General features: G+C 47.3%; 2 protein-coding genes and 1 long non-coding RNA gene across 8 annotated transcripts; 2 read left to right on the forward strand and 1 right to left on the reverse strand.

Annotated features, from left to right (window-relative positions):
- Positions 1-4,484: 4,484 nt before the first annotated feature.
- Glt1d1 (glycosyltransferase 1 domain containing 1) lies at positions 4,485-78,134 on the reverse strand. 2 transcript variants are annotated; one of them, XM_222147.11, is made up of 12 exons: positions 77,745-78,134; positions 66,213-66,361; positions 60,652-60,757; positions 57,538-57,589; positions 49,425-49,461; positions 47,375-47,431; positions 35,955-36,050; positions 34,846-34,895; positions 24,139-24,182; positions 23,158-23,278; positions 19,801-19,899; positions 4,485-6,348 (listed from the first exon to the last, which is right to left on the reverse strand). In XM_222147.11, the coding sequence occupies exons 1-12, from the start codon at positions 77,810-77,812 to the stop codon at positions 6,187-6,189; spliced, it is 1,041 nt and encodes a 346-aa protein (XP_222147.4). In that variant the 5' UTR covers positions 77,813-78,134; the 3' UTR covers positions 4,485-6,186. The 2 variants fall into 2 exon arrangements, with proteins under 2 accessions (XP_222147.4, XP_038946031.1); XM_039090103.2 differs by lacking the exon at positions 66,213-66,361 and having other exon boundaries at positions 77,745-78,122.
- LOC134481183 (uncharacterized) lies at positions 8,090-14,466 on the forward strand. The gene is made up of 3 exons (XR_010056513.1): positions 8,090-8,161; positions 9,002-9,411; positions 10,940-14,466. It is a non-coding gene; the product is annotated as an uncharacterized LOC134481183 (long non-coding RNA).
- Slc15a4 (solute carrier family 15 member 4) lies at positions 77,126-110,972 on the forward strand. Of its 5 annotated transcripts, none has more exons than XM_039089072.2 (8): positions 77,126-77,256; positions 99,411-99,700; positions 102,648-102,816; positions 103,181-103,258; positions 103,519-103,687; positions 105,401-105,556; positions 106,742-106,900; positions 109,835-110,972. In XM_039089072.2, exons 2-8 carry the CDS (start codon positions 99,642-99,644, stop codon positions 109,981-109,983), a joined length of 939 nt encoding a protein of 312 aa, XP_038945000.1. In that variant the 5' UTR covers positions 77,126-77,256; positions 99,411-99,641; the 3' UTR covers positions 109,984-110,972.
- Positions 110,973-143,462: the final 32,490 nt, after the last annotated feature.

Below are 143,462 nucleotides of genomic sequence, written 5' to 3' on the forward strand. Positions count from 1 at the left end.
CTATGGTCCTTATACCATGCAACCTCCCCACCTCTGTGTGTGTGTGTGTGTGTGTGTGTGTGTTTGTGTGCTCTCTCTCTCTCTCTCTCTCTCTCTCTCTCTCTCTCTCTCTCTCTGTGTGTGTGTGTGTGTTTGTGTGTGTGTGTCCCTCCTCTTTCTCTCTCTCTCTCTCTCTCTCTCTCTCTCTCTCTCTCTGTGTGTGTGTGTGTGTGTGTGTGTGTGTGTGTATCCCAGAGGCCAGAAGAGGATATCAGATCCCCTGAAGGTGAAGTTAAAAGTGGTTATAAACTGTCAGAAGTAGGTGTTGGGAACTGAACTCAGCCCCTTTGTAAGAGCAGTGCATGATCTTAAATACCAAGCCATCTCCCCAGCCCCATACACTCGTTTAAACAACTTGTTTAGATTTATTTTACATTATGTGTCTGGGTGTTTTGCTTGCATGTATGCCTGTGCCCTAGTAGGTCAAAAGATGTCAGATCTTCTGGAACTAGAGTTACAGACAGCTGTGAATCCCCCATGTGGGTGCTGAGAGTCAAACCTTGGTCATCTGTAAGAGCAGCCAGTGATTTTAATGGCTGAACTATCTCCCCAGCCCCGTGAAACCCATTTTTTTTTCTTTTCTTTTTTTCGGAGCTGGGGACCGAACCCAGGGCCTTGCGCTTGCTAGGCAATTGCTCTACCACTGAGCTAAATCCCCAACCTCGTGAAACCCATTTTTAATGTATAAGAGTCACGTTAGTGAACAACGGTTAGTAGATCTTTTTGGAAAAGATCTCAATGTCCCAGAACCCTCCAACAACAAAATACTGGCCTACTCCAGATTGCCATAAGGACATTCAAAGGGAGTGTGCATCCTTTTATAATCAATATGTCTTAGTTTACTGTTTCCCAGGGCTGTGCTTCACTTGAGGCTGAGGGACATTTCAGGCCACAAAAAAGTCACATTCTTTCTTACACTGAGTTCTTAATTTAGGAACGGCAAAGTTTGAAGTGCTGATCAATACAACGTGCTGGAGGACTTGAACTACAAATGAGCATCGGATGGAGAAAAGGTGAGCTGTGACCTTAAAGGCTAAATTAAAGTTGGGAGAAATGCTGTTCTTGACATTAAAAGTTATTAGGTGATTATACAAAGCAGAAGGCCTGTAACCACAACCAGGATCTTGGTTCAATGTATCTCACAGCCAGGCCACCTTAGGCATGCAACACCCTTTTCTTCCCCAGTTTCAGATTCAAATTTTCCGCTGGACCCAGGAGTTTGTATTTCTCAGCTTCCCTTGCAGCTATATGTGGCTATGGGATACAACTCAAAGTAAGAGTGGTCTTAAAAAAATGAGAATAGATGTTCTCACCTTGAATTCAGGCATAGTGGCAGAGCCTTTCTGACTCTACTACCTCAACTTCCCTCCCATGCCCTAAATAAACCCTATTCTATTCAGAGGCACCCCCTTCTCCCACACCATACTGCACTTCCACCAAACATATCCCTGGCCTTTCTTCTCTTTCCTTTTATAAAACACAACAGACAACCCAGCTGATGGCACTTTCTGGAAAGGCTGTGAAACCTTAGTGTTGGAGTCATGGCCAATGCAGCGGATCCCTGGCAGCATGCCTCTGAGGATAATGGTCTGGCTTACCTTTCCCACGCCAGCTCTCTGATCAGCCAAAGTATGAACAAGGGAGGCCAAAGCCCCTACTGCCACAGATAGAACCACCCAGTTTCCATGGTGGACTGAATGCCTTGGCAACATGAGCCGAAGGAAACTTTGACCTCCCTTTGGTTCCTTCTGTGAGGGATTCCATCATGGTGACTAGAGAGAGAATGGGTATGAGGGCCTGTGAGGGCCTAATAAGGCTAGCAAGAGGCGGGCTATTAAGGGAACTGGGTATGCCCAAGCAGAAGCACTCTGGAGCGCATCCTGTGGTCAGGTCGCATGGTTATTTCTTGTTTACCTGTTTGTACAAAGTATTTTTTTGATTCTGTTTTCATGGTTTTAACTACAGACACATAAACCGAGTTTGTTCCATATAAGAGACTTAACCTCTCATCAATTGGAGACTCCCCCTTCAGTGCCAATCACAGCCCAGCTTTTCTCAGAATGGCCTCACTTTCTATAAGACACTGGTCTCTGGGCCAGCAACAACACTCAACAGGTTAAAGTGCTTCTTCTCATGCAAGCCTGCCGACATGAGTTCAATCCCCAGAACCAACTCCCAAAAGTCATCCTCTGACCTCCATACACACAGAGTGGCATGTCAGCCTACACTCAACACATCCACACATCACACACGACGACAATAAATAAAGTTAAGTTTTTAAAAGATCCTGGCCCTTTGCTGGACACAGTAGTATATGCAAGTGGATCTCTGAGTTCAAGGCCTGCCTGGTCTACCTAGCAAGTTCCAGCCTAGCCAGGACCATATAGTAAGACCCCTCATCTAAAAACAGATCCTGTGTCCTGTTTAGACAGTGTGGGCTGGCAGTGGTCATCTTGGCTGTTCTGTGGATCTTTAAAGATCTTTAAGCTCTGGGCTTCTGCAGTACCCACCATGAGAAGCCAGTTAAGAACATAAACTGTATGAAGTCAGGCAGGGTTGGGGGCTATTGTTTTGAGTGGCTGTCATTGGGTAGAGCGCTTTCCCAGTATTTTAGTCCCTCTTGGGACCACTGATGCTCTAAAGCAGTAGTTCTCAACCAGTAGGTCTTGACCTCCTTTGGGGGTTGAATGATCCTTTCATAGGGTTAGCATACCGGATAGCCTGCATATCAGATGTTTACATTACGATTTTTAACAGTAGCAAAATTGCAGGTACGAAGTAGCAATGAAAAGAATTTTATGGTCGGAGGTCACCAGGACAAGAACTGTATGTATTAAAGGGTCACAGCAGTAGGAAGGTTGAGGACCACTGCTCTAAAGGGGTGCAAGGGGGACTGGCGATTTACTGACAGAGTGGAAGAGTGGAGGTGTTGCCAAGGTGTTCACTGGAAACGTGCCCCCGCAGTTTGAATATTTTGCGGAATGGGATGGGGTGCTTTTTGAGAAAGACTCATATATCCCATGCTGGCACTGAACCTTCCTCTGTAGCCAATTTTGACCTTGAATCCCTGACCCCAACCCCCTTCCCACCTACCCTCCCACTTCCTCCAAGTCCTGGAAATACAGTTGTGATCCACTCGTTGGAATCCCAGTTCTCAGTGGCGATGGGAGGTGGGGCCAATGGAGAAGCACTTGGGGCCACCCCTTAAGAAGATGCCAGACCTAGGAAAAGGGGGTCCTCTCAGAAGTGGGTTTCTTACAAAAGCTTTAGTTTAACTCCCCTCATATATTGTTTTCTGTATCTCCAGCTCAGTTCTACTTTTCCATCACGAGCCCATTCATTTCTGTGCCTTATGCATTAACTGACCTGCTGTGCTCGGATAGGGAGCTGTGGATAAATGAGAGGGAGGCAGATTCAGTCACAAGGAGCCTTTCCAGGGAGGTCATGCAGCAACCCCAAGCATTTCTGTTAAAGGTAAGATACTTCCCTATGTAACATTTGCAAACCTCCCTCCTGGGCCCACGTGGAGAAAGTGTCCCCCACACAGAGAGGCCTGCAGCAGTCTACCCTATAGGCTCACTTGAAAGGACAGCTGCAGTGTGCTGCTCTGAGGAGGTGGAATCTTTAAGAGATTGGTCTTTGGGTCATTATCTGCACTTGAGGTGGCTTCCGGGATGACTGCCTCCTCTTTCACTTTTAGTTCCCAGACGTGAAGGGAGCGGTTTTACTCTGCCAAACAGTCCTGTAGAAATGCTTCTTTGCATGGGCTCAGAGCAATGGAGCCTGATAGCTTATTTCTCCGCCGCCAGTGAAATGAGCCAATTCAAGCCAGATTAGATTATATTAAAGGCAGGTTTATTGGGAAGCTGCTCTCCCTGGTGGGCTAGTTCACTGGCCCCAAGAATCAAGGCCAGGGAAGATGCAATGGGAAAAGGAGTGGGGGGTGGGGCAGGGAAGGAGAGAGAAAGAGAGAAGGGGGTGGGCGTGAGGAGAGACTAAGTTGCTTGGTATAAGGAGGAGTCTCTGAGGGGAAGGGCAGCACCCCATTCCCTCACCGCGGGCTGGAAAGTTCAGGGTTGGGGGCAGGGTGTGCCAGGTAGGGAGTGAGGGATGCTGGGAGAACCTGGAGGCCAGATCTGCTTTGATATTTAAAATATGCACCTCAGTCCCTTGCCCTGGGGTAGGATACCAAACAGAGCCAACCAGTACAGACTAGCACTTCGAAACTGTCTGCTGAAACTGCTGCTCTTTATCTGTTCCTCAAGTGTCTAGCATGGGAAAGGAAAGGTGTCACACTTCAATATAAATTCCTGTTGAACCCCACTGATCAGACATTCAAGTACTGTATTTGTTTTCTTAAGGGACCATGTTGGGGGAGGGGCTGCTCCTCACAAGAGGTGATTCTGGGATAAATAAACAGCTTTAAAAAAAAATATATATATATATATGGCAGATGGTAACGTGCTTTATTAGTTAAGAACCCCTGCTTCCCCAAAGTGCATTTGCAGATGTAGCTTAGTGATGCTGGCAGAGTAGTTAGGCAGTGATGTCATCCCCAGGCAAAGGAGGGGCAAGCATTTCAGAGCATCCCGCTCTTGTAAACAAACGTGACACCTGACCTTTGAATCCTCTACACACCTCTCCGGAGGTGGGTTTGAACTCTGGGCTCAGAAGAGCTGCTCTGGAGATTCAGGCCTCCTTACTCAACCTCCCCTCCCACCTACTTCCCCTTCTTGTGCCCAGAGAGGTAAGACCCCAGCTCAGTTCGGGCTAAGGAAATGGACACATTTCTCATTGCGCAATGCATCCGGATTGCTGCTGCCTCCGCTGGAGCCTTCATGAAAGTGACGGTGCTGGATGTGAGGTACAGACTAGAAAGCCGAGAATTGCATCCTATAGAATCGAGCTCTGATTTCATCCCTGAAGTTCTGGTTTACAAAGTTTGCCTCCTTCCAGCCTGCTTCTCTTAAAAGGAGATGCTTGCTACTGCTAAGAAAAGCAAAAGGCCCAGATGTGCCTCTGAGTTGGAGCAAATATGATCTGGATTCGGACTCCTCCTCCGTTTCCTCCAGAGCCTGATACTTTCTATGCACGTGTAGCTCTTGGCTGCATTCTTCTTCCCTCCTCCTCCAAGCTGCTTGCTTTAGCACAGGTGGCTATTCCGCATCCTGCTCACAGTAGCACAGCCTTGTTGAAATTCAAGGAAGGGGCCACTGGAGGTACGGAGCGCTGTTGTAGGGAGATCTCATCAAAAGATATCCCCTAAAGCTGACCTCCCATACCCCAGTGACCTCTTGTCACAGCCTTGGATACCACCGTTGCCTGGAGTCTTCAAGTCAAAACTCATCCTCAATTCCCTAGCAGTCATAGGGAAGAACGCCTACACTGAATTCAAGGTTCCAGCCTCCATTGTGGGGGCCATCCAATCATCGTCCAGGCTCCTTGTGATGTCATACTGGTGGGCAGGGCCTATTTTGGAAAGCTTGCTAGGTTCTCCTGTGCACCAGTGAAAAGCAAGGCAACCTGATACAACCTAGCTACAGCCTGTCCAGAGCTTGTTAGCGTGCCAGCCACAGCTTGCCTCCCCTCCCCTCACCCCTGCCGCCGCTCTCATGCCCATCAGGATCCCGCGGTGGCCTGCAGATCAAGATCATATCAAAACTGCTGCCGGTTCCACTCCATTGACAATCCTGGCCTTTTTGTTTCTTCTTTGTGAAGGCAGGGGAAGGGTCTGCTCTGTGGTTGCTTATAAATAAGCCTCCACAAGGTGTAAAAGCAGTTCTTGGAACACTCCTCCTAAGGCCCCTGAGATACACCTCCATCTCCTGCACTGAGCTGCAAACACTTCTGGGACTGAGCCATAAGAACTTTCAGCAGTGAGCCTACAAGTCCACTGAGGACTGATCTGTAAGCACCTCTGGGACTGAGCTACAAGCACTCTCAGAAGTGAGCTATAAGTCCGTCCAGAACTGAGCTGTAAGCACAGCAGAACTGTCTGCCACACAGGAGGAGAGTTGGGGGTGGATGTGTTCCTGCAGACTCTAGGGTCCCAGTAGTCCAGGACTGGGTCCCATTTCGTGGCATCTACCCAGAGCTGAGCACTTGACAGTTACTGGGACAGATGTGGCGAGCACAGACTTCCATCACTTAATCCTCCGAGCACGCCTCCAGCTTCCCAATGAGGCGCTGGTAGGTGTCTCTTTCCACCTGCCAGGAGTGATGTGTCCTCACGTATTCCCTTCCGTTGGTCACGATTTCCTTCTCCAGTGCGGGATCGCTAACCAGTCTCTTTGCCAACTGAATAAACTCCTGAAAAACAGGAAGTGGATGAGAAACACATGAGTGATGGGTGGAAGGGGGAACCCTGGAGAAACACACTTTTGGGGGGCGGGGATCAGAGTAATGCAAGCATTGGGATGAAGAAACACTGTATATGTCAGTCAGGTGGCAAGATGGCTCAGTGGGTAAAGGTGCTTGCCACCGTGCTTAACAACCTGAGTTGGATCCCCAGGACCCACATGGCGGAAAGTTGGGTCCTACAAGTTGTCATTTGACCTCCGTGTGTGGTACGTTCACATACACACACACACACCAGGGCATGACATGTCCACAACCATGTATTCACACTATTTTTGTCACAGCTTTGCAGTGACCTGTACTTACAACGTGCACAAACACACATCCCCTCAGATCTGTGCCCATAGCCACCTGCTGAGAACGTCCACCGGGAAACCGTGGAGCTGTCGATCATGCCCCTCCCCAGTCTTCCCTAGTCCAATGAGAGTCATCTCTTGGCCTCTCTCTGCAGTGGGCGGTGGTTACGCAGAGACTGGCACATTGGTCACAGTGAAAATATAAGTGATTCAGCCTTCTGTGGGATGTGTTCACCACACCCTCCGGGCTCAGGGAACACCATGTGGGCTGTTAAGATGGGAATAGCTGGAGGAAGGGGTACAGGGCTGTGGAAGGGTGCAGCTGTGGTCCACCTGCAGAAGACTGGGCCCAGTGATATCCTGTCATGGATTAAGGAGCCAATCACTGCCCCCTAGACCGGCAGTCCGGTCCCCGACAGATCACCCCTTCCTGACAATCTGTAATTGGCTCATGGTTGATAGGGGGTAGAGTGTCCCGATTAGATCTGTATTGATCAACGTCACATCTTTTTGGGTGAGACCCTCAGTTGAGAAAATGCTTCCATAGCCCGAGGGCAAGTTTATCAAGCATTTTATAATAGTAATGATAATATTAAGAACAAAAACTTGATGTGAGAAGGCCCAGCCCACTGTTGGGTGGTCCACCCCTGGGCAGGTAGTCCTGAGTGTTATAAGAAAGCAGGCTGAGCAAGTCATGGAGATCAAACCTGGAAGCAGCTTTTATCCGTGGTCTCCGGTCTCTGCTTCAGTTCTCACCCCCAAGTTCCCGCCCTGTTTGAGTTCCTGGCTTCCCTGACAATAAACTGTTGTTTGGTTGGGAGTCCCTGGCTTGCCCTGCTCCCAGACTGGTCCAGCAAGCTTCATCCCTCCCTCTAGATCCAACCCTGCCCACTTGAGAGCCTGGGAGTGGAAAGGGCCACAAAAAGCTGCATTCCTGACAGCTGTCCCAACCCCCCCTCACACAAAGTCACCAGCCAGCAACATCCCCCATCCCCGACACAGGCATGAGCTCAGCATGTGGCAGACATCATTTTCCCTCCCCAGCGACACCCCTCCAATCCCAATCCCACCAACATCCCCCTCCTCCACGCTCACCCCCTGGGACTGGTGAACTCACGAGGAGCCCATTCCCAAATACCCACCCCCCTTTTTGCTTTTAATTTGGCTGAATTAGCTTCTTCAGGGGAGCAAAAAAGCCTATCAACTGTGATCAGGATTTAGAAGCCAAATGAATCCTCTCTTCCCCAAGTTGGTTTTGGTTCTGATGTTACTATTATTTTTTTTAATCACAGCAATGAAAGTTGAAGTAAGAAAGATACTTTCTTTCAGTAATGTAGCCACCAGTAACCAAGACACAGGGAGAAGCGGCAGAGGGAGGAGCGGGTGGGGGAGGGGTAGGTGGGGAGGGGCGGGAGAGCGAGAGAAAACGGACTCAAAGGGAAGAGAATGAACAGGAGAGACAAGAGAGGGTAAGAGGGGAAGCAGGATGTCCAAATACATTAAATATGTATAAGTCATAACAAAACACGTATTATAAATAATATACTGTAGGAGGAGGTTCTGTCACTAACCTCATTTCCCCAATTGGCTCTTGATTTGTCAATAAAGAAGGCCAGGGGCCGGGGTTGGGGATTTAGCTCAGTGGTAGAGCGCTTGCCTAAGCAAGCGGAAGGCCCTGGGTTCGGTCCCCAGCTCCGAAAAAAAGAAAAAAGAAAAAAAAAAAAAAAAAAAAAAAGAAGGCCAGGGGCCAATTGCTAGGTGGAGGGAATTTATAGGCGGGACTTCCAGGTCCTAGCGGAGAAGCGACCAGGGGGCGGGGACCGGGGTAGGGGCAGCAAGGCCTTAGACCTCCGCTATGGGCAGGTGGCCAAAGATGTTAGGCAGGGACTGAGTGGAACAGGCCACTAAGAATAGGTCAGGAAGAGAAACAGAGATAATAAATTGGTAAGGGCACACCTTTTAGGACAGGAGTTATCTGAGCCCAGCAATTGTGCCAGGGAAGGCAAGCTACAAAGTTACAAGTTGTGTGTGTGTGTGTGTGTGTGTGTGTGTGTGTGTGTGTGTGTGTCTTTTATCGGCGGATTCAAGGGTCTTGGGTTAGGGCTGGAAGTGGCTGATTCTAGAGCTAAGCTTTGAAAAACTACATGCAACAATATATGAATTATTATATTTAATATTATACATTTGATGTAGAATATTTAATATTATATGTAACATAAATATAACATTAATATTATACTTGATATTAATAATCACTTTCTTTGCAGTGACCCGGGAGTTACGATTTCTTCTGTTTTTTATTGCCACAGGTAGAGACCCTCGGCTCATACGCTGGGTCCAGATAAGCTCTTTACACCACAGGCAATGAATGCCTGGTGCAGAAGGAAGCTTTGGGACTTGGGGTCAATTCTGTGTTCCAGTTCTGCACCACTTCTCTCTGCTGCGTGGTTACCATAATGCTAGTTACCACCTCTGAGTTCACACTGACCACCTGTTGTAAGGGTCCATGATTCACTGAAGAATGATACCCCTGACTCGAATAGTATGTAAACACAAAGAGTGTTTTATTCTGCAGAAGTCCAGCATGCTGGGGTCTCCCATTACTAAGATAGAAACAACTTTGCAGTACCGATTTAAAACACATTAGGGGGATTCTGGGGTCCAGAACTGTTACCAGGATGTAGGGCCTGGAAACTGTTGCCAAGAAATCCCGGAACAGGTGAGCTTTATGTTACTCTATCTCTAGGCATTCCAGAACCATTAGGTGGGGTGGGGGGGAGGGGAGAGAACTGCTGCTGAGGAAGTCTGGAAACTGTTACTGACCCCATTGTCCTTGCCTCGGGCCAGGTGGTGGGGCAGCTTCTGAGGCCTGGACTTGCCTGAAATTACCTGGTTCTTGGAAACAGAGATTTAGGCCTAGTCTCCTTAACTGCCAATTTGAAGCCTGTCATGGAGTCAGCCTAGCCCTCTCACTGTGAATGAGCAAAGGCCGCTGCCCCCTCAGGTCATATGCACCCGGCAGGAGAAGGTCCTGGGTTTTGTTTTCTTGCCTCTGCTTTTGTAGCTTCCCTTCAGACCACATGCGCGTTATTAATTGGTGCGTCGGGAGCCTCCTGCTGACCAGTACTTAATTTCAAAGCCTCTCATAATTAGAAAAATTAAGATGTATTCTGACATCAAAGCTTGTTTAGGGAGAGAGCAGAGCATTCATTTTTCATTAAGCTTGCAAGGAATGCTGAGCCAGGAGGCTTGGGTTTAAGTTCAGACACTCTCCCCTTCCTCAGGGAGACAGTGAGGCTTGCAGATGGGACTCAACTGTCAGCCAGAACAGTGGTGGCAGTTACTACAGGGTCTCATGCTGACAGGGCTGGGGCAATGGCTTGCCTTGCAAACCTGAGGACCCTAGCACCCACTGGAAAGGGCTTCCATGTGGCTACACACATGTGTAGTCTCTTGGCACCAGGGAGGCAGAGACAGGGGGATTCCTGGGACTAAATGGCTAGCCAGCCTAGCTTCCTTGTGAATCCAAGCCCATGAGAGACCCTGTCATAACAAAACAAACAAGCAAGAGGAAGAGCGGCTAATGTCCTCTGGCCTCCACAGGGCACCCCACCACCCACATGTGTACCTGTGCCCACAACATCTGAAAACATATATACGCGCACACGCACCCACTCACATGCTTACGCATGCACACAGGTAAGACTCTGACTCTCATGCACGAACTCATACACAATTACCATTATAACCTTACTCTGTCAGGTTGAGTAAATGCCAACCAGGAAACAGCACCTGAGATTAACACAACACACAGCACTTTCCCATCAAGAGAGAACAGCCACATATCCTCAAAATTATTGTTAATTAAATGCTGAATGCCTTTTATAGCTGGCAGTATAAATAGCAACATTTATGTGGGTGGGATTTTATTTTTATGTATTATGTACACATTTTCTAGTAAACCGCTGTTCTTTTCACCGTAAAAACGTAACATATTTATTTCCACCACGTGGCAGAACAGCATTCATATTAAAATTGTTCGACGAGCTAAGCACTCGAGAATATTACTTTACGATGCTGTCCGTATCTGTGATTTATCTGATGTGGAAGACTGGGCTAAAGCCAGGGTCCTTGCTTACTATCACCGCAGGACTCAGGATAATTTTAGAACAAAATCCTGAGTGATGGTGGATAGGCTCTGATAAAGCACCCAACTTATTTATTTATTCATTTATTTATTTTCTTAGCAGTGAAGTCTTGAAGAAGAGGATTTGAAGCAAGAAAGATCCGAGTTAGATATCAGATGTACCTTATGGCTGGCTTAATGAATGACCACTGGGAAAGAGGGGAAAGGAAAGAAGAGAAATAGCCTGACACCCCCCACATACACATGAAAGGAAGGAAGGAAGGAAGGAAGGAGGGAGGGAAGGAAGGAAGAAGGGGGAAGAGAAAGGGGGAAGAGGGAAGAGGGAAAGGGAAGGAAGAAATTCCGTGGTTCTGCAGTGACTATCTACTGAGTCTGGATACTGTCCCCGTGAGTGGCTAAGCCACTTGCCACCCACTTGTTCCTGGTCAAGGACTGTCTATAAAGTCAACAGCCACCCGTTCCTCGTCCTCTTATACAAGGGTCTTTGCTATGTAGCTCCTGTTAGAGTCGAGGCTCACTCCCCAGACCCCAAAACTGCAGGAGACACATGGTCTTGCTTTCCTCAGTGTGGTATGTCAGGTGGGGTGTTGTTTTGATTTGTAGGCAAAGCTTTGAAGAAGGAAACTTCAGTAAATTTTAGAAGTAAAGTCTAGGTTTTTTTTGGGCTTTTCTCTCTACAAGTCACCTTGAAAAATGACACGAAAACTTACTTGGGGCAGTCTCACTGAGGATGAGACTCCAAGAACAGAACTGTAAGGCCACTGCAAGAGGAAAGCCATCCTGGACGACCTAGCCCCAGCTTGGCTATAACACAACCATTGTTGGGCTGGCCCCAGCTAGACCAGCAGAAGTGCCCACATGGGAATCCGCCATGAATACTCAGGACTGAAGGCCAGAACTTACTTCTTCCTCTTTGATGAAAGAACCAGCTTTTAATGTAATGTGGTCTGAGGAAAAGATTTCAGTGAATGACCCTGTTTGTCTATATTGACTGTTGGTATTCTGTCTAAGCTCCACCCCCACAGTTGCCTGGCAACAGCTATGGGTGCCTGACTATAAAGGGAGCTGCTTCCTCCCTCCTCTACCTCTTACTCCTCTCTAACCCCTTACTCTTCACTGCTCTTGTGCCCTCTTTGTCCCTGTTCCTTCTCTCCCCATCTCCCCTCCCCCTTCTATTCCCCCCATGTGCCCATGTCTGGCCTTTCCTCTCTCCTACTCTTCTTCTCTCATTAAACCTTTCCACATGGAACCATGTTGGCTTGGTGTACATTGTCCAGGTGCGGGCAGAGATTTTCTACCCCAACACTGACTATGGTGCTGTGGGGCGAGCCCAACATAGTCCCTTGACTGAAGAACAGAGAAAACCCAAGACTTACTCCCAACCAACAACTGGCAGAGGTCTGGAGCCATGACAAAGATTAGGGGTTATGGCAGGGGACAGAAGCTATGATGTCTGCGATTGGCCCATACTCCATGGCTTCACATGAGTCCAGACTATGTGTGTAACATCAGAATGCATGTCTGTAACCTACCAAAGGCCACTATACCAGACAGACCTAGAGAGTAAAGGTTTCAGGGAGATGTCTGTGGAATGCACACACTAAATGGGGGTTGATTTACTGTCAGTCAGCCTGGAACGATCACAGGTCCCACAGAGCTGTCACTACAGAGCATGCCAGAGTGCTGGCTTATGCAGGTCAAGTGGCCTTGAGGGAGGGGCTTTCTTTAGGACGAATGATTCCCCCCTTGAAAGCCACTGACGGAGATCAGTAAAAGGCAGAGAAGGTACCCACACCAAGGCAATGAGAATAAAAACCATGCACAGGGGGGCTGGGGATTTAGCTCAGTGGTAGAGCGCTTGCCTAGGAAGCGCAAGGCCCTGGGTTCAGTCCCCAGCTCCGAAAAAAAGAACCAAAAAAAAAAAAAATGCACGGAAACACGGGTCTTCAGAGAGCTCAGAAGTCAACAAGCATGGATACCTATAACTCAGCCTTACGAAAGCCACATGCCTCCCATCCCACAGTGAGTAGCCAGTGGGGAAGGGGCGTTCTCAGTAAGTCCCTCAGAAACACAAAGGACACAGCCAACTAACAAAATGAAGGTCCAGACCAAAGCTACCTCCTGGGCTGCAGGTGTGCAGAGCCTTGCTCAGACAACTGCAAAAAGTTGTTTGTCTTTTTTAAAAGTGATACAAACGACCATTGTTTTCAGACAAGTAAGGAACTGTTCCCAGAGTTTACTCTCTTTCTTTGTCACCCTCTATTTTGTTGGAGACTATATCCTTTCTTTCTTAAAAGAAGAAAAAAGTAACATTTAAAATGTATTCTTTGAAAGTCTTCTATATGTATCTAAAGCATCACAATCCTATATACTCCCCCCTTCCAGCCCTCAACACATCTTCCCAGCTTCATCTCCTTCTGAAAGAAAGAAAGGAAAAAGGAAGGAAGGAAGGAAGGAAGGGAGGGAGGGAGGAAGGAAGGAAAGAAGGAAGAAAAGAAAGAAAGAAAGAAAGAAACAAACAAACAAACCACTGAAATTATTAGCAAATGAGTTAGGGTCATCCCCTGGGTTATGACCAACCCTACCAATAGCCACACCCTCCCTTGGAGCCCCTGCCCCTCTTGATCTTGTGCGGGTCTTTAGGTCACCAAGTGTGGTGGCTTGAACGAGAAATGTCCCAGGCATTGTCTTAGGCATTGGAGCACACGGTCCCCAGTTGGTGGTGCTGTTTCAGGAAGGTTTAGGTGGGGGGAAAGCAGACTACTGGGAGGCGGCTTTGAGATTACAGCCACTTTTAATTTGCCTTCTGCTTTGTGACTGCAGCCAAGGATGTAAGCTCTCAGCTTTCTGCTTCTGCCCTCTGTGCCGGCGCTATCTATACCATTATGGACACTAAGCCTTTAGAACTGTGAGCACATCGATAAGTAAGTAAATAATTGGTCGAGGTGTTTTAGCACAGCAACGGGAATGCAACTAAGATGTATATATATATCTGTTGCAAGCTCCTGGGCAAAGACCATGTCCTGCCCAGCAGACAGCGGTCCACAGCGCCGCTCCTCCTCATCTTCCGGCCCTGGATCCAGGAGCTTGGGACTGAGGAGAGGCCGCTTGGCTCGTTCCCAGATGATTAAAAGAAGACATGAAGACCACAGTTCAGCTGCTATAGCGGGAACCCAGCTGTTAACCAGGGCCAAGGAGAGAGCTCTCCTGCAGAGGAGCTAGCCTGGGAATGGCGCTCTGTGCAGAGACCAGCCCCTGTGGGCCACAACCAGTGAGTCTGGAAAAAGGAGGACGTGGTGGGTGCTATGCAGGGACCCCAGCACAGCCTAGCACATATATCACTCCCTATCCAAGATGGGAAGCACGGAGGGTTCTCAGTCGTGTGACTAATCTCCATTATTTCAAACGGGTTCCTTTGCTCGGGACCAAGAAAGGCATGGAGTAACTGCTGAGATAAACAGCCCTAGGAGGACCAGGGGCTGCCTTGCAGAGACGGACACGGTAGGTACTGAGCTCAGCTCTGTCATCAAGACAGAACCTATAGTAAGTGGGGGCAGCCGGAAACACAAAGAGAGGCACCAGGCAGGTAACCGAGCCTGCTTACAGCTCCCACCTTCTCCCCCAGCATTACCCTTCCAGGGACAGCCCAAGGGCGTCCTCTAAGGGACACCTGAGACACCCGATGACTTCTAGGGTGCTGACCAGCCAGCACCTTCTTTACAGTGAACTCCACGGAGCAGCACTGTTCTCCTCTGATTCAGCCCAGGGCAAGGATTCCATTAGATCTGCTACACACCTGGGTACCAAAGCTGTCCATACACCTTTGTGCTTGCAGAGGGATCCTGCAGTGGGATTGGTTGAGCCCTCATAGGGTACACGTAGATGTAAATGCAAGGTCCTGAAAGGATTAGGGAAGGAAGGAAAAAGAACCCTTCCCTTTCTGTCCCTCTGGGCCACAGTTGGCCCCTTCCCTGAGTCGCAAGTCCATCCCTAACCCATCTTTGTTTCTGCAACAATGAAGAGGCAAGTTTTCAAGTCAGCAGGCGACTGTGCAGAAGACACCATGGAGGTCACTAAAGACACCATGCACCTTCTCCCCCTTGGGTTTTGGGAGAATTCTTGGCAAGCAGGATTCTCCTGATGTGGCCCTCAATGCCTTGGTATTCGGGCCTGCACCAAGCCCAGGAGATGCTGAGGTCCAGGCTGGAGCTCACCCCAGGTGCAGCGTCCATGTTTCCTGAGGCATGAGCCCCATCTGGTGGCCCTTTCTATCCAGCCACATTCATCAAGCCCAGGTTCCATGGGTCACTAGGGGCTTTGCCTCTGCCAGGCTGTGCCATCTGTCTCCAGCAAAGGGAGGCTGTGGGCCTCAGACAGGAAAGGTCCCTTCTCCTGATGAACCAGGATGAATAAAGGCTGAGAGAATTCACTTTCGGGGAGGGGAGGTGTTAGGTGAGAAAGTACAGAAATCCTCCTGAAAGGAGAGCAGAAGAGAGGGAGGAAAAAGGAGGCAGAGTGGGAGGGAGGGAGGGGGAAGGGAGGAGGGACAGAGTCACAGAGACAGGAGGTAAGTGCAGCTATCAACATTTGTGTGTGTGTACATATTTGCATAAGTGTATGCCTGCATGCATGATAGCTTGTATGCATGTATGCATGCATGTGTGGGTGCATGTATGTACATGTACATGTATGTGTGCATGTATACATGTGTGTGCCTATGCATGTGCATAGCCATTTCTGCAACTCTCACTTGGGCTGGACCTTGCAGGGCCTCAGACCAAGGAGCACAGACCCACTCTCTCAATCTTCTCATGGTAATGTGACAACCAGGACTCATAGGGCTAACTCTGCATGGTGCCTGTACACTGCACAGACAGGCTGGGCCGGATTCTTCTGAGGAACCCAGCTGAGGTCCAGGAGCCCTCTGTCCAGCACTGCAGTCCTGGCCTACTCTTCTGGGGCCTGTGAACATCCAAATGTACAAGGACAGGGAACTGGATGCTTGGTGATTGTTAAACTAACTTGTGGGATTATTTTGACACTTTTTTTTTTTTTTAAAACATGAAGTCAGAGAAGTTGCAGAAGTTGGTTCTCTCCTCCCACCATTTAGGTCCCAGGAGATAATATTCAAATCTTCAGGCTCAGGGCTAAGTGCCTTTACCATTGAGCGATCTTCTTGCTGGCTCTAAATTTAAATGTGAAATCTCTCTAGATTCTCTAGATTTAAAATCTTCTTCAAAGCAATTGGCATGGCATCTGCTATTTCCAAAAGGAAGAGCCTTACCTCCATCTTCTGGATGAAAGAGCAGCGGACAACAGAGAGTGCCTACAAGCCACTGTGGATTTCAAATGGGAGCAAGACCCCTGAGGACCGCCACCTTCCAGGTGGGACGTAAGTTTGAGCATGGCATTTCCCAGAGTATCTTGCTTTCTCCAGACACAATCAAAGCCATCCCTGACCAAAGAAAAAGATGTCTTTAAGGAAGACCTAAGCCTTGAGAAGGGGATGCAGCTCAGTAAATAGATGGCCTGGTTGGACTAAGTCTGATCCTCAGTACCGCGCTCACTCAGTGTGTCCGTGGCCATCAGTAATCACAGCATTGGGAAGATGGGGGTGGGGTGGGCAGGAGGATCAGGCATTCAAGGTCATGCTTGGCTGTATAGAGAGTTTGAAGACAGCCTGGACTACATAGACATTGTGCAGACAGATAGACAGACAGGTCTTTTTAAAAACATAAGCTGAGGATCTCACACACTTTTGGGGGGCGGTGGGGGGGGGACACGCAGAGGCAGGAGGATCTCTGAGCTTAAGGCCAGCCTGGTCTACAAAGTGAGTTCCAAGATAGCCAGGGCTACACAAGAAAACCCTATCTCAGAGAGAGAGAGAGAGGGAGGGAGAGAGGAGGAGGAAGAAGGAGGAGGAGGAGGAGGAGGAGGAGGAGGAGGAGGAGGAGGAGGAGGAGGAGGAGGAGGAGGAGAAGGAGAAGGAGGAGAAGGAGAAGGAGAAGAAGAAAACATAAGATATGTCATGTTGGGGGTTGGGGATTTAGCTCAGTGGTAGAGCGCTTGCCTAAGAAGCACAAGGCCCTGGGTTCAGTCCCCAGCTCCAGAAAAAAGAACAACAACAAAAAAAAAATGTCATGTTGGTCGCTAAGGATAGGAGCTCGAATACAACATGACATTTATAAACATTAGCCACCCCTACCATTAGCATCCCCCTGTTTATTTCTCTACAGTTGTTTAAAGAACAAAAAGAAAACCTTCTGGCAGAGCAGCTTGAGCCGCCCTTGAAGAACCCAACCCGGGCAGCATATGAATTCTCGGTTTCTATTAAATGTCATATAGATCTTAATTTCGAAGCTATAAAACTAAGCTATAAAAACACCTAGGAAAGTCACTGGACTCCTTCCCCTTTCTTAAATGGAGAAATAACCAGATTGTTGAGGTAATGAGAAATCAATGCCGAGCTGGTTCGGGAAGCTTTGTTTAAATAGAAATTTCCCAGAAGCGAAGTGTACAAAACCCGAGATTATTCTGTCCCTACAGTGAAATATGTTTAGTCATCAACTCTCTACATAAAAAAAAAAATAGACATAGGCATAGATATGGGATATAAAATATAGAGATAATATTAGATAGATATACCTCTCCACTAGATATAGAGAGATATTACATATCAGATAGATGGAGACATGTATATAGATATATAGATATAGACTTAGAGAGAAAGGGAGAGGTAACTGAAGATGATTCAGCCAACTCTCCTTTTAAGACCCCCAAACACACGCCTCATGCCGCTTAGTTTTTGTCACCTGGGAAGAGGCAACTCTCAATAAAGGAACTGTCGCCATCTGATTGTCCTGCGGACATCTCTGTAAACATTTTTCTTGGTTGTTGATTGATGTGGAGGTTGCAGCCCACTCTGGGTGGTGCTACTCCTAGGCAAAGGAGTTCTGGGTTGTATAAGAAAGCAGGCTGAGCAAGCCAGCAAGCCAGCAAGCATTGATCCTGCTAAGTTACTGCCCTTAATTCCCTCGGTGATGAACTATGACCCGGATGCATAAGCCTCATAAAACCTTTTCCTCCCCAAGTTGCTTTTGGTCATGGCGTTTACCACAGTAATAGAAAACGAACACAACCCTTTCCTTCCAGATTGTTTTCTACGTTCCTGTCATGGGGGTGAGTGTACAAGTTCTGGCTTTCACCATTCATTGTCCAAGAATAAATGCTAGAGAACCTCAGAATGCAGAGGCCCAAGTCCTGAAAGTGGGTGGGCACCAAATCTCCATTTCTCAGTAGCAGACTTCACTTTAAAGGGTTGAGCCCTCGAAAGGGGACCTGAGGAGAAGGTTAGAGACAGACAAGTGGCAACCAATAAGCAAATAAAGGTTGAGCAATCCGTACCACTCGGCTGTCACCGAGGAAGAACTTGAACTCCTCATCCTCCCGAGTGCCAGATTTATCGTCACACAGTGCCATCTCCAGTTTCAGGCAACGCCGGTGCCTGAATCCAGAGCTTCATGCATGCCAGGCTGGCACTCTGCCAACCTAGCCTCCTCCCAGCATCTAAAGTGGTCCTCTTTCTGATGGCCAACACGGCCACGTTCTTCAGTCTCCACACCCAGGCATGTTGCATGATCCACAGGTTTCCCTCATCGTCGTCCTCCTCCTCCCTTACATGGTCCCGGGACAAATTCAATTTTTGTAGTCTGCAAACCAAGACCCCCCTTTCTTTGCTGACCGTCCACCGAGCTCCCAGACTCGGCCCAAGGTTCCTGGCCATGCACCCCCAGCCCCTTGCACAGGTCCTACCCTCCCAATCTCTCTGAACACTTCGGTCTTTTATCTCCAGCCCTACACGGGAAAACCAGGTTTTTTTATGTTCTCAATTAAGGAATAACAGCGAACGCAGAATGAGTAACTATATTTAGCCCGACTTCAAAGAGCATTTATGCTTACACATTATTTATGTGCTATGCATCGCATATGCATATTTTAACCCCCAAAGCCGGTGGTCTGACAGGACAGTTCTTCTTAATAAACGAAGTGCTGGTTCTCATACATATTTGAATGCGTATTTGAAATCGCTCTTGCTTTCCCTGCATCCAAATCTAAGTGCCGTGGTTGATTAAAACAATGCCAGCCTGGAGTTCCTTAAAGCTTGCATTATTTGTTTTTAGAGCAACGCCTCCCAGCATACGCTGGGTACGTGCGACATCCGTGTCTCGCGCGCTGTTTCGGAGTGCGAAGAATCGCAACTCTGCCCGCACAGAACCAGGAAGGGCTGCTGTTCTAAACATCCTTCGGTAAAGCCAATGTGAAAATGGTGGGTCGACACGCATCTGCGAGTAAGTTCTAAGTTCTGTCGTGTCGGGGGTGGAGAGCTGGGGCTGTCTCTGTGACTCAGGGGCTGGGAGTCACCTGAGAGGACCTGAACATGAGAGAGACAGGGAGCTATGCCTCCAATCCCCAGAATACACCATGTCACAAGGCATCAGGTGGCTAAAGGACCCTTCTCTTCTGCTCCAACCTGCCCCCAGACAACTACTTAGCAGAATACTAATCGACAAAGTCCTTGTGTGTTTTTTGTTTGTTTGTTTCCGTGGGGTTAGTTATGCTTTGTTTTAGACCTTGTTCTAGACAAGGTCTCAGGTAGCTCAGGCTAGTCTCAAACTAGCTATATAGCAGAAGTTGACCTTAAACTTTGATCCTCCTGAATGCTGTGTGACAGGTGTACACCACCATGCACGCCAAGTGAATTTTTATCCAGCTGAGCTAAAATCCTCAGGTCAGAAGTTTCTTGAAAATTCTAGATGCTGCATGTCCCTTCAGGGTGAGAACAGAATCCACAGAGCATGCTGGACAGCTCTACCTCCATCAGGAACCCCAAATTCATGAACGTTCTTCACACAGACAGAACTCACACCAATGAGGCAAACACGGGGAAAGGACTCTCTTTACCTGAGGGTTTGAAAACAGCAGTCCTGTGACTCCATGCTCTACCACAGCCGAGTTCCCAGGGATGTTCCTGGCTAGCACGGGAACTTCTAAATCCATTGCCTGTGAAGACGGGAGGAGTGAGGATGAGAGTAAAACCAGGCGAGGGGGCCGGAAGACGGCTTAGGTGGTAAAGTGCTTGCTCTGCAAACATCAGGAAGGACCTGAATACAGTCTCCTGGGACTCAAATTAAAAGCAAAAACTTAACCAGACATGGTGATATGTACCTGTCATCTCAATACTGGGGATGTGGTGGGGGACACCAAGCCACGGGGATCCCTGGGACTTACTGGCTAGCCAGTCTAGCCTTCTTGTCAGGCTCCAGGTTATGAAAGACCCTATCTCAAAAACTAAGGTGGACAGGGCCCAAGAGATGGCTCAGGGGTCTTGTAGGGAATTAGGGTTTGGTTCCCAGCAACCAAGCGGAATGACAGTTTGCAATCACCCATGACTTTAGATCCGGGGTGCCAGCGCCCTCTCCAGGTCACCATAGACACTCCCACACACATGCACATACCCTGACACATGTGCACATTCCCCCACATAGATAGACACACACACACAAGCGTTCATACTTTAAAATAAAAATAAATCCCTTTTTAAAAAATGGCAAATCCGGAGCACAGACAAGCTCTGAGAACATGAACACATTGAGAAGTTGGTCCTGATAACGCTGTAGCTGGCAAAGCCGCGCGCTAGACAGTGTTTGGAAATAGACGCGCTTGCGTTCAGAGCAAATTCACAGAGCAAGCGGGGAAAGACGGAGGAGGGGCTGAGCCTGGCACTGGGGGACAGACACATGAAATGTCAGGACACGAGACACATAGCTTCCCTTTACCAAAACAGACTCACCTGGCCTCCCTAGTCTAAATCAACCTCCTCTTATGGGGCGGACAGAACCTCTCTCTCATGCTCCTTAATATCCCCATGGCCTGCCCCCCACCCTTATTAGAGCTGCCTGGGGTTTATAGAAACAGTCTGGTGGGGGGGGTGGAGGTTGGGAGGAGGCAGTGAAATAAAGTTTCTCTGTGCTTTAGCTGTCCTGGAACTCTCTCTGTAGACCAGGGTGGCCTCGAACTCAGAGCTCCACCTGCCCCTGCCTCCACACTGCTGGGGTTAAAGCTGTGTGCCACATTTCACCTGCCTGAACAGTCTTTATCTTCCGTGGCACAAAGAACACAGCTGCTGGAACCCGCACCCCATAAAAAAAAAGAATAGCCAGGCTTCACAGATGCATAGGTTACCTGCAGGTGTGGCTTGTGAAGCTTGGGTCAGACTGCCCTATCTCTATTCTCAGAGGAGGATTGGCTGCGACTTTGTGGCATAGGTGACCCCCGAGTGATCACTGCTAGTATGGGAGAACGACTTGACCTGAAGGTGTTCATACATACTCACAGAACCGAGCAGAGAGGTTTGGGTGAGTTCGGTCAGTTCTATGCAAAGACCACCCAGCCCCTTGCAAAATTCCTCACGTCCATCCGGCAGCTTGCACATCCCAAATAAATGCCCTTAGCAAGTCTTTCCAGTTCTGACACTTGAAAAACAGCTTTGGCTTTGCCAAAGAATAAGCAATGGTCCTGCCCCATGCCCCCACATAAAATCAGTCTATCCCCCCCCACACACACACACGCATACACACACTTTGGCACCCAAACGGCACAAGTGTTTTAAAACTCTCTTACAGGGTCCTTCAGGGTTCTTCGATCACTGGAGCTAACATGACTGGCTATGGTCATGCAATTCTCCTTCTTGCTTTTAGCTTTATTTACATCATAGCTCTTCTTCTACCCAGGTCCCAAAACCTGGGGACCTGGTTTTGTCTTCGTGTTGACTACACTGGGAAAGTGAAGGCAGCCCTTTAGACCCTTTGTGTGTGGAGAGGTATGTGCGGATGTGTAGAAGACAGGGGATAACTTGGAGTGGCCATTCTCAAACTGTCCACCTTGTTTTTTGAGACTAGGTCTCTCACTGGCCTCGGGCTCCCAGACCCGGGGGGTCAGCCGTCTCCCCTCTCGGCCTTCCCCATCCCTGAGATTACACTCATAAAGCAATCATGCCTGGATGTTCCTGAGGGTCCTGGGCATTGGACTCAGCACAGCAAACACTGAACTGACTGAGCCATCTCTCCATCACCCTCCTTTATGGCAATTCTATTGGGGGTGGGGGTGGATGGCATGGTTCAAGTCCACAGTATGCTTGAATGGGAGAGGCCTGTCGGATCTTTAGCAATAAGCACCCGGTTGCTGTGCGTCCAGCTGACATTTGCTCTTGACACGTTTTTGGTGAGAAGTGTGTATCTTAGCCAATGGGCTTTTGTACTTGCCCGCTCAAGAAAATCGGATTCAGAAAGGCCAAAAGTTCACTTCCTGGGCCAGTGATGGGCATGTGTTCTGTGATTAACACGCTGGCCATCTGAAGGGATTCTGAAAAGGGATGCTTACCACTCCTCCTAAAATCAACTTCATTCAGAGCCGTCTCCCAAAGGTTATTTTGCCTTCTCAAAGGCAGGCCACATGGACACTTCAAGAATTGCTAACAGCTGCCTTTCCTCTGAGGCAAGCCGAGTGCCACAGCAGTTACTCCACAGAGAAAGCTGGGTGTGCTGCTCAGAAAAACACTCAGCAGACTTCAGGCCCTTGACCTTTTCTTAAGAAATAGGAGTGAGGGGGTTGGGGATTTAGCTCAGTGGTAGAGCGCTTGCCTAGCAAGCGCAAGGCCCTGGGTTCGGTCCTCAGCTCTGAAAAACAAACACACACACACACACACACACACACACACACACACACACACACACACAAAAGAAAGAAAGAAAAAAAGAAAAAAAAAGAAATAGGAGTGAGGAGGGAAATGTGTATTTACACATAGAAGAACAATTGGGCACCTTCTCTACACTGGTTTGAAAGTCGCTGGGGAGCAATGAACTTCCCCAGTAGCTGGGACTGAGCACCCAACCGAGGCTGACAGTTATCACAGAGTAGAGCTGGCTTCTTTGATGGACACGAAGATGACACAAGGCCATGTCACGCATTTTCAGAGCGATTGATGAAAATTCACACTCGCACCAGGGTATCTAGATGTCCTCTTCTGGTATCCATTGGCAACTCTACTCACTTATATGTACTCCCACACAGACACATGTGCATACGCGTAACTTAAAATTTTTGAAATATAGGAAGCGCAAGGCCCTGGGTTCGGTCCCCAGCTCCGAAAAAAAGAACCAAAAAAAAAAAATTTTTTTTTTGAAATAATTCTTTTTAAGAAAAATGGAGAAGAGCAAGAGAAATCTGGTACCACATCCTGGGCATTCGAGCTGCAGTTACCTCCAAGATGGCGGCTGACATTCCCTCGGAGACTGAGCTGTTGACCAGCGCAAAGCAGCTCTTCACCACTGCATGCAGATCTTCCTGGCACATCTCTCGGATCAGTCGCACCCCTGACGCCCTGAAAAGAGCAGAGGTAGCACGGCTGTTTCAGACCCTCCTCATAGTCTCCCACGATTTTATGTGACCAATTAAGACCTAACTTGTATATCGACTGAAACTGGGTCCCTTGTTCCTGGTAGGAAAAAAAAGATGCAATTTAGACGGATACGCCAATCCGTCATTTCCAAAGAGACTATAGCAGTCTGCACCTTCATCAGCCAGACACGAGTAAGTCCCTTCGTTCTTCCAAATCCTTGTTAGGATTTATTTAGGTGTATCTGTGTTTGGCTAAACGTGCGTATGTGTACCGTATGACTGCATTGCATGGGGCATGCAGATCCCCTGGAACTGGAATTGCAGGTGACTGTGAGCCATCTTGTGGGTGCTGGGAACTGAACCCGGGCCCTCCAAGAGCAGTCAATGCTCTTAACCAACTGAGCCATCTCTCCAGTCCCCAAACCTTCGTTATTTTAAACAATTACATTTTTCCCCAGTGTCATCAGCTAAAAAAATAATCGTCTTCAAGTGATCATCACTAAGTCAGTTATGGAGGCAAGCCCCTAGGGACTGTCACATAAGAGGCTTCCAGTTCCACTTCAGCCTGGGATATGCGGCAAGACCCTTACCTAGAAACAAAGTGCTTTGCTCTGGCCTTTCCCCCAGATGACTAGGGAGATACATTTCGAGTGCGGCCATTTATTGACCTCCATCTTGGAACCCAAAACATGACCTTGCAAGGTCACAGAGAACATTCTAGGAGGCTGCACTTGCAACCTGCTTAGAGCAGCGTCTGGGATTGGTAAGCTGGGACTCCTGAACTGCTCGCTGTGCCATGCAGGATTCCTAGTGTGCAAGATACCGCCTGCCCGGTACTCTTACCTCCTTACCCGGTCTTTCACTTCCCTTGTAAATACTGGATCTACCTGGAAAAAAGAGGGACAAAAAACACATAAAATGTCTGACCCTTGGGCTGGCACATGGCTCAGCTTGCTACAAAAGTGTGAGAGGACCTAGACTCGACCCCAGAAACTCACATGGTTGAAGAAGCAAACTGACTCCCAAATGGATTGTCCTCTGCCTTCATATATGCACCATGGCTTACACACACACACACACACACACACACACACACACACACACACACACACACAATTATTTTTAAAAATCTGACTCTCCAGCTGGGATGGGTTGGGAGTGGGATGGGGTGGGGTAGAGCAACTGTTATGCACAAAGCCTTAGGTTCAGTCCCCCAACACTGCATAAACCAGATGTGATAATGCAAGCCTCAACACTTGGACAGAGACAAAAGAATCATGAGTTCAAGGCCATCTTCTGCTGTGTGGCAAGCTCCAGGCCAGCCTGGGACATTTGAAAGACTTTGTCTGGGGCTGGGGTAAACCTGACCTAAATCTAAGACCTCAAAATGGGAATCCTACGAGGATCAGATCCCACTCAATAGTTCGGAAAGGAAGAATAGATGAGAAACAGAGGAACACCCTAAGTCCAGCCCTTATACAAGGAAGATAAGAGAAGGGGGTGGGGTCTGTGTATGCCACGCCCTGTGGGCATTGAGCCCAGGCAAACCCCAGGGCTTCAAAGGACAGTGGAGAGTGCCTACAGACAGGACAAGTTAACTGTCCAATCCTTCCTTCAGGGAAAGACTTGCTTTCTTTAACGATGCCAATGGAATCTGTCATAAAAAGCAATCAAAGAAGTGAGTGGGAAGCCTTTTCGTCACAGCAGCCCATGGAACTGAAGCTGGCTCTTAGGAGCCTTCTCAGAAGCACAGTTTTAAAACGAAGGGCATGCCCTTCAGCTGATGAATAATGAAACGTGTTTATCCATGTGAGTATTATTCAGACACAAAGAGAAAGGACTACATTATGGAGTAACATAGGCGGATCCAGAAAACATTCTGCTAGGCTAGGCTTGGCGGCGCACACCTGTGATACAGCATTGGGGGTGGAGGTAAGTGGATCGGAAGTTCAAGGTCGTGCTTGGCTACATACAGAGTTCAAGGTCAGTTCCCTTCCTTGAGGCGGAAGAGTCCTTCATCAAACTCCTTTGAACTCACCACAAACTCTTCTCCCAGATGAGGGAAGAAGCTATCCAACAGGCTATCTCTGACTGACTAAAACTCTGTCAGATTGGTTCCTGGGTGTCTCTCCTGCCTGACTACTATTATCAACCGTGAATACGATTTTCAAACAATTGGAAAATGCTTTCTTCAACACAAAATTCTAGTGTCAGCAAGCTAAAGATGGCTCAGTGGGTAAAGAGGATTGCTGTCAAGCTTGACCCAAGTTGCATCTCCAGGACTCACATGCACCGTGGCACACTTGCCTCCTCCAAAATAAGTAAATAAATGTAATTAAAATCAGGGGCCAGGAATGATGGGTGGCATTCACCTTTAATCCCAATACCCTCGGGGAGGGGGCGGGGCCCCCCGGGGGGGGGGTGGTGGTGGTAGGCAAGTGGATCTCTTGTAAGATTGGCCAGCCTGGTCTACGTATCGAGTCATCTGGAGATGCACAATGAGATTGTGATTCAAGAAAAAAAGAAAGAAAAGAAAACTTGTTTTAGGAGGAACGGAGAGAGGGCTCAATGCCATCTGCATGCACACACACACAAATAAAAATATAAATACATTTTTAAAACGTAATTTTTTTTTAAAAGCCTAGACCTTGCTTCAAAGACACAGCAAGCATGTGAACTGAGCTCAGGAATTCCGGAGGCTAGCAGTCCCTCCTGACTGTGGCTCCAGTCAGGCTGCAAAGAAAGTAGAATCAATTCCTGTTCTCATTTACGCCTTGCCAATAGCCATCATGAATTACAAGCTCGCTGGCTAGCTGAAAGCAAGTGCGGAACGGCTAGCTTTGTAATGCCAGGTGATATAAGCCTTTGTCTAGAAACTCTGTTTCGCTTTCTTCTGACAGGAAGCGCTCTGTGCTGGGCCTTGAATCCTTCAGACTGCTAGGATGCCTGCTCAAGGACTGATGGTGTTGGGCTTACTGGCATCCCCGGGACCACTATGTGGCTGGAAATTTGTGGGGCTACGTTATATCAAACATGAATGCATAAGAATTTGTATATGTGCTGCCGAAGCGAGCACAATGCATAAGAATTTGTAATTCTCCCTAGAAAGATCTATGCAAAGAGGAGCTCACAGCTGTGAACAAAGAAATGCTACTGTTGTAACTGTTTATAATTAATACTCGGTAGCCACGTAAGCCAGAAGAACCTGTGCTAAGCCTTTCAAAGCCTTTAACTTAGTACTAGCAACAATGTCCTTACCAAACACTTCTATACAGGAAGACTCAAAGAGGTTGTACAACTTCACCAGAGTCCCAGTGTTCTAGTCTGGGCAGGCTGGAAGGCAAGCTCTCTTGGTTCTTAGTTTCATCAGATAACTCCTAGAAAGTTCAAGGGACAGAGGTTGAAGAGATGGCCCAGTTGGTAAAGTGTTTGCCTTGTAAGCATAAAGACCGGAGTTCAATCCCCAGAGCCCACATTTTAAAAATCTAGGTGTCAGGGCTGCAGAGATGGCTCAGGGATTTAATAGAACTTGCAGAGGGTCAGGTTCCCAACATCCATGCTGGGCAACTCAAAACCATCATTTGTAACTGCGGTTGCATGGGATCTGACACCATCTTCTGGCCTCCAGGAGCACCTACACTCAAGTGGTGTGTGTGTGTGTGTGTGTGTGTGTGTGTGTGTGTGTGTGTGTGTGTGTAAGTATAAACATGAATATATATATTCAGGCACACACCCATACATGTAAAATAAATAATTTAAACAAGGTATTACAGTGCATGCTCATATTTCCAGCTTGAAGGAAAGGAGTTGAACCTTCCTGGAGTCAGCAGCCCTGGAACAATGACAAACCCCATCTCAAAACAACGAGGACAAAAGCAGTAGATGGTCCTCCACAGGAAACCTCACCCATATGCAGTGAGCACATGTACACAAAACGCATATACAGACACGAATGTCCACATGCATGCAGACTATAAAATCCCTTCCTGCCACCCTTCCTCGCTCTTCTCCCTCTGACCATCCTGTGTCTCAGTCTCTAGGAGTGATCATCCTCCAGGATGCAGCTGGTGTCCTACCTTTCACTCTCCCTGACTGTCCTGGCCAGAAGCAGCACCCTCACCCAACACTCCTGCCTGCTACCTGCCACACCATCTATGAGAGATAACTCCGCTTCTCTTTCCACTGTGCCGTGGTCTCCTTCCCTGCCTCTCATGCAGTGACTAGAACAGTCCTGTGCATGACAACGCTCTTTTTACTTCCCACCCTGAGGCCTCGTGCTCAAAATATTAAGCAACCAGGTCCCAGCACAACCCTAGCATATTACAATGTAAAAGTCAACCCTCCAATGGAAGCTCCATTCTGGGCTGGCAAGATGGCTCAATGGGCAAAGGTGCTTGCCACCAAGCACAATGACTTAAGTTTGTTCCTGGGGATACACCTCCCACCCCAACCTGGGATACTGTAGGAAAGAACCTTCCTGCAAGTTGTCCTTTGATCTCTAGACACATGCATCATGTTTTGTGCGAGCACACACACACACACACACACACAGATTTTCAAAATGGAAAATCTTTCACTCTACATGTTAATTTTCACCTTAAAATTTTCCATGGGTTTGTTTCTGCCAGCCCATCCTCTTTTTGTCTTTATTAGCATGCACTGGCTCTCAAGATGAACTATCTGGGGAAAGATAATTTGTCAAGGATCCAAGTCGAGTTCCGAGATGGCTGGAATACAAAGCCGGAATGTAGTAGCTAAGGAATGAAGAGCGAGTCTTAAGATGAAGCTACAGTTGACGCTGGCTTTCTCTGGCTTTCCTTTCCACATCAGTTCATTTCAAATCTCTTAGTGAAGCCGAGTGGAACAAAACACAAGATAAAGAGGAAAGGAGGAGTGGATGTTTTTATTTAATGAAATTTTTAAGGGGGGGGGGAAGCTTTGAAAACAACAAGAGAAAAATTCTCATTTCCTCCTTCCAAGCTTGTTTATTTCCTAACAAAAGATATTGTTTCAACTCTAGGGCTTAGGGGAAATAATCTTTACTATAAGAAGGTACTGGGGAAGTCATTAGGCTGTCATGCCCAAAGCAAACGTTCCCCTTCCCCCGCCTCCAGCACACCTCATCAAAGTGCTGGGAAAGGTACTGTACGAGATGCCCCGTGAGCGGGAACAAGTGCTTCTCTCAAACAGAGGAACTGAGAGATCAAAGGAGCAGTAATAATAACAACAATAATAAAAAAAAAAAAAAAACCAAGCTGAATTCAGAGCATCCTGTAGCTAGATAGAACAGGATCTGGGCAGTCAAGAGCAGAAGGGAACATTGGCTTTAATGGCCCCTATGCTTTCAGTATTCCCAGGACACTCCCCCAAGGACAGGAAGTACTCACTTTCACTAATAGCAAACCAGGAAGCTGGTACTCCTGTCTTAATCATTCCTACTTTGTGGATGGGGAAGCTGAGGCATGTGGTTACAAGCAGTCAGGTAACTATCACCAAAGTCAATGAAGGGTATACTACCCTTCAGACAAGTCACACGATCCAGCTTTTCTCACAACACAGAGGCAGGTCTGGCCCAGAGAGGGGGCAGAGTTAACCAACAGGCCATCAGGTGATGGTAGTGAGACCTCAGTAAGCACCAGGCACTCATGTGCTGCACATCCATAACTCAGGTCAAAGACTCATATATATAAAATAAACCTTAAAAACAAAATGTCTGTATACATAGCCAGTTAGGGATTTTGTTCTATTTTGTGACTTGCTGTTCAGCCCCGCATCTCATCCTGCTCCTGGTCGTTCTCCCTTCTCCCCACTGAACAGGGTCTGGTGAGTGGCCTCACAGGACAGTCCTTTCCCTATTAGAGGACATCCTAACATCATCTTCCTGAACCTGGAACAACAGCAGGTCTTAAAGGCAAAGTGGCAGGGACTTTTTTTTTTTAATCTCAGGCACCCAGTCTTGAGTGACAGTTGTCCCAATGAGCTGTCTCGTGCTCATTTCCAGGCATTTCAATGTTCCCAGTAATTCCTCGTTGAGCTCTTAAGATGTCCTCTCACACAGGCTTTGGGCTAGGAACCTTTTTGTTTGTTTGTTCTGATGTTCTCTCACTGGCATATCAGTGACTCTACACAGTGTCTTCACCAGAGACTAACACTACTAACACTCCTTCCAGTAGTCCTACAGGTACCTGAGGAGAGGTTGAGAGTCTCTCAGAAACTCTAGCAGAAGGACCAGTCCTTTCTGTGAGGTTTTAAAATGGCAGGTCTCTGGTGCCTGGGATTTCTGGGACAGAAAAGTCAGCAGCGATTCATTCTGGCAACGCTGACACCTTCTAGAAGGTGGGGTCGGCACTCGGAAACTTCCTACCGGAAGGAGTCAGAGGTAGTCGCTGCTGAACACCGCAGTGACTCCGCAGTAACCGGCAGGCTGGATTCTGCTTCACCGGGTCTTGATCTAGCCAAGTTGATACAATTTTGCAACAAGCCATAGGACATGACCCGGAAAAGCTAAGAAAGCTTGTGGAGCATCCCACTTGAGTGCTATTTGAGCCTCGAGCTCTGCAGAAAGTAAGAAATGGACTAGAAGAAAAGTACAGTCATATCAGGATCTAGACAGGAAGATTCAGGAGGGTGGGGGTGGGCATTGATGCGCTGTATGCTTTGGCCATTAAAATAAGAATTTTAATGTGTCCTGACACATGGGCCTGGGAGCCCTTGATACCACGGAAAACACTCAAAGTCAAGTACAAAGTGGCTTAAGGCTCCTCCTTGTTAACAAAGTTTAACAGGATAAACTGAGCACAGGGGGCACGAGCGTTACAGATGTGTAGAGGTTTGGGAATGGCAAAGAATGAGTTTGGGGGCTGGAGCAATAACTCAGTGGTTAAGAGCACTGACTACTCTTCCAGAGGTCCTGAGTTCAAATCCCAGCAACCGCATAGTGGCTCACAACTATCTGTATGTAATGAGATCTGATGCCCTCTTCTGGTGTGTCTGAAGACAGCTACGGTGTGCTTATATAGAATAAATGAATAAATCTTTAAAAAAATATGTTTTTTATTGAGAGGTCAGAAAAGCGTATCTGAGGACCTGGACCTAAGCCAGTAACATCATCACTGCAGAATCTCATCTCAAGTGACGCAACCAACCAGGCAGGCCTTGGGAGGAAGAGCCACTGACCTGCCTCCATCAGACTGGCATCTGGACAAGTCTGTGAGGCATTTTCCTGATTGTTGATTCACGTGGGGGAGGCCTTGCCCACTGTGGGCGGTGTCATCCCTAGGTGGGCAGTCCTGGGTTGTATAAGAAAACAAACTGAGCAAGCCGGGAAGTGGGAAACCTCGGTCCTCCATGGCTGCTGGTCCTACTTCAGTTTCTGCACCGTTATGCCCTGGCTCCCCTTCGTGATGGACTGTGTGAACTGTAAGTCAAATGATCCCTTTCCCCTCTAGGTTGATTTTGGTTATGGTGTTCATCTCAGCAACAGAAAACAAACAAGGGCTGGAATCAGAGAGCTGCATCTTGCTGGCCTTTTTCCCCCCCCCTTTGGTGGGAGGATTGTAGAAGGATTTGGGAGCTTTGGGTTGAAGGAGCCATTGAGTATTGAGTATTTGCTGGGCTGCCGTTGTGGGAGGTTGGAGATAAGGCTGAGAAAAGCATAGATGATGGAGACCCGGCTTCCAGGTACCTGAGGAGAGGTTGAGAGTCTCTCAGAAACTCTACCAGAAGGACCAGTCCTTCCTGTGAGGTTTTAAAATGGCAGGTCTCTGGTGTCTGGGATTTCTGGGACAGAAAGTCAACAGCGATTCATTCTGGCAATGCTGACACCTTCTAGAAGGTGGGGTCGGCACTCGGAAACTGTGATCCCGGAGGCCGAGGCTGCAGCTCGAGCTAGCAGTCAAACTGAGTAAGGTGTGGAGAGCTTCCCCTATGGTCCTGGTTTGAGGGTGTAGGGGACTTATGAGGACAACCTGTGGCAGGGCTGAGTCCCTTCGGAGAGTCAGGAGGCCATTGGTGGAGGTATAGCCTCAGCTATTGAGGCTTTAGGCTTGAAGGGTCATGGAGAGAATCTGAGGTTTGATACCATAAGGCAGGGTCAGAATCCCCAAAACAGCGTTCCTCATCCTGTGGGTTGAGACCACTTGGGGGTGGGAGGCGTCAAATGACTCTTTCATAGGGGTCCCTTATAACCATTGGAAAATACAGATGTTTACATTATGGTTCGTAACAGTAGCAAAATTAGTTATGAAGTAGCAATGAAGAGAATGTTATGGCTGGGGATCACCACGGCAGGAGGAACTGTATTAACCCGTCACAGCATTAGGAAGGATGAGAACCACAGTCCTAAAACAGAAACCAGGGTTGGGGTTTTAGTTCAGTGGTAGAGCGCTTGCCTAGCAAGCACAAGGCCCTGGGTTCGGTCCTCAGCTCCGGGGGGAAAAAAAAACCACAGAGACTAGGAAGAAAGGATTGGTGAAGGTGCAGTGGTGACCTCAGGACTGAGGGATCTATGGAGAGAGAGAGGGTTGGAAGGAAGAGGAGGGGAATGGAGTGGGGGGTACTTGGCAATGAGAGAGACCACCAGTAAGGGTGAATGAAGCCTTAAATGCAGGAGAGACCCCAGAATATGGAAGATGCCAGACAACAGACTGACCACGTAGGGACAGTGGCAGGTGGGGAGGGGGGTGTGTGGCTCACCCGAGTATGCAGGTCAGGCTGTATGGCTGCCCTGACAGAACCTAGAGCTGGGACTGCTTGAATGCCTTAGAGCCTGTTTCCATGAGGGTCCCAGGTGCTGGACAATGAATGAACTGGAGTTGGAGTTTGATTTCACTCTGCTCTGATGCTAACTGTGCCCTGGTTCCTCCCGCCTAAAATGACAAGTGTGTAACTTGTTTGGAATTTGGCAGGAAGCCACAGCTAAGAGGCTTAGATATTTTAAAGAGACTTTGAACTTTTAAAGTGTTGGAATTTATTTTTTAAGACTGCGTTTAAGACATTTTTCTAATGTCTGTCATATTATGCATTATATCATGGGATTAACATAAGATCTCGTGACACTGTGGCCTCTGACATGATCGCACAGTTTTTGTATGTGTGTATAATGTATATTTTAAATCTGTTTTATATGTCTGGCTGCTCACGTATTGTGGGGCAACGTTTGGGAATTGGTTTTTTTCTTCCATTATGTGGATCCCTGGGATTGAACTTGGGCCATGAGGCTTAACAGCAAGCACCTTTACCCACTGAGCCCTTTTACCAGCCCCTCCCCTCTTGGTTGTCTTTATTAGCAGCAGCTTGCCCTCATCAAGGAGGTAAACACGATTATTTCCAAAGTCTGGGAGAATGCAGAGAACAGCTGTGCATGCTGGGAAGGCCCATAGGGCACTAAAACAAGACAAATAGATGAGACTCTGAGAAACTAAAAAGCAGTCACTAGACTGTGGGACGTGTTTCCGAAGGAGCGAGTGAACACTACAAGGCCAGCCGCTCGATGAATGGGATGATGGGGATCTGGTTGCTTCCGATTAAAGCATTTCCTCCTGGGTGGAGGCTTGGGGGAGACACAAGAAAGCCACTAGACTCACTGGGCCTCCTGAGGTCGCAGAAGCAGGGAAGCACTTGCTAGGGAAGAGGGGACTCTTCAATGGAGCTGCCTGCAAGTTGGGCAGGAGGCCCCAGGGGTGTATCATCACCCAGGCTTGGGGCTGGGGAGGTGGATGATGTATCTGGCTACCTTTGAGACCTCCATGCTATCGTCACCAATAATCTCATTGATTCACCAAGATGGACTCATATACATTAGTTTCCTTGGTCTCCGTCAGGATGTCTGTTAGCAAACACTCCCAGCTTGCCTGTTACCATCTGGCCAAACAAACCAAAGTGGGGGTGGGGCGGTGGCTCATACTGCACAGGTGAGAATTCCACTCAGCACCACAGATGATGCATCTGTCTCTGCTCACCCGGGCGCTCCTTCGATGTGCTATCATATCACTTGGGTGACCTACAAACTTAGCAGGGAGTTGCAGAGGTAAGAGATCAGGACCAGGGCATTAGCAGGCTGGGTATCCCCTGTGGTGTGCTTCCTAGTTCATAGGTGGTGGCCTCTTGCTGTGTCCATTCACAAGGAAAAAGGGAAGGTAACTCCCTGGGGCTTTTATTTGGACCCTGATCACATTGATGAGGGCTCCCTTCATCCCCTGGATCCAGTCCCCTCCCAGAGGCCTCATCTCGTCTCATTGTAAGAAAGGGTTTTAGCAGAGGAGTTTAGAGGGTACAGACACAGAGCGGAAAGCCTGGAACAGAAGCCACATGAAGCCTGCAGCTAGGAGCACAGAGGACACTTTGTTTTCCAAACCACTTGGGGCAAACGAAATCATTATTTTTGGACCATTCATAGAGTGTGACTTATGTCCTGACTTAGATAAACTTTTGTCTTTTATATTTTAAAATAAGTTCCTCTTTACACGACCCACTGGTTTTCCCATAAGAATTATCTAGTTATCCTTTGCCATAGTAAATTAGTTTGAATTAATTGTAATCTTTACAGTAAATCAGCCATGTAAGAGATCAGCAGATATAATCTTTAACTTTGGTCTGAACTCATTCTCCCTTCCCCTCCCCCTCCGACTCCCCCTCTCTGCGAACATGCATGTGAGCACATGTCACCCACATGGTTTTGGGAAGTGACTCCAAGGCCCTGCACATACGAGTTTGGGAAATGCTCCACCACTGAGATACAACCCAGACGGTTTTCATTTGTTAAACATATTTTACATGCATACATGTTTTGCACGCATGTATGCATGTGCACCACACGTACACATTGCCTAAAGAACCTGAGGGCATTGAACGACCCCTTGGAACTGGAGTTATAAGTGGTTGCGAGCTGCCATTTGGGTGCAGGGAACCAAACCCAGGTAGCTAGTGCTTTTTAACAGCTGGGCCATCTCTCCGACCCCTTACTTTTTTTTCATACTTTTCATTTTCTAAAAAAGGCAAATTATCTGCCAAAGGAAAGAGCTTAGCAATAGCGGTGCTTACCACCATGCCTGACACCCGAGTTCAATCCCTGGGACCTACCCAACAGAAAGAGTCCTGAAGGTTGTTCTCTGACTTCCATGTGTGTATGATACATGAACACATACACACGTACACCCTGCCATGTGCACATAGCACAAAAGAGCAAACTTACTTTAGTTTCTTAAAGAGAAAGGGAATATACTCCAGGTATAGAACATGCTTTATATGTCAACAGAAGAGATGCTGGAGAGATGGCTCTGCGGTTAGAGTGCAGATTGTTCTTGCAAAGAACCTGAGCTCCATTCTAAGCACCCACATTGGGCACCTGACAACCACTTGTGAATCCAGGTGTAGGAGATCAGTGCCCTCTGCTGGTCCAAGTAGAAACTGCATATGCGCGCACGCATGCGCTCTCTCTCTCTCTCTCTCTCTCTCTCTCTCTCTCTCTCTCTCTCTCTCTCTCTCTCTCTTTCTCAAGCAAAGTCAAGATAAAACAGCCATCAGATAGGCATTCGCAGCCCATGAACTCACCTCAGGACCTACAATCACCATGTAAACATTGGGTGTTTCTTGATGCCATTCTTGGGAAGGAAAAGAAAAGAAGAAAAAAAATACTTAGAATGGAGCGAGCGTGGCTTCAAGCCACAGCTGGGAAAACAGTTCAGCTTAACTACAAATTACTCCACGGTGAGTTTTGTCCTCTTGGCTCATTTAGCATTCATTCACGCTAGCCAGGATGCGTTTCATTTATTTAGAGCGCCTCTATGTGGCATTTTACTTAAAGCATTGTTTCTTGTTGGACTGAAGCGATGGCTCAGTGGTTAAAAACTCTTCCTGCTCTTGCAGAGGATCAGAATTTAGGTCCCCCCAACCACATGGCCGCTCACATTTGCCCTCAACTTTAATTCTGGGGGATCTGATGCCCTCTTCTGGTATCCACAGGTACTGCATGCACATGTAACACTGGCAAGATTTTTTTTTTTTTCAAAATTAATTTAGACTCATAATTATTTCCAACTTGTCTGACATCCTTCACACCTGAAGCTGCTAGTCTACACAGAGATATTAAACCCATAAGTTACCAAACCGTTACTGGCTGTTTCCAAAGCGATCACCTTGGAACAGTCTGCTTATAAGCAGTGAACACTGGTAAGGACTGGGGATGCAGCACCATTGGTGCGGTGCTTACACAGCATGCACAAGCAGCATCTATCAAATACCCGCTGTAAACAAAATGATACAAGAGTCTCTGGACAGATGGCTCAGTGGTCAGAGCACTGGCTGTTCTTCCAGGGGTCCTGAGTTCAATTCCCAGCACTGACATTGTCACAACCATCTGAAATGGTATCTGAGGGCCCTCTTCTGCTATTCATCAAAACAAAGAACTCACATATATAAAATACATAAGTAAATAAATAAATCTTTAAGGAAAACTGTAAAAAAAAAAAAAAAAAAAGCAGTGAACAAAGTGGGGGAAAGTTCCCATTGGGCAAGCTGGCTCACGCTGTAACTCATGCACTTGGGGAGCTGAAGCAGGAGGATTGAGAGTTGGAGGCCAGCTGGGAGCACCCAGTAGGATCAGAAAGCCAAGGCACATCTCTACTTGCAAATCCACACACTGAGGAGGGCCTAACACATACCTGAGAAGGCATCCACCAGGTACAAAGGATCCTTCACTGGTCTGAGTCCACATATGACAAGGAATATGTGCAGGTCGTCAGCGCTTTGGTCGATCTCTGTAAGAGATAAGAGCGTGGGTCACTTCCGTAGGCATGGAGGATACAGCAAAGTTACCTGGCAACAGTGACGACACTGAGGCAAGCAGACCAGAGGTCAGCAGTTCACACTGGCCTTCCTGTGCCTAGCGTGTTCTCTAAATGCTTTGCTGTGCACATTGGCTTCTCCAAGCCTAGGTAAACCTGAGCTTTACCCGTGCTATGAAATGCAAGGTCTCTGCCATGGAGAGGGAAGGATGGGGGTGGGACTGACCCATCCACTACTGATAGGAATCAGCAGGCCTGGGAAGGACTTGGGCAGTTTCAGTTGATGCAGCTAGAAAAGAGGCTTATGCATGACTCGGGAATTCACAGATGCACAGTAGGTATGAGCATATGTCCCTGGGAATAGGAAATGCACACATACGTCTCTCCGTCCTGTTTTTTTTTTTTTTTTTCTACATTTGCCAGTTGGATTTGTCAGCTTTACCTCAAAAAACTGTAACAGTTCTAAAAGTAGACATGTATGTTTAGCGAGTGTTTCCCCCCCCCCCTTTCATTTGTTTATATTTTGTTTCTTGTGGGTAGCACACAAGATAGTGTCTCCTATAATAGCCCAGGCTGGCTTCAAACTTGCCGCGTAGCTGAGGAAAGGGCCTTGAATTTCTGATCCTCCTGATTCCACCTCCCAAGTCTAGGACTCCAGGCAGACAGCACCCTGCCCAGTTCATGCAGTGCTGGGATCGAACACAGGGCTTCCTGCAAGCTAGACAAGCACTCTGCCAACTGAGCTATCCATATAGCTTTTAGAAAGACAGAGAGGGAAAATGGCTGGGGACATGGATCAGTAGTTGAGAGCACTGGCCGTCCTGGCAGAGGACCCAGGTTTAATTCCAAGCACCCATATAGTAGCTCCCAACCAACTGTAACTCTAGTTTCAGGGATGTGATGCCCTCTTCAGGCCTCTGTGGATACATACAGACTAAACACTCATACACATGTAGTAGTAGTAGTAGTAATAGTAGTAGTAGTAGTAGTAGTAGTAGTAGTAATTAATAATAATTATAATTAGCAACAACAACAACAACAATAATAATACAGAGAAGGCTTAGAAATGCCATATCTATAAAGCAGGACAGCAGTAGGCACCAGTCTTGGTGACTCTTCTCATGACAAGTGAAGCTGGTTGTTTTACTCCTGGCTTCTAAGAGATAGTGGGAACTTTCCTGACCAACCAAATGCAAGGAAAGTGGCTATCTATGACCTTTAAGCGTTGGTTGTGAAAGGCCTTGATACTCCTTGGTCATCCGGCCACACAACCTTCTTGGGGAAAAAAAAAGTCTTGGTAAAGAGACTCATCCTGGCAAAGTGAGGTCCCAGGCCTGAGGTGGGCCTCCGGCACACGTGAACATTTCGGGAACAGCATCGGGCAGGCCTGGAACAGGCGGAGGGTGCCCAGCTGAGCCCTGACCACAACAGCTCACAACCCACAAAAATCATGAGTAGCAGCCACAGTGGTCTGAGGCCAGGAAGTCTTGAGGTGTTTTATGGCAACCGGTAGATAATTGATTTAGTGGCAATTGTTAATAGACTCAGCACAAAGGCTAGTCTAAAATACCAGCATTTACAGTCTGTGTAATTGGCCATAAAACCATGCACATGCAAGGCTGTCTTTTCCAGGATGGGCACTGTGTGTGTGTGTGTGTGTGTGTGTGTGTGTGTGTGTGTACACACAAACCATTTTCTGAGCTTACCTAAGTCTTGAAACTTTAAGTGGCATATGGCATGTGTCATACATGCACATGAGGGACATTGTGATGGTTTGCATATATTCTCAGCCCAGAATGGCACTATTAGAAGGTGTGGCCTTGTTGGAGTAGGTGTGTCACTGTGGGCATGGACTTTAAGGCCCTCCTCCTAGCTGCCTGGAAGCCAGTATTCTGCCTGTAGCCTTCAGATGAAGATGTAGAACTCTCAGCTCCTCCTGCACCATGCCTGCCTGGGTTCTGCCATGTTCCCACCTTGATGATAATGGACTGAACCTCTGAACCTGTGAGCCAGCCCCAATTAAATGCTCTCCTTTTTAAGAGTTGCCTTGGTCATGGTGTCTGTTTACAGCAGTAAAAACCTAACTAAGACAGACATGATCTGCACAGATAATAGAGTAACGAGAGTGACTCTGGACAGAATCACACTGACAGCAAAGAGTGACGGTCTTGTCCTAGGAAAGCCTTAAGCACAATCATAGGAGCCAGGGGTGTACCTCGGTGAACATCTTGGTTTGATCCCCAGCACTACCCACACACTCAACTTGCGAATATGTACACACACACACACACACACACACACACACGTACGTGTGTACATGAGGCATGTACTTTCAATCTTAATAAATAGTAGGCTAAAGCAGAAGGAGATAGTATCAAGGTTGGGGCCAGCTGGGCTACACAGTGAGTTCAAGACCAGCATGTACTATACAACAAAAGCCTATCTCGGAAGGAAGGAAGGAAGGAAGGAAGGAAGGAAGGAAGGAAGGAAAGAAGGAAAGAAGGAAAGAAGGAAAGAAGGAAAGAAGGAAAGAAGGAAAGAAGGAAAGAAGGAAAGAAGGAAAGAAGGAAAGGAGAGGAGAGGAGAGGTGAAGTAAAAAGAAAGGAAGGGAAAGTTAGGGGAATGGGGGAAGGGAAAAGAGAAAAGAAAAGGAAGAAAATTCCAGGGGGAATCTGATCAAGCTACTTATATGTTGGGGCAGGAGAGAGGGCATGGTGGTTAAGAGTGCTTACTGCTTTTGCACAGGACCTAAGTTTAGTTACACGCACCCATGATGTGGCAGCTCTCAAGGGTCTGCAACTCCAGCCCCAGATGATCCGATGCCCCCTGCTGCCCTTTTTGAGCATTGCACCCAAAAATATCCACATACATAATTTAAAATAAGATAAAATATCATATAAGTGTGTGAAACTGTTATAATGGGTAATGTCATATATATGTATTTTTTATGTATAATGAATATAAAGTTACTATGGTCTCTTGAATTAACTTTTGACAGTATCACTAAGCTGCGTTGAGGGTTCTATATGCCCTCGCCAGTCCTTTGAATCTTGTGAGCTAACCCCAGCAGACAAACCTTAGTGAGTGCGGATTTGACTAAAGTCTGAGCCAGAAGCTACAGATGTGGGCTCAAGGTCAGAGAATTGGAATTCAGGCACCAGAATCCAAGGTCAGGAGTCAAGCGATTGTCATTAATAAATGATAAAGCTCTTCTCCTTAATAAAATCTAAGGGGAGGCAGGGTCGGAAAGAGAAGGCAGCCTAAGCCTTCGTTCCCGGAGAAGAGCGGCTAATGTTTATCTGATCCTCAGACTGTAGGTCTGCTGGGGACGGACATCAAAATTACCTTCCCTGACTTGTGTATTAATTTCAAAGGAAATATAATTCTGTACACAGGGGAAAACAGGGAGGAGGCCCCTTAGCTTAAGCAGGAGGCCACACAGGACCCGTGTGTTCATATGTATGACCCACATGCCGTCCACATACATCCCACACTGCCCCATAGACGTATGTACAACAACATGTTTAGGTACAAGAGTCTGTGTACTCAAGATTTACTGTCAGCAGCAGGGACAATCTAACCAGGTCCAGAGCAAAACACAGCTCTGATCTACTCACACCTTAGATGTAGGGAGCTCAGGAGCTCTTTTTTTTTTTTTTTTTTAAAGATTTTATTTATTCATTTTATATATGATGAGCACACTGTCACTGTCTTCAGACACACCAGAAGAGGGCACCAGATCTCCTTACAGATGGTTGTGAGCCACCGTGTGGTTGCTGGGATTTGAACTCAGGACCTCTGGAAGAGCAGTCGGGTGCTCTTAACCCCTGAGCCATCTCTCCAGCCCAAGGGGTCACCTGCTTTCAACAACTACTTGAACATCTGTTTGGCCCAGTTTTAGGGTTGTGCACCTGTTGCCAGGTGGGAGGTACTCGGAAAATCTAACCTTGTACCTCCTGGGACCTGGAGGGTTCGGAAAGACAGAGACTGGTCCCTGGACCTCAGCTGCCTCTAACTCACAGAAGATGTGCCCCGTATGGCAGCCGAGAAGCCATGATGGCTGAGCGTCACACACAGTGGTTACACAATGAAAAACCTACTCCAGGGGCTGGAGAGACTCCAGTGGTTACGGGGCTGCTTCTGCAGAGGACATGGGATCAGTTCCGCCATCCACATAGCAACCCACTACCACGGGAAACTCCCAGTTCTGGGGATCTGATGTCTTCTCCTGGCCTCTCTGTGAGCACCAGGCATAGATATGTGACCATACTCACACACAGAAAAACATACACAAGTAAATAAAAAATAATAAGCTTAAATTCTCTCTGTTTCTCTCTCTCTCTCTCTCTCGCTCTCGCTCTCTCTCTGAATTTCAGGTGTCTGGTGATAGAAGACCTCACCCTTGAAACAGGATTTCTACAGGTTATAGACAACCTTGCTGGTGTCAGTCATGCTGGGAGAGCCTGTCTCGCTTTGAGGGGGGCAACTCTGGAAGGCAGGGGCTGCAGAAAGGAAATCCGAGCTACACAGTGCAATTCTTTCTGTCTTTTTTTGTCCCCTCACTCTGTGCAGCAACAGCACAAGGGCATTTATCGGGAGGTTAGAATCCTGTCTCCTCCTATCTCCTGTCTCTTTAAGCTGCCTCAGATAGCTACAAAATGGGACTCGGGAACAATTCGCAGAGGTCTTGTCTAGCTTGGAGGAAGGCCCTAGATTCACTCGCCAGTGAGGCCTAAACCAGGGACGATGATGCATGCCCGCAATGCTAGCAGCTCAGGGTGGAGGCAGGGGGATTAGATGTTCAAGGTCATCCTCCCTTACACAGCAAATGCAGCAGGGCCATCCTGGGCTACATGAGACCCTCTCTGAAAAATAAATTATTTAAATGAAAATCAATTAAAAAAAATGCATGCTTCAAACTGACCACGTGCAAGGTGCCCTGATATTTCCTATCCAACTTTTTAAAGTGCACTCTCTCCACACTGCCCCCACCAACTCTCTAAATTGATTTTGATCCTTCTAACCCAGAAGACCCTAGAGGGAAAGACGGAGTTAATCCTATCTCCGTTGTGCCGTTCAAATCTTCCTGCTGGGCTAGAGATTAAATGCAATGAGAATTCAGGAAACTAAATTAGAGAAATGACAGACAGGGGCATCCCATGCCCCCATGCCTCATCGTCTTCTAGAGGAAAAAAAAAAAAAGAAAAAGAAAATTCAGAGAAGAACGTGGTGCGTCCTGCCCGTAGATAGAAGGCTTATTTTCAGACAGCTGAACACTCAGAAACCCTAACCAGAGAACCAAGGGCAAGAGTCCAGCAGCAGAGCAGGGATTGGACCCTGACCAGTGCAGGGGTTCTCAATCAGTGGGTCGCGACCCCTTGGACAACCCTCGATTTCCAAACACATTTATAATACCATCCATAACGATAAAAGAATTAGTTATGAAGTAATGACGAAAGTAACTTTATAGTTGGTCACCACAGCATGAGGTCGGTTTTAAATAGTTGCAGGAGTGGGAAGATCGAGACCCACTAGTGTGTGCGTGACCTGGTTGGTACCCTCCAGCTCTTGGTGGCTTATGGGAAAGTGTTGTTTGTTCTTTGTTCTTCAAAGGTTAAACACGAGAGATGGGGCCCGCCAAGACTTGGGTAAAGCAGAGGCTACCTAAAGCTTCAGGGACTGTTCCTCACTGTTCAAGTCAAAACTTGGGCCTACAGCCTGCCCGTGCCCTCAAGGACCAGGTTAAGCTGAGTGCGGGTGTGAGCCCAGTCCAGTCATAGACAGACGCAGGTGTGTTGTAGAAATTATTTAAACTTGACGTGGGGTTTCTGACTTTATATCACTTAATTCCTGGATAAGAAACACACAAAACCTTTATATTTACAATAAGTTTTCATTAGCACAAGAGCTGGACAGATATCTACCCTCTATGCTTTTTACTATCGATAACCCCGTTATTACTGTGTTTCACCTGTGCTGTTCTCAACTCCAATTGGTCAGTCCTCGGGGCCATGTTTTCTTGACTCCTTAACCTGTGGTGGCTGCTTCTTCCTTCTCCTGCCTTCTTCTTGTCCTCCCTCTCCAACCCCAAGTCTGGGAAACCTAAACCCCACCTATGTCTCTTTTACCCAGCCATTGGCTGTTGACATTTTTATTTACCAATCAGAAATAACTTGGGGGCAGGGTCACTGGTTTACAGGCAGACTCCAGGTCTTGGGGGGGCCCACACTCAGCATTACAATACACAGTAAATGACAAAATCTCAGCATAGGTATGCACGCATTTCATATAGATCAGTGCAGTGTGTGTGTGTGTGTGTGTGTGTGTGTGTGTGTGTGTGTGTTGGCATCCAGTGCCAGCAAGAAACTAAATGGGGCTGTCTGATCACACGTGAGGACAGGCGGGGGAATTGCTCACTAACCGTTGCTGTGGCTTCCTGCCCTGTCCTCAGTACCAGCATTTGACATAACCCTTGCTGGTCTGCATTAGACTTGAATTTTTGATAACCCTTTCCCCTTGCTTCTGGAATACTGACGTCATAGATGTGGCCATCATACCCTTCCCTGGCACCTCTCCTATCCCTCAACTATAGGAAAAGAAGAGGCTTGAAAAACTTGAGCTGAGGGTATTATGCTGACCGGAGTCTAGATTTTAGAAAAAGTATCTAACTTGTGTCTGGATAAAACTGGGTAGCCAGCTGGGCAGTGGTGGCATGCATTTAATCCCAGCACTCGGGAGGAAGAGGCAAGTGCATCTCTGAGTGAGTTCGAGGCCAGCCTGGTCTACAGAGTAAGTTCTAGGACAGCCAGGGCTAGGACAGAGAAACCCTGTCTTGGGGATTTAAAAAAAAAAAGGAATGAAGATCCAGTAGCACCCTCACCTCATAGGAAAACCAAATGGATTTTCTTAAGAATAAACAAGGAAGGGGAGTGGGTTGGGATATTAGGGTGTCCACCACATAGAAACCCCACATAGTGGGGTTAAGAGAGTTGAGAGAAGATGGGAGGAAAATGAGGCATGATGGCACATGTCTGTAATCCCAGCACTTGGGAAGGATCAGCCTTTACTGCATAGCAAGTTAAAGGACAAACTGGCCTACCTGTGGTCTTGTTTCAAGGAAGAGGAATGGGGAGTGGGAAGAGAAAGATAGGCAGAGACAAGTGTAATGGTGTATGTAGAGAGTGTGCTCACATGTATGAGAGAGTGAAGGAAGGAGGAGTAGAGATAAGTAATTAAGCAATATAAATGAAGTAAAATGGTTAGTTTAATTGTCAACTTGGCACATTGTAGTCTACCTTGAGAAGCGTCTCAGCAAGGGATGGTAAAGGCTGGCCTGTGCAAATACCTATGGGGAACTGTGTTGATGACATTAACCCAAGTAGGAAGACCCAGCCCACTGTGGGCAGCACCATTCCCTGCGCTTAGTCCTGGATTGTAGGAAGAGAAGAAAGTAAACAGAATGTAAGTGTACATGCATTCTCCACTCTGCTTTTGACTGTGGTATGAACAGCTGCTTCAAGTTCTTGCCACCACGCCCCACCTCGTTGATGGGTATAACCTGGAACTGTGAGCTGCAATGAGCCCTTTCTCGCCTAAGCTGCTTTTTTGTTCAGGGTGTTAGATCACAGCAACAGGAAATGAAGGGAGTGGAAAAACGGAAAAAGTGAAGAGGGTAAACTTCATGGATCTAAGCCTTCCTCTTTCTGGGGTTCTGGGTTTGAGGGCCCTTGAGTTCCTTTGCTTTAGATATGTGGGTATGGTATGCAAAAATCTCAGAACACTGCCATAACAACTTTGGACATGGAGGAGACTAGGAACCTCACTGACCATGTGAGGAGTTTGGTAGACACTCATATCCTCACCAGAGGAACGAGCATGTGGAGGATTAGAGAGATGGCTCAGCGGTTAAGAGCACTGGCTGCTTTTCTAGAGATCCTGAGTTCAAATCCCAGCAACCACATGGTGGCTCACAGCCATCTGTAATGAGATCTGATGCCCTCTTCTGGCATGTCTGAAGACAGCTATAGTGTACTCACATAAATAAAGTAAACACATCCTTAATCTGTGTAACCACTGGTACTCAGTTGCTCTGTTAGCATACAGAATCTTGATGACGCAGAGCTGGTTTGCTGCTTTAAATGGATGCAACAGTCATTTGTGAACCAGGGCGGGGAGATGCATGACTGAGCAGCATCAGGAACTCTGCGACATCCTGGGTGAGGCAGGGCACTGTAGAAATACTATCGGGGGATGGAGAGATGGCCCAATGGTTAGGAACATGGCTGTTCTTCCCAAGACCCAGCTTCAACTCCCAGCACCCACAAGGTGGCTCAGAAAAATCTGTAACTCCAGTTCCAGGAGATCTGATGCTCTCTGCCCTGACTCCTACATGATCTGTATGCATAAGGTTCCCAGACATGTATGCAGGTGAAACATTCATACACGTAAAATAAAAATAAATATATCTTCTTTTAAAATAGCATCAGGGGTTTAAGGTGACTTGTTGGAGAACCCTGTTATTAAGGTCATGGTCCACCTCTCCAAACTCAGCGTAAAATGGAGGACTTCCTTGCTCAGCGTAACTTCTCTTTCTCTGCCTAACCTTATTTGGAGGGTGTCTCTGAGCAGAGATGCCTGCCCTTATCTGAAGAATGAGTTATGTGCACACACGTCCTGCTCTAGCTTCCCACCCATATGATAATTAGGTGCTGTGTTATGACCAACCTGTCTCAGTTAGGGTTTTACTGCTGTGAAGAGACACCATGACCAAGGCGACTCTTATAAGGACAGCAATTTAATTGGGGCTGGCTTACAGGTTCAGAGGTTCAGTCCATTAGCATCAAGGTGAGAACATGGCAGCATCCAGACAGGCCTGGTGCAGGAGGAGCTGAGGGTTCTAAAGGCTGCTAGCAGAATAGTGGCTTCTAGGCAGCTAGGATGAGGGTCTGAAACCCCATCCCCACAGTGACACGCCTACTTCAACAGGGCCACACCTTCTAATAGTGCCACTCCCCGGGCCAGTCCTTTCTGTCTGTACCCCTAAGAGCCCTCATATACCCTACCCCTGGAATAATAAAATGGAATGATCTCACTGAAGCTGTCTCCAGAAGTCCTTCGGTCATACAGCCAACTGAACCCTCTACCCTACTTCTCTGCTTCTTCATGGGTGGTCGGCCAGTGACCCCAAGGAGAAAGGATACCTACTGTGACTCACCAATATAGATTGTCACATGAAGTCCTGCTCTACCAATCTCAAGTGACTATAAGAACTGTAAGATTATAAGGGGACATTTGTTCACCAAGAACCTGTATCAGATCCTAATCAGTGGTCTCACCCTGTGGGCCAAGACCCCCTTGTGGGTCGCAGATATCCCACATATCAGATATTACATTATGTTTCATGAGCGTAGCAAAATTACAGTTACGAGGTAGCAATGAAATCATTTGATGGGTGAAGGTCACCACAGCACAAAGAATGGAGTTAAAGAGTCTCAGCGTTAGGAAAGCTGAGAACCACTGTTCTGTATCTTCTGTTCTCATCACCTGAGGGTCAAAGAAGCATCAAGTTACAATCTCAGGTCCCCAAAACTCCAGAAGCCCAGGTGAGCCAGAGAAGGGGTGATAGGCCATCCCCCAAGACACAAACCCAATAGGGATAATCTGTTAAACTCTCAGAAAAATCCTGGCGATTCCTCTTGCTTTACCGTCTTCCTCCTGTAATTGGCTACCCTAGCTGCAGCCAAGGTCTCCCCGCACCCATGAATACTGAACAGACTGGATTTCTAACTGTCCACTATGATACGCAACAGTAGCCAAGTCAGCCCCATAGGGAAAAATGCCTTTGGTGGAGTACTTTAAATCTCTTGGCTGTCCTGTTACTCAATCGACTACAAGCCCATCAGTTCTGAGCTGAGGGCTTTGATGAAAGGCCAGTCGGCTTTCAGGAATTATGGGTCTCAGGTATGCCTCCATCATGTCCTGTAATATATTGAAACTGAAATAACCTTAAGGCAGGCAATTTAAAGGGCCCCCACCCCGGTCCTGAAGAATTGTACCCACATGCTGACATGAAGAAGCAGTGGGGTCTCAGGGGTTCATTTGTAAAGCCGAGAACAGCCACGTTGCTGCCACTGGGGATTGATGAATGTGCTACTGAAATTTTTTTTTTTCTGCGAAAATGCTGGGATTTTTCTTTTCAACTGAAACAGAGGCTGACACACAGTGTGTGGTGGAGATTTCCGGTAAGGCTTTTAGAGTGAAAACGAATTTGGGGTGCCCTCACAGCAGCTGGGGAGGGGGAGCTGATTTCCGATTTTGAGTCTTGGAAGTTTATAGCGAAGCCCGTATAGCTTTGGGGTGTCAAAGCACCCCACAATTTGGACCCTGTAAAAAACTACTAAATACAGGGCTGGGGAGATAGTTCAGTCAGTAAGGAGTTCTATCCCAGGAACCCACTGGGAAAAAAAAAAGTCAGGCGTAGGAGTGTGCACTTTTAATCCCAGTGCTGGGGAGGGAGAGATAGGGGTTCACTAGCCAGCCATCCTGGACTACTTGATGAGCTCCAGACCAGTGAGAGACAGTGCCTTAATCAACAAGGTGGACAGCTCCTAAGTATGACACTTGGGGTTGCCTGCTGACCTCCAAGCACACCCAGGTGCCCACACCTGAATGAACTCCTAGGCAAGCAAGCCTAAAGAGCAGTGTATTCTCTGGGAAAACATGTTGTATTAAAACGAAGGAATTCTTGTCTTCCAGTAGACAGCTTGGCCTTTATGATCAAGAATGACTGGGGTGGCAATCTCATTGGGAGTTTTGATCCAAAAAAAAAAAAAAAAACCACACACCATATACTGTCGGTCTTGTGTATGGACAGCCTATATTTAAAAGACTTTTCAAGTTAAAACTTTGTCCAACCAACATCATTGAGCTCATTTTACGACGATGTGAATGAAAGCTGAAATGGTTACATTTCTCTGAATTCCACCACAGACTGGAAACAGCCCCTCCCCCATACCACCTATAGGCTGTGTGCTGACGCCAACTTGCGAGAGACAACAATCCCACAAGATGCATGGAGCTCCAATTAAGTGTACCGTCTCACACAAACCCACCCTTTGGAATGCCTCCTAAGAAAACATCTAGGCGAATGCATGAAAAGTGGAGGTCATACCACTCCATTATTGCAGATTGGAACATTGTAGAAAGAGAAGAACCAGATCCAGCAGGATGCTTTGAAACATCTGACCGAAGACGGTGACCTTGACCCACAAAGGCTCAAGAAGAGAGCCATGCCTTACCTGATTGCTGGAGGAAGGTGTTCCAGTTAAAGTCAGCATTTGGTATTGTTGCAATTCCTAGTGGACCAAGTAGGAAAAGGAAAAGAAGTTTTAGCTCTCACAAATCCATTCAACTTCTTAGGCACTGCAGTGGAGTTTCCTAGGCCCCTGGGCTCAGAGGTTGAATGTACCCATTGATTCCAGGGAAGTAACATCCCAATAACCACCATCCCAACAGACCACCTTGGTTGGTGCAGACCTTGAGCTCTTTAAAGAGACTCTGAAAGTCTTCTAAAACATTGGCATTTTTTTTTAAAGACTTATTTATTACATATAAATATAGTGTAGCTGTCTTCAGAGACACCATAAGAGGGCACCAGATCTCATTACAGATGGTTGTGAGCCACCATGTGGTTGCTGGGATTTGAACTCAGGACCTCTAGAAGAGCAATCAGTGCTCTTAACCATTGAGCCATCTCTCCAGCCCCCAAACATTGGCATTTGATTTCTACCACTCTCTGCTGTTTCCTCAGATAGATTTTTTTAAGTTAAACTTATTTTTATTAAAAAATAAAATAAAATTCATCCCCGAGTGATGGCTGCCCCAAGTTCTAAGGAAAGCCGGGTATATACAGAAAAGGGCTCTGAAGAAAGAGAGGAAGAAAGAGGAGGGTTGAACTCATAAGTTACATTATCTACCCACTTCTAACGTTGCTTCAAGGTCATCAACACTTGCCCAAAAATGCTGCTTGGGCATCTTCTGCATAGGACCTATAGCCCTATAAGACCTGTGAGGTAGGTGCTTCCTCCATTGCAGACAGTGTCCAGACAAAGAGGTCAAGCCAGTTCACCAGGAACCCAGTTTCTTTGGACCAGAGAAACAAAACAAAGGAGCACCAGGCTCTGCCTACATGGACTCCACAACACTTTACCAGCCCTTTGAGCATATCCATTTTGCAATGGAGACTCCTATGACTAGTGTTTGAAAAGTAAGGTAGGGTCTCATGTAACCCAGGCTGGTCTTGAACTCACTCACTTTTGACCTTTACCTGCCAAGTGCTGGGGTCTCAGAGGCCCAGTGGAACCCTAGTGACATGATAAAGCCAAGAAGTGTCTGTGGGGCTGACACATTTCAGTTATTTCCTACCTCAGCCACTACACCTGTGTCCACCTAACTGAAATCAGTCCCAGGTCCTTCTTTGGATCCCTCTGTCCATTCTCTGTCACTGTCTTGAGGACAGTTGTTTATAAGGGTCAGTGGAGCCAGATAAGAGAGCTGTGTGCCACTGTCACTAAGTACTGTTGGGAGGGGAAGAAAATAGTATGGGGTAGAAGAGTCCACAGCCCCCAAATCAAGGCAAAGATTTGCCTTAGTTATTCTACAAGCTTAGTCCTGTAAATCCAGCTAAGGCTGGAGATAGCATGGCCAGGAGTTCAAGGCCAACCTGGATTAGAGAGTCTATAGAAAGAAAAACCAAATAAAACACACAGGGAGGGACAGTGGAATCTATTGTCACTGGTAGAATACATGGTCATCTGCAGTTTATTGTTTTATAATTTTTTCCCAGCTCTCTTTTAGTCTAATGTTAGAAAGCAATAGAAATGTATCCTCTCTACTTATTCTAAGTACCACTCAGAAACTGTATTATCTCAGCAGCCAGCATTCTCTTAAAATGTAGAATATCCAGGGGTCCAGCAAAATGGCTCAGTAGGTGAAGGTGCTTGCCACCAAGCCTAACTTCAATCTTTGGGATTCGTATGGTGAAAAGAGAGAGCCACTCAGGTGGTGGTAACTCCCAGCTTAATCCTAACCCTCAGGACGGAGGCAGGCAAATCTCTGAGTTCAAGGCCAGCCTGGTCTATGGAGTGAGTTCCAAGAGAAAAACCAAGTCCTGAAAGGTGTCCTCTAACTTTCATGTGTGTCCAATGGTGTGTACATGAACACAAATGAGTAAAGCAAATGCAATACGTTGTATAGGTATTATATATATATACTTTAAATTATATATACTATATGTTCTATATTAAAATATACTAAATATATATTATATGTATATTTAAAGATTCTTACCTTGACTCTGGACAAAGATCTTTCCAGTTGCATGTGGCTTTTGAAAGGGGAAGAAAAGGAGAAGTTAATTTGATGGTCTGACCATTCTATACTCTCAGAAACCAAGATAATTAAATTACCCTTTTATAAACATCTCTAAGTCACCCACAAATGGCATGTTAGGAGCATAGAGTTACTTCATTCCTAAAGGGTTTTGCCATTAATAACAGTCTCTAAAAAGAACAAAGAAAGAGATCTGGCTTAATGCAGGGGAGTTCCCAAAGCCCAGAAGTGTACCTGTTGCTGAAGAAGAGGTAGATGGACAAGTGCCATTTAGGGGTACTTTGTCACCAGTGGAAAGGGTATTGCCCATCCCTTGGGACAAAGGAAGAAGGAAAGAAGAGAGGACAAAGAGAGAATGGGGAGAGAGGAGAAAAGGGGGAGAAGGTGGAGAAAAAGGAGGGAAGGGGGAGATCCAAAAGGCACAAGTGGCTGCCAGTGGGAAGGACAGATTGACCACAAGACAAAGCAGTGCCCTCAATGTTCCCGGAATCCCAGCAGAGGCAGCTGTCTCCTCTTCTGCCTCCTCCCTCCTTCTCTCCTTCCTCCTCTCTCTGTCCTCTCCTTCACTCTTATCCTTCCTCCTCTTCCTTCTCTCCTTCTCCCTTTGTACCAAGATCCCAATTTCTTATTCTTTGTGGTGTTTCCCAGTGAGAGCACACAAGTGCCCCTAGATGGCAAAAAGCCCATTTCTCCAGATAGCAGAGACAAGGGTCTGTGCTCACTAAATGTCACAGAGCTGAAGAGGGGCAGAGAAGACTCTCAAATGCTGATGGTTGTGGTAAAAAGAAAGACGTCTGGACATGAACAGTGGAGACCGTCACTGAGTATATTTTTATCTTGTGACCTAAATATTCTGATGAAGGCAGAGGCAATCATTCTGTTATGTGTATACATACTCTACATACACTTATATGTGGGGCACAGCACCACCACTAACAAAGCAAGACTCTGACATTGTAAGGGACACATACTGGTCCTCAAACTTATCTGTCAGGTTGGGGAACAAGCTGTGGTGACAAAGCCTAGGCAGGCAGACACTCCGTGGGAGGACAGGGAACCAGCCAAGGGTATGTAGAAGAGCAGCTTCCACTCAAGAACAGAGCTGTTCACTTCCATTTGGGTTTTGCCTCAGCATCACCATTTTAATTGAACCCTTTTAACCACTGGCCCACCGAAGCTTTCACTGTCCTACTCAAGGTTCCATTCAGCTAATACAGGTGTCCCCAAGGGAATCCCTTGTCCTAAAAAGCCCTTAATAAGAAGGTATTTCAAAAATCACTTCTCAGCTAGGTACAGTAGCGTGTGTCTATATTTCATCACTTTGGAGAGTAAAGCAGGAGGATTGCCTTGAGTTTGAGGCCAGTATGAGATACATCAAGAGCCTACCTCAAAACAAAACAAAATCTCCTGTTTGGATAATAGAGACTGTCTACAAAACCAAATGTAAAATGAGGAGTGGAGAGAGACAAGCTATCCCGTAGCATCCTAGACCTCACCAGCACATAAATAAGAGAAAAATAAGTTTAAATACATGCTAGGCGAACCCTCAACATGGGTTGTGGTCTTCAGGGACTCAGTACTTCAGAGCAAGAACTCTCTCGGGACCTTCCAGTACATACCCCTTGTACCTACAATGTCATGTCTCCATAGAACTTGTGCCATTGCCTTGAGTCTAGCTTTTGCCAGGGTTCCAGACCTCTCATCTTCAGGTTCGAAGCCTCTCATGCTAGATTCCATACTCAGGACCATATACCCATCTCAACCTTTCTGTTTGTTTGTTTAAAAGGGAGCTCCCGGGTTGGAGAGATGGCTCAGCGGTTAAGAACACTGACTGCTCTCCCAGAAGTCCTGAGTTCAAATCCCAGCAACCACATGGTGGCTCACAACCATTTGTAATGAGACCTGATGCCCTCTTCTGGTGTGTCTGAAGACAGCTATAGTGTAATATATAACAAATAAATAAATAAATCTTTAAAAGGGGGCCTCCGGTAGCTGGGGCTGGCCTCAAGCTAGGTAGCTGAGGATGACCTTGAGTATTGGATTCTCCACTTCTGCATACTAGCATTACAGAGGCAGAGCACCAAGGTTTTGTGGGGCTGGAGGATGGAACTGAAGGTTTCCCATGTGCTAAGGGGACCATGATCTACTGAACTATAGCCAAACCCAGTTATAAATGCCTTCCGCTCACAGCCATGTATGTTTTCAAAGTGACACCCCGCCTTATTTTACTATGTTATTTTTCTCTCCTTGCTTGGTAAGAGATTTATAGGAAAAAGAACAGGAGGGTAAAGGAGGTCCTTTAGAAGTGCCAATCTGTGTGTAATCTGCATGGATACAAAGTATTGTGTAATCTTCATTGATACAATGTGTGAGCCTCGCGTGTAGGGGTGGTGATTTCCTCTAAGCAATTTGTAACCATTATATATGTTCTTTGAAGAAAGCTACAATCGGAAGTCATTTTTGTAATTTCAAATCAAAGTCATTATTTTTTTGCTGCCCCCGCTGAGCCTTAGACTCTGCATCTATTACAAGAACTTTTAATGTACTTTCCGCTTGCAGAAAGTTTAATATCAGAAGGTTAGCCTTTTATATTAACCCGAGAGTGAGAGGTCTTTGTGTAACTGTGGTCTGATCTTTCTTTTCTTTCGTCTTTTCCCTTATCTTGTGATGCTCCCAGGTCAGAGACAACTGCTGTACTATTGAGCCACACCCTGGCCCTCCATCCAAGGGCTGTATGTCTCCAAAGCCTCCAAGCTAAGCCCTAGCCCCTCCCTGGTTGGTTTTAGGCAGGTGCTTTACAGTTGAGCCCATTCCTAACCTTATTGTGCCCCCTCCTACCCCACTTTATAAAATGGGCCTCTTACAAAGCCGTGCTTATTCCAGAACATGTACTTACAGGATGCTGGCTTTTCCCATTAAATAATTAGTCAAATTAAGTAATAAGTTCTCACAAGCATTAAAATGGAGTCTTTTTTTTTTTTTCGGGTTCATTTTTTTTTTTTTTCGGAGCTGGGGACCGAACCCAGGGCCTTGTGCTTCTAAAATGGAGTCTTAATACTCTCCCCCTTCCTCTTAAAATAACACACACACACACACACACACACACACACACACACACACACACACACCAAAAAAAAAAAACAAAAAAAAAAACACAAACAAGCTTCAGTTCTCAGTCTTTTAGGTTTTCATTAGATCCCAGAGAAATAGCCACGAGAGATGAATGAACAGAGAAATTCACAAGTCTCCAGGCATGGCCATTTCTTCCCATGACAGAGTTCAGTTGCCAGCTTAATTAATTTTACGTAGAAAAGGGAACGGAAAGGGACATCTTGACTTTTTCTACTCATAATAGAAAGTATATTTATTATGAGAATAGTAGCAAGGCCACTCTGGGATTAGCATTGTTATCACACCCAACTTAATTACCTTTCTAAATGAAGCTGGAGGGAAAAAAAATGCAAGTTTTAAGTTTTGAACTGGATTCTTTCCTTAAAAGCACATTGACACACATATCTATCTATCTAGCTAGCTAGCTATTTAGCTAGCTAGCTATATACAGTCTCTCCTTTTTATAAATGTCTCTGGGGGAAGGGGAGTGCGGGAGGGGTATGCATGCAGTACCCACAGTGACCACTAGAGGGCATAGGATATTCCTGGGACTAGATGATTATAAGTTGCCCTACGGATACTGGGAATTGAACTTGCTGTTAGTGCTCTTAACCACTGAGCTATCTCTGCCGCTTTCATATTCTCTCTTTAGAAGTCACAAAGTGCCAGGCATGGTGGTGACTTCAAAACCTTTAATCTCAAGCACGCAGGAGACAGAGATAGGCCCACCTCTTAGGGTTCAAGTTCAGCCTGGTGGACATAGTTAAGTTCCGGAGGAGGAAGTGGAGGAAAGAAAGCCCAAGAGAAGTAGAAGCACCTGCCTGTAATCTTCTTTCTAAACTAGGATTACTGATATTTGGTCACCCTTTGGAATACTTAGGGAAGATTACTACCAAACTACAGCCTGAGTCAAGCCTGCTTCCAAAACAAAGCACAGAAAATAAAAAAACCAAAGCTGGCTTTTCCTCCAACAAGATTAAGACTGCGTCGCTCAAAGCACATCATCCGCCATTCATAGTACACGAATCGAAGTCTCTCCTCAAAAAATCTACCTAAAAGAATTCCACAAATACAGCTCAGCAAGCCGCCTTTATATTATTTGTACATATTTGTGTTAGAAAAGAAATCGAATCGCATAAAGGCATTGGGCTGAACCTTATTGGGAAATCCACCCACAACCCTGTACAAAAATGCATATTAAAAACAGCTTCACTTTCAAATTTAATAACTCTCCAGCCTTTATTTTAAACTATGAAAACGAGTTAGTCTCATCTTTTATTAGGTTTAACGTCAGCATCTCCTATATGCTCATCTGGCAGGGACCAAGCCATCTTAGCTACTTCACAAGTCGTGTTTTCCTTTTTAATGTTTACTATTTTTAAAAAAATAATTATTTTTAATTATATATGTACATGTGTGGGTGGCTGTGTAAGTGCACATGAGTACAGGTACCCACAGAGGCCAGAAGTGGGCGACAGAGGTCCGATATCTGGACTTAACAGGCAGTTGCGAGCTACTTGCTGCTATTGCTAGGGCCTGAACTCAGGTCCTCTGTGAGAGAACTATCCGCTCTTAATTTCTGAGCCATCTTTGCAGCCCTCATTTTTTAAATAGTAATATTTTTTAAAAAGCCAGTTGTTTTAGATTGATTTATTTATGTGCATTTATGCTTTGCTTATACATATACGTATGTACATCCCCTGTACACTTGAGGCCTGCAGATGTCATAAGAGGGGCACTAAACCCCCCAAAACTGGAGTTAAAGATGGCTGCTGAGCTGCTGCGTGGGTGCTGGGAACAGGAACTGGGTTCTCTGGAAGTGAAACCAGTGCTTTGACGGATGAGCTGTCTCCCTGTCCCTCGGTGTTTGTTTCAAGTGCCTAGTGGCTCTTCCTGGAAGAGGACTGGCTGAGCAAGGGTAGTGTGAGAACCTGAGCTGCTACCCTGCCTATCTCACTCTAGATGATTGCCCTCCCCCCACCCTCAAACCCTCACCCCCTACCCCACGGCACTGAAGCTTTTTGCTTCAGAATTGGAGTTCATTGCTGATAGTCAATACGTTGTTTCAGGCGCTATTCAAACAACTTATTGGTTTGGGTTTTTTTTTTTTTTTTTTTTTTTTTGGTTCTTTTTTTCGGAGCTGGGGATCGAACCCAGGGCCTTGCGCTTCCTAGGTAAGCGCTCTACCACTGAGCTAAATCCCCAGGTTTTTTTTTTATCATATGCATTTATTTGGGGGATGGGTGGATACACACATACTATGATAGAGCCATGTATATTTGTTTTGGGGTGTGTTTGCGTGTGTACATACTGCGGGCCATGTGCATTTATTTGTTTGGAGTGTGTGCATATATTATGGGCCATGTGTATGTGTTTGGGGTGTTATGCCCAGGCTGTGTGGAGGTGACAGAGAATGGAGGTATTCAATTCTCTCCTTGCCCTATGTGGGACTTAGGGATTGAACTCAGGTCATTAATCTTAGACAGCCATCAACAACCCACTGAGCAATGCATCTTACCAGCCTCCACTGGGGTTAAGTAAAAGTGTTAATAAACAGCTGAACAGGCAATATGTCTGCCACTTTCCACCAGAAAAAAAAAATGGTGTTATAAAAGGGAGGGGCAGCCAGGCGGTCGTAACATATGCCTTTAATCCCAACATTTGAGAGGCAGAGGCAGGTGGAGCTCTGTGTTCAAGCTCCAGGACAGCCAGAACTGCACAGAGAAGAAAGCTGTCTGGAAAAAGCGGTGTGGGAAAGGGGGAGGAGGGTTGACTTTACTTACAAGATTTAAAAACTATGTTATTAAAAGGGGGAGGCCTTGTTTTGCACACTTGTGACCCAAGTACTTGGGACGCAGAAGCAGAACAATCAGGATTTTAGGCCTTACTCCATAACAGGAGTCTGTTTCAAAAACTATTGCTAATATGGCTTGTTGAAAGCCGAGGACAGAACTCGGAGGTAAGCATTTGTCGGTTCTGCTCAACAGCACAAAGGAGGCGCAGGTTTACATGTATTCCAAGCTGGGTAGACGGCGCATGCCTGTAATCCCCAGCATTTGGGAGGGAGAGGCACAAGGAGAGCTGCAAGGTCAAGGCCAGCCAAAGCAATGCAGAGAAAACTAGTTCCAGGCCAACCCGGGTTGGGGGTTTAGCTCAGTGTTAAAGTGCTTGCCTATTGGCTGGAGAGATGGCTCAGAGGTTAAGAGCACTGACTGCTCTTCCAGAGGTCCTGAGTTCAATTCCCAGCAACCACATGGTGGCTCACAACCATCAGTAATGGGGATCTGGTGCCCTCTTCCGGTGTGTCTGAAGACAGCAACAATGTATTCACAAAAAATAAATATAGAAAGAAACAAATTTTTTTTTTCAAAGGGCTTGCTTATCAAGCATAAGGGGTGGAAGGTCAATCCCCCCCACCCCCCGTCCAGTGTAGTGGGAAGGGAGGAGTAGGAGGGTGGGTGACAAAATTATAAGAAGATGATAAAGACATTAACTACAAAAAGAGAGAAGGAAAGGGAAAAAAAGTTTAGGGACTGGAGAGGTGGCTCAGTTGTTTAGGAGCCCTGACCTCTGCTCCAGTGGATCTTGGTTTGGTTCCCAACACCCACAGAGTGGCTTCCAACCATCTGTAACTCCAGTCCCAGAGAATGTAAAACCCTCTTCTCCCTGCCACTGGCACCAGGCACATATGTGGTGCACAGACATACACACAGGCAAAACACCTACACACATCAAATAAATTGCTTTTAAAAACGTGACCTGGTCAATATGCCATTCACATTTCATTCCAGGATACCCTAGAGATATTCCTGATATTTTATTCAAGAAGCACAGAAGTGCTTTCCACCTGTATAAATGTAACATTCTTACATATAGCATTTCAAAGTTGTATTAAGAGACTAGAGAGGTGACTTAGTGGCACTTTCTGCCCTTTCAGAGGACCCAGTTCAACTCCCAGCAACCACATGGCAGCTCAGGACCATCTGTAATTCCAGGTCCAGTGGATCTGACACCCTCAGACATACATGCAGGCAAAACACAATGCACTTCAAACGAAAATAAACCGTGGAGGAAGACCCAAAGCCCCACCCCTAGTTGAGGAGCTATTGACAAACTGATGGCTTCTGAGAAAGGGACAGTCTTCTTTTTACATGTGGCCCCTGGTATGCTGACACACTGTAGGGTAGTTCCCACATGAAAGGGTGCGTGTTCAGCCGACTGGATTCAAGGGACTTAAAAAGCAAAAGAAAATACAGTGCATAGGGAAGCAAGGTAGAGCTACAAAGAAGAGGAGTTGGGAAGGATGAACACGGTCAATTTATATTGCATGGGGCTGAGCCGGGTATGGTGATGTACACCTTTAATACCAGTGCTCGGGAGGCAGAGGTGGGCAGATCTCTGTGAGTTTGAAGCCAGCCTGGTCTACAACGTGAGTTCCAGGACAGCCAGAGCTTGTTACTCAGACCCTGTCTCAACCCTGTCTCAAAACACCAAAACCAGAAAAACATTGTATGGGGCTGGAGAGATGACTCACTGGCTAAGAACACAGACAGTTCTCGCAGAGGACCTGGGTTCGATTCCCAGCACCAAGCCGGCTCGCAGCTGTCTCTAACTCCAGCTCCAGGAGGCTCAAGCACCTGACAAGCATGTGGTATTACACAGATACACATGTAGGCAAAAATACCCGTATACATTTTCTTTTTAATTTTAAAAAGGTTTTAGGGTTTGGTCCCCAGCTCTGAAAAAAAGAACCAAAAAAAAAAAAAAAAAAAAAAAAAAGGTTTTATACATTGTATCAAATTCTCAAAGAATTTTTTTTTTTAAATCTTTTTAAACACCACTGAACTTTTTCAGGTATCCATGCTAGAGAAATGCAGTATACAACTGTGCCATACCATGGTCTAACAGACTTCTTTCCTGTCCCCAAGCCCCACTGAAAGGACTATGGAGGAATACATACCCACTGTACCTCTGCCGTGTCCTTCATTGCCTCTGTGAAAGCTACCGCAAACCTAGTCAATGGATAGAGATAACAGCCAATTAGGTTGGAATGCAATTAACACAACTGAGACACAGCTCCTCCCAACAGCCCAGGAGAGGCAGAGAGGACCCAGCTCTAAGTCCTATCCGTTGTCATGACTCCCAGTCACTGCCCATTAGGCTTCATCTTCACCCACACCAGATAAAGTTGCACGTGGGAAATAAACTCAACGATACCCTTTCTTTTCTTTTGTTCCTTTCAAATCATGCAGTGGGAGCGGAGATTAAAACTCAAAGCCAGACTGGGGAGATGGCTCAGTAGTTAAGGAATATTTACTGGGGGTTGGGGATTTAGCTCAGTGGTAGAGCGCTTGCCTAGCAAGTGCAAGGCCCTGGGTTCGGTCCCCAGCTCTGGAAAAAAAAAAAAAAAAAAAAAAAAAGGGAATATTTACTGTTCTTCCAGTGGACCAGGATTCAGTTCCCAGCAGCCATGTGAGGCGGCTCACAAGTACCTATAACTTTAACTCCGGGGGAATCTGACATCTTCTTTGACCCTTGTATGCATGTGGCATGCACGATAACATACATTTACTTGGTTTTTTGTTTGTTTGTTCTTTGGGGGTTTTGTTTATTTGTTTGTTTTTTTTATTTGTTGAGACAGGGTTTCTCTGGGTATCCCTGGCTGTCCTGGACCTCACTCTGTAGACCAAGCTGGCCTCTAACTCAGAGATCACCTGCCTCTCTCTCCCAAGTGCTGGGATTGAAGGTATGCGCCACCATCACCCTACTGCATTTATGTGTTTAAGAAATAAAAAAAGCCAGGGCTGGAGAGATGGCTCAGTGGTTAGGAGCACTGCTCTTTCAGAGGTCCCGAGTTCAACTCCCACCAACCACATGGTGGCTCACAACCATCTTTAATGAGTTCTGATGCCCTCTTCTGGTGTCTGAAGACAGCTACAGTGTACTTATATATAATAAATAAATAAATCTTAGAAAATTAAAAAAAAAAGATTTAATACTATACTGTATGGGATAAAAGTTTAAATTCCTGAAAAAAAAATTTACACAGCCCCCAATAGGGAAAAAATACACCAATTTAAAAGTGTTTGATTAAAAATGCAATGTACATTCAGAGCCAGACAAGCTCAAGAGCCTCATTTATAGAAGCATGAGCCGCATGGTGTCAGACAAGGAATGCATGACTCGCGCGTCTCTCCTGCCTACTGGCCTCAATCAATACCACCCCCAATAAAAAAAATCAATATTTGCTTTAATAACAATGCGATAAACAACCCTAATGATAATACCGTAAGATGGATTTGTTCAATAATGTTTCCAGTAAACAGAATTACTTTCCTTCCATAGGACAGTGTAGCACGAGCCACGTTAAACGGAAAGGCAGTATGTTTTCAGGATGTGCAAGCAACAGTAAGGAATTTGTACTAATAGGCCACCTTTTTAAAAAAGACGATTTGTGTGCGCATGCGTGCGTGCGTGCGTGCGTGCGTCTGCAACACGCAGTGCCTATGGAGGCCAGAAGGGGGAGCTTGTCCTCTAGAGCTGGAGTTGCACTTCGGTTATAACAGGAGCCACGAAGGGGTTTGGGATTTAGCTCAGCGGTAGAGCGCTTGCCTAGGAAGCGCAAGGCCCTGGGTTCGGTCCCCAGCTCCGGAAAAAAAAAAAAAAAAAAAAATCAAACCAAAACAAAATGGGGTTGGGTATTTAGCTCAGTGGTAGAGCGCTTGCCTAGGAAGCGCAAGGCCCTGGGTTCGGTCCCCAGCTCCGAAAAAAAAAAGAACCAAAAAAAAAAAAAATAACAGGAGCCACGTTGATGTGGAGAGAGGGAAGGGAACTCTGGTCCTCTGCAAAAGCAGTAAGTGATCTTTTCGTTGGTGGTGTTTTTGTTTTTGTTGGTGTTGTTAAAAAGACTTATTCATTTTGATTTTCTTTTTCTTTTCTTTTTTTTTCTTTTTTCCGGAGCTGGGGACCGAACCCAGGGCCTTGCACTCGCTAGGCAAGCGCTCTACCACTGAGCTAAATCCCCAGCCCCTCATTTTGATTTTCTTATGTGTGTTTTTTCTGCGTTGTATGTGTACATGCGTGTGTGTGTGTGTGTGTGTGTGTGTGTGTGCGTGTGTATGCGTGCCACACTTACAAAGTGCCCATGCAGCTCAAGAGGAGCTGGCCACAACTAGTTCTGGAACAGGGTTTCCTTCCCACACTATCTTCACAGAACAAATGCATGTATCATCATCAAGAAGCACCAGCCGCAGCCAACAGAGCCATGCTCTGGGAGGCTCTCGGGTCCTGGATGGCTTGGGAGTACTGGATACACAGAGGACTAAGCCAGGGTACAGAATCCTCAGTGGTGGCCATCTCTCCAATAATTTACGGGACTCACAAAGGAACAGAGGCAGGAACCATCTTGAATACTGAACAGCCATGCTGACGAATAGCTACAAGGATGGCCCTTGGGCTGGGAAACCTAACTTAGGCCCGCTTTGCTCTTAAATCATCTACTCAGTCCTGCACTGTGGTACATTTCTATAGTCCCGGTGCTCAGAAGCCAGAGGCAGGAGCAGAGTTCAGGGTCATCCTCAGTTATCCAGAGGTCAAGGCTAGCCTAGGCTACCAAAGACCCTGTTTCAGCGCTTGCACTCGTGTGCACGCACGCGCGCGCACACACACACACACACCCCAAAAGCACATGCTAGGGCTTTCTTCCTGCTACCCAGAGTCTTCCAGAATGTTCCTGGGATAATACAGTAAGCCAGGTGCATTGTAACCCTGCTTGATTACGATGAGAATTTGTAACAAAATAAAACTATGCTGAGGGCCAGTTTTGTTTTGTGGGGTTGTTGTTGTTGCTGCTGGTTTGAGACAGGGTCTCTCTATGTAGCCCTGGCTATCCAGGAACTTGGTATGTAGATCAGGCTGGTCTTAAGTCTCAGATAGCCACCTACCTGTCTCCCAAGTTTTGGAATTAAAAGCACGCACCACCGAGCCTGGCGAGGGCCTTATTATTGGTGAAGGTGACTTGGTTTCCCTGGTAAGAAGAAAGAAAGGCTTCCCACTGGGCGAGCCACAGCCTTACCTGGCTTCCTCCAGAACTTTCCCCATGACTTCCTTTTTTTCTTTGTGATTGGCATCTTCATTTAAATCCGTTCCACCAAAGATGACCCCAAAAGGAATGCCATGACCTGCAAAATGACGACAAAAGGAACAGACTGGGCGTCAGGAGGCACCCCCACGACTGGCCCTCATCCACAGAGCAAAAGCACACGTTCCCGTAACACAGGGCTGTGAGGCTTGTTTTGAAAGAGCTCGGTAGCCCAGGTTGTCTCCAGACTGTCAATTCTCCTGCCTCAGCATACTCAGGGCTGCTGCAATTATAGGTGTGCACCACCACTCCTAGATGTGGGGTGTGTGAGTCTGTGTGTGTGTATGTGTGTGTGTGTGAGAGTGTGAGAGTGTGAGAGAGAGAGAGACAGAGACAGAGACAGAGACAGAGAGGGAGGGAGGGAGGGAGGAAAAGAGAGGTGTATGTGTGAGAGGCATTTGTGTGTGTATGATGAGAGGGAGGGATGCATTTGCCACAGTGCTGGTGTGGAGGTCATAGGACAACTTTGTGGAGTCAGTTCTCTCTTTCCACCTTTGTGTGTTCAGAAACTTTGAGGAGCCAGGCTTCTAGAGAAATTGCCTTCACCCGTTGGGTCATTTCATTGGCCCAACCTTGTTTTTGAGGCAGGGTGGCCATGAGCTTGTTTTTACCCTGAGGGTGACCTTGAACTCTTAATTCTCAGGAGTCCAGTAGGATAAGCCAGGGGTCTGAGATTTCCCCCAAGCACTGCCACACCCAGTTGATATCTCTCTGGAAATTGAAGGCAAGACTTTGCATGCGCCAGGAGTTATAGCCCCAGGTCCTAGGTGTGATGTATTTTGTATCAGTTTCATTCTGGAGGAGCACAACAGGTAATACTGTTAAAAAAAACCTGGGGCCATTGAGATGGCTTAGCAAATAAAGGAAATTGCCACCAAGCCTGATGACCTAAGTCCCATCTCTGAGACCCACACAGTGGAAGGAGAGAATCATTTCCTTGTGCGTTGTCTTTTGGCTTCCACAAAGATCTCTCCCTACCACCACCACCTCCGCCATCATCACCACCACCCCATATACACAAATATATATACAAAGAAAAACTCACACTAAGATTAATCATGTCAAGTTCCGCCCATGATAGTCTGGACTATTTTGCAAATTAACTTTCCTTCACTTTTAAGCACTAAAGAAAAATATTGTTCACCACAATCTATCAGAGCCAAGCTCATCAACCCTGGGATGTGATCGAAGAGCTCATCAGAGGAAGCTGAGGATGAGGAGAGGGCCCTGTTTGTCTCTCTCTAACCTGCAGGGGCAGCACTGTGTAGCCCAGGCTGTTAGACATCGGCACCTGGAGGTCACCAGGCACAGCCCCTCCCTTATGATCACCAGCTTCTAAAGCCAGTCTTCAGGTTGGCCTTAAACTCAGAGATCCTCCTGCCTCAGCCTCCAGACTGCCCCATCCTGTTCAGCCTTAAAGTATCTTTGAATTCAGTTCCACGCACACCCAGAGTGTGGTGGCACAAGTCTTTAATCTCAGCATTCTCTATGTGTCTTGGGCTAACCTGATCTACATAGCAATTAAGTTCCAGGTTAGCCAAGGCTCTGTGGTGAGATTCCGTCTCAAAAACAAAATAGTTTATCCCACACAATATCTGAAAAAAAAAAAAAAGTGGAAATAAGATGTCATCATTCGGGGCTGGAGAGATGGGTCAGTTGTTAAGAGCATCAGTCATTCTTCTAGAGGACCCAGCGTTCCTAGCACCTATATGGACTCAACTGTCTATAGCTCCTGTTCCAGGCTCTCTGATGCCCTCTTCTGGCACCTACAGGCATGACACTCACATAAAAATAACAGGGCTGGACGTACATAGCAAAGCTGTAAACAGCACAGGCTGCTTTTGCAGAGGACGTAGGTTCAATTCCCAGCCCCTATGTGACAGCTCACAGCTGTATGAAACTCCATTTCCAGGACATCTAATACCTTCTTATAGATTCTGTGGGCACCTGGAACACATGTGGTAAACGTCTGTGTGTGCCTGCAGGCAAAATATCCTTACAGGTGAAATTGTTTAGTTGAAAAAAAAAAATGTCGTCACTTGAACCTGATTTTGTGGGAGACCTGGCAAAGATAGAAGATGTTTTTACTTTATTTTAGGTAAGATATCTGAAGCTGGGTAGGCTGGTTCATATTTGCAAACCAAGGCAGAAGGATTGTCAGGAGCTCAAGGTCAGCTTGTACTGTAAAACCTTGCCTCAAAAACCTGAGTGTGGGGGTGCTTCCAATAACCCCAGTATTTGAGAAGAGCAAGGGTTCAAGGTCAACCTTACCTACATCCTGAGTTCAAGGCCAGCCTGGGCTACATGAGACCCTGTCTCAAAAACTCAAACCAAGCCTGGCAGAGGTGGTGCACACCTTTAATTCTAGTACTTGGGAGGCAGAGGCAGGTGGATCTCTGAGTTTGAAGCCAGCTTGGTTTATAGAGGGCATTCCAGGACAGCCAGGGTTACACAGAGAAACCCTGGCTCTCGAAAAACCAAAACCAAAATAAGAAAACAAAAAACAAAACACACAACAGAAATCACAGATAACTGTGGGCCAGTGAGAAGGCTCGTCGGGTAAAGGTGCTTGCCCCCAAGCCTGATGACCTGAGTTCGATTCCTGGGACTAACATGTAGACGGTGAGGACACTATAATGTTATCCTCTGACCCCCCAGATGCACACATGCATGCTGTGATGCACACACACCCTACTAAACACATCAATTTAATTTAAAAATTAAAGACCACCAAACTGTAAGCCATAGATGATCTCAGCTTTAAAAACATGCAATGGGTGGCGGGAAGGGGCAGGGGGATCAGTGTGGGAACACCCTCATAGAAGAAGGGGGAGTGGGGAATGGGATAGGGGATTTATGGACGGGAAACCAGGAAAGGGGATAACATTTGAAATGTAAATTTAAAAAATCCAATTAAAAAAAAAACAAGGAAACTACAGAACAATTATATGGGGTGGGGCATTTGAATTGGATTCCTATCCAGTCATGGGCTACCTTCCCAGGCTGGTGAATGTTCTTAGCCACATGACCCCATCTGCTTCCTTATTGGGCATTAGCCTAGGTCATAGTCTTTTAACTTCATTAAAGCACTGTAGCCTGCACCGAATTAACTCCCAAGTTGTATGTTTTATAGACTAGTTAAAGCACAGGAGAGAGTTCCCAGAATGCACTTTGCACAGCGCCCTGGCTCTATTCTATCTCAGGAAGGACAACTCTAATATTCTGTCATTAAACACTTGAAAAATTCATGATGGACCCCGGAGGGGGGGTTATCTTTTACATACATCCCCAGGAGGGAGGAACAAATCCCTTGGGTTAGTTCAGGGTCCTTATGGTATGAACCATGAAGAAAAGCAGGAATTGACCCAGTTTATTTTCTCAAGAGTTATTTATGTAATTTATGTGCATAAATGTTTTTTTGCCTGAATTATGCCTGTACATTAGAAGAGGGGCCCCTGATCCCACAGGACTACAGGTAATAGATGTAGATGGTCGTGAGCCGCCATGTGAGTGCTGGGAATCGAACTTAGGTCTTCGGGAAGAGTAGCCACCGCTCCTGACTGCTGAGCCATCGTGCCAGCCTTGAACCAGTTACTGACACATTTGGCACTGTAGCCAGGGCGCGTGTGCACTGAGGCTGCCTCGGTGTTCTTCCCTGTAGTCTGCATATTTTATTGAGAAAATGTGATTTGCCTGATCGCTCCCTTGGCAAACCTTTGCTTTTTGAAAAGGGCTGCTGAGGCGGCCCAGCACGTCAAGGCATGTGTCCACTGATTTGTTCATGGAAGCAAACTTGCATGGGAGCCTGCACAGATGCACCCCAGATTAAAGAGGAAAAGGGGGGTTGCAGAGATGGCTGTCTGGTTAAAAGCACTGGCTGACTTAGCCGAGGACCTAGATTTTTTTTTTTTTTAAAGATTTATTTATTTATTTTGTATGTGAGTACACTGTAGCTGTCTTCTGACACACCAGAAGAGGGCATCGGATTCCATTACAGATGGTTGTGAGCCACCATGTGGTTGCTGGGATTTGAACTCAGGACCTCTGGAAGAGCAGTCAGTGCTCTTAACCACTGAGCCATCTCTCCAGCCCGAGGACCTAGATTTGATTCCCAGCACCTCCCTGGCTCACAACATGACACCCTCTTCTGGCCTCTGGGACTAAAAAGCACATATATACATATGTATATGTGTCTACATCTTGATCAAACCCCACAATGGTCACCCTCTCATGTTGCTGGGCCACCCAGCTCAGAGTTTAGTAACTGACACCAGGATGTTGAAAAGACACTATGGATTCACTGAATTACTATTACTTTTCATTTTTTGAGATAAGGCGTCACTGCTGGGTAGTGGTGGCCCAGGCCTTCAAGTCCAGCATTCGGGAGTCAGAATCAGTCAGAACTCTGAATTTGAGCCAGCCTGGTCTACGGAGCAAGTTCTTGGATCGCCAGAGCCACACAGAGAAACTCTGTCTTGAAAACGCCATCCCCATCCCCAAAAAAAGATACCATTGAACTATCCTAAAGCTTACTTTATACTTCCTAAGTTGGACTCAAAATTGGAATCCTCCTGCCTTTTACTTCCTGAGTGCTGGGAGCTATAGGCACGTGCCTCTATGCCTGGCATGTTAGGTGACTTTAGAGGCTGAGTTTATGATTCTAGAATACTCTTTATAAGAGAAGCTAACCACTGTGTCAACAGCTATTCAATCTACCTATGACTTCATTTTCATGGTCAACTTGACACAGCCTAGAATGACCTTGGAGAGTCTCATTGAGAGTTTGTCAGGTCAGGGTGACCCACGGGCATGTCTGTATGGAGACCTGCTTAGTTTAATTGATGTGGGAAGACCCAGCCCACTGTGGGTGTTACCATTCCCTAGGCAGTGAGTCCTGAACCGCATTACTGTAGAAGGGGCCATTTGTAGGAAACATGCCCTGCGTGCATTCATTTCTCTTTGAGGTCAGATGTGATGTGACTAGCTTCTTCATGTTCGCCTCAAGGATAGACTGTACCGGGAACTGTAAACCTTTTTCTCTGAAGCTTGCATCTGTCAGAGCATTTTATCAGAGCAACAGGAAACTAAACTGAAATACCACCCATGGAGAAACACCAGTGGGGAGGAAAGAGGCCTCTTGGCCACAGCAGAGTAAATGGACCACCAGAGAGACATCCTCAATGCTCTGACCCAGAGCTTTCACAGCTCTGTGAGACCCTCTGCTGTGAATACAGGCATGTGCCACACCTGGCCTGGCCTCAGGACAACAGTTCAGTAAATATTGACAGAGCGAAGACATCACCGCTATCTGTTCTGAACTGGCAGGCAAGGTTACCAAATTTAGATGATCGTTTAATAGAAAAAGACAGAGACCTTGTATAATCCTTTGGCTTGTCTTTGGGTAACGGGGCACCGTTCTTGGCATCTGGCATTTTTTTTCAGCACTCCCCTCCACCCCCACCCCTTGTGTGACTTGGGAAGTGTGAGAGGGGTACCTTGGAGAAGTCTGCCTCCTCGGTAGAGGTGAAGGGCTAGTGCTGCTTCCAGATTCTCGCCCACGATCAGGTTGGCGATTTCAGATGGGCTTTCAAAGTCAAAGGCATCTCTCAGAACGCACATGTGGCCTGCAGCTTCTAGGTGGTCCCTTTATTAGAGAGAGAGAGAGAGAGAGAGAGAGAGAGAGAGAGAGAGAGAGAGAGAGAGAGAGAGATTGAGATTGAGATTTGAGATTGGTTGGAGTTGCCAACTTGGTTAAGGCTTGTGATGGTTTATATATGCTGGCCCAGGGAGTGGCACTGTTAGGAGGTGTGGCCTTGCTGGAGGAAGTGAATCACTATGGGGATGGACACTGAGACCCTCTTCCTAACCATGTGAGAGCCAGTCTTGTCCTAGCAGCCTATAGATGAAGATGTAGATAGAACTCTTGGCTCCTCCTGCACCATGCCTGCCCGTTGCTACGCCTTGATGATAATGGACTGAACCTCTGAACCTGTAAGGCAGCCCCAATTCAATGTTGTCCTTATCAGCGTTGCCTTGGTCATGGTGCCTGTTCACAGCAGTGAAACCCTAACTAAGACGAGGCTCTGAGTAAGTTCCATTAGCAACACCTATTGTCCGAGCTGCTGGTTTGGAGGCGGTGTGTACTGAAACACAGATGGAAACTTGAAGGTGACAGTAGTCACTCATTCCCCAGCCTGCAGGACCCGGGGATCAAGGTCAGTGCAATCCCAGCTTTGAGAGACAAAAGCTTCCCGCCCCATTCAGCGGCACCGGCCTACCTCAGGCTCCATCTGCACCGCTCTGAGTCCACTGTTGCCTTTATCCACTCTCCTTCCGCTCTAGATGGTGCCCGACGGGCATCTTATAGTAGCTGTCACTCATTTTTCGTTTTACGTTTCTTCTAGGTTTCTTTTATTTTATGCTTATGGTCGTTTTGCCTACATGTGTGTCTGTGTACCACATACAATGCTGGTACCCACAGAAGTCAGAAGGTGTCAGATCCACCAATACTGGAGTTCTAGATGATGGTGAGCTGCCATGTGGGTATTGGGGACCAAACTCGCATCTTCCATAACAGCCTCCAGTGCTCTTATCCACGGAGCCATCTCTCCAGCCCCATCATTCATTTCTTTTAACGATTTCAAAGGGCGAGCATAATGGCTTCGTGGTGTAAAGGCACTTGATGCTCGCCTGACTTGGTTCTAACCATCTGAATCTGATCCTATTGGGACCCACATGATGGAAGGAGAGAACCAACTGTCCCAAGTTGTCCTCTGACCTTCACAGGTATGCTGTGGCATGTGGCATGTGAGGTCACCCCCCCCAGCCCCATGCTTCCTGCTCCACAGTAAATGAACAAATGTAGTCTTAAGCGTTTTAAAGACCGTCCTGCCAGTCTGTGCCCCCACCTTGAATCTCCAGAAGTAGGTACTCAATAAACCCCGGTCTCTGTATGACGTTACCCAGCCTCAGGTTATTTTGTTACTGTTAGTGAGCAAGACTGGACTAGCATGGGTCATCTGGTATCCAATGTGCTGTGTAAACAAAAAGGCCTTAGGAGGAAGCATCAGGCTGAGTGAGTACCATGTTCACTCCGGGACGGACGTGACGGACACTCCGTCGCTGCACCAAGATGCAGATGCTAATATCTCTTTGTATAAGGTAAAGATATATATTACATAACATGCTAATGGCACTGTGTAAAATAAGCAAAACCTGCAGCTGGAGGAATGGCTCAGAGGTTAGAACATTAGCTGCCCTTGCAAAGGACCCAGGGTTCAATTCCCAGCACCTGTCTGTGCTTTACCACCGTATGTAACTCCAGTTCCAGGGGAGTCTGTTGCCTTCTCTGGCCTATGTGGGAACCTGGCACATACCGTGTGTGTGTGTGTGTGTGTGTGTGTGTGTGTGTGTGTGTGTGTGTGTATGTAAAACTTTTAATTTAAAAAGAGTGCTTTTAAAATAAAACAATAAAAGCAAACCTTGGGTCTAAAGACTTAAATGGTTTACACCACTGTAGTATGTCTTTATTTTATACTTTTTTTTTTACTTAAGTTCTTTTTTTAAAGATGTATTTATTTTATGTATATGAGTATACTGTTGCTCTCTTAATATGTACCGGAAAGGGGCATCAAATCCCACTACAGATGGCTGTGAGTCACCACGTGGTTGCTGGGACTTGAACTCAGGAGGAAGAGTAGTTGGTGCTCTTAACCATTGAGCCATCTCTCCAGCCCTTGACTGAAGTTTTTACTTCTTTTACTTATTGTTCGGTATTGGGCTTGACACAAGATAAGCAAGATTTTATCACTGAATTACATTCCCAGGGCTCAACAGGTCACCAGGCTGTCCTTGAACTCACTCGGTAGGCCAGGCAAACCTTGAACCTGCAATCCTCCCACCCCAGCCTCCCAAGTAACTAGGATACCAAACTTGTGTCACTAGGCCTAGCCCTCAGTTGCATAACTTGGCTGTGCCATTCTCATTGTTAACTGATCAGTCAGCAGAGGTCAATAACCCTGCCCCCCCCACATTTAACATTCCTCCCTCCCCTCCCCTCCCCTCTCTCTCCCTCTACCTCTCTCCTTCTCTCCCTCTCCTTCTCCCTCTCTCTGGAAATACTGGTGGTGCCTGCGTAGCACCCACCAAGGAGCCTATCAACCGTACAGCTATTGCTTCTCTCAGCCTGAAACTCACATCATGCAAGAGTCAGAATTCTATGTGTTCTGGGCAAACTCGGGTAACTGCTATTCCATCTCCAGAAAGCTCTATGAAATGAGAAGCTGTTGGCAGATGGCAGCGACTCTGAATTCTACTAAGGAATGGATGCCCGAGAGATCCATGACCTCCGCTGAATCCCTACAGAAGGAAGAGAAAGGGGGCCGTTGCCATGGATAAGGAGAGTCATAATTACGAGTTGCTCTTTGTCTACTGAACGCCTTTTAAATAGTACCGTGACACTCCTTGCATGGTCTCATGAACGTTCTAAATAAAAAATAACTTTAATCTTAATACCCAGTGGACTGAAATCTTACTCCCGTGCCTGGCTGACTTATAACACTTTCCAATCATTTTGTCCCCCTTCCCTCTCTCACAGGATAACTCAATTCAATAACAAACTCACAAAGTACTCATTAATGCCAAGAAAAGTATGGGTTTTTTTTTCTTCTCTTGCAAAAGGTTTTTAAAGAAAGGAGCTGAGCTGGTCGTGGTGACCCATACCTTTGATCCCACTGCTCAAGGGACAGAAGAAGGTAGATCTTTGTGAGTTTGAGACCAGCCTGCTCAAAAGAACAAAAGAGCTGATAATACACACACACACACACACACACACACACACACACACACACACACACACACATACACACACACACCCTCACACCCTCCCAGAGAGAGAGCGAGAGAGTGAGAGAGAAAGAGAGAGGAGAGAGAGAGGCTTTAATAATTGGTTCTCATCATTTCCAGGAAAAGGGAACCAATTTGTATATTCATGACTTAAGATTAGAAATTGCTTCACCCATCTCCATCCAGCAACAACGCTGTTCTTTTTTATTTTTATTGTCTTTTAAATTATGTCTCTATGCCTGAATGTGTACTGTGTGCATGCAGTACCCAGAGTTGCCAGAAGAGGGCATCAGACCCACCGGAACCATAGTGACGAGCGGGTGTGAGCCACCTCGTGGGTGCTGAAAATTGAACCTGGGTTCTCTGCAAGAGCAACAAGCGCTCTTGGCCTCTGAGCCACCTCTCCAGTGCCGTGAGTCATGTGTTGAATGTGTCTCAGATGGGAAAGGAAGAGGCATTTCTGCAGGAATCCTTTTAGATGTTGTAGCGCAGGCTAAGTCCCTTTCCCAGGCTGTCGTCTCAATGCACGTGGAGACCAGAGGGCTTTCACACTCTAACTGGGTAATGCTTTGTGCATTTGCATGCCAGAACCTTCATCAAAATGGTCATGCTTGGCTCTAACACACGCTCAGCTCTGGTTGCCTGGCTCCTGGCTTCAGGTATAGCAGGCAGCACTGTGCTGTGTGAGGACCCACCTAGCCTTTAGTATTCATTTGCTAACTGTTTAAATGTTAACTGACCTCCAACACTTGCTGCTTATGCTAAATTCCGGACAAATGGCTGAGGTGTCTTCCTCAGCTGTGTGCCTTCCTTGCTGCTGCGGTTTCCCAGTGCCACCTGCAAGCCGCCCAGGGGAGGCAGAACACAGTCCACAATAGGAGTCCCAGCCAGTGTTTTTTTCCGGGCAACAGTGTGGTCTGAGACGGATACTGTGGTTCCCAGCCTCCTGTGTACCTAGCTAGACTCCACTTTCCCTACACCCCAGGCAGGAAGGAGATAGCTGAGCCTAGGACAGGTAGGGTTGGGGGTGCGGGAACCCTATTTGGTTCCGAGTGAGTACAGAGCCCTTCTCCGGGAGATTTAGGCGCATCTCTTTACAATAAAGGTCTGAAGGTCTCCCCCCAAAGCGACCCTTGATGAAGGAGATGGTCCTTGCTTGTCCAAACTGTCTTATTTGATTTTGGATGTGCAAGCATATGTCTTAGTCTTACTCGGTGATGCCCAGGAAGGGAAGCTCATGGGCTAAATGCTCAGGTCCTATCTAGCTACCTCATTAACATTGAGAACTCCAGGTTTTGATGCTATGTAATCGATTGTCGTGGTCCTCTCAGTGAGGTGTCAGGATTGCGTGTTCCAGATCAGATAATTTGGCAGGGAGCTGGCCTTACACCTACCATTCTCAATCCTGAGATTTCCCAGGGTTTAGGCTGGCTCAACCTTACCAGTTCTTCTGTCGGGTGGCACAGTCCACTTGCCCCACAGTGCCTATTTAGCATATCAAAGCTGACCTGCCGGCCACATTCTCCCATTCTCCAGTCCCAGCCTGTTACAGGATATGGCTAGCATACCCCCTCCTCCCTCGAGGCACCCCCACTATGCAGCCCCGCTGGTCTGCCCTTCCCCCAGAGGGTCTTCCCTATATAATTCAGACATTTTGGTTACCTAACCCTTTTGTTCCTTTAGGCTCTCGGCTGCTGCACCTGGTTCCCCTCTGTGGCTCCTCTCCCTTCGTTTCCCCACTCCTCACATGGCCCAGCTCAGTTTGGCCCTGTCCACTCCGGATTCTCCCAGATGTCTCTGCCTCTAGCGATGCTCTCCCACATATCTATAATAAACCTTCCCCGCCATCCTACCTAGGAGCACTCACATCCTTTCCTTCCCACTTTCTTCCTTCCTTCCCTCTCTCTGTCTCTCTCTGTCTCTTCCTGTCTCTCTCTCTCTCCCTCTCTCCTATTCAACTTATGTGGAAAGAAAAATAGTCATTTTCCCTGCACTTTCCAGGCACCCATGATGTCCTCTGAGTCCTTGGTATGGTTTGCGTGTGAGATGTCCCCCAAGAAGTTCATGTGTCTAAGTTTTGTGTGTGCGTTGCAGTGTTGTATAGTCTGTGGTGGCGACTGACTCCTGAAAGCCTCAATGATACTGATGGATCATTCAATGGATCAATTCCTAGCTGAATGGGTTTGGAGGAGGGCCAAGTCCTCCACACTCAGAAATCTGAAAATGTCAAACAAAATTCTGCTTTCCTTCTCTGATCTCTCTCAGGTATTTTGTGACAGCGAATTTAGGTGTGTGTGTGTGTGTGTGTGTGTATCCTTGGCTGTCTTAGAACTAACTCTGTAGACCAGGCTAACCTCGAACTCCTGGAGATCCACCGGCCACTACCTCCAGGAGTTCTGGGATTAAAGATATGCACCACCGTGACCAGCTTGTCACAGTTGCCTAATTTGTCGGTTAGCTAGTTGGTTCCTATAAAATATCAGTTCTGAACCTGTGGGTCATGACCCCTTTGGGAGTTGAACAACCCTTTCACAGGGGTCTCCCAAGACCATTTGAAAAACACAGATATTTTTCCATTACCACTCATCAGAGTAGCAAAATCACAGTTATGAAGTAGCAATGAAGAACATTTGTTCTGGTTGGGGGGAATTAGCACAACATTTGGAACTGTATTAAAGGGTCACAGCATTGGGAGGTTGCGACCCACTGCTCTTAACAGCAAAACCCAGAAAACTTGAGTTCTCCCCTAATTGATTCTCCGAAAAGCTTTCCCACCTTCAGCCTGGTAACTGCAGCAGAACTCAGGAGGGAGGCGTCAGAGACGGGGTGAAGGGGAAAGTGATCCCGGCTGTTAAGGACCTTTCCCCTGGCAGTTCCAGATTGCTCACTTTCCCTGAGGTACCGTCTCTCAAGGTTCAGCCGTAAACATGTTTGTTCACTAACCCTCTGTGGATGAAGCGAGCACAGCTGCCATCCACTGCGCAAAGTCCAGCTCACCTGGGACAATTCTGGTTCAACACTCTCTGCCCTAAACCAACTTAACCCTGACCGCGTGTGTTCTCCTGAGAGCCCAGGGTTACACAGCACTTGGCAGCATTTTCCAGGCACCCTCCGGGGCGCCACAGACACTGTGTTCCCTGGGGAGCTCAGCTGCAGGAGGTGGCACCGGACCGTAGGGTTTGAAACAAACGTCAGCAGGGAAACTTTGTGGAGGGGCGTGGCGGTGCACACCTACAATCCAAGTGCTCAGCGGGTAGAGAGGGTCAGAAGTTCAAGGTCTTCTCTAGCGAGGGTCAGACCTATTCCTGCTATGGGGTGGTGGTGATGGGGTTCAAGAGCATCCTCAGCTTTATGGCCAACTGTTTCACTGACTGATGGTGGTGGCGATGGCTGCTGCGGAAATGGCTTGGTGGTTAAGAGCGCTGGATGCTCTTCTGGGACACATTCAGTTCTCGGCACCCACACCGTGATTCCCAATCATCTGTAGCTCCAGGGGAATCTGACGCCCTCTTCCAGCCTCCAGGAACAGCGGGGACAGAGGTAGTTAATGTACAGACATACGTGCACATAGATACATTCCGACAAAAACGCCCAGACCCAGAAGAGAAAAGTTAAAAGTCGCAATACATTTTTAAAATACTAGAAAAGCCAATTTGAGAGTGGAAAGCAAAATGTCTTTGGGTTTCTGGAGGATGGTTTCTTCAACCACTGTCATGAAGGAGCCACTCCCAGACAGTGGAAGACATTTTGGGGTTTCATTATAAAAGCAGGGGTTAGCGGGGGTGGGGGGTGTAGCCCAGTGATTGACTGTGGGGCGTGCATGAGTCCCTGTGTTCCCTGTCCCCCAGGTCTGTCGGAGAAGGGGGACAGGGTGAAAAGGGAGTCAGAGAAGCCAGCTATCCACAAAAGCAGGAATTGACCCACAAAGCTGTTTTAAATTTAACTTGAATTATTGAAAGGTTTTTGCGGATCAGCCTCCTTTCCATGAAAGGACTCTCTGAGCCCAGTTCTAGCTGGGCAGAGCTACCGAGGTTACGCCTCACACCTACTTCCGGTGTCCTTTTTCTCCCACCAAGACAAAGTGAAGTTTGTTCTCTGGGTTACATTTATTTTGAGACAGGTCCATGAAACCTGTCTAACCTTGAACTCACGGAAATCCTCCTGCTTCTGTCTACTAAATGCAGGGATCAGGGGGCATGAGCCACCACACCTGCCTGTGTTCTAGACTTCTGATTACGTTTTTCTTGTAAAGTTGTGTTTTAGCCATGCCAGGCAGTGGTGGTGCATGACTTTAATGCCAGCACTTGGGAGGCAGAGGCCAGCCTGGCCTACAGATAAAGTTCTAGGATAGCCAAGGCTACACCGTCTCAAACAAACAAACAAAAAGTCGTGCTGTTATCTTTTATGTGTATGTCTCATTCATGTATGCACACAAGTGGGTGGACACCCAAGGAGACTAAAATCCCTGTCAGATCTCCTGGAGCTGGAGTTACAGCTGATTGTGAGCTGCCTGCTGGGATGGGACCTCAGCCCCCTGAAGAGAGAAGCAAGTACTATTAATTGCTAACCCATCTCTCCATCTTTTCTTTTCTTTCTTTCTTTTTTCTTCCTTCCTTCTTTCTTGACAGACTCTCATTACTTAGCTCCTGGCTGGCCTGAAGCTCCCTTTAAGTAAATAAAGCTGGTCTTGAACTCACAAAGAGCTGCCTTCTTCCATACTCTGTTTGCTTGCTCACTTATTTACTTGCTTCCATTTATTTATTTATTATTTATAGGCAGGGTCTCGTGTGAACTCTTTGCTTAGTAGAGAATTACCTTAAACTTCTGACCCTTAGGCTTCCACATTCAAAGTGCTGAGATCACAGATATGTACCACCATACCCATTTCGCACAATGCTGGCCTAATGTCTGCTAAGCCAGCACTCTACCTACTGAACTACAAGCACTCTACCTACTGAACCACAAGCACTCTGCCTACTGAGCCACAAGCACTCTGCCTACTGAGCCACAAGCACTCTGCCTACTGAGCTACAAGCACTCTGCCTACTGAGCTATAAGCACTCTGCCTACTGAGCCACAAGCACCCTACCAACTGAGCCACGGAACTCACTCTACCAACAGCCCTCCTTGCTTCTAAAACGCATGAGACATAGACTCAGTCCCTCTTACCTGCCATCCTATAGCTATTACTACCTTCGTTTTATGACAGTTCTTGGCCTCTTGTGACAAAAATCTTGCTCCTATTTCCAGCCTCGTGCCCAGCCCTGACTCTAGCAGGTTAGCTGCCTTGGCTCACACTCTGATCCTCTGATTAATGACCACCAGTCCTTACCAAGCCAATTAAAGGAATCAGAATCACCACGTTCTATTTACTCAGCCTCATAGAAACTTTAACACAAGTGTTTTGTTTTTCAAGACATATATGTGTATGTGTGTATATGCTAATATTTTAAATTGTGTGTACTTTTGTCTATGTGGGAATCTGTGTGAGCATAGATTCCCAAAGAGGTCAGAAGGGAGCATTGGGTCTCCCGGATCGGGTTTACAGATGGCTGTGAGCCTCTAGACATAGCTTCTGCAGAAACTGTGTGCTTTGCTCTTAATCCTCTCTTCTCTGCTCTCAAGCCCTCTTTGTCCCTGTCCCTTCTCTCCCCATCCCCCTCTCCCATTTCCCTCCACGTGCCCACAGCCGGCCTTTGTTCCTCCCCTCTTCTACTCTTCTTCTCTCATTAAACCTCTCCACGAGGAGGGAAAAACCTTTGTGCTTTTAACCTTTGAGCCTTTCTTTTCTCTACACCTGAACCCCTCTTTTTAACATGGGTGGTGGGGATTTGAACTCAGATCCATATGCTTTTGCAACAAGCTCTCTTATCCACTGAGCTATCCTCCCAGACCTGAAGATGTGACCCAGAGATGTGACGTTTGTCTAGGCACTTCAGTTCGTATGCTGCAAGCAGCGAGTTTCTTGGTCAGTTCCAAAAGAATCGGGGTAGAATTTTCAGGTTTTATGGTTGTTTTCTGGGAAAGAGGGCTTAGATGTCTATGACTACTTTGGGGAAGAGAAATTCTCTCAGTATTTTGTTGTTGTCCTTTGCTTGCTCTGTATAAGGAAGGGTTGGAGAGATGGCTCAGTGGGTAAGAGCACCGACTGCTCGTCCAGAGGACCCGGGTTCAATTCCCAGCACCGCATGGCAGTTCACAATTGGGACTCCAAGATCTGACACTCTCACACAGACATACATGCAGGCAAAACAACAATGCACATAAAAAAATAGAAATAAATTGTTTAGAAAAGAAAGGGAACAGGAGGTGGGAGCCTAGGTCAGCTTCAGAACCCTCACATGGACACATCATTTTTCTGAGCCCATAACATCATGAGGGATGGACAGATCTTTGTCATATCTCACCGTAGCTTTTTGATACCACCCAATAAATATTCCGCAGGGATCATTTACAGCCAACCACTGTTCTGTGAATCTACAACTTCACTCCTAGGCAATGTGAACTTCTCTAAGCCCCCCCCCCAAAGACTTTCCCTAACCACATACTATCCCCCTAGGAATGGCATGCATCCTCTAAGCCCTCTTCCCCCATGGGAAGGGACATAGAAACTTCTGGGTTAGCGGAGGATTCTACTTTGTGACAGCCTCCTTGCACATAAGACATTTGGGTATGTTTTCTACTATTTAATTCATCCACGATCAGGTCATTCCAGAGAATCTTGGACCTTTCCCACCCACACAGTCAAATATTAGCTAAAGGTTCTTGATGTTTACATAGTAATCTTGAATACAATCTCTTCCTCTTGCCAAGTGCCCACGACAGCTTGAAGACTGTCTCACCAACCTTCTGTATCTTGTATCTCAAATTTACCCTAACCTCAGGATCGGTGTATTATTAGCTCTTCCAGACCTGCCCTCCCAGACCTGAGGCCTTAGCTTATATGCTACTACTTCAGCCCAGAGCGCAGCCTGGACCTTATCACTTGAAGGAAGATAAGATCTCAGGTAGCTGAAACTTAACAGTAGCAGAGGATGACCCTGAACTTCTGATCGCCTGGCCTTCCGCTCCCAAATGCTGGGGTTATCGGTATGTGCAATCACACCAGGGTTTATACAGTGCTGGGAATGGAACCCAGGGATTCACATATGCTTCCTTGGCAAACACTCTTATCAAATTGGCCACACTCCTAGCAAGGTTTTATTTGTTCCATAGTACCAGTCACTCTGGAATGATTATTTACCCCTGTGTTTACTCTCCTTGTAAACGACTTGCACTTTTCTACTGCAGAGAGCCCAGTGAGTGGCTCAATTAGAGGAAAGGGAAACTCACCCAATCAAAACCCCATCTCCTCCCTGGGAAACTTCAGGAGAGCATTTGCCTTCCTTCGGTTGTTCACCGTGATCTTGAGAGGAACTGTAACATTTTCTAGCCTGAAGCCTCAACGGCTTTTTCCCGTGTTGAGAAAATAGACCCACCGAGGGGGGAAACCATTGGGAAATTTCGTGAAGCAAGTGGAGGGGGAGGGAGAGATAGCGGTGGTGGGGGCGGAGAGACGAGCACGCGAGCGCAGGGCACACAAGCATCTGCCTCCCACTGATTCAGACCAGCCCTGCTCGATCCAGGCAACCAGATGGCCAGAGGTGAGTGGACCCGCCTTCCCTGGCTTGTCCTGGCTTCAGGCTTCCGTCCCAGGTAAACATACAGAGTGAAAAAGGTCTAATTAGATAAAATAAGCGGAGCGTTCCGAAGAGAACCGGGTGGGAGGTGCGGGCGTGTGGCGGGGGTGGGGGTGGGGCGGGTGGCAGTAGCCACAGAACTCGGACCCTGAATTTCCGCACGTGCTGGACCATCGGATGCACCCAGACTCTTTGCCTCTTTCCAGCCACGTGGGTCCCCGCTCCGCATCCCAGGCCACTCTGCCCAAAGCCCATGACTGCAGCGAGGCCTTTGCTGAGCCTCTTGGTTCCCCACCACCACCACCCCGCGTCCCAGCGCTGGCTCAGGCGGCCTCTTTGCGCCATCCTAGGGCACAGACAGGGCAGCAGGCAGCTGAGATCAGAGCTGCAGCCCCTCGCGCCGGCACCTGCGCCCACGACCCGGCCGTTTGTGCACGCGCGGCTCCGGTGCCCGTCCCAGCCCGGCATCCCCAGGCGAGGGATGCTCAGGTCCCCGCAACATACCGCAGGCGCCCAGCCGTGACCGCGTTGCCAGTGTGAGGCCTCAGTACTGCCAGGAACAGGAGCCGCATGTCGCTACAGCCAGGGACTGGGCCACCAGGCCCGGGCGGCGGGGTAGAGGTGGATTCGGTCCCGCCCGCTGCTCCAAGGCGGAGCCCGCAGGTTCAGGGGTAGGGAGGGGAAGAGGGGAGAGATAGGGAAGGAAGGGGAAAGGCACGGAGGAGAGGGGAGGGGAGGAGAAGAGAGGGGAAGGGAAGGGGAGGAGAGGGAAGGGAGAAGGGAGAGCTGGGGGCCAGAGAGGACCTGAGGAGACTAGCGGGTGGGGAGAGGGTCACGAGGCCAGGTGTCAGGCAGCCACGAGCTCAGGAAGATGGGGGCAGGGTGTCCACTGTTCCGGGGACCAAGAACACAGGTGACCCTGTGTCTCCCCGCATTATGATTGTGTGTTGGTCTCCTATATGCAACCTGGTGGCTGAGACTGAGACTGCTCCCCCAGACACCAGGACCGGGTGAAGTGTGGGTACAAGACCACACGTGGAGAGGGGATTTGAGTCTCACTCTGCACGATCTTATTTTTGAGAGGACCCTGGAGCTTAGGGTACCCTGGACTCTGAAGCCTTAGGGCATAGGACAGGCAGTCGGTCTTTTTTTTTTTTTTTTTTTTTTTTTAGACCCTGGCATCCCTTAAACAAGTTCTGTGCACTTCTAGGGGAAGAGAGTGGAGAATCATAATAGAGAAGGCTGTTATGGGGCTGGGTTCAGGGATACGGGTTTGCAATTAAGGCCAGCAACGCAAAGACAGAGGCAGGAGGATTGCTGTAAGTTGAAGACCAGTCACAAGATTCTGAGGAAGGGAGGCAGAGGGGGCACCCAGCACTCTAGGATTTCTTGCTTGCTAGACTCTTACCCCAGGCTCTGAGACACATCTGAAACCCCAGAAAGACAGTTTTAGAGGACTATAGTGTGCGGCTAGGAAGTCAGGTTTGTGGGGAGCCCAGGGCCCAGAGGCTCTTGCATCGAATGCAACTGAGCAGGGGTGGGAAGAGACAGAGCCTAGTGACATGACATTTGGGTGACTTCATGGTGTTTTAGGAAGTTATGTGTAGTATTTAAAGTCCATCAATACGATAGAGCCAATATTCTAAGCATAATAGCCCCTGAAATTAATGTCTCCCCATCCCTAAAAACTCCCTAACAGCTTCAAAGAGGAGGAAGTAAATGCCTGGGTCCCTTGAGTAGCCTTCTCCCAGTCCAGCTCTGCAACATACTGGCCTCCAATTGTCAACGGACGAAGCCTGCTCTGCAGGGGGACACTGGACCAACCGTCCTACCTATTCACAGGGAGGAAGCAAGGGAAAGCTTGTTTTGTTTTGTTTTGTTTTTTTATTTATCATAGTGTTACTGGAATCTTCCCTCTTCAGTCAAGGCTAATAGGACTTGCTTTTTCTTTTGTTTCTCATTTCTCTTTTTAAGTATTACTGGTGTGTGAGTGTGTGTGTGTGTGTGTGTGTGTGTGTGTGTGTGCGCGCGCGCGAACGCGCCCCTATGGAGGCCAGCAGAGGGAGGGTATTGGATCTTATAGAGCTGGAGTTATGAGTAGTTGGGAGCTGTCTGATTTAGGTTCTGAAGTTCAAACATCCTGAGCAGGGGCGGCTCCCTTCTGCTCTAGCCTCCCAGAATTTATCTTTGAATCTGGAGATCTCTTTAAGGTGTCTTTCGACTGCCATAGCTCAACCCATCACATTCACATTCCGGGAGAAAGGAAGGAAGGAAGGAAGGAAGGAAACAAACAAACAAACAAACAGAGAAGAGGGAAAAATGATGCCCTCGGAATAGCACGTTTCATTTTTAAAGCATATTCCTGGAAATTCACAGGAATGAATAGTGTTTTCTTCATGACTACATGAGTACTTTGAGGTGACAAGGAAGCTGGCAAATGCTGTGTGATGCCCACTGTCCCCCTCAGCCAAGCTTATTTATCAGGAAAAAAAAAATGGAAGAGGAAGTCTGAGGTCACCCCTGGGATCTTAATCTAAGACAATAGGGCAACAGAAGAAAATGTGTAATGACCTCACTTGGTGGAAACTGCATATGGTGACACATACACTTATAGACCCACTTGCTGATCAAGACACAAAAGCAGGAGGGTAGAAAGTTCAAGGCCAGCTTAGGTAACTTCCCTGAGACTCTTGTCATTTTGAGTTTGGTTTGGTTTGGTTTGGTTTGGTTGAGACAGGGTATCACTATGTAGTACTTCTGTCATGGAGCATACTCTATAGACCAGGTTGGCCTCAAACTCAGAGATCTGCCTGCCTCTGCCTCCCCAGTGCTGGGATTCAAGGTGTGGCTAACGAGCTGAGCTCATTTTTCACGGGGTCTCAAGTAGGTAACAGAAAAGGGCCCAGGGGCAACTATGTTATGGTGGGAACTGCAGAAATTATTGTGGGGGAGGGGAGGCTGTTGATACTTTTCCAGCTGCTTTTAACCTAAGGCTTTTCAAATGTACGCAAAGGGGAAAAATGTTTCTCCTTGATCGTAATGTTCGCTGAGATCGCTTCCTAGTCCCTAGCCCTGGGGAGAAACAAAAGTTTTATCATCAACCCTGAAAAGATGATAGACTGTCGTAAGGAGAGCTCTGAGGGTCTGTATGCCTTCAGACATGGCTCTGTCATCAAAAATCAACACTTTTTTTTTTTTTTTTTATTTTCGTGCTCGTTATGGGCCAGGAAGCCGCATGGCTGTTGGTATCGAGAGTTTTGAGCCTTTCTGCCACTGTTCTTCCCCGGGATGCTGCAAGCTGTGGGTCACTGTGTGCGTGCACGCATTAGTGTGCAGTAATGCGTGACAGAAAAGGGAAGGGGGACAGACACAGAGAAAGGATGAGGGAGAAGAGGCGGAAGAGCGGAGGGCGGTGGATATTTCTGAACACATTCACACTCGTCTCGCGTAAGTCAAAAATCATGTGCAATCCCATTGCCCTGAGAAAACCACTGTTGTGGGTGTGAGAGGCTGGCGGTGTAGAACCCTTGACCCTTAGCTGGTGGCGCTGTTGCTGTTCTGAAAGGTTGGGGAATGTTTAGGAAGTGCAGTCTCTGTGGAGGACTTGGGTGGCTGGAGGGTTGCTTGTGGGGGAGGGGTTGGGCGGGCCTTGAGTTTTATAACCTGATCTTATTTCCTGTCAGTCTGTGCTTCCTGTCCTGTCCGGGGATCGTCAGGCTCCCACTGCCATTCTTCCCCCGCCATACACCTTCATGGTCAATGATCGGTTGCTCCTGCCTTCGTGTTTTTAAGTTTTCCAGATCGTAGAACGCGTTCGTAGGGTGATGACTGGGTGGACCTGGTTTCAGGCTCTGAACTATGCTCAATCCATCCCTCCAGAGCCCTGAGCTGCAGGCTCTACTCCTTCTGTCGTCTACACAGGAATCAAAGAATCAGGAAGCCCTGAAGCCTTCCGTTTACACATCCGGTCAACTTATATACTCGTTTCTTTGGCTTCTCTATGAAAACATGTATTTGTGTATATATTTTGTAGACAAGGTTCATGGAATCCAGGCTGACTTCAAACTCAGTGCGGTGGTTAGTTTTTTTGTTGTTTTTAATTTGCTTTTGCCAACTTTGAGTGCATAAGCTAGGGTCATCTAGGAAGAGGAGCCTCACCTGAGAGAAAGCTTCCATCAGATTAGCTAGTGGGCAAGTGTTTTAGGGTGCTTTCTTGATTGATGTGGGGGGTGTCACCCCATGCAGGTGACCCTGGGTTATATGAGAAAGCAGGCTGAGCAAGCCATGAGGAGCAAGCCACATTCCTTTTATGGCCTCTGCTTCAGTTCCTGCCTCCAGGTTCTTGCCCTTAGTTCCCTGCAGGATAGACTATGACGTGGGAGTGTAAGCCAAATACATTCTTTCCTCCCCAGCCGTAGTCGTCGTCATCATCATCATCAGTTATGAATTTTCAAGACAACGGTCTCTGCCTCTGTGTAGCCTGGGCTATCTGGAATTCTGTAGACCAGGCTGGCCTCAAACTAACAGATCGGCCCACCACCTGACCTTTGTCAGTGTTTTAAAACAGCACTAGAAAGCAAATGTCTTAGTTTCTGTTTGTTTCTCTTTCTGTGATTAAACACCATAGCCAAAAGCAAGTTGGGGAGGACAGGATTTGGCTCATACGTCCACATTGTAGCCCATCATGGAAAGAAGCCAGTGCAGAAACTCAAACAGGGCAGGAACCCGGAGGCAGGAGCTGATGAAGAAACCACGGAGGGGTGCTGCTTACTGACTTGCTCCTCAAGGATTGCTCAGGCTGCTTATGAAACCTAGGTCCACCTGCCCAGGGGTGGCACCACCCACAATGGGTTGGGCCCTCCCACATCAACCACTAATTAAGAAAACATGCCATAGGCTTTGAAAAAAAAAGGAGTGGCTCAGGACCCCCAAGACCAACCAAGTTGGAGATGTACTTGTTGGGGGTGGGGGTGGGAGGAGTGGGAGGGAGGGCAGGGAATAAGAGACAAAGACAGGAGGTAGAGGATGAGAGAGAGGGGAAAGGAACAAGGGAGAGGGGGAAGGGATATTTGTCCCTGAGGGACAAAGGATGGACTCTGGAGAGAGAGGAGACAGGAGTGGCCCATAGGCAAGTGTTGGTTTATAAAGGTAAAGGGGAAACCCCGAGTTAGGATGAGGTATTTAATTTTAATTGGGCACGTTGATTAGGTGAGCCACAGGGAGCTTCTGGTTGCTGGTCTTCAATACTTTGATAGCTGGACCTTGGAAGTCAGCCTCAGGATGGGGAAGCAGCCACATAAGGGAATAGACCTTGGTGGTTAACTTTGAATGTAAGCTAATGGCTTTTAGCAAGGCAGAGAGAATGAGGATGGGGAAGAAGGGCCAGGCCTGTCAGAGCCACGCTCCAGCTGGCCAGAGTCCCTTCAGGCCTGCCCCACAGCCTGATCTTAGGGAGGTATTTTCTCAACTGAGGCTTCCTCCTCTCCAATGATTTTAGCTGTGTCAAGTTGACATAAAGCTCGCCAATTACATCGAATAAGGACACTTTACTATGCATCCAAGGGTGGCCTTGAACTTGCGATTCTCCTGCCTATACCTTCAAAGCACTGGGATTTCCAAGCACGCATGATTTTCTGTGGCGCTGTGGCTAGAACCCACGAGTTTGAGCATTGTAGGCCAGTGCACTACCCACTGAACCACCCTGGCCCCAGCCCCAGCCCCAAGGATAGAACACCTTTGTTGATGATCATTGCTCTGCTTTGGTTGGCATTTGTCCTTGCTACAAAAGGAGGAGGAACCAGAGATGGATTTGTGTCTAATGTGTTCCCTTTGTATTTAGTAACCATGGTTAGCTGGGTTGACTAGGATTTCTCAGTGTGTAAAAGCACCTGCCTCCAAGTCTGATGACCTGAATTCAATCCCTAGGACACACATGACAGAGAGCACTGACTCCTATGAGTTGTCCTTTCACCTCCTTATGTATGTCCTGGTACAAGTAATGCTTCCCTACACACCCTAAACTAAATAAATAAATGTAATTTTATGTAGGGGCTGGAGAGAAGGCTCAGTGATTAAGAGTGCTTCCTGCTCTTACAGAGAGCCCAAGTGTAGTTCCCAGCACTCACCATAGGTGGCTCACAAACTCCTGTAAACCCAGCTTAAGGGGATATGTGATGCCTTTGCCCTCTAGGTACACCTATACTTTGTGTACATACCCACAGACAGACACATATTTAAATGTAATTTAATTTTTTTTAATGTCTGGGAAGCTGGCTCAGTAGTTAAGAGTATGTACTGCTCTTCCAAAGGACCTGAGTTCAATTCCCAGCCCCCCTATCACATTACATTTTTTTTTTTAAGATTTGTTTTTTCTTTGCTTTTCTTTTTTTTGGAGCTGGGGACTGAATCCAGGGCCTTGCGCTTGCTAGGGAAGCGCTCTACCACTGAGCTAAATCCCCAACCCCTATTTTTTTTATGCATGTGAGAACACTGTTGTTCTCTTCAGACACACCAGAAGAGGGCATCAGATCCCCTTACAGATGGTTGTGAGCCACCATGTGGTTGCTGGGATTTGACCTCAGAACCTCCGGAAGAGCAGTCAGTGCTCTTAACCGCTGAGCCATCTCTCCAGTCTTCACAACTACATTTAACTCCAGTTGCAAGGGATTTGATACCTCTGGCCTCTGCAGGCACCTGTTTACCTATGTGTACAAGCTTACACACACACACACCAATAACAATAAAATTAAAAATTTAAAATGATTTTGATAGGCAAAATTATCCAGCAAGTCCAAATAGGGACATGCCTTCACCTGGTGGCTCAGGCAAGATCTATTGCACAAATTCTCAAGGACAGATGGTGTAGCTGTGTAGTTTCTCACTTAAAATAGGAAGACAATTCTCTGGTGGAAACAGTAAGCCCAAAGCTGGTAAGTGTATGTGTTGGGGAGAGCGGTATTTATCAGACCCCAATTAATATAAAAGTAATAAAGGGTTAGAGAGCTAGCTCAGCGGGAAAGAGCCCTTACTACTTTTACAGATGTTCTATCCGTGTTCTCTTCTCGGCACCCATGTTTGTGGCTCACAACACTAGTAACTCCATCCCCAAGAGAGCCAATGTCTATGGTTTCCTCCATAGGGGACTGCATTTCATATGCACATAACCTCACATTAATTAAACATAAAGATAAATCTGTAAGGTTGGGGGCTGGGAAGATGGCTCAGCGGTTAGGAGCACTGACTGCTCTTCCAGAGGTCCTGAGTTCAAATCCCAGCAACCACATGGTGGTTCACAACCACCTGTAATGAGATCTGATGCCCTCTCCTGGTGTGTCTGAAGACAGATACAGTGTACTTATATATAATAAATTAATAACTCTTAAAAAATCTGTAAGGTTATAATAAAAAATAGATAAGGTGGGCTGAAACTGTAACTTTTCTTTAAGATTTATTTGTTTATTATATGTAAGTACATTATAGCTGTCTTCAGACACACCAGAAGAGGAGGGCATCAGATTTCATTACAGATGGTTGTGAGCCACCATGTGGTTGCTAGGAATTGAACTCAGGATCTCTGGGAGAACACTCAGTGCTCTTAACCTCTGAGCCATCTCTCTAGTCCCTGAAACTGTAACTTTATTTATTTATTTTTTCTTTTTTTTTCCGGAGTTGGTGGGGACCGAACCCAGGACCTTGCGCTTGCCAGGCAAGTGCTCTACCACTGAGCTAAATCCTCAACCCCAAAACTGTAACTTTAAATGGTGCCCAGACTTCTGACCTGCAGGGCTGTTTGTTGATTCATCCCATTGTTCTCAGCTGCTGGAGTTCCTCAACTTGTTACATAGTGATACAAACATAAAAGCACGTATATCACCAAGATTATTTGGCTACAAGGCATCCCAGCCATCCACATTGCTAGAATTCATTGTGTCAGTATGTAGTTGTACCCAACGCTTTTTCAAAGCCTTGGGGCTGCTTTTAGCAACACTGTAATGAAACAGGTCAGAGCCAAGTCTTTGATCCAGGTCTGCAGTTTGCAACCTGCAACTGGGCAGCGAGGGGCTGAGCTCAAATTCTCCCCAGCAGGGGTCCATCCTTAAGTTGGCCCAATCAACACACCAGCTGCCACAGTGTCACCAACACCTGGCGCTTTCCAGGTGAAATTACAAAAAAGTACAAAAAATTACAAAAAAACCTTTGAATTGTTAATTTACTGTTGTGTTTGACTTAATTTTTCATGAAAGGCTTATTGTTTTTGCCCCCTCTGTCTACACTGTACCTGAATTACTTGCATCAATTGGAAGGTTTGTTTTTATTAGTTTTCTTGAGACAGGCTTTCCTTTTGTAGACCAGGCTGGCCTGGAACTCAAAGAGATCCACTTGCCTCTGTCTCCTGAGTGTTCAGATTAAAGGTGTGCACCACTACCAGAATTTTTTTTTTAATCTCGGATAAATAGATACCTGTTTACTGTCTCCTCAGAAGTTTCTACCGGCATCAGGCTTAAAAAAGAATCACCCACTTCTTTTGCCACCCCCCTCCCCATTTTACTATTTCTTCTACTAAGAATTTAGTGGCGGGCGGGAGAGATGACTCAGTGGTTAAGAGCACTGGCTGCTCTTCTAGATGTCCTGAGTTCAAATCCCAGCAACCACATGGTGGCTCACGACCATCTATAATGGATGCCCTCTTCTGGTGTGTTTGAAGATAGCTATAGTGTACTTATATATAATAAATAAATAAATCTTTTAAAAAAGATTATAATATTTTTTAAAAAAGAGAATTTAGTGGCACAGAATGTGAAGTTGCCTTTTTCATGTTTAGTAGCTTTTCCCAGGAGAATTAAACAATCGTCCCTTTCCTCCTGGGTTGTAAATCCCTTTATAATTGTGGGCTTGGTTTTCTTTCACTTTTAAACCTTTTAGTTATTCTCTGTGTGTGTGTGTGTGTGTGTGTGTGTGTGTGTGTGTGTGCGTGCACGCGCATGCATGCATAGGACACAGCTCATGTGTGCAGATCAGAGGACAACTCGTGAGAGTCAGTTCTCTCCTTCCACCACATGGGGTCCTGGGGTCCTGGGGTCCACGCAGATGGTCAGGCTTGGTAGCAGGTGCTTTTACCCTCTGAGTCATCATGCTAGCCTTGGGCTCACTTATTGTTACATCTATACTTCAAGTCTGACTCATCGTCTTTGTCCCCATTAACCTTTCCTAGCAGTCTTAACCGAAAACACCCATATATTTTAGCTGCAAATGATGTCACCTTTATGCTAATACAGAAATAAGGTAAACAAAAACATTTGAGACCGTATCTCATGTGGCCTAGCATGACCGAGAACCCTCTCTGGAGCTGAGAATCCCCTTCACTTTTCTGCCTCCACCCTCCCAGTGCTAGATTTACTTAGCATGTGCCACCACAGCAAGGCTAAGATTATGCTTAAGGAATTATAAAGTGATAATGAGGGAGCTAGAGAGATGGCTCAGGAACGAGACCACTTGCTATTCTATCAGAAGACCCGAGTTCAGATCCCAGCCCCCATGGCTGCCTGTGACTCCAAGTCTAGAAGAGGCAACACCCTCTTCTGGCCTTCAAGGGCGCTTACTCGCGCGCGCAAGCACACACAGAGTGAGGTCAGATGTAGTGGGATTAAAGAGCCCCTTTGATCCCGGCCCTGGGAGGCAAAGGTAGGTGGATCTCTGTGAGTTTGATGCCAGCCTCACCTTCCTGGCGATGAGAAGTGATCATTGGCAGAGGGCAGGTAGGCATGACTGCACACCCATCGGCATCTTGAACATCTTGCGATACACAGAAATGGAAGTTTCTTTTCTTTCGCTCCGCCCTTCCTGTCCTCCCCTTTCTAATGATTGACATTCACAGACATCTTGTGTGGTTTAAAGTGCAGGAGGGAGAGTGCCAAAGGAGCACTGATCTTTTTCCCCAGAGTCAATTAAAATGGGAGCTGGAAAAGACTCATCTCTCTCTCTCTAGGCAGACAGTCTTACACCCTCTACTAATGTATGTGTGTGTGTGTGTGTGTGTGTGTGTGTGTGTGTGTGTGTGTCTTATCCTTCTGTTCAAGTTTTCCCAAATCTTAGTTGCTCCTTCCACTCTAGAAGAAACAGAATTCATGACAGCTGTCCACACCTAAGTGGAGTCAGAGGACAGAAAACACAACCCGAGATGGCAATGTGGCCCGGTGTAGAGGATGAGCAGAGGCCCTGCCAGCATTACTCCCTGGGGAAGTAGACACGTCTAGAAAAGCAGAAGTGGCTTGCAGCTGGGACATGCTATTTCTGGAACTCTACCTGACGGGACTTAAATACCCACCCCCTTCCTTTCACAGGGCAGCGTTGACAAACCAATGAATGATTCCATCAAAGTCCAACTTGGGGAACCAATGAGATTTGGGCTTGCTTACCGAACATTCGTAAGGGGTTATTGACAGGAGTGTGGCTGACCCAAATCGGCCATATGAGAAAGTCTTACCCCAGCATGGACGACAACTTCTCACAGTGTAGATGGGGGTGTTCTAAAGTCTGTACACTTTAGCAGCTCCTGAGACCACACAACCACACACAGCTAGGCCGGAAATGCACACCACTACCTGGGAGGTGTAGAGGGGAGTCTTTGGGGAGGGTTCAGTGACTCTTCCCACCCACTTCTACTGTGAGGGACATCAACAGCCAACCCCTCCTCCGTGCACGCCCCTTCCAATCTTGCTCTTTCAAATTCATGGCCTCTTTGTTGTACATTGATTATTGAAGTCATTAAAAAACATTCTAAATTATGAGTACTGTGTGGGTCAGTGGGCTTCCCTTTGCAGTATGACAGCTACGCTCCTAACAATAGCTCAGGGATCTGAAGCAGGTGGAGACTGACTGAACCTCTAAGGTCTTAGTCTTGGACCAGGCCTGTCTTAGTGAGGGTTTTACTGCTGTGAACAGACACCATGACCTAGGCAAGTCGAATAAAAGACAACATTTAATTTCATCTGGCTTGCAGGTTCAGAGGTTCAGTCCATTATCATCAAGGCAGGAACAGGGCAGCATCCAGGCAGGCCTGGTGCAGGAGGAGCTGAGAGTGCTACATCTTCATCTGGAGGCTGCTAGGAGAAGACTTAACTTCCAGACAGTTGGGATAGCATCTTAAAGCCCACACCTACAGTGACACACCTACTCCAATAAGGCCACGCCTCTAAATAGTGCCACTCCCTTGGCCAAGCATATTCCAACCATGACAATGCCCAAGACTCTAGGATTCTTAGTCAAAATGTGTTTCAGAGGGGTTGGGGGTTTAGCTCAGTGTTAAAGCGCTTGCCTAGCAAGGGCAAGGCCCTGGGTTCGGTTCCCCCTCCGGGAAAAAAAAATGTGTTTCAGGGCCAGCCCTGTGGCAATATCATCTGGGAAGACTACACCGTGACTCAATCAGGGGATTGACTGGAAGGACTGCCCGAGTTTCTATTTCACTCACCTTTGTACAACAAGACGTCTAGGTTTACCCGTGAAACCTCCCCAATTTTAAAACTTAGTTTTAATTGTATGTATAAGTCTGAGTGTGGGTTTGTACACCTGAGTGCCGTGTCTTCAAAAGCCAGAACGGGGTATACCAGATGTCCTGGAACTGGAGTTATGAGTGTTTGTGAGCCACCCTACATGGGTGCTGGGAACCTAATTCCTCTTCCTTGCAAGACCAGTATGTATGCTTAACTGCTGAATCATCTCTGCAATGTCAGCCTCCTTGTTTTTAATCACTGGCTCACTTCCAACTGCTAACAGCTCTACCAAGACACAGCCAACAGAGCATACAGTTTGCCTACTCCAGGTGAATAAAAAGAGGGCTTTATTTTATTCATAGATCCTAAAGTCTTAGTTAGGGTGTCAGTGCTGCGAAGAGACACCGTGACCAAGGCAACTTTTATAAAAGAAAACATTTCATTGGGGCTGGCTTACAATTTCAGAGGTTTAGTCTAGCCTATTACCACTGTGGCAGGAAGCATAGCAGCCTGCAGGAAGACATGGAGCTGAGAGTTCTACATCTTGATCCTAAGGGAACTTAAGCATAAAAGACCTCAAAGCTCGCCCCTCAGTGCCACATCTCTTCCAACAAGGCCACACCTCTTAATAGTGCCATTCCTCATGGGCCAAGCCTTCAAACCCATGAGTATGTGAGGGCCAAACCTATTCAAACCACACCATACAACTAATTTGAAGACATGCCTCTTCCCCCAAACCTTATATTCTGGCAGTCATACTCTGGGTTGTACAGTGCCCTGGCCTTGACTGGGAACCCTAGCCTAACACGCACTGATATTTACCTATTTCAGATATTTCAAAGAAAATAGGATCACGCTGAGGGCTGTAAGGTGGCTCAGCTGTTAAGATCATTTGTCGCTCTTCCAGAGAACCTAACTTCAGCTCTTAAGACCCGCATCAATGGCTCACAGCCACCAGTAACTCCAGCTTCAAGGGCTCTGATGTCCTCTTCTTGCCTTTGATGGCTCTGCGCGAATGCACGTACACACAAACAATTTAACCAAATATTTACAAAAGAAGTAGGATTTTATGATTTGTGTTATTTGTTACTAATTTGATTTATGGTGTTGTGACTGATCAAAAACAACTTAGGGAGCAAAGGGTTCCTTTCAGGTTATAAATCCATCAAAAAGAGAAGTCAGGATGGGAACTCAAGACAGGAAGTTGGAGACCGGAAGCTGAAGGCAGCAACTGAATGAGGCAGAAGCCATAGAGGAATGCTACTTATTTGCTCAGTTACTTTCATTTTACAACGCAGGATCCCCTGCCCAGGATTGGCATCACCCACAGGGGGGCTGGGCCCTCCCACATCCGTCACCAAGCAAGAAAGTGCCCCCACAGACTTGCCCACAAGCCAATCTGTTGGGGGCAATTCACTAAACTGATATTTCCTCTTTCCTTGTCTGTAAACTTGACAATCTAAGCTAACTATGCCATTGGGTCACTCCCTACCACCATCTCCAACACTGATCACACTAGAATATTCTGCATGCTGGGTTTGTCTCCATCCTCAAAGTATCGAATTCAGGGACTGCCTAAAATTCCTCCACACACACACACACTTAACTCTAAGGCCCCTCCAACCCGCCAATTAGCTTTGCATTTTTCTAAAGAGACTCTCCCATCCCATTAGTACTATTCAAACTGCACATCTGCACTGTACAGTGAGTCACCAGCTCAATCAGTTCAAATGGTTTTAAAATCCTTACCATCTCACTACAGATTTTGCTCAAGTATGTTATGCTTAGCCTAGCAGTCCTTTCTTTTCTTTTAAATTGCCTGTGGGTTTATGTGTGGACATACATGCAGAGTCTACTCTTTATCCATTATGTGGGGCTCCTTATAATGGATAACATAATGGACTAAGAAACAGTTATAGGCTTTAAATAAAGGCTTTATTTATTTATTTATTTATTTATTTATTTATTTATTTATTTATTTATTTATTTTGTAGCCCTGGTGGAACTCACTGTGTCAACTAGACTGGCTTCAAACACATTGAGATTCTCTTGTCTCTGCCTCCCAAGAGCTACGACTAGTGATATGTGGCATTAAAGATTTGTTCAGTTTTCTGTGTTTGCTTTTTTTTTTCTGGAGCTGGGGACCAAACCCAGGGCCTCGCGCTTGCTAGGCAAGTGCTCTACCGCTGAGCTAAATCCCCAACCGGATGTTTTGCTTTTATGCAGGTTTGTGTACCATGTGTTTGCAGTACCCGTGGAGGCCAGATGAATGTGTCGGATCCCACAGAAACTGAAGTAACAGATTGTTGGGAGACACCAAACGGGTACTGGGAATCGAACCCAGAACCTCTGACGAGCAGCTAGTGCTCTTAACTGTGAAGTTATCTCTCTAGTCCTTAAAATAAAAATAATACATAATTTTAAGTAATTTTTGTTTAAGAGGAGACAGAAAGGTGAGAGAAGAGGGAGAGAATGCCTAGACTGTCAGAGGAATAAGGCTTAGTTATACTTGATTCCGGAATCCTAAGAAGATGGCAGGAGGTGGGGTAGAGTTAGACCCGGTTGGTCTGGATTAGGACACCAGAATGGATCCGGAACCTCGGAGCATAGGGCTCGAGTTTCCCCGTGGAACTCCTCCAGCAATCGGAACCACAATACCTCCACGGATCTCAACAAGCCACTGTCAAGTGAAAGGACCGCTTCGTTGTATTTCCGGGGCGGAGCCGGAAGCCCCCAGCTTGTCCAATAGACTAGCGGCGGGGACTCGCAGTATCGCGAGAGCTCAGCAACCGGGTCCTTAGGGAACCAGCCATGGAGGGCGAGCGGGCGCCGCTGTTAGGTTCGCGGCGTGCGGCGGCAGCAGCTGGGGTGTTTGCGGGGCGTCGTGCGGCGTGCGGGGCGGTACTGTTGGCCGAACTGCTGGAGCGCGCGGCCTTTTACGGCGTCACGGCCAACCTAGTGTTATTCTTGAATGGCGCGCCGTTCAACTGGGAGGGCGCGCAGGCCAGCCAGGCACTGCTGCTCTTCATGGGCCTCACCTACCTGGGATCCCCGTTCGGGGGCTGGCTCGCTGACGCGCGACTCGGCCGGGCGCGCGCCATCCTGCTCAGCCTGGCGCTCTACCTGCTGGGCATGCTGGCCTTCCCGCTGCTGGCCGCGCCCCGCTCGCGCTCTTTTCTCTGCGGGGATCCGCACCCGGAGCTGGTGCGCAACTGCTCGGCTCCCTTCCCTAACGGAACGGCGGTCTGTCCCGATGCTGCCGCGCGCCGCTGTGCTCCCGCCACCTTCGCGGGTCTAGTGCTCGTGGGACTCGGTGTGGCCACGGTCAAGGCCAACATCACACCCTTTGGAGCGGATCAGGTGAGCCGGACCCGCCCAGGTCCTCCCCGTTTTGTGTCTGCACCTCCTGCGCACCACACCTACCCGAACCTAAGCCATGACTTTGCTGCGTGTCCGCCGCGCACGGACACGGGGACTGTCCCGGTACCCTGCATACCTGCACCTGTCCCTACGGTTCTCTACTGATGGAAAGGACCCATCCCAAACACCCAAACCTCCATCCCCGCTTGACTGCACCTCACATCACTTCACATGTAGAGAAGGGTTAAGGCGAGGGAGAGGAGCCCCCAGGTCAGGTAGTGCAGAGAAGGCGGCCACTTGCCTAGGTTCTCTCCTCGTTAGTGGAGGTGAGGAAGGAGACCTATTCTGTAGTGACTTAAAGAGTGGGGAGGAAACCCATCTGCCCCAGCACCTGAGTGGGTAGGAGGAAGAGCAAGGCTTCCTCTAATCCATGTGAGGAGGAAGCTCATGAGTAGAGCCCATTCCACACCTGGCACTTGGTTCATGACTTAGTAAGGAGTGCACCTCCAACTCTACGCGCACCCCTGTCCACATCTGCTTTTGCATCTGGTAGGGGACTGTAAGAGAGGGGAGAACCACACCCACCCAGTGCTCTCGGGGAGGGGTGAAGGGGTGTGTGTGTGTGTGTGTGTGTGTGTGTGTGTGTAAGTCCTCGAATAGACTGGAGAGAGCTGTACAAGCAGGTGTGATTTGGGTGGTAAGGAAGGGCTGTGCCTTCACTGTGGTGGGATTTATTCGTAATGAAATGGCCATTGTGGTTATACGAAGAAGGGACGTTCTGTTGGTGGAGTCCTTTGAGTTGAAAGCTGCAAGAGAAAAGGTTGACGTTGTGATTTGGAGGATAGGCTGGTACAAAGGCTCTGTCCCTGCCCTAGCTTCCCTTTTACAGTTACGGGCAAGCACTTAGTTTCCATTTTCATTGCTTTAAGTAAGGGGTGGGGTGGGGTGGGTGGATGGGAAAGACCAGCATCATGCGGCTGCTCTGACATCCAGGAACAAGAGATGCGGAGGGAGGCAACACTTTAGAGAGCAGAAGTGATCTGCCAAGTGTCTGGGAGCCACATCTGTTCTGCTTCCCTTTTTTAGGGGACTCCCATGCTAAGAATGGTTCTAGTGGTCAAATGCAAATGAGTATTTTGTAAGCAGTGGAAATTAAGTGGGGTTTGAGCGCCAGGCTCTCTGGATAAAGCTTTTTAAGGTCCTGCTTACTCATTCCCTGCCCCTGCTTCCCATGCAGTTGTGAAACTGAGTGATCGCAGAGGCTAGATAACTCCTAAAACCTAACACATGCTGTCCTGTTTCAGAGATTGCAAGCAGCCGTCAGTGTGTACTGTGTGGCAGGTGGGTGAGAGCACAGCCTGGGCTGCCGCTGGGCTGAGGAGAGAGGTGTGGCCTAGAGTGGAGGCATGTGGGAAGGAGGCTGAAGGGGGAGGGCTGGAGGGTTATTTGTGAGCAGCAGGGAAGGTGAGCCCTGGGTCTCAGTACAAAACTGATCCTTGAGTGACTGAAGTTGAAGTAAGCGGAGTGAAGTCATCTGCTCAGAGTAGCACCGTGAATGTAGGACTGGCCAGTGTTTATATGGTGCCTGTAAGGCTGGCCATTTCAGGGAGGATACATCTCAACTGTATCAGAGGTATTTAAAAAGAGTTTGAGGCAGGAAGGTTGCCACCCGTATTATGAGCTACAGAGCAAGACTGGGGGTCATACAAGTAAAATGTAAAGGAAAGTAGTTGCTACCTGAGAGTTCTGGAGTTCTGAAAGGTGTTCCTCACACTTCCAAGTCCAGACTCCTGGCCTTTGCCTCTGTTCCAATAGTGCCGTATGATGCCACAGGCCAAAAGCACATTAGCTGTGTCCTTTAAGCCTAGGTGTGGTGGTTTGCATGAAATGGCCCTCATAAGCCTCATATATTTGGATAGTTGGCCCGTAGTTGGTGACTGGAGGAAGTATGGGGTGGGCATTTTATTTGAGAGTGGAACTGCTGCTCTAGTCAGCAGTCTGCCCTGCCATAATGGACTGGAACTATGAGCCCAAGTAAACTCACCCTTCCTCAAGTTGCCCTGGTCTCATAGTGTTTATCACAGCAATGGGAAAGTAAGAGACACACTGGGCCATACTACATAAGGTGTACATGCTACATAAGGTGTACAAGCTACATAAGTACATACTACATAAGGTATACATGCTACATAAGGTGTGGACTGTGCCTCATATTTGAGTGGCTTGAGCTTCATGATGTATACTGGGCTCCTTAGACTTCTGAGAACTTATCTAACTGAGTAGATCGCTAAACAAGTATTAACTGATATCAACCAAGTCAGATTTATTTTAAAACAGTTCTTTTTACCACTTATTAAAGATGAAATCTAATTTGTGTAGTAATAAGGTGCATGTTTATATAACTTGATAACAATCCAGACATAGTGACTTCATCTTTGAAAGCTCAAGTGTGATGTCTGGTAGGGAACTATTCTAAGTCTTGGCTCTTTGGAATTAAGTCCTTATGCTTCAGTAAGAACAGAAAAACATTCTCTGTGCAGTGGAAACAGTGCAGCTCATAGCATGGTCGCATCAGATGAAGCCAGGGTGTGCCAGGCAGCATTTGTTGGCATCATGAAGCGTGTCAGTATGTGGTACTTGCATAGACTCAGGACTGTCCATTGCACATTTGATTCTGAATTAAGTTTTGGTCCTTGTGCACTCAGAAGCCTGTCACTGTTGGCAAGTTTTACACACATACAGTTGGAGAAGCTCTGGTTGTAGTGTGCATGGGTGACTGTTAAGAGCCCAGCTGCTCAGCAGGTGCTGAGGGAACAGACGAGATGCTGTGTGCTCTCCAACAGATGCTAGATCATTTGCACTGTGAGGGTCCCTGAGAGGGTGCAGTGTGCACACTTCATCATAGGTAAGAGCAGGTGCTCTTGCACAGCCTAAGTGCTATTGTTTCAGGTGTCTCCGCACATCTTCCTGGGATGAGACCCTTCTGGGTGCCAGGACCTGAGAGAAACTTGACAGCCACTTTGGGTGTGGTCAGTGACTTGCTCTGTAGAGGTTTTGTTTTCTGTTTATGAGGTTTTGTTTTGTTAATATTTTTGAGACGGGGTCTCAGTGTAGCTCAGGCCAGCCTCTAATTCTTCACTAGTTGAAGATGACTTTGAACTCCTGATACTTCTGCCCAAGTCCTGTCTATCCCCCATCGTCCTTGGTCATTTTGTTTATTTTGACCCGGGTTTTTCCTGTGTAGCCCATGCTGTCTCCAAACTCACTAAGTAGCCCAGTCACTTCTTCCAACCTGTAATAGCCTCTGACTTCTGCATTGAGAAGTGTGTGCCACCAGGCCTGGCCTCCAGTGTTTTTTTGGTGTAGTTTGGTTTTTGAGTTCTGTTCTTGCTCTGTAAACCAGCCGGCCTGGAATTCCATGCATAGCCAAGCTGGTATCAGACTTATTGTGATCCTACTGCTTCTGCTTCTGGAGTGCTGGAAGTTTGGGTGTGTGTAGCCCACCCATTTGTCTCTTTTAAAGTCCTTGTTTTGGTTGCTTGGGATATTTGTACTATGGCCTTGACATCAGATGTGGGGTGATGTTCTGAGGTGTGGTAGTGCCTTTGTGACATCATTGAAAAGTGGTGGTATTTTTAGGAGATTCTCAGTGAGGGGGTGGGGAGAAGGAGGGAGGGAGAATGAAAATGAGTGTGTGTGTAAGTTTAAACTCCCTCATTTTACACATTTATTTGTTTAGCTGGACTGGAACTTTGCTATACAGATCAGTTTGACCTGGACCTCACAGAGATTTACCTGCCTCTGCCTCTGCTTCTTTTATACATTTTTGTGTATGTGTCCACCTATGGCTGTGGTGTTCATGTTGAGGTTAGAGCAACCTGCAAGAGTGAGTTCTCCCCTATCATTCAGATTCTGGGGATGGAGTTTGGATTTTCAAGCTTGTTGAGAATGCCTTTAACCTGCCGAGCCATCTCATCATGTTGGTCTAGGGTGTTATATTTTTAATAGGAAAGAAAAAGCTAAAGAGAAGGGTACATTCCTATTTTTTTTCAACTTTTCTGTAACTTTGAAATATTTAAATGAAAAGGTGTGGTCCCTCTGTGGATGAACAGCTGACCTAGTGCAGTCTGTTCGTTCATCTGTAACAATGCAGTTCACCCACAGCAGAGGGTTAGGTTCCCCTGGGGACTGAGCACCACAGAATGTGAGGGATGCTCACACATCCGGTGAGCTGACACTGTCTGCAGGGCAGAGCAGTGGTGGGTGGCTTTACAACTCTGAACACACAAGATGGTTGTCCACACTTAGGTTCAGTTTGTGGTGTGTAAATGATATCTTTAGTAAGTAGCTGGGATCTTTATGGAGGCACTTGCTCTCTGCTGCCTCAGAACTGCTCCTTGAGAGAGGTTTCAAGACCTCCCTTGTACTTAACATGTCTGCTGCTTTGCAGGAGAAGCCAAATGGCTGGGAGGTGCTCTGCCTATGTTTTCTGCATGGGGTGGGTTCTTGCTGGCCTTTCCCTGTGAGAGCAGTGAGTGTGCTGCTGTTTTTACGGTGCTTCTGCTTTTCTGACTGGTGCTGCCTCTTGTTTCTGGATTTAGCCCCATAATGGCTTTCTCATGTGGGAGGTGGGCCTGACTGGCTGTGAGCAGGAGTACTAGGTCAGTTCACACTGGGTGTAGAAGTCGTAGAGTCGCTCTGAAAGCGGTTTGTTTTAAGGCAGAATTCATCTGCTCTTTACTTTTCACAGTGCTTACAAAATGCCAGAGGTCACTGTCATTCTTGATTGGCGATTATTCTAAAAAAGTAAGCTGAATGCTAGGTGCTTGCCTATGATTCCAGTACTTGGAAGGCAAGATCAGGGGTTTGAAGCCAGCCTCAGCTACCCAGGAAGTTGGAGCTCAGCCTGGATTACTCGAGACCCTAAACCAAGAAGCACTGAAAACAAGATTAAAAGTAGCTGAGAGGAAGAAGCTACTAGGCAGCAGGCAGTGCTGCCTCCGTGGTTTGGTCTGACTCTGTAGATGGCGGGCATTCTTTGCTTCAGCGGAAATTCGTAGTCCTGGGATTATCTGGTAACCTTTCTCTGTTTAAACCCATTCTCCCTTCTGCCCTGCCGGCTGGCCTCTCTTCTCCTTTTGGCTTTGGTGAGGTATTGGCCGGGGCATATGAAGAGTTTGATTAGTCTTGGCAGGTCATGTGGTGATGTCATGGGACTGGTACATGGGGAAGCTGTGGCTTTTTGCCAAGGGCAGAGAGAGGCATGTGACAATCCAGTTAGCCGTCCTGTGGCTACTGAAGCACTGGGAGTAGGCCTCTGTTTATAAAGCAGCTGTGTCTGTAACCCTTGGACAGTAAAGTTAGACCAAGTTCTCAAAGGACATAAGGACTTTAAAGGTCCATATGTCAGGTCAATTGAATGGGTATTCCCTTACTGTTTGGAGAGAGAGCTGTTTCTGTGAATGTGGGAAGATGTGTGTGGTTCTGTTATGAGTAATGGGGAGGGCCTGGGACATTTCAGTTAGTATCTGTAATGTTTCCTGTAATGTGCTGAGCATTGTGGTGCATATCTGTAGTTCTAGCTGCTCCAGAGGTTGCGGCAAGGGGATCATACAAGCTGGGGAATTTGAGACCAGCGTAGGCAACTGATCCCATGTCCAAAGAGGTGTGCTTTTGTTTTTGTTTCTTGTGTAAAGTGTCCTTTTTTCTCTCAAGGTTGTGAAAACAGTGACATATGTTTGTGTATATGGCGTTTATACATTCAATGTATGAAGTGTATAAATAATAAAGTATACGTACTTTGAGTTTTATCTTCTCTATTGCTCATGGTTTTTCTTTTGGCCTGCCTCCACTGGTCATGAACATTGATATCCACCATTGGGTAACATTTAAAGACATCGTGTCCCAGCCGTAAACTAAATATAAACTGTTCTTAGTGATGTCCACCTTTAGAATGGGGCCTTTGTTCAGAACTGATGTGTAGGCCAACAAAGTGCTTGTGGTTGTTGGTCAGTTTGGGGGCTGGAAATGGCACTTAGTGGTAAAGGACTAAACATCGCAAGGACCTGTGTTCAAAATAACCCTGAAAAAAGAAAAGAACAAACCAACAACTTGGATTTTTCAATTTAATGTGATTGTAACCATCTAACTGAATTCAAACACTGGGCTTGCCAATGTAGTAGCTGTCATTGGAGTCTAATAACTGTCAGGGGATACTCAGTTTACACCCTCACCTTAATCTTAAAATACTCTGTGGGGAACCATGAATGCCAAGCAGAAGCCTTAACACTTGGTAGCTTTGTTACTGTTTAAAGCTTGTTTCTAGGCAAGAGGCACTTGCTCTGTGGACCAGAAGATAGATATAGAGCCAGTTTTTAACCTTTTCCATCCATTAAGGATGTATGTGCTCCGAGCAGTCTTTGGCTGTGGGTTTGCTCAAGACAGTTTGTGAAATGAGACTGCCCAGAACCATGTTGAGTTGGATTGGGGCCATTCTCATAGTGTTCATGGTAGATGTAAACAGTACAGGTGGGAGAAGCAAGGTTAGGGCTGCCTCTGCCCAGATACCACCAAGTGGGGTCTTCAATGTGTTGATGAGATTCTCTGTACAGCTCAGCCAGGCTCCAGCTCATGAGTCCCCTGTTTTTTGTCTCTTTAATGCTGGGTGTGCACCGCTGGGTAACCTTTCTAATCTAATGCTAGCTTGTGAGCTTCTCTTACTGTGCTTACAGCTTAGTTGTAGGCTTGCCAAGGACTCTGGTGCTTGGGTACCATGCAGGAGTTGTGCCTTGCCTCCGAGCAAGCCTTACTATGCATGGGGCCAGAGCCTGCGTGGCAGGTTCTCATAGTATTCGTGTTAAGTGCAGTAAGGTCTGGAGCTCAGGATTGCATGATGATTCTGCAGGACTGGACCGGGCCAGGCTGTGGTTTCTGGACCCTATTTCAAGGATTATTCCTGGTGGCCTCATGGTAGATGGTCAGCTTTCTTTGAGCACTAGGACTTGCTGGCATTTGGAGAGGCACCCAACTTCTCTGAAGGACTGAATGTGAGATGACTTGTCAGGAGACTGGGTGAATCTGTAAACAGCATTTTGACTGTGTGCTATAATCAGCTGAGAGCAAGAACTTGAGATCCTGTGTATCTGCTCTCAATTTATAGATGATCAGGTGCTATGTAGGTGTGGTGACAGGGCTTATAGCTACTGTGGGTGGTTGGGAGGTCATTACATATGAAAACACTATGGCTTGTCGTGTTTAAAGAGTAAACAGAAAGTGTAGAAGATCACATTTTTTCATGCATTTCTCTTCTCTCTTACTTTAGGTCAAAGATCGAGGTCCAGAGGCCACTCGGAGATTTTTCAATTGGTTTTACTGGAGCATTAATTTGGGAGCAATCCTGTCATTAGGAGGTATTGCCTATATTCAGCAGAATGTGAGCTTTCTCACAGGCTACCTGATTCCTACAGTCTGCGTGGCCATTGCTTTCCTGGTCTTCCTCTGTGGTCAGAGTGTCTTCATCACCAAGCCTCCTGATGGCAGTGCCTTCACTGACATGTTCAGGATTCTGACCTACAGCTGCTGCTCCCAGAGAGGAGGGCAGCGGAGAAGTGGGTGAGTGACACTTGCTCCCTGCAGAGAAAGTCCCAGCTGAGGGCTGGGCTGAGTGTGGTTTGTGTTTGATCTTTAAGCTGGCTTCATTGAGGAAGTGTGTGGCATAAACCCCTCCATTAGAATAGCAGAGTCCTGAGTTCAATACTCTGCCCAACTCCTTCACTGCCAACATGGGTAAGGGTACCTTGCTGCTGGGTAGCAGATCGTGAAGGTAGGGATCTGCAGAGGATATCATGGAGACATTGTGTGCTTTAGACACAGAAATGTGTTAATGAGAACTTAAGCTGTTATGTATGTTGTAGGTACTTGTCTCAAAAGGAAGCTGTTGTCTCTCACATTGGTCAGCACAGAGCCATGCCATCTACTGTGTAATAGAGGGGCACATAATCATAGCTTGAGATGCACTTGGGAGCCCTTTACCGCTACTTGAATGGGGCTTGTATAGCCTCAGTGCCAGGGATCCCAACCTGGAACTTTCAGAAATACCCATATTCTGAGATATGCCCCCTTTTTCTGCTGATGGTGATCCATGGTCCTGCCCAATGTAGGTTAATGACGTCCAGAAATCAGCCTGCGAAGGACTTAGATGCTTCTGTGTTATGTATAGTACAATGGTTACTCGACTGTGGTTGTGACATAAGAGATGTAGTATTGTAGCCATTAGCAATCAAGGCATAGAAAACCAGAGTCCAGGGACCTTGGTGGTCAACTCCTTCCCTGTGATTTGCTGAACCTAAGGATTCCTGGTAGTTACTGAGAAACGTAGATTCCTTATTCTTAGGGCTTCCTGTGGGATGGCCTTGTTAGCAAAAGTACTCTGCAGGGCAGTGTGCACATCTCCTTGTGTGCTTGTCATAGCCGTACTGGAAGCCGTTTTGTGGCAGACCTGAAGCTGCACAGTGTGACTCCTGTGGCTCTGCTGATGGCACATGAGTCCCTTGGGTGAAATCTGACTGTCCCAACTTCCTTCATGGACCTACTGGGAAGTCTGTGTGCTCTGGCAGCTTTCAGACCCTGTCTGGAGGGGAACTAGCACTTGAGGAACTTGCAAAGCTGGACACCACCCAGTTCCAGCAAACCCTGGTTTTTGCTAGGGCCTTACTTTGTCAGACAGAAGCTTTTGTTGCGGCCCTTAACTGTTTCTAATCTAGATTGATCTCTGTGGGGACAGGACAGCTTTTAGCAGATATCCCTGATGAGAGCCTTTCAGTCAGGGGCCAGCATTGCTCTGGGACCTGTGGGGTTTTGGTGTGCATATGACACAAAAGTAGTGAGACTGAACGGCTTGGCTTCCTCTGAGCTTCAGCATTGGAAATCTCTGGGACAAAACTAAGCAACAAGAGTGGGAAAGGTGGCAGCTACGTTGTATGAACTTGCTGTGGGCCCTGGCTATTCAGAGACTATTAGAGTGTCTGACTTTGATATTTGCTGGGCTGCTCTCAGGATTATTGTGAGGCCTCAGTACAGTGAGGTAAGCAGCCTAGTACCTGATGAGGCCTGCCACATCCTAGGTAAGTAGGAATTTGAAGAAGTTAGAGATGTTCTCAAATGAAGAGAAGTAAGTACAGGAACCCGGGACCCAGCATCCCTCTCACCTAGTCCCTGTGATACTGCGCAGGCAGCAGGGATTCACCTCATCAGATTTTGCTAAAATACTAAATAAGTTATGGTTTTTAATTTTTCGATCTTCTCTGACTTGGAATACAGAGATTAAGAGCATCTGCTTTATAGAACAAAAATAAGGGACTGGAGAGACAGCTCAGTGGTTAAGAGCACCTGCTGGTTTTCCAAAAGACCTGGGTTTGGTTCCCACCACCTATAGTCTTCCACAGCTCTGGTTCCTTGGGATCCATGGTCCTCCTCTGGACTCTGAGGGCACCAGGCACGTCTGCAGTATACTTGACATATATGCAGGCAAGCTGGGTGTGTTGGCACATGCTCTTAATTTCAGAAAGACTGGCAGATCTCTGAGTTTGAGGCCAGCTCGGTGTATATTGAAGCAAGTTGCAGGACAGTGAGGGCTCCATAGTGAGGAAGACAAAACATACATCTACGCCAACCATACGTGCTAAATAGGAAAAAAATCAAATAATCTAAAATGTGACAATTCAGGGAAATCAGGCCTAGGATTATAAACTTGGATGCAAACAACTGCCATTCCAAGGTCTGGAGTTGGGAGGCTCTCAGCGGGGTTGAGTGTCTTATATTGGTTTTGGTTTTGCAGGGAACAGTGCAGTTTCCTACAGTTTCTGTTGGTATTGTGCAGCTGGGGAAGACCGTGTCACTGCCTGGAGGGTCTCATTCATTTCTTTTAAAGACTGCAGATGGAGAGGCAGGGATGTTCATGGTGTGATGTGAATAGGTGTGGTTGTCCAGGCATACACCTGTCAGCCAAGATGGCCTCACTCCAGTGCTGATCCCAACCCTGAGGCACTGGGATCTTGACACAGCTCTTGTCTAATCTGTGTCCTAACCTCCTCTTTGAAATGGGTCAATAAGAGCCTTGCAGGACTTCCAGGCGTGTGAGAAAGATGAATGAGTTCCCCTTCCCCTCACCCTAGTGTAGTGCCCATCATGGGTCTCTTCATCCCAGAGACAGATGTTGCTTTTCCAGCCATCAGAGCACCCTCTAGTCCCTTGAGTGTCTACCTGTTTGATAAGCCAGTATAGTCACAAGAGAAATTGGGATTGCTCAGATTACTGTCGGCTGGCTAGAAGTCCAGGTGACACTGCTGCTCTGTGGAGCTGCGTGAGGTTGACATGCCCTCCTTGTGGGTACAGTGGACACAGTTATCTTTTCCAAGGGCCGGTGCGGAGTACAGTTAGTTGTAGGAGGACTTAAAGCAGGCAGTGCACAGAGCCGCTTTCCCACCCCAGACGTGATTTGTTACCGGGCATTGTTGCTGGGGATGGAAGTAAACTAATTCCTTCATTTTGTTTCCCAAAGTGAAGGCCTTGGAGTCTTTCAGCAATCTTCTAAACACAGTCTGTTTGATTCATGTAAGATGTCGCATGGAGGGCCGTTCATAGAGGACAAAGTGGAAGACGTGAAAGCCCTGGTCAAGATTGTGCCCGTGTTCTTGGCTCTGATTCCTTACTGGACAGTGTATTTCCAAGTGAGTGCTGACCGAGCCTTGTGGCTGATGTCACAGTGCAGGGCTCAGGGTTGTCCATCAGTTGCCATAGTTTCCAGTCATGAACTCAGGTTGGCTGCTTTGTATGGGAAAACCGTTCTGAAGAAGCAGCAGAGAATGGGTGTACTTCTGGTTTCCTGGCCCCTCCAGCTTCTCATTTGGTGGCCTGGAAGCTCTTCTCAAAGAGGCTGTATGGTGACTCAATAAATTCCATGTCTGATTCCAAACTGCAGCCGCCATCTGATTCTAAGAGGAGTTGCCACACCTCAGCTAGAGGAGGGAGGGTGTGTGACGGACTTGGAGAGGCCCTGCTGGCTCACCTGCAGCATCTGCTTTCTTTATCCAGATGCAGACCACATATGTTTTACAGAGTCTTCATTTGAAGATTCCAGAAATCTCAAGTATCACCACCACCCATCACACGGTAAGAGACCTGGAGGTGGCAGGAGTTGTTTCTGCAACTGCAGCAGGTCGCTGCGACTCTGTCACTAGAACTAGTTCCTACTTAGTTACAACCTGCTGAGATTGGGTTGTCCAGTGCCATTAAACACTAGCACTGTTAGATTTAGCCCTCCGCCAGCTCAGAGCACACTTGCGGCCAGTCTCTAGTTGAAGCACCTCAGAGGCCGTGCGTGGGTGGTGTGGGGAACTGCTGTACTGAAGCTAATGCCGCGCTCTGTGCAGCTGCCTGCAGCTTGGCTCACCATGTTTGATGCGGTGCTCATCCTCCTGCTCATCCCACTGAAGGACAAGCTAGTGGACCCGGTGCTGAGGAGACACGGCCTGCTCCCATCCTCCCTGAAGAGGATTGCCGTGGGGATGTTCTTCGTCACATGCTCTGCCTTTGCTGCAGGTGAGCCAGCATTTCTCTTGGCCTCTCCTCCCTTCCGTGTCCCAGTATGGCTTCTGTATCATGCAGAAGCTAGTGTACTGTGCTGAAGACACTGGGTAGCCAGTGACTTCATCTTTTGATGAAGAGTGTTTTACAAGTGTCATTTTCTTCTCAAGGACAAATCCTCATCCTAGGACTGAGTAGACTTACCCTGCGCTGCCCTAGCCTGCAGGCCAACACTTGGTGTGGAGTGGGAATGAGAGGAGGAGATTCTGTGCAGGCTTCTGACTTCACAGTTGGTGAAGCCGCCACTGTCCCAGCATGGAGAAAAGGGGTTTATGGGATTGGTCCAGGCTCCTCGCACACTCCCAACAAAAGTCTCAATAGCTGAAGAGCTAAACTAGTCAGTCACTCAGGTCCCACACCACAGTCCAGCATGGGACAGTGTCCTGAGACACTCCTGTCCCTCCCATTCTTTGTGCTGATGAGGCTGGGGTCTGCTAACCTTTTCAGGAACAGCAGGTGCTCTGAACTGCTGAGCCATCTTCCCAGCCCCTCTTCCTTGTTTAATGGTAAAAAATAACAAGGCCAAGGATTTGCCTGTGGTTACGGCTATACCATGTTTATTGTGCTTAGTGTAGGGTTTCCGCTTTTTATTACTTTACATTTTATTTTGTGCATGTGGGGGAGGAGGAGTCAGACCACAGCACATGTGTGGAGATGAGAGGTGAACTTGCCTGAGTTCTCCCCTTCCACCATGGGGGTTAGAGAGAAAACCCAGGTCATCAGACGGTGGCAGCGCCTTCACCCACTGAATTGTCTGGCCCAGAACCTTGATTTCCACTTGATCTGAAAGTCACTTGGGCCTTTTTAGCATTTCACCTTGGTACTGAGGTTTGTTTTGTAGAGTTGAGGGAGATCGTTAGTCCTGTGTTGGGGGCATGGAGGTTTGTTACCATGGCCCAGTGGTGCCAGCTTGTTCCTGAGGGTTCCAGGTCTCCCTTTCATGTTCCTGCCGTGCTGTCCTTCTCCTGGACCTCCGCATTCTGTGCTTTATTTTAGTTCTGCCCACAGCCTTGGTTTTATTTTCTTGGACTGAGGCAGGTTTTGGAGCTTTGTCTAGAGAACTGGGCCCATTTATTTCAAGGGCTGCACATTGGATAATTCAGCATTTTTTTTCACGTGTATACCCGTGGTAGTGTCTTTGAAACTTTGGTTGCTTACAGGAGCATGGGTAACTTCACAGTGTCTGCACTCATTCTCCCTGGTGACCATTAGTTATAGAGTCTCACGCATCCTCCCAGTTTTAAAAAGACAGGAGGCTGGGGCTGGAGAGACGGCTCTGTGGTTAAGAGCACCTACCCGCTGCTCTTGCTGAGGTCCTAGGTTCAATTCCCGACAACCTGTGGTGGCTTCCAGCCATCTGTAATGAGATCTGATCCTCTTCTGGTGTGCAGGTGTTCGTGCAGATAGAGCACTACTGCTTAAACTAGATAAATACATCTTAAAAAATGAGCAGAATGAATACTTGAGGGTAAAACTGATCATAGTGAGTATCTATAAAATGCTCTAGTGAAGAAGAGGTGGATGGCATGACTGGGACCTGCCTAGGAAGCTGTCACGGTCACCTTCCTTGCTTTCTTGCACCTTTCAGGATTGTTGATAAATTCCTGTAATACACTGCAAACTTAGATTAATGTATTAAGTGCTACACTAACTTGATTCTTTATTCAGGAATCCTGGAGAGTAAAAGGCTGGACTTGGTGAAGGAGAAGACCATCAACCAGACCATTGGTGGTGTGGTCTACCATGCTGCTGACCTGCCCATCTGGTGGCAGATCCCACAGTATGTGCTCATTGGCATCAGTGAGATATTTGCAAGTATAGCAGGTGAGACTGCGTGAGGTGGCATCTGGGCCTGTCTGTATCATACCCTGCACTGTGCCGAGCAGAACCATGGTGCTCTGGTGGGGAGAGTTGTCTCTTAGAGCATGACCCAGTAGGTGGTGTCCCTAGTCCTCAGGCTTAGGCTGCCCTTCCTCATGCAAAACCAGTGTTCTTAAGATATTTTCACAAGTCCATCATGGCCTGCCCTGTGTGTCACTATGGATGGCTCCTGCTAGACCTTTTTGTCCCCAAACTTTGCAGAGCACAGCTGTGCTGCTGGTGCAGGCTTACATACGTGAATAAGCAAATCTGACTTAGAGCTTTTTCTCATGGGCCTCTGTCGCTAGTGATACCCTGCAGGGACAAGGCTTGGGGCAGGTTGGCTCTTGCAGCAGTGGGAAGAGAGGAGCTGGTGACTCCCAGGAGGGGGAGGGGAGGAGGAGGAAGAGGAGGAGCAGGAGCATGAGCATGCTGCCACCTTCTCTTTCAAACCCTGGCAGCTTTCTGTGACTACTGACATGGGCTTTGCTTTCTCTTTGCCCAGCCTGGTCCCTGGGAATATAAGTTTATAGGTACTTGAACCTATTATGCTGTGTTGGCTGTGAAGCAGGAGCCTTATAGAGGCCTCCCCTTAACCCCATTCAAGTCTTGACTTTTTAGGATTTGTTCATTTTATGTGTTGCCTACATGTATGTATTTATACCGCATGCATACAAGTACCCATGGAGGGTAGAAAAAGGAATCAGATTCCTTAGACCTGGAGTTACACACAACTGTGAGTCTCCATGAGGGCTCTAGGACTAGAACCCTGGTCCTTTGCAAGAGCATCTAGTGCTCTTAAATACTGACCATCTCTCCAGCCCCCTAACTCTTGAGCTTTTGAGAAAGGAGCTAACACTGCAGCCTCATTGGCTTCAAACTTGTAGCAATCCTCTGGCTGCAGCCTGTTGAATGCTAGGACTTCAGGTATGAGATACCATGTCTATCTTGTGACAAAACTTGTGAATATCTGACAAGTGAGAGTGCCTTTCTTCCCTGGTGGGTTTTAAGAGCTCATGGGGTTGAGTGGCTGCATCTAGTGTTGACTTCTCCAACCCCGTGTCAGACCCATGTGTACTGGGAATCAGGGCACTGGGACACAGGCTCAGGGTGACCCAGGTGATCTAAGTGTGACCTCCTTTTCTCTAGGTCTGGAGTTTGCGTACTCGGCTGCCCCCAAGTCCATGCAGAGTGCCATCATGGGACTCTTCTTCTTCTTCTCTGGCATTGGGTCCTTCGTGGGCTCAGGACTGCTGGCCCTGGTGTCTCTCAAGGCCATCGGGTGGATGAGCAGTCATACAGACTTTGGTGAGAATTAACTTGTGGAGGGGAGGAAGAAGCCAGAGTGCTTGCTGTTGCTGTGGGTTGTATGAAGATTCAGTCTGTCCCAGAGGCCACTAGCCCAAACCCTGTTGAAGTTTGTGTTGAGTAGCCCTGCCTTGTCAGCAGCTGCTATATCTAGCTTAGCACTTTCTGGAGAGCTGGGTGAGTGGTCAGCCTGCTGTTTGTTTTGGGTTTCAGATGTTAGAAGGTGGGTAGTGCTTTGTGTACACTGTCCTTGGTCAGTCTGCTGCTCCTGGAGGTGGCTTCTGGCTGTTTATCTGGGCAGCTCTGCAGTGCTGTGTGTGAACCAGGGGCTACAACATCCTTTGCCATTTAGATAAGCACAAGTTCCCTATGCAAAAGTCTGTACCCTGAGCATTTGCCCAGCTTTGTAGCATTTAATCCATCTTTATTGTATAATTTCAGGAAAGTCTGGAATTTTTGTCTAGAAATTGTGGGATTCCCAGCGCCTTAGTTGGATTCCTTTAAATCTTGGGGTAATACCCAGAAACCCAAAACCCCCTTCCTCAACTTCCCTGGGTGCCTGTAACTGACTCTATAGCTGTGTGAGGCCAGTTGTAAAAATCACCCAGCCCCCTGGGAGAGTGTCATCCCTGGAGTAGAGTCTGTCTGCTTGGTGCAGACTTTCCCAAGTGGTCATCACAGGAGTCTAGTTATTGTTTAAAGCATTTACTGTTATATGTGCACATGGTATAGGCATGTGTGGCAAGTGTCTTTAATGCTGAGTCCTCTACCAGTCCACAGTGGGGCTCACTCTGTAGCCCAGGGTTGCCTTAGAGCGCAGGAGTGCCATTCCTCCTTAGACAGTGGTGAGACAGTCGTTGGGAAGGGGTTGCAACCTCATGTGGACTCTCTAAGGGATACTGTACCGACCCTGACCACCTCATCTGCGGAGAGCGCTGGCTCTGGGATTGTGGGTGTGAACGGCTTCTCCAGCTTCGGCTCTGACTCTCTGCTTTTGCTTACTCCCACTTCCGGTCCACTCTCTATGTACCTTTTGCTGTCCTGGATCTCATTCTTTAGACCAGGCTGGCCTTGAACTCAGAGGTCCACCAGCTGCCTCCGCCTCCCAGTGCTGGGATAAAAGGCATGAGCTGCCGCCACCACCCCCAGGTATAATTTAGTGTCTTAGTGTCCCCAGCTGTTTCCGATAGGCTGCACCTAATCCTCCGCAGAGTTCCTTTGATCGCTGTACAGCCAGTGTGAAAGGTAGCACTTAGCCGTGCCCAGCAGCTTCTCACTTTTAGTAGGGACTGGAGTCAGGCTGTGCAAAAGCCTTGGTAGAACCTGGTCTCTCCAGAAGAACACCTTCTGCAGAAGGGACAGAAGCTCCAAGCCAGCACCCCTTCCTCCTGCCAGGTGCACAGCCACTGGACCTTCCCCTCCCCCTTCCATGTCCGCATTCTTGCAGAAGAGGAGGTGACTAGAGCTTAGCTTGGTGGGCTAGGGAATCCTTATGAGGTTTCAAGGCTCCCTAGGCTTCCATTGTACACTTTATGACACTCACCACTGTTCCCTAAGTGGGAATGACATTCCTGCAGCCCAGTGCTGGCCAAGCACAGTCTCCATGTACAGGTCAGTGCAGAATCCTGTCCTGTCTCCTCTCTCTGACCACCTTGCCCCTGACAAGACATTCTGTTCCTATTGAGTCACCATGGGGTTCTCATCTGAGAGGCCCCCTGTTGACTCTGAGTGTCATTCTCTCACAGAATTATGTTGCAGTGTCTCTTGGGTAGTGGGTACATATTTGAATTCTTGGCACATTCACAAATGAGACTAGACCTGGTAAGCTGTGGTGTGCTTTCTGCTCTGGGGGCCAGTGGTGTGGACATAACCACACAGCCCACTTGTCTTCCCAGCTTTAACACTGCACATAAGATTACACCATTGGTACCTTGTCACAGTGGTGGACAGGTTCTGGAAGATGGGTGTGTCACTGACCATGAGGGAGCAGGACAGAGCTGGGAACAGAACAAAGGCAAAGTTACTTTCCATTTGCTGACTGAATCATGAAGTTCAGGATAACATGGCTCTTCCCCTTTGGAGCCAACTTCCGGCTTTTGTCCATGTACTGTGCTTCTTGTAGGACCATGCATTGTGCTTGCCCATGTTGCTTGAAACATTTGCTCCTCGTGAGTATCTGCATAGGTACTAAAGGGTGTTACAATAACCCAGCATTAAAAGACATCAGGAGGAAGAAGTCTCACCTTCTCAGTAGAACATGCTTTTGAAGTGTCAGAAAGTGCATGAGCCGTGTGCCAGTTCCCTTCCGTGTGATGAGTCACCCAGAGTATGGCTGATGAGTTCCTTGGCAGCCACTGGGAGCTATGAATGATACCCATGGAGACTCATGGGGACAGGAGGCAGGCTTTATGAAGAGCTGGGTGGCATCTTCAGGGCCATGATCACTTTGGCATGATCACTTCTGTAAACCGCTTGTCCTCAAGGATTACTCCAAAGATCACCACTGGTGAGAGGAATGTGGTATGGACTTAGTCCATCCTCAGAAGTGTCACTCAGTGATGTAGACAATGGCTTTAATTGGTGTGACAGAAGAGCACCTCAGAGAAAGGCAGAGGTGAGTCCCAGATGCAGACGCAGAACAGAAAGCAACACAGGAAGCTTCTCTCATACTGTTGGTATGGAGGAGACGGTGCAAGTCATGAACATCTCTGAGAGACCTGAGGTGACAGCCAACCTCACAAGCCTTCCTCAGTGTCAGAGTTAGGGCTGGGACACCTGCTCCCCCTCCCCACTCTCCCTCCCTCCTTTCACTGAGGATGGGAGAGCCCTGGGAGGCAGGTGGCTAGTGCTCATTGCCTTCTCAGGTGGCCAAGAGCCAGTAAAAAGGCGCCCTGTTTGAAGTATCCTCACCAGGAGTTGTCTGCTCTTTCCTAGGGAACATCAACAGCTGCCACCTGCATTACTACTTCTTCCTGCTGGCCGCCATCCAGGGAGCTACGCTGCTGCTCTTCCTCATTGTGTCTGTGAAGTACGACCGCCAGCGAGCCAGGACAGATGGGGGGACAGCCAGCACGAGGACCTGATGCAGCCAGCCAGCATGCTCACAGGTTCTGCAGACTATAAGGCCTCAGGGCTTGCTAACTACCAGGGCACTGCCAGCAAGCAGGTTGAGGCTAGATGGTTGGTGTCCCAACTTCTGAACTTGCATGTTGTCTGGACTGGCTTCTCCCTCCCTGTGCCCAGATGATGGTGGTGAGTGCCTTACTGTGGCCCGTCTCATGTGCACTGGGCCTACCAGGAGATGAGAATGTGGCTTCTCTCACTGAAGGTCTCTGCCCGTTCTGAGCCAGCCATGCTTTCTCTTTTAGAATCCTGAGCAGCCCCTGTCCTGCTGCTGGGCATCCTTATTCCTTACAAACACTGTTACTTTCATAGCATCTCCTGTAAGATTAGCAAGCATTTCCATCAAGCGGTAGGAGGATTCTCTTCAGAGATCAAAGTGTGGTTGATGGCGAGAGAGCCCCATGAGCTGTTTCTGCTCCATTGATGGTCTCTTGTCACAGATCTTGCTGATGCCAAGGCCTTTGTGGGTCAGTAGTGTAGACTCATCTGCTCAAAAAGTAGTTTTGTTGGCTAAGGTGAAGAAGTGTTTCTTATTACACTAGGCTGGCCTCACTAGGCTGACCTCAAACTTGGTGCTGCCTCCTGTCTGCTTCTCAAGTGCTAAGATCTCAGATGTCCATCACCATGGTCAGCAGGACTTAGGTCATGAACTACTGATCTGCTTTAAGCACATGCATCAGTGGTGAGTGAGGACACCATGTTCTCACTGAGACCAGACAGCAGCTGGCAGGAGATTGGCATTTACACCTGGCAGATCTTTTCTGAGAACTTGACTTTGTGTAGCAGTAAGATTGGAGGCAGGTGGTGAGTGGGGAAAACACGGGAGCTGTTGGGCTGGTCGCCCACCTTTGTATTGTTACTGACATATCTGGGGTTCTGAGTGTGTCAACTAAACCATTTTATGTGTTGCTGTGTTTTGTATAATTTGATAAAAGCTTCTCAGACATGATATGAAGAGCTTCCTGGATGATTTCTCCATACTCTGCATCAGTTCAGCGCCCCCTACAGGTTTCTTTTCATGGCAGAAGCTGCTGCCAGCTCAGCCTTTCATTCCTCTGGCGGAGCGTTAGAGCCGCAGTGCTCAAGTACACTTCTGCCAGAACCTGACTCTGCCTCTGTCACACACCAGGTAGAAAGGCTTCAGGATAGAAACCATCTGCTGTACCCCATTCTTGGCTTTAAAGGGAGGTAGTTCTGCAGAGGTTTGCTTATATCTTAAAAAGAGAAGGTGGGTACTGAAGTCATTAATTTCCTGCTGTCATGCTGTAGGCTTTCTTGGGTTGGTGAGAGGGCCCAGCAGGTGAAGGTGCCTGCCACCAAGCCTGAGACATGGAGACATTATGGATGGAAGGAAGGAACCAGTTGTCCTGAGTGTCCCCTGACCTCTACACACCATCATGGTGTGCAGCCCTTGACCTCACGTAAAAAAGTAGGTTTTCTTCACAGGATCTTCTGTATTTGCATGAGAGCAGGAACTCTGCCTCCCCTGTGTGTGCTCCGGACACCCAGGGTGTGTGCTGGCCATAGGCACCTCGGCTTTGACAGCGCACAGAGCACCCTGAGTGAGACAAGAATGGCAGCTGGGCAAAAGACCTGGGTGTGATGGAAATGGCCTACAGGAACTGTCTCAAGCTCCTGGGGCTGAGTGTGGTGAGAGCATCCATCATCCAAATGAGACTACATCCAATGGGCTGGCTTCAGTTCCAGCCACACTCAGTGAGTGCCACCTCCACCTGGAGAAATGCAGCCGCTGTTGATGGAATCCCACTGCACTGATGTCTCCATAGCATCCACAGGATGTGCCAGGTGCTGAGCAGACTGAGTGGCTTTCTCTCGCCTTGTCTTCCGTGTCTGTTGCCTTTCATTTAGCTGCCCAAGTTTGAGAATGATCCTGCATGTTTGTCAAAACCCAGGGAAGACTGGTGGGTACCAGATTTACCTCCTCCAGTCCTGTGTGTCTGCAGATCTACTTGTAGTTGGATCCTGTGGGAGCACACTGTGGAGGAGCTGGTGTGTTAGTCCAAAGCTTTAACGTTTGCATCTGGACAGACCATAGGTGGTCAGTTTCATCTACAGTTCTAAACAGGGAGTTGAATAAAAAACACACAAACTGAGATGTACTGTTTGGGGTGTTTAAAGCTGTTGTGTGTCTTGGCTATGTTAACTGATCTCCGTGGCCTGAGGCAGAAGAAAGGATTTTTTTCCTTCAAGACATGCTTTTTCTGTGTAGCTGTAGCCCTGGCTGTCCTGGAACTTTATTGGTGGACCGGGCTTGTCTTGAACTCCGATCCACCTGCCTCTACTTCTCAATTGCTGGAATTAAAGGCCTGCGCCATCACTACCTGGCAACAGAAATTTTTATAAAACCAACTTCTTCCAAGGTACTTGGGCCCCCAGGGCTGCAGTTGGGGATACTTGAGCAGGTCATGGCCCTCTGTCGGATTTCAGTTTGCTAGAAAGTTCCACAAATACAAGGCTCCAAAGCATGTCCTAATTTTTTTTTTTTTTTCCCGGAGCTGGGGACCGAACCCAGGGCCTTTCGCTCGCTAGGCAAGCGCTCTACCGCTGAGCTAAATCCCCAACCAGCATGTCCAAATTTAATGTCCATAGGTTGCTGTTGCCTCTTGGGGTTACAGGTGGGGAGCAGATAACCATTGGCTTCTGCAGGTTTAAAGACCCTTCCTTCCAACACATCAGTCCCTTCTTAGTATGAGGCAACAAAATGCCTCAGTCACACTGCAGCTTGTTCCACTCGGTGCCAAGTGTGTGCTCTCCATGTTACTCGTGGTGAGGGGTCTGTGCTGTTGATGCTGTAAGTATCTTTTGTGGATTCTCACAAACTACTTGTGTGGCTATTTTAGTGTTACGATCTAACACCTTTTTCTTTGCAAGTAGGGTCTTTTAAAGGGAATATTAGACATAGGTGGTGTGCTGAATAAGAATATATCAGATATACAAAAGAGAAAGCAGATACCAAGCTGGGTCTGTAGCATGTACCATAGGTTTGCCCATCTCTAAGTCATTGCACAGTCAGGGTCTGAGAGGGGCCAGGAGCACATCTCATCTGTTTTACTGACTCTCCAAACCAGCTGGACCTGAGAGACAGCTCTGCTCTAATGCCTGCAGCCCCTGTGGTAACTGTCTCTGCCATAGCCCCAAAGGCTAAGGTCCATGGAAGCCATATTTGCCTTTTTGTGTCTACTGTCTGGCCACGAGAACACTGAAGGGAGCAGAGGGCAGCTGCTAGACCCTTCTCCAGACCTTGTCTCTAGCTCTGCCCTCACTGATCATGCCAACACTGTACATGTTAACCACCCCCCACCCCCACCCCTTGGGTCATTTATTTCTAATTTTTCTTCTAGAACTCAGACCTGAATTTCTCCCAGACATTTCACAGGGCTAAAAGAGATGTCTCCTACCTGGTTATAACGATGTATGAGTAAGTGCATTTAGTGTCTTCGGGCCCAGATGCCCAACCTTCATCAGTCTTTCAGTATCCAGCACATGTCGCTGCTGGCATGTAGGGTCCTGGGCAGAGGTTGCAGCAGCTAGAGGAGAGCAGAAAAAGCACTGTGGTAGTTTGAATGAGAATGGTTCCATAGGACCTCTTGCAAGAAATGCTTTTCGAATTTGTTTTAGGAGCAGAGAATGGGGGCCATTGAAATGACTCACACATCCTATACCACCTGACCACTACGTGGGAATTCAACTTTTTGCATCCCAAGTAAAAGGATTGGATCCTGTGGGTTCCTAGCAACAATATGGTGGGCTCTCAACCATCTGTAACTTCCAGGGAATCCGACTCCCTCTTCTGGCTTCCTTGGATACTGCATGCATGTGATGCACAGACATGCAGGCAAACTATCTGCATTCTACATGCAAGTTTGAAAAGACAAATCTTGGCATCAGGACCATCTAGGCAGAATGGAGTCTTGGGGCACAGCTTGCTCTTCTAACACTAACACTGTGTAGGGGCAGGACAGCAGCCACTGGTTCTCTATTTCTAAGCAAGGTCATTCTGAGGTTCCATTTGTACCTCAACTTTCAAGGTTGAAGGATTTTACATTTAAAAACCTTCTGAGGACTTTGGGAAATTGGTCAAGGTGGCTTCCAGAGGCCAGAAAAGAAAGAAGCTGGGTTGGATTGCAACCCTACCTTTTTCATGGGTATCTCATATGCCTTGCTTGCTGTTTAACTCTTGAACATGTCTGTCACTTGCTGCAGCCGGTGACAGGTGTCAGTAGCTGCCCCCGAATAGACACTCAGTGTAGAGCAGAATTGGCTGGCAGCAGGAAGAGCCTTCGCTCATCTCCCTCCAGAGCCTGCCTAATGAAAGGCCTCAGCTCAGCATATACCACACCATGATGTTTTGGGCAAACAACTCACATTATAGTAATTTATGTCACTCCAACCAAGTAAAAATGGCATCCCACTGTTATTAGCATTGACTGGAAAGTTCATCCAGAAGCCTCCATTTTGTGTGGTTTCATTTTGTCTGTTCCTGTCCCCTGTGAATGATACGATCCAAGGGCTGAGATCAGAGAGCCAGCTCAATGACCTTAACAGTAGGGATGAAATGCCATGAGCATGGATACTAAACACACCTTTTGCCCCAAGTGCTGGCATAGGCTGCACCATGGCTACCAGCTGTGCACAAGACAGGAGCTCAGACTGCCTGCGTGGCTGCAACAGAAAGCTAAAGAGAGACTGAAGGAAGCTGGCTCACCAGGGTCTGGTTCTAGAGCATTCCAAGTAAGCCAGGACCCCTAGGTGGCTTTGACCAGACTGGTTTGATCTGGCTGAGGCTAGACTACCCCTATGGGCCCAAAGGGAAATCTAAAGTGTGGGGATAGACTGCAGAGTGAAGGGGAGCCTGCACCCCCCAGTATACGGCCGTGGAAGCATAAGCCAGCTTACCACACTGGACAAGCTCAGGAAGAACTCAGTGGAATGGGTCAGGGACACAGTGCTTAGCAATCTAGTCTGAGGAGGTGGGGCTTTCTAACCCTTGTTTTGACTGTCCAAAGGAAGATGCCTTCCCAAGGAAGAGCTTTGAAAATAAGAACAATCGCAGAAACTGGGGTTTTTTTTGGGGGGGGAGGGGGGATCCCTCTGTAGCCCAGGCTGGCTTGTAACTTTGTAGCAGCTCTTCTGCTTCTGCCTTCAAGAACCATACTCAATCTGTCTATATTTTTATTGGTTATTTTACTTACATTTCAAATGCTGTCTCCCTTCCTGGTCTCCCCTTCGAAAGCCCCCCTCCCATTTGTCTCTATGAGGGCGCTCCTCCACCCATTTTAAATCAGAATTATTCTAGTCCACACTGTCCAAGAGAGCTTGCTAGGTAGGTAACCTAGGATGGCCTCTAGTGGCAGCCCTATTCTTTCACACATCCCAACTTCAGGGTTACAGGCAAGAGCAGTTATGTCCTGCCTATACCTGCTGTGTGTATGTCTGTGTGTTGTGTTTTATTTATTTTTTTTTCTTTTTTTTCGGAGCTGAGGACTGAACCCAGGGCCTTGTGCTTGCTAGGCAAGCGCTCTACCACTGAACTAAATCCCCAACCCTTTTATTTATTTTCTAAGTCTTACTATGTAGCTTTGGGTTGCCTAGAGCTTCTATGTAGACTGGCCTCAAATACATGTGTATCTGTGCAACACATGTGCAGTGCCCATGGAGGCTGGAAGACAGTGTCAGATCCTCTGGATCCGAGTCACGGGTGGTCGCGAGCCACCTTGTGGATACTGAGAACCCAGGTCCTCTGCAAGAGCAGCCAGCGCTCTTAACTGCTGAGCTTCTCTCCGGACTCCCCACATCTCAGTTTTATGTGTATGGGTGTTTTTCCTGCATGCCTGTCTGTATACATGTGCATGCCGTGCCCTAGGGCAGAAGACGGTGTCACGTGCAGTTGTAAGCTGTCACGGGAGTGCTCTGGCAGTGTGCTTCACCACTGAGCCATCTCTCCAGCCCCATACCTGGTAATGTAAGAGGTAGAACCCATTCAAAGGACGTTTTCAAAAATAAACATTTGAATCAAATCTTATTTGTACACATTATACTGATGCTATTTTGTCATCAAAATGTTAATGTTTATATTGATGTCATATTTATGTAAATTTATATAAACTTTTACAGAACCCAAGCAGGCTAACTTACCCTTGTTGTACATGTGTGTCCTCTCATTATTTCCACAGTTGTCTGACTATAACAGTGCACCACGCTGTTTGTATAAAGAGCAGTATGGACAAGCCTCTGATGCCCTCACTCAGGATCTCTGAGTCTGAGTCTGCCTGGTCTGCAGAATTCCAGGACAGCCAGGGCTACACAGAGAATTCCTGACTTCAAAGTTTGGGGCACTGGAGAGATTACTCAGAGATGAAGCGTGTGGTTTTTTTTTCTTCAGGGGACCTAAGTTGTTCCTAACATCCACATTTGGTGGCTCACAGCTGCCTGTAATACCCACTGGTGCAGGTTCCTGACACACACACACACACACACACAGTTTTTATATGTAAATTCCTTTTTCTTATTTTTTCACAAATCACTTTTAACTGAGCAAAGCCCATCAGGCTCATTGCCTCTCTGTGAGCAGATTGAGCTACAGCAAAATTAGAAGCCATCTTAAATGTAGGAACTCTGCCCAAGCCTCTTGCTGGAGGACTCAGAGTAGGACCCTGTGATGTCAAAAATAAATCTCACCCATTGCTTTGCTGGAGTGCTGTGCTTAGCCCCATGTCATTCTGTGTGCCTATGTGGAGAAGTTTTAGTACTACCCACTTTCCAATCTCTCTCCCTCTCCCTCTCCCTCTCCCTCTCCCTCTCCCTCTCCCTCTCCCTCTCCCTCTCCCTCTCCCCCCTCTAGACACACACTCTCTTACACTTTAACCATTACAATCTGCTAAAAGCTTCTGAAGCCCAGGGTTCCTGAAGATCCATTGTCTGGATAACCTGATTAAAATTCTCATCTGACTGAGCAGAAACAGTATGATCTCCATTTTCAAAAACTCATTCAGTCCCATATAGGGCACTTAGAGTCACACAATAGTTCTTCAAAGACTCTATAGTTCTGAAATCTGATTGCATAAAGGCACCAAACAAAAGGAGCCAAGGCTTTTTAAAAGTTTTGACATATAGCCAAAAATCTGTGGTGGAACTAACAGGCGTTCTGCATGTATGGGAACACCGAAGGTTCTGGGCTGGGTCGCTGTTTACTTACTGCCATGTAATGGATGTCCAGGTAGTTCAGCACCTTACAGGACAAACAACCGCTTCTGTGGGCTGGAGACACTGAGTAGCCTTGGGAGTTAGGTCGCATTGCCCACTGTGTCTGGTTTCCCTGCAGAGAGGTTGTTCTCCAGGCTTCCTCAGGGAGTGACTGAAGAGCCTCAGAGCCGCTTTGGATTGGAAAGACACAGAGCAAGAAGAGGAGAAACAGACAGCAGTGAGAGGCAGAGCCCCTGTATCACCCATGTTAATTAGAATTTGTATGGGGGACAGAGAAGGGGCCCAGAGGTTAACAGTACCCCTTCTCTTGGAGAAGGTCAAGGTTTCATTCTCAGCATCCACATCCACAATCATCTCTAAGTCCAGACGCAGGAGATCTGATGCCCTCTCCTGGATTGTGTGGGTATCTGCCCACGTGGCATACACTCATACATACTTATATGTAAAAATAACTTATTTTAAAAAAGTTGTGTTGGAGCTGGAGAGATGGCTCATCTGTTGAGAGCACTGGCTGCTCTTCCATTGCCAGAACCCACACGGCAGCTCACCTCTGTCTCTACTTCAGTTCCAGGGGATCCGACGTCCTCACAGAGGTATATGCAGGCAAAATGCCAATGTACATCAGTAAAAATAAATCATTTTTAAAAGTTAAAAAATTGTGTTCGTGTGACTGAAAAACCAAAATAAGTATCTTTAGTATTGATTTTAAAAAGTAAACAACTTGCAGTCATATTTACAACAATGCCAGCGATTTCAAATTCAATTGAACAGCCTTTCAAAAGTCACATTTCGATTTCATGAATTGAGTAAATCATAACTCTATAATACCTGGTGCCATATCTAAAGCACGAGTCTAAAAGCCAGTGTGCTAACAAAGGCAGTGCTTCTCTCTCCCCTCGAGATAAGGACTCAGCTGGCTGGGTGAGCACACCTGTGGTTCCATCACTCAGCTGGAGGCAAGGCAGGAGGATTGCAGTAAGTTCATGGTTAATTTGGACCACAGTGAGTTCCAAACCAGAGTGGACTATCGTGTGAGGTCCTGTCATAAAACTCTAAATAGGGGCTGGACAGGTGGCTTGGCAGTTCGGAGCTTGCTGCTCTTGCAGAGAATCTTGAGTTCAGTTCCCAGCACCTGCATGACAGCACACAGCCTCCTGTAACTCTACCTACCAGGAATCAGATGCCCTCTTCTGGCCTTTTTGAGTACACAGAAATATACTATAAAATAAAACTTAGGAGAAGATGTGATCCAAAGACTCCATGATGCCCATAACAGCTCTGTGGTAGAGCGCTTGCCTAGGAAGCGCAAGGCCCTGGGTTCGGTCCCCAGCTCCGAAAAAAAGTTCACAACAACAACAACAACAACAAAAAAAAAAACCCAACCCACTGACTATCCCAGTTTGCAATTGACTCAAATATTTTGTGTAGGATTTTCTTCTTTGAGACAGGATCATATGTGGTAGCCAAGGCTTGCCTCAAACTGACTGAGGATGACCCTGAACTCCTGATTCCCTTAACTTCATGTCCTGAGTGTTGGGATCACAAGCACGTATCAACACACTGTGTTCATGCAGTGCTGGGGATAGAACCCCTAACCTTGTGTATCTCAGGCAACCTCTCTGTCAACTGAGCCACAGCTCCTAACTTCCTTTCCTTTGTACTGTCTTTGTTTCTGCCAAGACACCTATAAGCCCCACATTGAGACCGAGAGCTGTATCTAGCTTTCTATCCCTAGATCTGTTTTCTGTGGCTCTCTGGGTTAAGGCCATACAGACATGGCATTCACTGGCTGACACTGACTCAAACTTTCAGGACATACGAGATACTTCTCATGGCCCAGTTTTCTGTTCCCCTCCACTAGTGTGTTCTCGCTTAGCATCTTCGAAGAGTTGTCAAGGTAATCACCCAGTGCCTTGGTTTAGGATCTCGATGGCCCCTCAAAAGTGTGTATGGGTGTCAGCCTCTATTTTTCTTGGGTGGTGGTGAAATCCTCAGGAGGTAAGGCCTAGAGACAGAAAGCTGTCATTGGGGTACGCCCTCAAAGAGGTACTGTAATCTGAGTTCTCTCTCTGCTTCCCAGAAATGATCTGAGCAATTTCCCCAAAGGGACCTAAAGGAAACCTTCAGACATCACATGCTTTGTCCCAGTGACAGCAAACCGACTAACAGCTGGGGTTTCTCATATCCCATCCCACATTTGGTAGAAAAGCCAGCATGTTTCATTGAGGGGCTTCTGCAAAGGCCTAGAGCTTGATGGGGTGGCTCTCTGAGTCACTGGTTCTCATCCAGCCCTCTGCTGCCTGGCTTGTGCTGGGATCTCGCAGCCCCTAAGCTTGAAGGTCCTGCTAATTTATTTCACCACCCACTCCATCAGGGGATGCACGATCCTGGGCTATTTGTGTTTTGCTTTACTACTGTCAAAATATTGACTTCCGGAAGCGGCAGACACTGGTACGTCCTTCAGAGGTTTCTTTGTTTGTTTTTAAATTACTTCGGTTGAAGAGAGCCCCAAAGGAGAGCAAATGTTTTGTTGGAAATAATAGAGATTGAAGACAGAGAGAGATGGACACTGAGAGACAGGTTCCTTTGACTACTGGGCATTTCTCAGGGGACTGAGGAGAGGGACACTAGACTAATTTTGAGTATACACAAGGGGTCTGCACAAGAGGCAGCATGGCTCGCTGGCCCTTCCCATTCAAGTGGGTTTTAATGAATAAGAGAGGATGGATTCATAATGGGAAAAGTTTTCTTTCAGAGAGATTAGAAAATGGTAGCCCTAGTGCTGAGGAAGAAGGGCGGCTGATGGGACACAAGCTTCACCTGCTCATATGCACCAGGCTTGGCACTGATTGAAATCACAACAGTCGCCATTTTTGCCCAGTGACAGTGGGTGGGAATTATTACCCCAGGAAGCAGCAGAAGGTGGTGGGTATGAAGTGTCCCCAGCTGATGGCACCTTTTGGGGGAGACTGCAGAACTTTTGGAGTGTTGGGGTGGGGCTCGAGGGCGATAGCTGGGTTCTACCTTCAGTCCCTCCGTCCACGCCTGGTGTGGCCATGTATCAGGTAGCTTCCACACACCCACCCCGTGCCATAAAGCTGCCCGTCTTCAGGCCCTCTGTGATAGCATGAATTATCTACTTGACAGGATCTAGAATCATCTAACAAATAAACCTAGGATTGTGACAGATTATTTAGCCTCTGGCATGTCTATGGGGGACTATCTTGATTAGGCTAATTTAAGTGTGAATGAAGACCCATCCACTTTGGGTGGCACCAATCCCTAGGCTGAGAGCCTGGATTTTACAGAAAGAAGAAAGATAGCGGGTGGGGGATAAGATGGCCCAGTAGTTAACAGCACTTGCTGCTCTTGAAGAGGACCCAGATTTGGCTCTCCACACCCACATATAGGCTAACAACCACCTGTAACTCCAGTTTCAGGGAATCTGATGCCCTCTTGTGGTCTTCATGGGTACCAGGCACATGCCTATTGCAAATACATCCAGGGAAATGCTAACACAAAAGTAAACCTTTAAGGCAAGTAACTAGCTGAGCACAGGCATTCGGCATTTTCTGTTTCTCAGTCTGACCAGCTTTTTGAACTCCCACAACGTGACTTCCCTGCCATTATGGACTTCAGTCTGGAACTATGAACCACAATAAACTCTCCCCCCTCCCTGAATTACTTGGGTTATTTTATCACAGCACCTGGAAGAAAGATCAAGACACTTTTCCCACTGTGAAGTAGAGCCAAGCAGATGACACATGGGGACTTTGTGACGGCAAAGTCACGCAAATGTTCTTTTGATGGCCTTGTTCCAGCCCTAAACAGCTGACTATATGAAAAAGCAAATCCACAGTGAGATCCCATCTCACCCTAGCCGGAAGGGCTAAGGGCTATCAAGAAAACAATCACTACTGGTGAGTATGTGGAGACTGCCCAGGGGGATCTGCTGGGGGAATCATTCTGGAACTCTTTGCAAACAACTGTAAGCAGATTTGGACTTTGCTGATGGGCTAGCTTCAAGTGCTTGAGACAGGGCACTCTGCCCTTTGAGGGATGGGCTCATGGGTTGAGGTGACCCTAGTAAGGAACCCTAAAGCCTCAAACTTCTGGAGTTCTGAGTCCACTACAAGGATTCCACACTGCCCTTGACGGCCATGTGTCTATCTGCCTGACGGTGGTCTTTTCAAATAAAGGGACAGAGGGGTTCCCATCCAAGCAATGAATGCCCAGAGCTACCCCTCGCCCATAACTGGGGCCCTAGCAAAGACTATTTACTTCACTCTTGACTGTATAGCTGCAGTTCAGTAGGGAGAACACATACTGAACGGCACTCAGCACTGCCTGAGTCGGGTGCTCTGCTGAGGAAGTTATGCCTGGAGGTTCTGAGAACGAGACAGCTCCCAGACAGGGGCTGGGTCTGCCCTCTGCATCCCGGCATCTAATTCCACCAATCACCATATCAACAGCCCTCCTCCTCCCTGCAAAGGAAGCCCCGGGCCTCTTTAGCTGATGAATCACCCCTTTGCCTACAGAAACTTCTGAGAACTGCTTTCTGAGGTTCTCCCTCCACAACTGTGTCCTCAGTACTACACAGCCCGTAATTACTTTCCCATTGATTTCTCTTCCCGGGAGCTGGTTGCAGCTAAGGTGAAATCTCAAGGCTGATGGAAAATTCGATGCGTTTCGAATGCTCCCTATCCCAACTAAGGACTCAAATAGATAAGAAAGTGCTGCCTTCTGGGTACTTAAGCTAAGTAATGGAGAAGTCTGGACATCCCATCAAAGTCAAGAAGTGCTGATCACAGCCAAACATTTTGCGATATTGGTCAGGGAATGCAACCGGAGCCTTCAAGTTGAGAAGGCTATAAAAAAATTTCTCAGCCCACGGCTGGCATGGTGGTGTGCACCCAGGGTAGAGGCAGGTGGAGCTTGGTGAGTTCCAGGCCAGCCTGGTCTACACATCGTGTTCCAAGTCAGGCAGGGTTATACAGTGAGACCCTGTCTCACCACGAGCTCATTGTCCGAGGATGCTGGCTCCATGGAGGGCTTATTCTGTGGGGTGGGATCAACTGCACATCCTCACCTCCTGAGTCCCGAGGGAACTTAGTTCAAAATCATCCTGAAAGGCTTGCTCTGGGCCTTCCCATTCCCTAGAGAGTGTGTATATGGCTTGGCCCACAGAGATGCATTTGTTGAAGGCTTAGTCCCCAGCAGATGGCGCTGCAGAGAGACAATCTCACCGTGAAAGTGCTAACTAACATCATGAGGGGTTAGCCCAGTGAGCTCACAGCTGAATGGGATGGAAGTGGGGATCTTCCTACTGCTAGTATCTCTGAGAAACATCTTAACCGTGGACCCTGCCTCTTTGCCTTTGCCTGCTGTCTACCACAGGTTGACAGACTGTAACAAGCATCCGCTGCTATGATGTTGAGTGTCACCATAGGCCCCTAGCACTGGAGTCCACTGACCTTGGAATAAAACCTCTAAGACCAAGAGCCCAAATACACACACTTTTTCTCCCTTGTTTTCCTCGGGTACTTTTTTTCATGGCAGTGAAAGAGGACCCCCAGAATAAGTTGAACCTCAAGCCTTTTCCCTAGAGGCATGGAATTCCCTGGATGGCCAAGAAAGCCTATTTAAAAAAAAAAAAAAAGATTTATTTTTATTTCTAAGCATTTGTGATGTGTGTATGTAGAAATCTCAGGGTATAGTCATTCATTTAAAATCTCATTCAGCTCCTACCCAGAGTATCCCAAAAGCCTCAACTATGGTAATTGAATGACTCCCTGTGATCCAACAAGACTCTCTCTGTTGTCCTTGACTAAAAGCATTAAACCCTTTCCCCTAGTATTAACACCCTTTTTTTGTAACCTCAAACCAAACTGCTCCATAATAAAAAAAAAAAAATGAAAATTACTTTATTGCAGTCGGCTCTCAAGTTATTCACTTCCATCCCTCAAAAATTTTTATATGCTCTTAACGTATGGAAAGCAGGCATCGATGGCCCATTATCCCTTAAAATGAGAAATCATATATTTTCTTCCTCACGATAAAAGGGCTTGGCTCTGCAAGGAGAGGGGAGAGTGATGGCCGCTTTCCTTCAGCCATTTCAGTGAAGGTCACTTCCCTTCAGGGAGGGGGAGCCCGGGAAGGGTGGAGCCTGGAGACTGAGACGGTGATTGTGAGGTTCAGGGCTTTGACCATGGGCCTGTGCTCCTGTTTTATATGTTTGTAATCTTTCTTTATCTTTGCGAACCTAAAACAGGCCTGGCCAGGAAGTAAATGTCTCAGGAAACTAAGAGTCATGATTAAGACCCAGGGGAAGGCTGTCCCAGGAGGCAGGGAGGAGAGGATTTCTTTCTTTCTTTTTTTTTTTTAAACAGAGTGTGCTGGCTAGTTTTATGTCACCTTGACACAAGCTAGAGTTATCTGAAAGGAGGGAGCCTCAGTTAAGAAAAATGCCTAAGATAAGAACCAGCCGTGGAGAATTTTCTTACTGTTCGATGGGAAGGACCCAGCCCATTGTGGGTAGAGCCATCCCTGGGCTGGTGGTCCTGAGTTCTGTAAACTTGGCTGAACAACCCATGAGGAGCAAACCAGTAAGCAGCACCCCCCACCCCCACCCCATGGCCTCTGCATCAGTTCCTGCCTCCAGGTTCTTGTCCTGTTTGAGTTCTTGCCCTGACCCCCTTCAATGATGGACTATGATTTGGAAGTATAAGCAGGATGAACTTCCCCAAGTTGCTCTGGTCATGTTACTCTGGTCAACACAACAACCATGGTTGCTACAAAGAGTGGCTTTCATTGGATGAACAGAAATCTTCAGTTACAAACCTGCTGTGATAGGTTAAGCAATTGGTTAAGTTCCTAGCTGGAAACTGCTGACTTCGGAGATTTGTCCCTGGGAACTTGCAGGGCCTTGACCTGCAGTGGGTCAGAGCCTAAGGTCTCACAATGGACTTTCCAGCTTCATTTGGAAAGTGAGGCCTGAATTACCACATTTCGTTCACATTTGCTCCACCAACCTTAATGTTTCCCCACACTGGTTCTCAGGAAGGCTGAGGGCAATGTTCTTTTTCCCACCCCAAACTGGTTTCTTTTACAAGGCCTGATTATATTTTACACGGTGAAACAATACATCGAGAGAAAGGACCAGAAACAGTATAAGACAGCAGAAATACACTCTCAATTCTGGAGGCTAAGGATCAGAAACCAGTATTCAGGCAGCATTCTTTGGCTTACGGACAAAGCACTCAAATCTCCACTTCTGCTTTCTCATGCATTTCTCCTCTATTGGAACCCTCTGTTGTGAGAGGGGCATCGGTTAGCAGATCAGGGGGATCCATAGTTAGGGGTGAGTCTGCATGTTACCCAAATCTGGAAGGACTCTGACTCAGGTTCGCATCCTAGGATTATAAATGGATGTGAGATTTGGGTCACTGTCTAACTCAATATGGATGGAGATGGTGGTGTGGATTAAACCACATACCATTGAAGAGACAAAAGATCTCTGCGTACAGTTCTTATGAGGGAAGAACCCTTCAGGTACGCCCCCAAACAGGATTCCTTTATTGTCTTTGGCTAAAATGGTGCTGCCTCCCTATTGTGAACCAGTCATCTGCTCTCGGAAGGGGACAGACTTCCTTGTTCATCCCCTGGGGTATGGGACACATTGTCACACGTGTAGAATTGATTAGTGTACACTGCTAGGTGGCTTGTTCACAAAACTTGCTTTAGTCCCTACTTCCTATATCCTTGCTCCTGACAAGATGACCCTGAAACCCCTCCACAGGAGGTGGGCTATGCCTTCAGAGTACACCCATCCCAAGCATAGACATTATGCAGTGGGGAATGATGTGGCGATCGAAAAGAATGACGGGCCATCCATGCTACAATAAGGGATAAAGGGGTTTCTAAGCCAAGGCCAGCACAAGTCCCCCAGTCTATGTGATTCCATTTATATGAAATCCATGGACTTGGTAAATCTGTAGAGATAGTAAGGGGCCGAGTGGGGAGGAAGTACTGAGGAGTCGGCCAATGGAGAAGCGTTTCTAACAGGGTAATGAGAAAGCACTAAAGTCAGCTGTAACGGGGGCTGAGGATGTGGCTCAGTGGTTAGGGTGCTTCCGTAAAGCCCTCTGGTTTTTTTTTTTTTTTTTTTTTTTTTTTTTTTTTCAGAGCTGGGGACCGAACCCAGGGCCTTGTGCTTCCTAGGCAAGCGCTCTACCACTGAGCTAAATCCCCAACCCCAAGCCCTCTGTTTAATACCCAACGGGGCATAAATTGAACATGGTGGCCATGCCTGATCTTAGCACAGGGGAAGTGAAAACAGCCCTGAAAGTTGGAAGTTGAAGCCTTAGCTATGTAGCAAATTCAGGGTCACCCTGGACTACATGAGACTTGGTCTCAAAAAAATTAATCTACCATTGTGCATGGATCATACAAGCAATAACTCCTAACAGTTCAAATATACACTTGAAATGAACCAACCAGGTGCTGTATGAATTGCATCTTGAGAAGGAGATTAAGAATAATCAACACTGGTGGCTGGACATGGTGGTGCGCACCTTTAATCCCAGTACTCTGGAGGCAGAGGCGGGCTGATGTATCTATGAGTTTGAAGCCAGCCTGATTTACAGCGTGAGTTCTAGGACAGCCAAGGGCTGTAACACAGAGAAACCCTGTCTTGAAAAACCAAACCAGGGGTTGGGGATTTAGCTCAGTGGTAGAGCGCTTGCCTAGGAAGCGCAAGGCCCTGGGTTCGGTCCCCAGCTCCGAAAAAAAGAACCAAAAAAAAAAAAAAAAAAAACCAACCAAACTAACAGCAACAACAACAATTACACACCCTGTTTTATTCAGAGCTTTGGTTGTGACTTGCTTTTGTCTAAAGAAAGGACTGGCTTTCAGCACCAGCCTGATGAAAGAGGGCTTGGAGAGATTACTCTGCTTTTCCCAGAGGGCATCGAGCCACCACAATACATGTGTAGTCACTGTATTATCACTCCTCGGAGCCATCCCTCCAAATGCTCAGACACAGGAACCCTCAGCCAAGATCAGTCAGCCACTCAAGCCATCTGATCCTTGATCAGTCGTTAACACCATTTGCTAAGTCATCGGGGCCACTAAGGACGGACCTCAATTGTCTGCTCACAACTCTGGAAGCTACCTTAGGGAATCAAACTCAGAGGCTCTCGGTGTATTCATAGGTGGGTGGCCATCACCATAGGCAACTTTAGGACCCTCTCCTCAGCTACCAGCTCCTGATTCTACTCCTGGCACCCCCCAATCCCTGGGTTCACCCACCTGGCTTCTCTCTGTGTCAATCACAGGCATTTCATAGAAATAGAATCATTCCATGTATTATCATGTGAGTTTGGGGGCCATTTTCACGTTCCTGTTGCCATGCCTTCCCCGCCATGATAGATTGCAGCCTCGACACACCCCTCTTTCCTTAATGTGGTTTTTGTCAGATGTTTTGGCAATGAGAAAAGTGACAGATATAGGCACCGAGTCCCAAGTTGACCTGAGCCAGGGTGTCTCAGGACTTCTAAGTCACATGGCCTTTCAGCCACCTCCTCTTGCTGCTGGGAGACTTCCCTCAAATGGAGCTGTGACATGTTCCAGCCCTGTGTGTGGGGTGGGGTGGGGTGGTGTGGTGGAATCCAGGGCTCCCTCTCTCCTCCTCTATACCTCCCCCCTTCCCTCTCCTCCCTCACTCTGTCGTTGCATACGGACACAAGCATGTCCCCCTTTTGCATCTATCAAAACTGACAACTCTGATAAGGGAAGACAAGGGAAATTTTCTTACCTGGAACCACATAGGTGACCGTTTTTCGCAGACTCCCCTTACCACCTTCCATCTAAGGAAGCCTGAGCAGTACCAGAGGAAGAGGGGAGGCCGAGTTTCTCCTGCCCTGTTTTAATTTTCCAGTCTGCTTTAATCCTCAGGTTCCGAGGAGCGAGTGACAATGAGTCCCAAGGTCGTTTGAAACCAATTTCACCATAATCAGAGTCTTCTGTTGAAAATAAAACAACGGCAAACCAAAAACGAGACGCCCTTCATTTCTGAAGCTCTCTGTGGGTGCTGGCGGGCCCACTCTGCAATCAGCTTTCACCTCAGCGTTCTGTTCCCGTGAGACTGAAAACGTGGTTTTCGGCATTGCTTTGTTGGGCAGGGGCAAGAGGGCTTGACACAAATCACCTGGATGAGTCCTTGGCTGCAGGATGTAATCACATCAGAGGTAGACCTGGGGCCTGCGGAACATTTCAGAACTCCTTCTGGAAGTTCCAAACTTTTGGAAGTCAGAGCCTGCCAGCTGAGGAGTGTTTGCCCCGGCAAAGGGTGTGTGCGCATTTGGGGAGATTAATACTTTTCAGACCCCAGGAGATCCATTTAAAAGCCCGGACCTATCTTCCTGCTGGGGCTTGCAGACAGGATTTGTTACCCATGCGCCTCACACAGCCTTCTGAGGAAGTCTCAGGGGCCAGGGAAAAGGCACAGGTGCGAGATGTGTGGACCAGAAGCTGATAATTCACCTTAATGGTGTCAGCCCCAGCTGCAGAAGACCTTTGAAGGAGAAGCAAAGGGGGGGGGGGGTTGAAGGTGAGGGGCCAGCCTTCTGGTCCAGGGTCAGTGCCAGTATCCTTCAGCCCACCCTACAGCATCTTCTGGGTTGGAGGGTGCAGCCGACGACATTGGCCAGAAGAATGCCCCTCAAGGGCTCCTCTGTATTTATAGGACTGTTTTAGGTGGTGGGGGCTTTCCTTAAACTCACTATGTAGTAAGGCTGACCTTAAACACCTGACTCTTGTTCTGCATCCCAAGGCTGTTTCGTACCGCTACTCCGGGCAGAATTACTACTGCGTTTTGTTGGAACATGATATCTGCTTACTGTGAGATTCAAACAATTCAGAGATATGTAAAGGGGAATTCATCCACACTTCAACAGACCTAGGGAGACCGAGGGGCTGTCTGGGGTTCCCTCTGGGTCTGTTTCTGTCAGTGGATGAGTGGACTGCTGTTTGTGTAGTAATCGTTCCTGCTCAATAAAAATGGGGTTATAATCTCCATATTGTTATTGTTGTTGTTACATTGCATTGTATTATATTTCAATGTATTATTATATCACATTGTATTATTATATTGCATTAAACTTTTTTATTCCATGGATGAATATTTTGCCTTCTCCACATGCGTGTGGTGCTCTCGGAATCCTAAAGAGGGCGTGTCAGACACACGTGAGTGCCGAGACTAGAACTCAGGTCCCTCTATAAGAGTCGGAGATAGTCTCATCCTCCAAGCCATTTCTCCACGGGCCTTGCTTTTAAACACCCTGCTTCTCGTCAGAGTTTTCTCACAGGAAGTAGGACAAGAGACAGGACGGGTGCCCTTGGTCATTCAGCCTCCACATTTGCTGACACTGTGTACTTGTGATCTTCTGGGGTTCACATTTTAGAAATTCTGTATTTCAGACACTTTGGTATACACAGGTGGAAAGAACTGCCTTCTGAGCTCTCAGAGTTTCCCACCAAATATCAGTAGTCTTTGTCCTGAGCCACCGGAAGCCCTGCTACTTACACTGCACCAAGAACCTCGGTAAAACAAGTGTTAGTCCATTTTTTCCACCTCACTCTCTCCAGGCTGTCTGTCTATCTATCCATCCATCCATCCGCACATTCATTTGTCTATCTTTTAGGCCCTGGTTCTTCCTCCCAGCCCCTTGCTCACAGAAATAAGACTCATACTCAAAATGTAAAAATACTTTGCCATATAGCTAGGTTCTTCTCTGAGTATTTATAATTTAAAATATCCCATTATTCTAGTCTGCATTGGGCTACGTGGCTGGTTACCTGTACGCAGGTACCAAGCGTCTGGCTAGTCACATCTTCCTCCCACCTTCTTTTTCAGAATTCCTTCTTCTCTTCATGTCCCGCCGTCTATTTCTTGCCTAAACTATAGGCCACATGCTTTTTTTTTTTAAAGATTTATTTATTTATTATATATAAGTACACTGTAGCTGTTCAGACACACCAGAAGAGGGCATCAGATCTCATTACAGATGGTTGTAAGCCACCATGTGGTTGCTGGGATTTGAACTCAGGACCTTTGGAAGAGCAGTCACTGCTCTTAACCACTGAGCCATCTCTCCAGCCCCCAACACATGCTTTTTAATTGACAGGTGATGCATCCATACAATACACAAGATATTCTCTCTACATCCACCTATCTACCTATCTCTCTATCTCTCTATCTCTCTATCTATCTATCTATCTATCTATCTATCTATCTATCTATCTAATCCGTCTCTCTCTATCTATTCATTTACCTACATATCTATGTTATTTACCTGTCTACCATCTATCATCCATCTATATAATCTATCAATCTCTTTACCCATTAATCTGTTATCTATTCATTAATCTATATTATCTGCTTATCATTTATCCATCTATCTATATAATCTATCATCTACCCATCCATCGCATGTATGTATGTATGTATGTATGTATGTATGTATGTAAGTATGTATGTATTGGTCTATCTGCCTACTTATCTATGTACCAATCTATGGTGATCTATCAATTGTCTGTCTATACTGGGGTGGAGCCCAGAGTCTTGCTAACACTAGTCAAACATTGTTCCACTGAACTTCATGCCCAATCCCCCCACCTCACAAATCGGCTTAACCACACCTGCCTCTGTGGGGCAGGTTTGGCTTCTCTCCAAAACCCAGCGTCTCCCATGCTAGCTCTCATAACCCTGTGTCTGCAGCAATGTACAAGGGTTTGAGAGTAGCTGTGTTAACAGCCGCTGTCTCTGAGCCAAGGGAGACCCCACATCACCTCTATTGATCTGCCTTCTGTTTGGAGTGCTGTTATCCACTTTGATGAGGGTGACAGAACACTACTTTATAAGATTCCTCAGTGCTCCAGGCCAGAGCACGCAGACCTTCCGCCCCGACAATCTGACAATCCAATGACATCCTGGAAGTGTCCATCTCAACGTCCCATGGATTTACCATTAAAAACCTTATCTGTTCCCAGCACCTGTGGCTGGCAAGGAAGTCAGGGGGAAGGGAAGGGAAGACGAAAGAGGGATTTGGCAGCTTCGAAAAGACAAGATGTCATGACTGCAAAGATATCAACGAATGCCAAAACACGTAGTCCACTCCATCCAGTGCTTTTGGACTCCCTTTCTAAACCCACTGGTTCTGTGTGCAAAGGACCAGCGGGTTTGGTGGGGGGCAGTGGTGAACAAAGATGTTTAACCTTCCTTTCGCCCCAAGTGCAGCTGAAGCCAGTTTCAGAAAGGAGTGTGGGTTTACCTAGAGGCACACTGGCTCTACAGGAGCTGAGTCATCTGGTAAAAGCCATACCATCCTCTTTTCCCCCTTGTCGAAGTCCTGAATTCATTTTCTTTGATTAAGGGTGAAGAAAACATTAATGCTCAGGGAATGCGTTTGCGAGGCTGACTTTTGACCTAGGCAGTGATCCAGAGATTTGAGTGGGCAAAGTAGAACCTGGCTTTCTTTCTAGGAGGACTGAAAAGCTATGGTGTCTCTTTAAGGCCTCTCCCTGCTGCCTAGGGCACAGACAGTACAGAGAAAGGTAGAGTTAGCAGATACATAACCAAGACGTCGCACGAACACCTGGAGCTAGTAACACCTGCAGCTTCAAGAACTCATATGCGGGCCAGAGAGATTGCTCAACAGCTAACAGTGCTTGACGCCTTGCCTGGTGGCCTAAGATCAATCTCCGGGACCAGATGGTGGAATGAGACACCTGAGTCCTGTACGCTGTCTTCTGACCAGTATACGCACCCCTGGCACAAGCACACACACACACACACACACACACACACACACACACACCATACTAGACATACCACCATCCCTCACCCATTCACACATACCAAACACACACTACACCCCACACATACACAAACATACACATAACACACACATATACACAGGAACACACACATCATGTAGACACACACACACACCTTGTACATACATACATAAACACACACACAAACACACACACACACACCATACTAGACATACCACCATCCCTCACCCATTCACACATACCACACACACACTACACCCCACACATACACAAACATACACGTAACACACACATATACACAGGGACACACACACCACGTAGACACACACACCTCATACATACACACATAGACACACACACATCTCACACATAGACACACATACCACATGCACACTAGGCATACCACCATCACACACACACACACACACACACACACACACACCATGCACACTAGACATACCACCATCCCCCCACCTTACAACCACATACACAGACATACACATATCATCATACATACACATACCACATACACACACATATACCATACATACACACATAGACACACTACACACTACACACTAGACATACCACCATTCCCCACACATACACATCCCACATATGCAACCATACCAGACATACTACCATTCCATACACATAACACACACACACACACACACACACATACACACACAGAGAGACTAAATAAATGTAATAAAACAGAACATGTGTACATGTGTGTTTAAACACATGTGTGTGTTATGGAACATGGGTGGAGGTTGGAGGACAACTTTCAGGAGTTGGTTCTCTTCTCTCACTGTGTAGATTCCAGGAATTGAACTCAGGTTATCACAAGCACCTTTACCCCCTAAGCCATTTCCCCAGTCACAAGAGATACTAAAACCACTGAAAGATAGCATGGGTGGGTACTCCAAGGAGAGTTCAGGCTCCATATTGATTTCTTCTCTCTCCTCAGCTTCTTGGGTTCAAAACCCAGGAAGTGGTCCTGATACTATAACCTTGATCCAAGCACCCAGGGGACAGCACGTGTCTACACCTCCTATGACTCCAGAAGAGGAGGAAGAACAACTTCGGCCTTCCAGTTGGGAGCCAAGCCACAGACCTACCTGTGAACTTGTCTTCGAGAAGGATGCCATGGTATTCTGGACAAAAACACAGAGAGAATTGTGTCCATTGGTGTGATCCATGAATCACAAGGGCAGCAACTTGGCAATATTCAGAATATGTCACAGTTTTTATGGAGTACAGAAGTAGACGTCATTGGGTGAGAAGTGGCTGAAGGTGGGCCTCAGAGGCAGAAAAGGGTTTCCATGGCAACGCCACTGGGATAATACCATAGCCTAACTGCTGCCATTGCCCATTGGATGTCTGCTCATTTAGGGCATCCCACCTCTGTGTCTGAAATCCCCTTTGGCTGGTTTGCTCCTGCATGGGCCATCTCCAAATACCTCTTCAGATTAGTCTTCACAAACATCACTCGTGGTTCCTCCCTTGGCATTCTTTTTTTTTTTTTAAGATTTTTATTTATTTATTATATGTAAGTACACTACACTGTAGCTGCCTCTAGATACACCAGAAGAGGGCATCAGATCCCATTACAGATGGTTGTGAGCCACCATGTGGTTGCTGGGATTTGAACTCAGGACCTCTGGAAGAGCAGTCGGTGCTCCTAACCACTGAGCCATCTCTCCAGTTCCCCTCACTTGGCATTCTTGTTTCAGCTCCTGTGAAAGAGTTGGCTGGCACAGACTCTGCAGCTCCCGTTTCTTGGCCAACGTTAGTAAAAATGAGAATACAGCCCCCCAAGGGCCAGGGGAGCCCCAAACTTTCATTCTCAGTTGTACCCTATTAGCCTTACCCTCAATCTTCGGGGCTCCAAGTTGAAGTGTGGAGGTTCCAACGCATATGGACACATGGCTACTGCCCAGGCTAACAGAAGCACCCTGACCTTGACTCTTAGTTGCCACAACAACCCAAGAAGATGAGTTCTAGTGATGGAGACACTGTCCTCTTAGAGTTGTCTATGAGACACGGCAAGATAGGAAACATCAACCTCCTGTATCAGCTTGGCCAGATGTGCTTGCTCAGTTGCTCTGCAAACATCCATGTCCCAGGCTCCTCTCTGGTCCTAGGCCAGGCACATGCATGGCTTTCATCTTCACTTTTGGGAGTCAGCCTCAAATAAGAGGGCTCTAGTAGCCTGAGACTTGACCATGTGGTACTACTGTACAGAGGATTCTGGGAGGACAGGGCGAAAGGAAAATCAAAGGCTGGTGACATGTCCTGTTGGCTTCTTTTGGGGTTGCCATAATGGAACGCCACATGCTGGGTAGCCAAAATAAAAGAGAGGGCCTCTTCTACAGTCCTGGGGCTGAAGAATCCAAGCTCAAGGTGTGAGTGGGTTGGGCTTCACCCAAGACATCTTTCCTGGGAGTTCAGGTGTCAGATTTCTTGCTGTGTGCCCACCTGGCTGGTGTCAGATTCTGTGTTCACATTTTTTTTTAATTAAAAAGTGTGTGTGCACATGCACACATGCACATATGTGTGCGTGCATGCGTGCATGCGTGCATGTGTATTCGTGTGTGCACGTAAGCATGCGCACATGAGCATCTGTGTGTGTATGTGCATGTGAGTGCAATACCCACCATGCCCAGAGAAGGCCATTATCTCTCCACATAAGAACATTGGCCACATTAGGTGGAGGCCATGTTAATTATTCCTCTCATTAATATCCGACAAGCAATAACTTAAAGGAGAAAGGGCTCACAGTTCAAGGGAAATTTCAAGGGGGACAGAGTCCATCATGGCACAGAAGGAATGACAGTATGAGTGGAAGGTGACCGCTCGGTTGTGTCCCCAGTCCGGAAGCAGAGACAGAAATTAAGCAAGCTTTACAAACCACAAAGGCCCATCATCTCAAGTGGTGGCTCACTTTGTCCAGTGAGGCTCCACCTTCTTCCCCCCACCCCCCACCCCGGAGCTGAGGACCGAACCCAGGGCCTTGCCTAGCAAGCACTCTACCACTGAGCTAAATCCTCAACCCCAAGGCTCCACCTTCTAAAGATTCCAGAGCCTTCCAACCTAGCACTGCTGTGGCCATTTAAATGAGAGAAGACCCCGACAGACGGTCTTGGGTACTTGAGCACTTGGTGCCCAATCAATGCTGCTGTTTTGGGAGGTGTGGCCTTGATGGAGGAAGTACGTCACTGGGGGGTTGGGCTTTGAGACTAAAAGCCCTTCGAGGTTGAATAAGGCAAAAGACCAATTGTTAGATGCTGACCTAATGATTTATTTAGTAATTTAATTAAAGCGCTGCTTTTTCTACCTATTTGTCAAGCATGACTTCACTTTCTACCTGGAACAGAATGACCCCAGGGAAACAGCCGAAAAATGGGTCATTGCCCTCCACAACCTGTTGCCGGCCACATAAGCTTCTGTAAAGTCTCCCTCGCTTGCCCACCCTACCTCGAGGTCTTAGCGTATAAAAGAGTGTAAACTGGACATGAGACTGGAACCTTTCAGGAGCTGCCCTGGCTTTGTTCCCTGACTGCTGACATCTTCCTGTCACTGTCGATTGCCGCGAGCTTATATTCTGGAAAGATTCCCACAACACCTGCACCTCTGCCAGTTCGTGATTGGCTTTTCATTGGTGTTTTGAAGATGTGTTTGTTTTCTCAGCTTCCTGCTCCTGCCACCATGCCTGCCAGCTGCCACCCTTCCCCACCATGCCGGACTCTTATCCCTTTGGAAGTATAAGTCTAATATAAACTCTTGCTTCTACAGATCGCTTTGCTAGTGGCGTTTTATCATCGCAATAAAAAAGGAGTTAATATAACCACCATCAGGGGATTACGTGTACAGAAAGTGACCCAGTAGGAACATCTCACAGAATACTGCCAAAATTCCTTCCCAGGGGGAGACATCATCAATGGTAACCTCTTCTCCTAAGGTCCCAATATCAAACTGAGGCACGATTCTGCCAACATTCACTCCAGAACTGTGTCGGTTTGGATAGGAATTCCCTGCACTCCCTCACAGTCTCAGGTGTTCGAAAGCTTGGCCACAGGGAGTGGTACTACTAGGAGGTGTGGCCTTGATGGAGGAAGTACGTCACTGTGGAGGCGGGCTTTGAGGTTCTAGATATTCAAGCTATGCCCAGTGTGAGATATGCTTTCCTGCTGCCTGTGGATCCAGATGTAGAATTCTCAGCTCCCTCAAACCCACTTCTGCCTGCATACTGCCGTGCTTTCCACCAGGATAATGGACCGAACCTCTGAGATGGTAAGCCAGCTCCAATTATATATTTTCCCTAATAATTTTCCTTTATTAGCATTGCTTTGGTCATGGTGTCTCCTCACAGCAATAAAACCCTAAGGCAAGAATCAATTTGTCTATTGAACTTCCTTACAGAGTGTGGGCGAAAGTTACTTATAGGGGTGTGGGTGTTCTGCCCTCAACAGGCTACAACTGGAAAACCTTACCTAGTAGGAATGAAGAATTTTCCCGACACACACACACACACACACACACACACACACACACACACTAGTCTTCCTTAGCTATATCTACTAGTCCCTTCCTGAGCCTAGCATACAAGAGATGGTTGAGAACTACCATATACTCTAGTGAGAGTCTCATATTCCTCTCCAGCCCTCCATGAAGGGATATAAACAGTCAGTGGATGGATCTTCTACAAAGGAGCACAGCCGAACTCCTGAAGGTAGTTGTTGCTTGGTTCAGAGGATAGTCACTCATAGCATGCCCACAGGAACATCCTTGCTTTCAGGGCCTTGCGCTTCCTAGGTAAGCGCTCTACCACTGAGCTAAATCCCCAGCCCCAACATCCTTGCTTTCTTGTAATCTCCTCTTTTAAAAGTTCCATCCCTAGACACAGTCCATGACAGGAAGTTCAGGGAAGGACACAGGGAGGCAAGAATACATGTGGAGCCATGCAGGCCTTCTGATGTGGGGGTCCAGGCAAGTGCCCGCCTTGCCCAGGTGGACGGCACCGTGGAAGATAAGCTCTGACCTCTCCTGCTTTTGCAGACTTCTTTTTTTCTCATGATAGCTACGCCCCCAGATCCTCCATGACAGAGAACGTGGTCATACCTGCCTGGCACACAAATTCCACAATGAGCTTTGGTCTTTATATAAAAATGATAATGTCCTCTTCATGGGTTCCCCACCAAAGGCATTTTACTGACATTAATTGGATATAGGGGCAATTGTGGCTCTTAGAAGAATCACCATATCTCTTGCTCAATGAATCATTTTCAGAACTAAAAAAAGAAATTCTGCCTGTGACCTGAGTATGAAAGCAGAAAACTGTCTGTTTGTCTGTTTTTGTTGTTGTTGTTGTTTTGTTTTGTTTTATTTAAGTGGAAAAGTCTAGATTGATTAGAGTCAAGAGTTCACAGTTTGTTTCCAGGGTGCCTTGAATGAAGCCTGATATTTTTCCTCCCCTGGGGAGGGAGGGAGGGGTGGAGAGAGTGCAGATTGTGATCCTTTGATGATACAAACCATTAAGAAGGAGTTGATTTCCTTAGAGGTGCTGGGTGGGCCCGACACGGGTGTTCAGATCCTCTCTGGGTTTTTTCAGTCTGCCCTGGTCTTTTATGTACCTCAGAGTCACATCTCAATTCACCTCTCTTCCCAGGAACAAAGGCATAAGGAGACCTTGCTGATGGTGTCCCCCAGTCCCAGTGCTGGGGTCTCAGATCTCAACAGAACAAGGAAGGATGAGGGAGGGGTTCTTCACCATAGGAGTTAGCAACAAGACCAGAAACTCTACTTCCCCATGAGCAGATTTACAGAGCAGCATGCGACCTGGTGCGGTGTTTTGCTTCCACCAAATTAAAAAGTCTCAGTGCTATTTGTTTTTATATACATTTTTTTTTCCGGAGCTGAGGACCGAACCCAGGGCCTTGCACTTGCTAGGCAAGCGCTCTACCACTGAGCTAAATCCCCAACCCCATCTCAGTGCTATTTTAAGTCGAGCATCATCACCAACTGGCAGAGGAAGGAATGGGGTTATGAATGGCTTTGCCCGCTGTCACTCACAAGTACCTGAGCTAACCAAGCTTTATTCTCAAATATATACTGTTGCGATTTTAGAACAGTTTGATCGCCCAAGAAGAAAGAGACTTGGTTGTCACTTCCGCAGTCCCTGCTGTCATCCGCATTAAGCAATGATTACTTCTCGTCCTAGCTAGCTTCGGCTGTCAACTTGACATAGCCTAGAGTCATTTGAGAAGAGAGTCTCAGTTGAGGGATCATCCAGGTCAGATTGGCCTGTATGCGTGTCTGGGGTTGGGGGAATTGTCTTGATAGACTCCGGAGGGCCTGGCCCACTGTGGGCAGCACCATTCCCTGGGCAGGTGCTCCTGTGCTATATTAAGAAAGCCGGCAAACTGAGTCTTCCATGGTTCCTGCTTTCCTTCCTTGACTGTGAGGGAGTTGCCTGCTTTCAAGTTCCTGCCCCAGCTTGTCTTAATGATGGACTATATAATCTGAGTGTGGAAGACAAGAATCAACCCCTTCAGGTCATCCTCAAGCATCCACTCTACTGGATTGTCTTGCACCCAGCCTACATGCAAGTTTTTGTGTGAGCTTCTGTTCCCTCTTCTCCAGGGTAGCTATAGCTGGTTGTGGAAACTGTAAAAGCCAGGGATGTCTATCCGGAATGCCAATAGCCAAAAACACGGAGCAAAGTAAATCTCTCTATCATCTGAAAAGCAGTCATGGCGACCAGTCTCCTACATTTCTCCATCACTTCTAAGACATGTGAGCTGGGGTTGGGGATTTAGCTCAGTGGTAGAGCGCTTGCTTAGCAAGCACAAGGCCCTGGGTTCGGTCCCCAGCTCCGGAAAAAAAAAAAAAGACATGTGAGCCACCTCTGGCCAGGTATGACCCTGAGGTGGGGGTTGATTCCCTTAGAGTATGTCCGTTGTGGCTTCTGCTGCCACCATCTGTGATATCTTCAGGAGTGTGATCTCCCTGGTTTCCCCAACCCTTCTGTTTCTCACTCTGCTCACCCTGTCTCTATCTTGCCATGGAGGCCTTCACTGCCCAGATGTAGTCCATGATCCACGCACTTCAATATCACCAGGGAGCTGATGAGAAAGGCAGAGTCTTTAAGCCTCAGCTTCCCCGGATGCTTCACCAGACTTCCGCTGGAGCTGTGCACAATGGATACAGAGGAGCCAGTGCAAGCATCTAGGTCTTGATCTTTGTGCGTGTGACTCCCAAGACAGAGATGTGTTCAGAGCAGAGAATGGGGAGTTCACACGAAAAGCTCACCTGTAGGCTGGGTGCAGTCTTCTCTTGGGACCTCTGTGTGAGAAGCCTCTGTGCTGCTGCTTCAGTCACAGTATCTCACCTTCCCTGCTGTGATGGACTGAACCCCAGAAGCTATGAACCAAAATAAATATCCCCTCCAAATTGCTCCTGACAGGTATTTTGGCGCAGTTGTGAGAGACATAGCTAACAGAGATAGGAACAAGGCTCCTGTTTAAGCACGTTTGACAGCAATAGCTGTGGTCAGTGGGGACCGTTCCTGCTGGAGTCTCAGGGAGAAGGGAATCGTACTTGCAGGTTAATCTGCTAACACAGTCCTGCTGTGTACGCTACCTGGCTGAACATTGCCCTACCTCTAGTTCAGGTCCACCCAGAGCCTCGGCCTGTGACCCTATTTGGAATTTTGGGCAATGTAGGTATAGTGAACACAATTAATCCTGCTGGATTAAGGGAAGCCCTAGACCCATGGAATCTCATGTCTCTTGTTATTTGGGCTTTTTACACTGACATCATTGCCACAGTATGGGTTCTGTATTTCACCATTTTTATGTCTTTGCTATGTCTGGACACACCCAGTGTACCCCTACACCCTCACTATTGGTGCAGTGGCCCCTTCTCTCCATGGCTGAAGGGAATCTCAGCTAGCCACACAGCCCTCTTCAGTGAGCCCATAGTTTCCAGAGCCTTCCAGAACATTCCAAGGTCAGCAGAACTGATAGAAGGGAAATCTTGACCCTCAGCTTAACCTGGGCTTAAAAAAAAATCAGTGAAATTTCAGAGTCAGGTCATTTCCTTCTTCTTAGTGACTTTTTTTGACAGGGGAAGAAAAAAGGCTTTTTGGAGAAAACTTTTTAGTTGGTAGGAAATAAACTGGAAAAAATATGTTATAAAGTGTCTCAAAGGTTTTTCCCGGAAAGCAAAGTGGTTCTGGGAGAAATTGGCCTCTGTCTCTGGATTCTTCAAATCTCTCTCTCTCTCTTTTTTTTTTTTTTGGTTCTTTTTTTCGGAGCTGGGGACCAAACCCAGGGCCTTGCGCTTCCTAGGCAAGCGCTCTACCACTGAGCTAAATCCCCAACCCCTCAAATCTCTCTTGACACAGAGTTCCCAGTTAGCCTGTCTGCCTGTAAGCAGAATTCAGCCATCGGAGCCTCGAGTTTCCCAGGTTTGCTTAAAGTTTTCACTGTCCAGAATTAACTAATAAGCCTCTTGAAGCGAACCCGTTGGAAGCTCAGTGTAGCATCTTCAGACTCATCGTGGGATGGCTGTCGCCAAATGGCTGGGCACTGTGCAACACGGGGCAAAGGGGCCCACTTTACAAGCTGCCACTCAGGTGCCACCTGGCCTCTGTTCTCTTACAGCAGAGTTTTCCAAGGTTGCGCTGCAGGGAGGGAAAAATGGATGGTGTGTGTGACCCAGTTGTTTCTACTGTGCACAGGAAACTCACCTTCGTATCCCCCTTGTGTTTGTCCAGCGTGTCCTGGCCATTTTCCTTTCTATTGGTCTTCACGCCTAGACTTCCCTTTGAGTTTTATGTGGAGTGGCCCCTATCTCAGAGGCTCAGGTTCAAAGGTGTGCCTCTGAGTGGCCTTCGCTGACCTTGATCAGCTCACAGCTTCATTAAAACTTCACTGAGTTTTAATAATAAATAATAAAATTCATAGCTATAAATATAAAACATAAATATCATCTAAAGATTTAAATGTAAAAGATAAATTTTAAATAATAAATCAAAAAAATTTGTTTTATTTACATATAAGTACACTGTAGCTCTCTTCAGACACACCAGAAGAGGGCATCAGATCCCCTTACAGATGGTTGTGAACCACCATGTGGTTGCTAGGAATTGAACTCAGGACCTCTGGAAGAGCAGTCAGTGCTCCTAACCACTGAGCCGTCTCTCCAGACCCTCCTTAATATTTTAACATTAATTTTCACACATCCTTTGAAAACTTCAGACATGTATATACCTATCTTGATCAATTCACCCCTCACTCTGCATTTCAACTCTTCCCAAGATCACCCATAAGACCCCTCTCTAACTTCTTGCCTTCTGTTCATATTTGCTTATTTAACCCATGGAGTTAATTAGTACTGCTTTAATGCTCATGGGTGTGGGGTCATCCACTGGGACATGGGGAACCTACTGGTGGCCATACTCCTAAAGAAAAGTGACCCCTTTCCTTGGGAAGCAATCAACTGTCAACATCTCGGCTAGGGCCATGGCCCCAGGAACCTCTTCCCCCTTCGTGCTGGGGTTTTTAACTGGCTTGATCTTGTGCAGGTGACCAGAGCTGCTGTGTGCTCGTCGTGTGTGTAATAGTCACATCATGACAGAGGACAGCATCTCACAGCTTCCTCCCATCCTGTTTTTATATTTTTTCTGCTTGCTCTTCCTCAGTGTTCCCTGAGCCTTGGGGGAGGGAGGGGCTGCTATAAATGTCCCACCTACGGTTAAGGGCTCCCAATCTCTTATTCTCAGCACTTCGAACAGGACTGTGTCTCTGCCTTAACCACGACGCACTGCAGTAGGAAGCCGCTCTTTGCAAGGCTGGGAGCAAAACAAACCGAAGGGTATAGCCATAACCATATAGAAGGAAGTCTGAAAACACGAACATTTAGTAAAGCGTCATCAGTAGGTCCTCCGTAGGACTTATGCCTTCCCAAGCCGTGGTTTTGGAGCATCTTTATGGTGACTGATGTGAATTACCTTCTGTGGAGCAAGCTTCAATCCAGTCAAGAGAGTGTTTGGTAACCCCATTAACAATCTTGTTACCATTGCACCAGTGACTCATCTTGCCTGACAGTTCAGTCTTGTTGAGGATAAGACCTTTGGTGACCTTTGGTGACCTTGGTGACCTTTCTCCCTCAGCGTCTGCCTAGCACCTTCTCATAGTATGGAAACATGGCATGTTGATGGAGGTTTGACATCCTAGGCTTGGGTGTGTGCATGTGTGTGGTAGGAGGATTGGTGCAAGTTTGAGGTCAGTCTGGGCTACATATTGAATTCCAGTCTAGCCTGAACCACAGATAAGACTTAGTCTCACACAGAATGTCTCTAATAAGCAATGTTTATGGGCTCCTTTAAAATTTTAAAGCAAGCTGAGGCTACCGTTTATAACAATTAGCTTTGAGAATTCAAACGCGCCCAAAGTTATGTACAAAACTGAAGATGAAAAATAACACCCTCATCCGGACGAGGTGGGTAATTCGTTTCTCTTTATGAAAGGAGAAGGGAGGTTTCTATGATCTCTCTCTATTACTCCGGCTTTTCTTTGTCTCCCAAAATGCCATGTAGTGGACCTGAATTTCTTTTCTATAGCTCCAATCCCATTTTTAACCCAGGATAATATATGTAAAGCTTGCATTCACATGGTAATTAAGACCATCTTCTTTGGATACTGAATCCTCGTCCTGTCACATTCTAGCTGTGATCTTAAAGAGGACGCTTTGAGCTGGACTCCTTGTTATAATAGGGTTCACTCCTCTGTGCTGCGGCCATAACTGGACAAGGTTTAACACAGGTCATGACATAGAATAAAATCCCATTGAACAGAGTCTCATTACTTCTGTAGTGAATACCGGTGTTAATAGAGATACGAAGGTCTCTGTGTTAACTTGAGAAGTATTCTATTCCTTTATTTTGGTTATGAGAGAGGGGGGAGGGGAGGGGGAGAGAGAGGGGGAGAGGGAGAGGGAGGGAGGGAGGGAAAGGGAGAGGGAGAGGGAGAGGGAGAGGGAGAGGGAGAGGGAGAGAAGAGAGGGAGAGGGAGAGGGAGAGGGAGAGGGGCAAGCTCAGTGTTGAGACAATCTCTCCCTGGCCTCCAATTTGCCCTCATGTCTAGCTTTTTCTGCAGGGGCAGGGGTGGGGGGAGACAAACACAGATCCTCATGTTTGTCTGACAAGTGCTCTATACCAACTGAGTTATCAGCCCAGCCCAGCTCATTTCTGAAAGACCATGAAAAGACCAGGTAAGTCTGTCAAGGAGTAAGAGGTGATACTGGCTTTGTAGCTCACACCTGCCTACAGTTCCCCATTTCCGCCTTTGACGGACAGCCTCCTAGTCTGGCTCATTACCTCACCTTAGTAAGCGAAGGTACAACTAATCAGCTGGTGCAAAGTAGATTGTTGGTTTAGCAACCTCGGGATTTTATGACTAGAACCAGATTTTTTTTAAAAAAAATCTAGCTTCTGTAGGCTCCTGTCTGCATAAAGAAAGATACGTTTGCAAGATTAGCTGACACTCAGGTCCTTGGGATATTAGGTGTCCTATGCTTGCACGCAGTGACGATCAGAGTTTACCCCAAGGAGGAGGCTGGACAGAGCTGGTGCTCAGAAAGAAGGGGGTAAATCCTTGAGGGCAGATCTGACTGATTGGAGGGTCTGACGATAGGCCATATTTGAGTCTTAAGTTTGCATTATAAGAAGTGTTTGGTATAGTGAAAGATCCCAATGACTGTAATAACCAAGAAATGTTGACCTCTTTGTATTTTCATGAGTGTGTGTGGTCCACAGGGGTGTGCTTGTTTGCATGTATGTGGACGCTCTGGGATGATGTCAGGAATCATGCTCCATTACTCTTTCACCTTATTCAAAGAGGCAGGGTCTGTCAATCAAACCCAGGGCTCACTGATATGGTCTGGTATGGCTGTCGCCATAGCCAGCTTGCTCTAATGAATTATGTGTCTCAGTCCACCACCCAGCATTTACTTGGGCTCTGGGGATCCGAACTCTGCTCCTTAGAGTTGTACTGCAGGTGTTTTAGCCACTATCTTCTAGAACGTTTTGACTGACAGTTGGCACTGACCTCAGTTCCCTTGCAGTGGTTTCTGGGATATGGACTGTTAATGGTGACTACTGATGACCCATTGGGCTCTAGTCACTTAGGGTGAACTCTGGGTGTGTCTGTAAGAGTGTTTCTAGACTGGGTTAACTGAGGAGGGAAGACCCACCCTAAATGTGAGTAGCGCATGAATGTGGGCTGGGATGCTGGACTGTGTACAGAGGAGACAGTGAGCTGAGCACCAGCATCCGTCTCTCTCTGCT

Source organism: Rattus norvegicus, chromosome 12 (assembly GCF_036323735.1).
Source record: "Rattus norvegicus strain BN/NHsdMcwi chromosome 12, GRCr8, whole genome shotgun sequence".
In the NCBI taxonomy this organism is placed as follows: domain Eukaryota; kingdom Metazoa; phylum Chordata; class Mammalia; order Rodentia; family Muridae; genus Rattus; species Rattus norvegicus.

What these genes read in the sequence shown, in the direction of transcription:
- Glt1d1 (XM_222147.11), bottom strand. Translation starts at nt 77,812, where the DNA reads ATGCGGCTCCTGTTCCTGGCAGTACTGAGGCCTCACACTGGCAACGCG. An exon ending in GTGAAAGACCGGGTAAGGAG is followed by an intron (nt 23,279 to 24,138) that starts GTAAGAGTACCG and finishes TGCTCTTTTCAG; the next exon opens with GGCGTCAGGGGTGCGACTGA. An exon ending in TGCTGTTTTCAAACCCTCAG is followed by an intron (nt 6,349 to 19,800) that starts GTAAAGAGAGTC and finishes CCTGTTTTTCAG; the next exon opens with GAGTTTATTCAGTTGGCAAA.
- Slc15a4 (XM_039089071.2), top strand. Translation starts at nt 93,377, where the DNA reads ATGCTGTCCTGTTTCAGAGATTGCAAGCAGCCGTCAGTGTGTACTGTG. An exon ending in GGAGGGCAGCGGAGAAGTGG is followed by an intron (nt 99,701 to 102,647) that starts GTGAGTGACACT and finishes TGTTTCCCAAAG; the next exon opens with TGAAGGCCTTGGAGTCTTTC. An exon ending in TCACCACCACCCATCACACG is followed by an intron (nt 103,259 to 103,518) that starts GTAAGAGACCTG and finishes CGCTCTGTGCAG; the next exon opens with CTGCCTGCAGCTTGGCTCAC.